The sequence below is a fragment of the Taudactylus pleione genome, unplaced genomic scaffold (genome assembly GCF_031769625.1).
Source record: "Taudactylus pleione unplaced genomic scaffold, aTauple2 ptg000490l, whole genome shotgun sequence".
Lineage (NCBI taxonomy): Eukaryota > Metazoa > Chordata > Amphibia > Anura > Myobatrachidae > Taudactylus > Taudactylus pleione.
The window spans coordinates 2,485,732-2,629,910 of NW_028284892.1; the positions used below are offsets into that span (position 1 = coordinate 2,485,732).

The 144,179-nt window shown below is 46.4% G+C and overlaps 2 protein-coding genes across 4 annotated transcripts; one reads left to right on the top strand and one right to left on the bottom strand.

Moving 5' to 3' along the window:
• The first annotated feature begins 18,376 nt into the window (after positions 1 to 18,376).
• On the top strand, positions 18,377 to 33,634 carry HAPLN2 (hyaluronan and proteoglycan link protein 2). The gene is made up of 6 exons (XM_088449616.1): positions 18,377 to 18,514; positions 26,309 to 26,416; positions 27,641 to 27,994; positions 28,911 to 29,027; positions 29,110 to 29,292; positions 32,153 to 33,634. Exons 2-6 carry the CDS (start codon positions 26,335 to 26,337, stop codon positions 32,434 to 32,436), a joined length of 1,020 nt encoding a protein of 339 aa, XP_088305742.1. The 5' UTR covers positions 18,377 to 18,514; positions 26,309 to 26,334; the 3' UTR covers positions 32,437 to 33,634.
• Positions 33,635 to 35,042: 1,408 nt separating this feature from the next.
• On the bottom strand, positions 35,043 to 107,108 carry BCAN (brevican). 3 transcript variants are annotated; one of them, XM_088449660.1, is made up of 15 exons: positions 106,899 to 107,108; positions 78,660 to 78,744; positions 74,673 to 74,714; positions 73,961 to 74,347; positions 71,662 to 71,836; positions 71,427 to 71,554; positions 68,459 to 68,752; positions 65,810 to 66,205; positions 64,636 to 64,704; positions 55,543 to 55,653; positions 51,631 to 51,789; positions 47,450 to 47,532; positions 46,126 to 46,270; positions 45,526 to 45,708; positions 35,043 to 36,559 (listed from the first exon to the last, which is right to left on the bottom strand). In XM_088449660.1, the coding sequence occupies exons 2-15, from the start codon at positions 78,736 to 78,738 to the stop codon at positions 36,549 to 36,551; spliced, it is 2,262 nt and encodes a 753-aa protein (XP_088305786.1). In that variant the 5' UTR covers positions 78,739 to 78,744; positions 106,899 to 107,108; the 3' UTR covers positions 35,043 to 36,548. The 3 variants fall into 3 exon arrangements, with proteins under 3 accessions (XP_088305786.1, XP_088305784.1, XP_088305785.1); XM_088449658.1 differs by having other exon boundaries at positions 63,541 to 64,704; XM_088449659.1 differs by lacking the exon at positions 74,673 to 74,714 and having other exon boundaries at positions 63,541 to 64,704.
• Between the last annotated feature and the right edge of the window lie 37,071 nt (positions 107,109 to 144,179).

Consider the following 144,179-nt stretch of genomic DNA (forward strand, 5'->3'; position numbering starts at 1 on the left):
ATACAAATCTAGGTTGGTCACTCTATACCCAGTCGGACGTGCGTGAATTTTTGTCTACTGTATCACTTCCGACACTCTCTCTGGAGGCAAAGGATTCTCTTGACTCCCCAGAAGAAGTAGAGGTGGCCCTAAACTCATTTCCAAATGGTAAAGCCCCAGGCTTGGATGGGATCCCCCTTGAATTATACAAAAAACATTAAAATATATTTGTTCCTCAATTACTTATATACAGTCAGGTGCATAAATATTGGGACAATGGCTTTGAAATGAAACAAACAAGATGTGCTTTAACTGCAGACTTTCAGATTTAATTTGAGGGTAATTACATCCAAATCAGCCTGCTAATGATCTGAGAACCTCCTGCTGTCACATCTATTGCAGCAGTATCAGCAATGCGGGGAGAGCTCACAATTGTCACTTGTCTGGTAATATACCGCACAGCGCCAAGTGGAGATTTTGGGGCTCATGTAGATTTGCATGTAAAACGTGCGCCCGGTATATTCCCAGGATAGAACAGCCTGGTATACATGCACACTGATAATGATGATGGGTATGACATTAAGCTTATGGATTGGGGTTGTCTGAATGCAGAGATACATAGAGTTCAGTATACTGGGGAATATAGACATTTAGTTATGTACCCGCACTGCAGTATGGCTGCATTGTGATCAGTCAGCCATAACTGCAGCCGTTGTGTGAGAACCCGTCTCTCCTCTGCTCACCCAGCAATAATAGAAAATGGGCAATGGGTAAGTATGCCAGGACTAACAATGGCCGCTCACACAGCCCCCAGAGTCCTTGTCTGTCACTGGTCTTTATAGCCGCATGGTGATATCTGCAGATCTGTTCTTACATCTCCTTTATATACTGTATCATCAGGTAATTTTATTATGAAGACCCATTAACTATGTTGTTTTGCTTCTAGATGGGAGCTGAGGAGGGGTCCTCATGGTAAATACTTTTACATAGATCACAACACAAAGACCACAACGTGGGATCCGCCTTTACCACCTGGGTAAGCCCCTGCAATAATACCCAGCTGGGGAATGTGACATTGGGGAGATCCAGGATCCCGACACTTTGTTATGTTGCTTCATCCTCCGACTTGTGTTGGCAGTAAGGGAAATATTACAGATAGGGGGTATTTGCATTGGTCTGAGATGATCTCCGCTGTGGAAGGCGGATCAGCTCCTTATAGTTATTATTACATGGGTTTTCCACATTCCCTGTCATGTTCCTCGCTCCAATGGCTTCTGCCCGACACACAGCGCACACACAGACTGATATGGTATTTCCTGAGAGCTGCCAGGTGCCACATAGCCACCTGTTGGGGAAAAACCTGACACCACCTCCTTATCTGCCATTGTATAGGGCAGAGTGTCCCAAACTCCACCATTACAGCTCAGGTTTTAAGGATATCCATGCTTGAGTCCAGATGGTTAAATCAAATTGACTAAGGTACTATTAAAGTCACCTGTACTCGATCATAGATATCCTTAAAACCTGGACTGTTATGGCAGAGTTTGGGAACCTCTGGTATAGAGAGATAACACTTGGTAAATACAGTGCAGTCTATGGGTACCCCCATTTATGTACATAGTAAACTATACTGCAGTTCAGCTGTTAAGATATTTTAATGAAGGTTCTTCTACCACTCTGGTGAAGAGCAGAGAAAGTACAAGATGGTGCCTAGGCCCAGCATTGCTCCTCACCCATCTGTATACGCCCTAAACAAAGCAAAACATGTTTGTGTCTTACAGCTGGGAGAGAAGAGTCACCAGCCATGGACGGCCTTTCTGTGTGGACCACAACACCAGGACCACAACCTGGACGAAGCCAACCATAGAGTCTGTGCAGCTCCACCAGCGAGAAATTACATGCATGCAGCCCATGTAATCTTACACGTGGTTATATGTAGATTATTATTTATTAACAGTTTCTTATATAGCGCAGCATATTCCGTTGCGCTTTACAATTGGAAACATGGGCCCTCATTCAGAGCCACTCGCTAGCGGCAGTACGCTCGTTCCGAGCGATGTTCGCACATCTGCGCATGCGCGAACCGGTCAATGCGGCCGAAATTCATTTGTACGCTATATAGCGAGGGCCTGCTATTTTGAGTGACAGAATGAGGCGTTTGTGGGTGGTAACAGGGGAAGGTGCTTGAAAACGGGGAGTGGAGATCCGTTCGCAGGCGTGCTTAAAGGTCAAAACGGGCGTTTTATGGGTGTGCATAACTAATACAGCAGCGTCATTGACCACGTCACTTGGTTTTTTTAAACTCAGAACTGCTCGCAAAATAGCGGTTGAAAAAACCATCCACAAGAATAGCGAGCAGTTCATATCCTGTTCGATGTACTCGATTAATCTAATAAATAGCGGACATGACGTATGGTGCGAGCGGCCAGGGGGCGTTTTTATCAAATAAACGAGCGTATGTTTTGCTCGCTCGTTCAGACTTAGAGGTGTGAACAGACTGCAATGTGCGAACGGATCATTTGCATAGCCACCCCATGTTTTTGAACGAACGCAAATAGCGAACGGCTCTGAATGAGGGCCATTGATAGAACAAAACAGGGTAATAACTGACAGACATAGAGGTAAGAGGGCCCTGCTTGCAAGCTTACATTCTATAGGGAAATAGGCATTGATACACAAGGACAGGGCCGGATTATAGGGAGGGCGAAGGGGGCGATCGTCCTGGGGCCCCCACACCTAAGGGGCCCCCACACACTGCCCAGAGTCTCCGCTGCTGTTAACAGCATTTAGCTGTCTCCGGCGCCGCTATTTTTCTTGTCGGCGGCTGTTAGTTACCTAACAGCAGCCGCCGAGGAGCTTTCTACAGCCAGAGTCTCGCGAGATTTGACGTCATCATCTCGCGAGACTCTGACTGTAGGAAGCTCCTCGGTGGCCGCAGTCATCAGTGACAGTCAGAGGGAGCCGAGGCTCCAACATAAAGCAGAGGTGAGTCATGGTTCCCTCTTGGTGCACCTCAGCGGTGCAGAGCGCTGACAGGCAGGTACTGTAGCCCTTAGTGTATATACACACACATGTATATGTATATAGCTATATATACTGTGTGTATATGCACACACATGTGTGTGTGCGTATGTATATATATATATAATATATATATATATACACACATTATGGCCATATATACTGTGTGTGTGTGTATGTGTGTGTGTATATATATATATATATATATATATTATATATATATATATTGTGTGTGCATATATATATATCTGTGCTAACCCACACACAGTATATGTATATATGTGTGTATATACACACTAACACTTATATATGAGTGTGTGTGTATAGTTATATATACAGATATACTGTGTGTGTATGTGTATATATATTTATATATAGTAAATACAAGGAGCTGGTATAGAGCGCCTACTGTGCTTATATAGCTTATTATAAAGTGCTAACAATATAAAGTGATATCGTGCAATAAAAGTGCTAATGCAAGGATAGTAATATGAAATTATCATTATCCTCAAATATTTATGCAATTTGTCATATATAGAGTATAACTTATAAAATAACAACGGTCTGTATGACTAAAGTGCTATTGCAGAGATCCTTCAAGGATCATAAACTGAATTAACAATCATAACATTCCATAATCATGTGCAAAAAATGCATAAATAATTTTAAATGTGAATCAATAAAAGTGCAAAAAATTCATTTAAAATAACATAAATTAATTTTAATCAGACACAACAATAGATATCCTCCTACATGAAGGATAAATGACATAAAAACACATAAAACCATGGACAAAAATGTGTATATATAAAAAAAGGACTATAAATTTATCAGAATAAATAGGAATAAAAATCGTAGCTTATCTGATAAAAATGGCAAGTTCATGAATGGAAAGATAATAGCAGCCTCCAACGCGTTTCGTCCGTATCCTGGACTTCTTCAAGGGATATATATACTGTGTGTGTATGTGTATATATATATATATATATATATATATATATATAGAGCGGTTACATAGAGGCCCCCACAAGTTTGTTGCCCAGGGGCCCCCACAGACCTTAATCCGGCCCTGCACAAGGATAGGTGCTATATATTGCAGTTTGGTCCGGCCAGAATGCAGAGTTTCTTGGTGGGCTGCATGATCCAGTCACACAGGAATGTCGGCAAAATGTCAGGAGTATGTAAAAGAAAAACAATATGTGAGGTTATGTGTGGACTGTGAGAGGGGATGTAGTAAGACATGGAAGCTAGGAAGGTTATGTGGTCAGTTCTGGAATCTGATAAGCTTGTCTGAAGGGGTGAGTTTTCAGGGAACGCTTGAAGGATTGAAGAGTAGAGGTAAGTCTTACTGTGTGTGGTAAGGCATTCCATAGAGTGGGTGCAACCCGAAGAAAGTCCTGTAACCGTAAATGGGAGCAGGTAATGCGCGGGGATGAGAGACGCAGATCTTGTGCTGAGCAGAGAGGTCGGGTTGGGAGATATTTTGAGATGAGTGAAGAGATGTATGTTGGTGTAATTCGGTTAATGGCCTTATGTGTAAGTAACAGTATTTTGTATTGAATACGGTAGAAAACCGGCAACCAATGGAGGGACTGACAGAGCGGGGCAGCAGACGATGAACGTTTGGCAAGGAAGATAAGCCTTGCAGCTGCATTCATAATGGATTGTAATGGCGATAGCCTGTTTTTGGGAAGACCAGTAAGGAGACTATTGCAATAGTCAATGCGGGAAATAATGAGTGCATGGATTAGAGTTTTTGCAGTGTCTTGTGTGAGATATGGTCGAATTTTGTATATGTTTTTTAGATGTATGTCACATGATTTTGAGACAGATTGAATGTGGGGAACAAAGGACAGTTCAGAATCAAGGATGACACCAAGGCAGCGAGCTTGTGGGGTGGGGTGGGGTGGATTGTTGAGTTATCAACAGTGATAAAGAGATCAGATGGCTTTGTGTCTGTCCCAGCTCTATACTATATGTATACTGTAATTACCAGTATTTATCCTGCATCACTGTGACACAGTGACATGTACTGCGGGAGACAGGTGGTATAGAAGTCTTCTAGATCCGCACATGTACAAATGCATCTGATTTCCCACTATTGGGGGGATGATGTATAACGATGACTCTTTCATCCTGATGTAGTTTGTCAATGAGATTGATAACCAAGATCGGATCCGCCTGCTGCAATTTGTGACCGGCACCAGCAGCTTACCTCTGGGCGGCTTTACAGGATTGATGGGTAAGTGCCCGACTGGCCGTTTGTAACATGAGGAAATGTCCCGTAGTTATAGGAAACTTGATGAACAATTATTAAAGGAAGACATGGCCGCCAGAAATTCTGCATTGCCAAAGGCGGGAGAAAATCATTTCTGCCAGGAGGCCACACATGGTAAGTGCCTATTACCCAGCGCTTATAATATGTAATTACTTATTTACCTACACACATGGTAAGTGCCTATTACCCAGCGCTTATAATATGTAATTACTTATTTACCTACACACATGGTAAGTGCCTATTACCCAGCACTTATATTATGTAATTACTTATTTACTTACACACATGGTAAGTGCCTATTACCCAGCGCTTATACTATGTAATTACTTATTTACCTACACACATGGTAAGTGCCTATTACCCAGCACTTATATTATGTAATTACTTATTTACTTACACACATGGTAAGTGCCTATTACCCAGCGCTTATAATATGTAATTACTTATTTACCTACACACATGGTAAGTGCCTATTACCCAGCGCTTATACTATGTAGTTAATTATTTACCTACACACATGGTAAGTGCCTATTACCCAGCGCTTATAATATGTAATTACTTATTTACCTACACACATGGTAAGTGCCTATTACCCAGCGCTTATATTTTGTAATTACTTATTTACCTACACACATGGTAAGTGCCTATTACCCAGCGCTTATACTATGTAATTAATTATTTACCTACACACATGGTAAGTGCCTATTACCCAGCGCTTATATTTTGTAATTACTTATTTACCTACACATATAGTAAGTGCCTATTACCCAGTGCTTATAATATGTAATTACTTATTTACTTACACACATGGTAAGTGCCTATTACCCAGCGCTTATAATATGTCATTATTTATTTACTTACACACATGGTAAGTGCCTATTACCCAGCACTTATATTATGTAATGACTTATTTACTGACACACATGGTAAGTGCCTATTACCCAGCGCTTATAATATGTAATTACTTATTTACCTACACACATGGTAAGTGCCTATTACCCAGCGCTTATATTATGTAATGACTTATTTACTGACACACATGGTAAGTGCCTATTACCCAGCGCTTATAATATGTCATTATTTATTTACTTACACACATGGTAAGTGCCTATTACCCAGCACTTATATTATGTAATGACTTATTTACTGACACACATGGTAAGTGCCTATTACCCAGCGCTTATAATATGTAATTACTTATTTACCTACGCAGATGGTAAGTGCCTATTACCCAGCGTTTATAATATGTAATTACTTATTTACCTACACACATGGTAAGTGTCTATTACCCAGCGCTTATACTATGGGCCTGATTCAGAGCTGATCGCAATTAGTGCTCGCTCGTTCAGAAAAAGGGGGTGGCTATTCAAATGAACCGTTCGCTCCTTGCGGTCTGTTGCCGCCTCCATGTCTGAATGAGCGAACAAAACATACGCTCGTTTATTTGATAAAAACGCCCCCTGGCCGCTCGCATCATATGTCATGTCCTCTATTTATTAGATTAATCGAGTACATCGAACAGCGTATGAACTGCTCGCTATTCTTGTTGGTTTTTCCTACCACTATATTGCGAGCAGTTCTGATTATAAAACAACCAAGTGACGTGGTCAGTGATGCTGCTGTATTAATTATGCACACCCATAAAACGCCCGTTTTGACCTTTAAGCACGCCTGCGTTCTGAATTCCACTCCCCGTTTTCAAGCACCTTCCCCTGTTACCACCCACATACGCCTCATCCTGTCACTCAAAATAGCAGGCACTCGCTATATAGCGAACAAACGAATTTCGGCCTCACTGACTGGTTTGCGCATGCACAGATGTGCGAACATCGCTCGGAACGAGCGTACTGCCGCTTACGAGCGGCTCTGAATCAGGCCCTATGTAATTACTTATTTACCTACACACATTGTAAGTGCCTATTACCCAGCGCTTATACTATGTAATTACTTATTTACCTACACACATGGTAAGTGCCTATTAACCAGCGCTTATACTATGTAATTACTTATTTACCTACACACATGGTAAGTGACTATTACCCAGCGCTTATATTATGTAATTGCTTATTTACCTACACACATGGCAAGTGCCTATTACCCAGCGCTTATACTATGTAATTACTTATTTACCTACACACATGGTAAGTGCCTATTACCCAGCACTTATATATGTAATTACTTATTTACCTACACACATGGTAAGTGCCTATTACCCAGCGCTTATAATATGTAATTACTTATTACCTACACACATGGTAAGTGCCTATTACCCAGCGCTTATACTATGTAAGTACTAATTTACCTACACACATGGTAAGTGCCTATTACCCAGCGCTTATACTATGTAATTACTTATTTACCTACACACATGGCAAGTGCCTATTACCCAGCGCTTATACTATGTAATTACTTATTTACCTACACACATGGTAAGTGCCTATTACCCAGCCCTTATTCTATGTAATTACTTATTTACCTACACACATGGTAAGTGCCTATTACCCAGCACTTATACTATGTAATTACTTATTTACCTACACACATGGTATGTGCCTATTACCCAGCGCTTATACTATGTAATTACTTATTTACCTACACACATGGTAAGTGCCTATTACCCAGCACTTATACTATGTAATTACTTATTTACCTACACACATGGTAAGTGCCTTTTACCCAGTGCTTATACTATGTAATTACTTATTTACCTACACACATGGTAAGTGCCTATTACCCAGCGCTTATAATATGTAATTGCTTATTTACCTACACACATGGTAAGTGCCTATTACCCAGCGCTAATACTATGTAATTACTTATTTACCTACACACATGGTAAGTGCCTATTACCCAGCGCTTATACTATGTAATTACTTATTTACCTACACACATGGTAAGTGCCTATTACCCAGCCCTTATTCTATGTAATTACTTATTTACCTACAGACATGGTAAGTGCCTATTACCCAGCGCTTATGCTATGTAATTACTTATTTACCTACACACATGGTAAGTGCCTATTACCCAGCCCTTATTCTATGCAATTACTTATTTACCTACACACATGGTAAGTGCCTATTACCCAGCGCTTATAATATGTAATTACTTATTGACTTATACACATAGAGCAAATCATTGCTATGGGATATTCCCAGTCATGCACATCTCAGTCACATCTCTGCTAGCGGCTGAATAGACATAACTGGGTGACAATGGGACATTTGCACATAGACTAAGCTTAGTGAGGGTGTGTAGGCAGATTTATAGGCTATGCAGAATGTGTGTGCACAGAGATCCATCTGTTATCACACGTATCTCTTGCACCAGGTAGAGGGTTGGTGAAAATGTGCCCGGATAATGGTGATGACTGTTGGAATAGGGCATATAGATAAGGGCGGTGCGATCACATAGATGTGTAGAACACGGCATATGGGCACATATATGTACAGTATTAGTACCATGCACATAGTGTCAGTGTAATTGTGGCCATCTGGAGTGCAAATCTGAATAGGCCCCAACGTGTGACCAACCAGACCTGTGTATATGATGCTGGTGATTAATCCCAACCTCTGTAACACGTTATCCCTTCAGCTATAATCGCCTGTACCTACCTCCATATAAGACCTGTGAGCAGATGAAGGCAAAGCTGCTTTATTCTCTACAGGAGACGGAAGGTTTTAGATTTGAATGAAGAGCATGGAAACACCTGGACCCTCCTGTAACATCTGTATCCTCCCGTAACAACACCTGTAGCCTCCCATAACACCTGGGGCCCCTTATAACACCTGGATCCTCCTGCAATACCTGGGACCCCTTATAACACCTGGATCTTCCTGTAACACCTGGGGCCCCTTATAACACCTGGATCTTCCTGTAACACCTGGGGCCCCTTATAACACCTGGATCTTCCTGTAACACCTGGGGCCCCTTATAACACCTGGGGCCCCTTATAACACCTGGGGCCTCCTGCAACACCTGGGGCTCCTTATGACACCTGGGGACCCTTATAACACCTGGGGCCTCCTATAACACCTGGGGCCCCTTATAACACCTGGGGCCCCTGTAACAACAACTTTCCAAGGCAATAACATCAATAAAGCGACTTCTACATCTGGTCACTTATATCTCTGTCTCCTTTTTTATTTCTCGCTCATGTGACCACATTACTGGAAAAAAACAACATGGACCAAAACAGCATTAAAAATATGAGCTGTGATGCCAAAAGCACCAACATCCAAGAAGGACTGGAAATGGCCGCCACATTCATACAGGTCATCAGACAGGAAGACCTCCAGATCAGACCCCTATAAGTCCTGGGAACCGGAGAAATATTATTTTTTCCTGTTCAGTTTTTTTTCTTAAATATCAAAAAACAACAAAACGCCACAATATTGTATCACATAACACTGCAGCTGCAATGAAGATGTCAGGCAGCCATTTTATCTTCTGATGAACCAGTCTCTTCAGACAAGATGGCAGAGATACTGTATATCAGGGAGATCAGGGAATATATGTGACATACTGTATGGGGCCTTTTATCAGGAAACTCGTCTCTTACTACACTCACTGTGAGGAGAAATCATTATAGAACAGCCTTTGCCAATATATTTGCATATATAGTCAGTAAGGTATACTGTAAGTGCAGTTAGGAAATGTAGGTACCAAAATCATAACAGTACAATACAGAAGTAAAACCTCCAAAATAAGAAAATAAATGACAAATAAGTGGTTACAGGTAACATACAGCAGAGCTGTCCTGAGTAAGTATTTATGAGGATACTAAACAAGGGGAACGCAGTGGGAGCAGGTGGGGTTGCCGGTAGGTTATACAAACTGCTACTGAAAGGGGATAGTCACTCCCCAAATCAAGAGACGCGCATAGAAAAATGGATGGAAACCGCGCTGAGTAACTCAAATTAAGATCTAATGCAGGAATAAATGAAATGATATAAAATTCATATAGGTCGGATCATGAAATCAATAATTTTTAAATATCACAAACACTGAAACTGAATATACATAGAAATATAAAACTTATCCCTAAGGACAGTAATATAAAATTTGTAATGGTAATAATGCCAGTAGCAATAATGGAACGATGATACTATTTAACCCTGTCGGACCATCAAATGTCACAGTAACTGAACTTGCATTAGCAATTTGCATGAAAGTCTATTTCCACACCAATGGGGCAGTGTTTTGTTGTTACTTTGCACCAATATCTCCCCAGAAGAACAAATAGTGATGTTAGTGGACTTTGCCGCAATGTGTCCTTGATTCCACCAGTGCTTGAGGCAATGGAGGAGGTATTGAGTATTAATGTCCGGGCCAGTATATTACTCATTAGGTAGGAATGGAGTCCATGGTTTTTAGCAGCACAAGCTCACTGATGTCATCCGGTTCTTACGCAAGGTGTCACGGTGCTGTTGGGTCTTGGGAGCCCTCCAAGGAAATAGTATATAGTTATGGTTGAATGAGGGGAATTATTTCAATCCAGGGCACAGCGCAATGTTCCTGATATATTAGAAAGATGAAGAAAATCACCAGATAGAATTCATGACAGAAACACAAATATTTAGACAAGCTTTAGTGACCTCACCCTTACACAAAGTGGCAGCCATTTTGTGGGATGAACCGATACTCAGTCATCAGTGCACTAAGATGTAATGACATAATGCACTCAATAATACCATTATTTGCTATTAAACAGACTGTATTCTCATGAATATTGATTCAGCCCATAAAATGGCCGCCTCTGTTGTGTATAGGTGATAGGGTTAACTTTAATTGGCCTCACATGTCAGTTACTGATTACTTGGTGAATTTATGCCATGAATGGGCAAAGGAAATAAAGTTGGTATATAATGTGGTTGTGGGGCCGAATGATAGTCATCTGTGTGTGCATTATTAGTGTGTCTTATACTTGTATCATTTGTAGATTGTGTTGTATATCCCAGCCGGCTGCTTCTATCCTGGGGAGTAAGGTCTTTATTTTCTAGTGTAAATACTCAGGTTATAAGGTGTTTCCATGTGATATATATGTGGTTGTAGTGAAATATTAATCCAAATGCACTTTTGTAATGTATAATAAAATATATATTTTGCAGTAAGGATTGTGTTTCCTAAATTATACCTGGCTCTGACTTAACCCTAAACAGCTATTACAGACTGTCCTTCTAAATGACACCTGTAAGTCGTGGATCCAGGTAACAGAATGTTTAATAGAGATGACACACTCACTAGATATAAACCTATATGGGGGAACCCTGAGTATCAATCCAGTAAGGCCTGTTTGTATGCAATAATCTAAGACAATGTAATACACAAACATTAAATATATCTGCCTACCACAATATGCAACTGACCCATTATATTATTATTAATTTAATTATTACTATTATTAGCAAGCACCCCGTTGGCACTACTGTATGCTACAAATGCTCCCAATGCATACTGCACCTGGCGTACTACAACAACCAGCATAACCCATACTCTCCAAGCTGCAACTGGCAATATCTCTGCAGCCCAGTGTCGGACTGGGACATGAAGTACCCACCAGGGGAAACAAATTATAGGGGCCCGCTAATAAGTGTGACCAGCCACCAAAGGTGGTGTGGCCAACCATCAATTAATGACCAGCCACTAAAGGGGGTGTGGCCAACCATCAATGAATGACCTGCCACTAAAGGGGGTGTGGCCAACAATCAATGAATGACCTGCCACTAAAGGGGGTGTGGCCAACAATCAATGAATGACCAGCCACTAAAGGGGTTGTGGCCAACCATCAATGAATGACCAGCCACTAAAGGGGGTGTGGCCAACCATCAATGAGTGACCAGCCACTAAAGAGGAATGTTAATCCAATGATGGACATTATTAACACCATAGTATGAAAAGTACATGGAGGGTTCTGATGGCAAGTAAGTGGCATGTGGAGAATTCTAATTTCATATATAAGGGGCACATGAAGGATTCTGATGGCATATAAGGGGTAGGTAGGGGGATTCTGATGGCATAAAAGAAGCACTTCGGGGGTCTGAGGGGCATTTAAGAGGCATGTGGATTAGTCAATCAGAATAAAATAGCGCTAAAGTGTATACGGAACTAACCGCTTCAGCAGCTGCAAATGTAATTGTAAATCCTATTAATGATTATCAGAAAAAGAAAACGACAACACTGCAACTCAATCCAATTGTGATGATGAAGAAGAAGGGTCAATACTCGTAAATATAAAATAAATGTATCAATAACTGTATTAGACATATTGCACACACTAAGGGCCATATTCAATTTGGAGCAAAAAGACGTTCTCGGCGAAACTAGGCTATGTCAGATGGAGAAACATCCATGTTAGCATCGCTGGTGTGTTACAGGGTGTGTCTCCACCATCAAGCTCCCACTGATGGCGCGTTCCCAGAAATGGAATGAGCGGCTGCTGCACACTTATAGCATAGCCTGTCACCAGCTGCCCTCTGCCCACAGACTGCAGCCACCGCCACCGGGTTAGTCAGCAGCCTTTACACCTTCTATCGGATGATGTGTGTCATGTGTGCAAACCACTTTACCTTAGACTAAGAGAAATAACGACACTGAGATGTAGAATTGGCAGATAAACTAAAATGGTGATTTATTGAAGCAATATTATTTATTTAATTTATTAATTATTTAAGGACGTATGGTGGTAAAGAAAGGACGTCCAGATATCAGCCAATCTGCAATGCCCACGCACAACTAACAACAGGCATAGCAGCCGTATTTCGCCCAGAGTGCATGAACATAACTATAAAACCCCTATAAGCAACAAAAGGTATCCACTCACCTTCTACCTTGACTACCCACCCATCTGGGTGATGATACTGCCCCCTGTTGGTACAGCCAACTACCAGTCGACGAAGGGAGCGCACCTCAACTAAACAATTGCACCCGGATTGGTGACCCGCCGTTCTTTCCCGCCACCGGAAGGTTCTGACCATAGAACCGCCGCAGCACCACCATACGAAAAACCTAACCCAATAACGCAACCTCCCTAAACAGATCCTCAACAAACAATTACAAACTTTCCACCATACCCTAGCAGAATCTGCAAAAACCGGAGCTCGATCCAAAGCCATAAACTTAGAAGCCTATTATACAAACGCTACATAAATCAAAAATCAACCCTAAGAGAGAAGGAAAGGCAATAGAAAACACATTAGTAAATGTATAAAAGTAAATGTATAAAAGTATAATTAGTGGGGATCTGCCAAAAAAAAAAAATTGTGCTATTAGGTCGCCAACTTTACTAATTAAAGTGGCTGAGACAAACAAAAAGACACATAAGGAAAGAATGGGTGGGGGGGAATTGGGAAAAAACAAGTGAACTCGGCAAGAGGTAAAATAAAAACCTGCTGAGGGACATACTAGAACCTAATTAATTAATTGAAAATAGCCGAATTAGCCAAATTAATCCGTCATTTCAGGCAAAAATTTAAAATCCCTCAAGACTCCCATTGCCAGCAATGGCGAGTAGCTAATCCCGAGTAGGATGGACAAGGGTAACAGACAAGACAAGACAGTAACACAAAACATACATTGGACCATACATATAACAATGGCCGGTAGCTTGGCCTGTAGAGCAGGAGATGTCTCTATTGCTGGTTTGTCTCTGTCACTTCCTCTTACAGATGATGCTGGGTGAAGCTGGGGAAGTCGAAGCACCGTGTGCGGCACAGGGGGCAAACGTTGTTAATATGAAGCCATCGTCTCAAGCATGGTAAATGGAAGACGTGGCGGCAGAATGGCACGGCAATGTCCTCTCCAAGTTCAAACTGTGAGAGGCAGATGGTACAGGAGTTTCCTGCTTCTCCTTCCCCAGCAGTGCATCTTCTGTAGGTTGGAAAAAGAGGACGAACGACACTCAGCGCGGTGTTCAGTGCAAGGATCTCTACTCGCTGTGCGATTGCTGCATAATCGCTTTCACTTGGTCCATCTCCTGCACTTCCTGATGATGATACTCCTGGGGATGGTCGCCCTGAGTATGGTGCTCCTGATGGTCTTCCTGATGGCGTCCTTCCTGCTGCTGTCCTTTCTGATGGTGTCCTTCCTGCTGATGGCCTCAGGCGCCCTGATCTTAGCCATGATCCAGTGGTCTGGTTTGCTCCAGCTGTAAAGATATTTTATATATTGCAGATATAATAGATAGCCATAGGTAACATATAAAAATCTAATATTTTGACATACAATACAAGTTACAAAAATAACACAATGTATAGATTATTTTAGGATACATATAACTCAAATCAGCTGCAAAAGTATAAGGGGGAGATGTATCAAGCCAATGAGAGAGCTAATGTGGAGCAGTAGCTGATTGTTTGCTTTGGGCATGGGGAAGGAGAACACAGGTAATCTCCAGAGCTCAGCAAGATCTAAGAGGCGTTATTATTATTATTATTATCCTTTATTTATATGGCGCCACAAAGGTTCCGCAGCGCCTTACACAGTACATAAATGAGCACACAAGAAAAACAGTTAATAGTAATACAAAACAATGCAGGACAAGGACAAGGTTATAAACTCAGCTGCAAAACACAAGCAGCAGGACATGAGCAACCAGGTGTTAGGTGCCGTTGTGGGGAGTTAGGAGTAAATGATACTATAAGTAGGGGGAGGAGAAACACGTGAGGATGAGGGCCCTGCTCGTGAGAGCTTACATTCTAAAGGGGAAGGGCAGACAGACAGGGACGACACAGAGGGGTAGATAGTGAAGAAGGAGCATGGAGCAGTGGGTTAGGATATGTGCTGCGGAATGTGTGTGTATAAGATGACCTGATGTTATGTAAAAATTAAGTCATTCATACATCTATCTCTATGATAGAAAATAGATTGTTTGTGTTATTTACATGAGAGATGTACAAAGTAAAGTAGAAGCACTTTAATTTGTGTGTTACATTTTAGCATCTATATACAGCCTGACAAGAAATGCAGCTATTATGGGACTGTCCCGCCATCCTAATACAGTAGTGACTACTTTAGTTCCAGCTGCTGGGTGCTATGCCATGCTCCTGTGAGTGGGTTATCAGTGTAATAACCTGGGGCTCTGCCTCCTGTCGGCCATTAGAGCAGACTCCACTCTCCCCTCATCTTTGCTGAATGTAGGGATAGCCATCAACCATTGATGGTTGCGCAACAGCCGATTGTCTATGATCGATGGAAAGTAGGGTTTTTTTCCCATAGATTGCATGGTACCAATGCAGCATCATCGATGGTGGTGCCCGATGTTGAGAAAACATTGGCGCCGCCAATCCAATTGCTGAGGTCTGTGTATATGCAGCACTCAGTCATCAATGGTGAAACCATCAGCGGTTTCTAATGATGGTTTAAAACCAGCAACCATCGATGGTACAGCCTTCTATGACCATTACTAGCTGAATATAGATTTACTGTGAACTCACCTAACATATTACCCATAATTCCCCTCTCGTATTAGAAAACAATCTGAGGACTGAGCGTTTCCTGATCAGTAACTGAGTAACAGCATGGGAGATGCCCCCAGTAAAACAGTACTCTGACCTAACACCTCCATCATCATTCCTCCCACTTCCTAATACAGCTACTAAAGACTGACAGCCTCATTTATCAATAAGTTTATCACTCAAAACTAGTGATAAATTTCACTGTGTATGATAAATGGTGCTCCAGCCAATCAGCTCCCAACTGTCATTGTTCTAACAGATGACAGTTGGGGGCTGATTGGCTGGATCACCATTTATCATAAAAAGTGAAATTTATTACTAGTTTTGAGTGATAAACCCATTCATAAATGAGGCCCTGAGACTAACATTGTACTTACCGTCATTTCCAATGAGCTGGGCCAACTCCCTCCGGCTCATGGCAGCTGATGATGATGGTCAAAGTGAGGTAAGAGGGTAGATGCTCCAATAATAACAGCACAGATGGGATTGTGCGTTCGGCTCCGGTCAGTGGTAACTTGCTGGTAGTATACAATAGTGTACAAACCAGTTGTCGCTTTTGAGGCCTTTCTCTAGTGCCAGCAACTGTCAACTGAAGAAATGCCAGTGATATGGCCGTGCGCTGGGGCTTTATACCCGGCTCATGCAGCGGGCACCTGACCATGGAGAATGCTGTGTACATATGAACGTGGCATGCGGGTGGCAGTTGGTGATGGCCGTGCGGCACATCAGCTCTCTGCCCCATACCCCACATCATCATCTTCTCACTGATATTACACAGTGACACATGTGGGGAATAAGTGGGAAATGACAGGTTAGTGCTGAGGAGTCATCACACCCAGAACAGGGTGGTTCAGGGCATCTCCTGGCACCATCTCAGTTCTACTGCTGGGCCCAGTGAGCTCAGCTGTCATTGCTGCTGCTGCCATCTCTGCTCCTCCTTTGGTGATCTCTGTGGTAGCAGCTGCCCAACCTGTCTCTGTTTATAGCCAGGAGCCTGATGTTATAGATGTATAAAGCGCCCAGCACACATTTACTCCAAGGTGGAAGAATACCACAAACATAGCCGCACTAAGAGCCTCATTCAGACCCGCTCGCAAGCGGGTCGATGTTGAGGCCCTGCACACGCACAGCAGCCGCACTGCGGGTGCGCAAGCCCTGGAGCGAGAGAAAAATTCTCTCGCTCCGGGGCTCACTACAAAAGGGGCGGCTGTCGATGTTGATCGACAGCTCGCCCCGTTTTGTAGGTGGGGTGGGGGGGGTGGCTGGCCAAACGGAGGCGTTCCTGAAGGAACACCTGCCGTTTGGGGGCAGCCCCACTGACATCACTCGTGATGTCAGTGGTGAGCTTTCGGCTCTATTAGAGCCGAAAGCTCACTGGGGCTTGCGGCAGATGAGACCCTACCACAAGGGTCTCGTCGCAAGCCCCGATGGGTGCAAGGGAGGCAGGCCCAGATGGTTGTTTAAGCTCTGGCTGGGCGGCCATCAAGAGGGGGTGCCCGGGGCATGTCCCCCCGGTGACTCCCCCTTAATCCAACTGTGCATGACCCAATGTCCACTGGGCCCTAGGCAGAAGCCTAAGTTGACTAATGGATGATCTGGCTCTGGGACGGGCATAGTGAGTGCCCATAAGGGGAACACTGCCCAAAAAAAATACAGGCAGCAAAAGGTGCATAGAAAAGCAGACCAGTTCTAGAAGGGCCAGAACGTGCCAATGTTCCTATCACAGGCCCGTCTCTTCTGGGGAGGAGGGTTTGAAACAATGTATCCACCATGTCATCCCCCCACCCCGTCCCCCGGTGCCTATTTTGCTATCAACTCTGCATTGGCCGATGAGTCAACTGATATTGTGGCCCTTCTGTGTTGTGTGTATTGGATAATTTTTAGTTTGTTTGTGCAGGTGGCAGGGGGGAGCTGGTGGTGAGCGGGGCAATGGAGGTTTGGGGAAAGCCAGGTAACTGATGCTGGACATTTTCCATGGTCTGTGCAGGAGGAGTCCTGTGATGTACAGTGACACACACCTGATTGCCCCGTGTGTCTGCTTCATACATGAGCCTCACTGACTGTTATATCAGCTGAGAGATCTATCACAATATCTCATCTGCAATGGATAATTAAAAATAGCAGAAAGGAAACAGTCTCGGCCACCTGGGACAGACAGGCTGATTGGGCTCCAGAGTTCCCAGTGGGCCAGTTTAGTGCTGACTGCCACATTCCTATCCTTCCCATTGATCTCGGCCCTATGTAGGCGGTAGAGTTTGCAGGTGCATAATGTTAATTAGATATCATTCCCGGGGAACGAGACACCCAAAGGTTATTCCGAACAGTGAGACTCTGTCTGCCTGGCTGTGCAGGGCAGAGAGATGGGCGAAGGCTTATATTCCAGAGGTGTCTAGATCCTCCATCCACATGTTGACATTTTCTCCCAAAGTCAGAGACTCTGCATCATCGACACAAGACAGTCCAGGCATTGACAAGCTGCGCCCGGCACAGAACAATGGCAGATTGTGTCCCGCGGACGTTTTTATGAGTTTACAGGGGAAGTGACTGACAGGCACACAAACTGTTTACTGACTCCACAACAGAAGGGCAGCTGGAACAGAGACGCCCGCTATCTCAGGGAGGGGGGGGGGGGGGGGGGTTAGGAGGTGTCACTTTCCTAACATCCAGGACCAGGGTTCCAGCAGGTCATTGACTAGTTCATGATGTCTGTGACTATTTGGTGGTGCCCAATACATTACGGTGGTGGTGAGTAGGATGGCAGAGCCCATAGGATCATTCTAGTAAGGTGAGAACTACTATTACATGTGTGTCTGGTTGTACTGATATGTATATGGAATTCTTGGGGTTTTCCGGATAAAGGTATACACGCACACACACACACAATACACCTGATTGTAATAATGCACCTGCATTATTACAATCAGTAGCAATAAAGTGCATATTCTCTTAATGCAAACTGATCTTTTCAACCTATACCTTTGCATCACATTTTATTTTATGTGCTAATAATTGGCAGATTGACAAGGTCTCTGCAGAACATTGCACTGTTGCAAATTACCCTTCAGAGATGCATATAATGTATTATACAGAACGTCTCAAACACTGTCGTCACAATCAGTCCCACAACTGGATGTATTCTGAGGATCAGCAGTCTTACGGAGAACTCCTTTCCTGCAGATATATAATTACTGGACTTCAGTTCTGCTTTTATCATGTTTGCTCTATGGGGTCCAATTAGGTCCTGCGAGCCATTCTCACAGCGAACTCGCACCCTGAATTACATTTGTAATCTCATTCCAAGCGCATTGATTTTCCAGAGGACATTTGCGGGTTTTTTCGTGCGCACCCCCTCAGCAGGAGAAAAGGAGGGAAGAATCTTTATTTATGCCGATGTTTATCCAGTTGAACGATTATTTGTAATCCGTGCATGCGCCTGGAGTCGCACTGCGCTTGCGTCGTTTCATTACCGTCGTCGGTCACAGGATTTGCCCGCAGTGTGATTGACAGTCCGGGAGAGTTTGGGTGAAGTAATGGAGGAATGGCGGCAAAAATGCAGGCATGTCGCAACCATTTGGTAAGGTGGGGTGTCGCAGACTGCGATTGCATTCCCATACACAGTAAAAATGGCTACAGCGCCTCATTTCCAGTGGCCATTTTGAATAACTATAGGGTTACTCAGAACTCTGATAATTGGCTGATCTGCGGCCGCTGCTGCGTCTTTGTACACAATTGTTTCGGCTACAACATTTGCATTTTTAGGACATCCGCTGCGTACAAATTCGCATCTGCAGACATCTCACAATCAGGCCCACAGTGCAAAAACTCTGGTACACCCCATCCAATGCATAGTCAGGTACTTGTAGAGGTTTAAATAGCATAATTTGATCAATAAAGACATGTCAGTTTTCAGGTGAATTTCTCTAAAAAGCTCAATATGTGGAGGTGTAAATTATGTGGGACAGGTATCTAGTGGTGTACATGATGTGGGACAGGTATGTGGAGGTGTAAATGATTATGGACAGGTATCTAGGGGTGTACATGATGTGGGACAGGTATGTGGAGGTGTAAATGATTATGGACAGGTATCTAGGGGTGTACATGATGTGGGACAGGTATGTGGAGGTGTAAATGATGTAGGACAGGTATGTGGAGGTGTAAATGATGTAGGGCAGGTATGGGAAGGTGTAAATGATGTAGGACAGGTATGTGGAGGTGTAAATGATGGAGGACATGTATGTGGGGGTGTAAATGACGTGGGACAGGTATGGGGAGGTGTAAATGGTGTAGGACAGGTATGTGGAGGTGTAAGTGATGTGGGACAGTATGTGGAGATGTAAATGATGTGGGAAAGGTATGTGGAGGTATAAATGATGTAGGACAGGTATGGGGAGGTGTAAATGATGTAGGACAGGTATGTGGAGGTGTAAATGATGTAGGACAGGTATGTGGAGGTGTAAATGATGTGGGACAGGTGTGTGGGGGTGTAAATGACGTGGGACAGGTATGGGGAGGTGTAAATGGTGTAGGACAGGTATGTGGAGATGTAAATGATGTAGGACAGGTATGTGGAGGTGTAAATGATGTAGGACAGGTATGGGGAGGTGTAAATGATGTGGGACAGGTATGTGGAGGTGTAAATAATGTGGAACAGGTATGTGGAGGTGTAAATTCTGTGTGACAGGTATGTGGAGGTGTAAATGATGTAGGACATGTATGGGGAGGTGTAAATGATGTGGAACAGGTATGTGAGGTGTAAATTATGTAGGACAGGAATGTGGAGGTGTACAGGATGTAGGACAGGTATGTGGAGATGTAAATGATGTAGGACAGTTATGGGGAGGTGTAAATAATGTGGGACAGGTATGTGGAGGTGTAAATGATGTGGAACAGGTATGTGGAGGTGTAAATGATGTAGACAGGTATGTGGAGGTGTAAGTGATGTGGGACAGGTACGGGGAGGTGTAAATGATGTGGGACAGGTACGTGGAGGTGTAAATGATGTAGGACAGGTATGTGGAGATGTAAGTGATGTGGGACAGGTATGGGGAGGTGTACATGATGTGGGACAGGTATGTGGAGGTGTACATGATGTGGGGCAGGTATGTGGAGGTGTAAATAATGTGGAACAGGTATATAGAGGTGTAAATTATGAGGGACAGGTATGTGGAGCTGTAAATGATGCGGAACAGGTATGGGGAGGTGTAAATGATGTGGGACAGGTATGTGGATGTGTAAATGATGTGGGACAGGTATGTGGAGGTGTAAGTGATGTGGGACAGGTATGGGGAGGTGTAAATGATGTGGGACAGGTATGTGGAGGTGTAAATGATGTAGACAGGTATGTGGAGGTGTAAGTGATGTGGGACAGGTATGGGGAGGTGTAAATGATGTGGGACAGGTATGTGGAGGTGTACATGATTTGGGGCAGGTATGTGGAGGTGTAAATAATGTGGAACAGGTATGTAGAGGTGTAAATTATGTGGGACAGGTATGTGGAGCTGTAAATGATGCGGGACAGGTATGGGGAGGTGTAAATGATGTGGGACAGGTATGTAGAGGTGTAAATTATGTGGGACAGGTATGTGGAGCTGTAAATGATGCGGAACAGGTATGGGGAGGTGTAAATGATGTGGGACAGGTATGGGGAGGTGTAAATGATGTAGACAGGTATGTGGAGGTGTAAGTGATGTGGGACAGGTATGGGGAGGTGTAAATGATGTGGGACAGGTATGTGGAGGTGTAAATGATGTAGACAGGTATGTGGAGGTGTAAGTGATGTGGGACAGGTATGTGGAGGTGTAATGATGCGGCACAGGTATGGGGAAGAGTAATGATGGGAGAAGGGTTTTTGAACGCCAAAATGCTGGAAAGACTTAATTTGCTGAAAAACGCTTGCTATCATTTTTCAACCATTAATAAAAAGTGCAAAAATCAGCCTTGTGACACCTTTCAGAAATCTCCAGCAAATTCCTTATGGCCACTAACAGCCTTCTATGCGGTCCTACTATCTCATTTGTCACTAGCAGCCTTCTATATGGTCCTGCTATCTCATTTATCACTAACAGCCTTCTATATGGTCCTACTATCTCATTTGTCACTAGCAGCCTTCTATATGGTCCTGCTATCTCATTTGTCACTAGCAGCCTTCTATATGGTCCTGCTATCTCATTTGTCACTAACAGCCTTCTATATGGTCCTACTATCTCATTTGTCACTAACAGCCTTCTATATGGTCCTGCTATCTCATTTGTCACTAACAGCCTTCTATATGGTCCTGCTATCTCATTTGTCACTAACAGCCTTCTATATGGTCCTGCTATCTCATTTGTCACTAACAGCCTTCTATATGGTCCTACTATCTCATTTATCACTAGCAGCCTTCTATATGGTCCTGCTATCTCATTTGTCACTAACAGCCTTCTATATGGTCCTGCTATCTCATTTTTCACTAACAGCCTTCTATATGGTCCTGCTATCTCATTTGTCACTAACAGCCTTCTATATGGTCCTGCTATCTCATTTGTCACTAACAGCCTTCTATATGGTCCTGCTATCTCATTTGTCACTAACAGACTTCTATATGGTCCTGCTATCTCATTTGTCACTAACAGCCTTCTATATGGTCCTGCTATCTCATTTGTCACTAACAGCCTTCTATATGGTCCTGCTATCTCATTTGTCACTAACAGCCTTCTATATGGTCCTGCTATCTCATTTGTCACTAACAGCCTTCTATATGGTCCTGCTATCTCAGTTGTCACTAATAGCCTTCTATATGGTCCTGCTATCTCAGTTGTCACTAATAGCCTTCTATATGGTCCTGCTATCTCAGTTGTCACTTTTTGTAGGACCAGGATGGTTTCCGCACTTTTCATGCACTTCTTCCAGGTCGAATTTTGTAGACTCGCAGCGACTACCGCAAACAACTAATTCTATTTGGTTCTTGTATTTCTCGTTCTTATTTGGTGTATGTGAGTTTCATGAAATAAACTTGCTTTTACAAACTCGCACCTACAGTAATTGTATTAACCCCTATGGATATATCTGTAAGGCTATCAAAACAGAAATACAACATTATTGTATCAGTTGTGCCTCTAAAGCTGGGTGAACACTATGTGATCCGTCTTACCATATATTATTCTGACATGGATCGGAACAATATATTGTGCAGCCCGTATAGTGTGCATACCCGATCCGTGTGTGCCCGCGGGTCATTCATCACTTCGTCCCATCTGATATGCAGCACAGCAGATGGGATGACGTGATGAACGACACATGCAGCATGGAACGACGCAGTGCGTCTGTCGTACACAGCATCGTGCAGTGTGATTGGACGGTGCGATGTTACGTTCCATCGTGTTGTCCCATCAGCTGGGTACACATTAGCATAGTGTGTACCCAGGTTTAGACAGAGGTACAAGTATTTAATTTCCTTACAAGAAGAGATCTATATGTTCTATACATTTATTGGCTTGTAAATTTGTCACCCAGAACCTTGTAGAATATATATTTACACGGGTTGGGTACGGAATCCCGACCCAACTAGGTAAGTACCCCAACCCTCCCCTCCCACACCGTAACCCTATCTCTTCCCCCCTACCTCCTACGCAGCCTAACCCTCCCCCTAGGGCCGGCAGTCGGGATTTTAGTGCCGGGTTTCCAAATGCTGTCTAGATTCTGGTGGCGGTATTTTGACCGCCGAGATGCTGACCACTTCCCATTTGCACAGCCCCTTCAGTCATATGGATCTGCCGGATAAGCCAACCAGAAACACTGATTTACAGGACTCTATATTCAAAACCTGAAACATGTGCTCTCACTCCTGGATAAAGTATTTGTGGTATTGTCTCATTAATGATATTTGATGAATGTCAGATGTCACCCATGCCGTATATTGTAATGATATTGAGATAGAGGTTCTGATAATCAGATATATATGCTTGCTGATTGTTGTAATTATACATATATATATATAATATACATATATATATATATATATATATTTCTTTTTTTTTAATTGAAGCACTGTGCACAATATACAGAAAAACAATATAACAAATAAAGACAATATTTGTTACATATCAATTCAATAACTGGTATCAGAATCAAAAGCAAAATAGTTTAAAATCAGCACAATAATAACATATATTCACAACAATGAGATGAATATAAATAATCAAATCCGTCTATCACCTTAAATCAATGCTCCCAATAAGACCTTCACTACAATCTTTGTCAAAAAATGAGAGGTGAGAGTCATGAGACGAGACCGAGAACCCAGCGCATCCCCCCAGATATAGAATGACAAATGGATATTAACATGTCCCCTTATTCCGATGTTAATATAGTCACAGACACATATTGTATATAATAGTACATTAATATTCTCCACTATAATCTGGCTTTAGGATTCCAGAGTGATATTATTATTTATTTATGTTTATTTTTTGCATTAGAAAATTGCTGCTTGTTATTTTTCTTTTTTGTTTACTGATGATCCAGGAAAATGTTACATTTTTATTCTATAGAACTTGTCATCAATTGTATTTTAAAATGGGTTTTTCCACTTTTTTTTATTATTGTTTATATCTCCCATCATCAACACAAATTATTTTAGTAGAAGACATAGACATGCTGATCTTGTAACCTCGGCGAATCTCTGACAGCTATGTGATCCCTCTGTAAGGACCCACAGTCCTGGATGTTAGATGTTATATCATTCACTGGACACCCTGTGTTCCGTCCTCCCTACATTCTCCTGCCGGCTGTGGCTGAATATTGCATGTGCTGCACTACGCTCAGTGTGTAATCTAGGCCTGATTCAGACCCGGTCGCGAGTGGTGAGCGCTCGCAACCGGGTTGATGGTGGCCCACTGGGCATGCGCACGAGGGAGCCGGCTCCGTCGTGCGCATGCGCGAGACCCAGATAGCGACGGGCAAACCGTCGTTCCGGGTCTCGCACCAAAGGGGGCGTGCTGTCGATGTTGAGTGACAGCTCGCCCCCTTTGGTGGGCGGGCCGGGGGGAGTGGCTGCCCAAACGGAGGCGTTCCCATGTGAACGCCTACCGTTTGGGGCCGGCCCCACTGACTATACAAGTGATGTCAGTGGAGAGATTCCGGTTCTGTTAGAGCTGAAATCTCTCTGGGGCTTGCGGCCACGAGACCCTACCACAAGGGTCTCATCGCAAACCCGATGGTCGCGATGGACTTGACCATGGCGACCATCTTCCTGGCCGCTCGCTGTAGCTGTGGGTGGTCACCCACAGCTATGCAAGCGGCCAGGACGCCGTTCTAAAAAAAAAAAAGACCGTCCCTGATTTAGAGCGAGCGCTCTGTCAGAACGTCCGGCTCTGAATCAGGGCCTCTGTCTGAGGTGAATGACTGATGTAAGAAGATGAGACACCCACATGTTATTTATCTGGCTCTGGTTCTTTTTTTCTGTTTATTGCCAGCTGCACAGTACAACTTCCCCTTCACATAGAGCCACTTCTCCTGTTACCGTATGTGTGCTGCCGTATGCGATAACTGCGCAATGCACTGCTTTTATTTTGTACACTGTACCTGCATATTACAACGCCCTCTATTAACATAGGGAAACCAACAATTTATAGTGACTGATTGAACTCATTTCCCAAACTCTGCACCCACAATATCATCACCTTAGAGATTAGTAAAGTCCCAGCACTTCTCTTATATTGGATTATAACACTGGCTATGATAGCTGTATGTAACAGGTGGCAGGACAGTGCGGGTTGGTGATATGTGGGGTTGTGATATGTAAAATGAATACCAAAATGTTGACAGATTGAGAATGTCAATCGAATTCAGTCGACAAGCAATATCCTGACATTCACAAATGTAGACATGGTTAACATGTCAACATTCTTATTGATATAACAATAATGTTGGCAAACCGTTTTTTTCCCCCTCATATTTTCGCCTAACCCTATAATAACACATTCTGTCGATACTCTGGTGTCGACATTTTCATTGTTGACTTCATGAACATTTCAACAATGTCGACATTTGTGAATGCCGACATTGTTTTAAATTATATTGTCGGCCTTATGTCCATCTTGACATCCTGGTGTCGACATTCTGACTGTCAATATTCTAAATGTCGACACTATGACTGGATCTCAGAAACGCACAACCTATAATTTCTGTCAAATGCTGTAACTATAATAAGTCATTGCCAAGACCCCGGGAATGGTGGCCGCTAGCAACGGATCGCTGTGTAAGTATGGTTACAGTCTTCTAGTAATGAGGAATAGTAATAAAAAAATAATAAATATAGTCCTACTTCTCTATAATTTGTCTTATTTACTACAAAGATGAACATTTACCTCACATAATAAAAACAAGTAGTGGGGTCTTCTTTTACCCCGTAGCAATGAATTTGTGATTACCTCATTTAAAATTGTAAAATAATTGTACATGTGCTAAATTTGCAGACACATTTTGTAGGCTGAAGTTAAGAACATCCAAATGCTTTAAAATGTCATTGTGGAAAATCATTGCAAAGTCTTAGCTGATCGTTAGGATTCCGCCCTGATTGCCGTCATTCCATCTTTCTCAGACAAATACAGAGCGCACTCCCCGAGGATGACAGGACTCTGCGTATTACTGCTTCTGCTGTTTTCTCCTGTCTCCTGCCAGGACCATCGCAATGCCGACCGGAATCAAGGTCTCACAATGTGGGGTTTACTTCTTGTATGGGACAAAAATAATCAAACAATCTAAGGACAGGGTTGGTAAATAATTGGTTCTAGGTAGATAAGAAAGTAAATCGCATGAAATGGGTTTTATATTTATTAATAACTTTAATTTATTACTGAGTATTATGTTTGTTTTTAAACTGGTATCCACCTTCAGATTGCTTTATTGGCTTCTATGTGCTAAATATATATGTTGCATTCTCTTTTGGGCTAATTTCTGCACTTTTGAACAGTGTCTTCGTAATATCATAGGCCCTCATTCAGAGCCGCTCGCTATTTGCGGTCGTTCATTTTCTAAATAGGGGTGGCTATTCAAATGAACCGTTCGCACTTTGCGGTCTGTTCACGCCTCTAAGTCTGAACGAGCGAGCAAAACATGCGAACGTAAATTTAAAAAATACGCCCCCTGGCCGCTCGCACCATACGTCATGTCCGCTATTTATTAGATTAATCGAGTACATAGACCAGCGTATGAACTGCTCGCTATTCTTGTGGTTGGTTTTTTCAACCACTATTTTGCGAGCAGTTCTGAGTTAAAAAAAACCAAGTGACGTGGTCAATGACGGTGCTGGATTAATTATGCACTCCCTTAAAACGCCCGTTTTGACCTTTAAGCACACCTGCGATCGGATTTCCACTCCCCGTTTTCAAGCACCTTCCCCTGTTACCACCCACATACGCCTCATTCTGTCACTCAAATTATCAGGCATTTGCTATTTTGCGAGCACATGAATTTCGACCGCACTGACTGGTTCGCGCATGCATAGAACGATCCGTACGCATGCGCAGTTGGGCAAACATCGCTCGGAGCGAACGAGCTGCCGCTTACGAGTGGCTCTGAATCAGGCCCTTAGTTGTTTATTTTTACAGCCTTAAACCTAAGGGACATCCTGATTTCTTATAGAATTGTTCATTAGAATATTGATTCGGTCCCAAAATGGTTGCATCCACCCTGAGGTGTATATTTACTAAAGTGCGAGTTTATAGAAGTACAGATGTTGCCCATAGCAACCAATCAGATTCTACTTATCATTTATCTAACACCTTTTAAAAGACAATAGCTAGAATCTGGTTGCTATGGGCAACACCTCCACTACTATAAATCCGCTCCTTAGTAAATATACCCCTGACTGCAGGTTACAGGTCCACTTTAAGGTTAGGAACATAATATTATGAAACTTATTGTCCTCCAGATTATACTCCTGGAACACATTATTTATTGAACCCAATCCACGGCGTGATTCACAGCTCAAGAGGTGCCAATGTGACCCTGCCCTGCATCTTGCGGAGACGCCCCAGGAGCTACAAGGTAAAATGGAGCAAGGTGAACCCTGAAGATCCCCTGGAGAACCTCATCGTCATCTCCAACGGTCAGCACCACAAGAAGTACGATAAGCTGAAAGGCCGGGCCCGCCTCAGACGCAGCCACCGGCTGGACGCCTCCCTGATCATCACCAATGTGGCGCTAGAAGATGAGGGCAGATATAAGTGTGAACTAGTGAACGGATTGGAAGATCAGAGCTTGACGTTATCATTAGAACTAGAGGGTAATTTTACACATTTCAAATAAGATCCCTACTAAAAAAAAATGTGCCCAAATATCTGATTGCAAGACTTGCAGCATTGTATCAACAAAGTAAAAAACAACAATGGTGAGGGAAGCCTGCCAAGTCCCAATATCCCACTAAGGGGCCTATTTATCATTAAATATTTGCGGCACATTGTGCGTCCCACCTGAACCATGCTCCACTGCACGCTGCAAGATGGTACTTTGGGAGGGGGTGGGTGGGTATTGCCCCACATCATCACCAGAGAAGAAACAGAGAAGATTTACAGAAACTGAAAGGAACCCTAAGGTAGGGAAAGTACAGAGAGATGCTGAGGAGAACCGGGTAAGGGAAGGTGGGGCCTGGTCCGCCCCGCACAGGCCACGGCTCAGACTACGGTTTTCTAACATTTTCTTGGTTAAATCTCCAGCCAACATGTAGATAGGTTAGAAATAAATTTATTATGGGGATATACTGTATTTACACCATAAGGCAGAAAAAATTTTTAATAATGGAAATGTACAAATCTTCTAATTACCATTTAATGATTTATGTTTTATTACATTTCATGGGAATTCCCTCATAGGTTTAGTTCTATCAATGTTATACATGTGGCCACATACTGATTGGAAATCCCTTACACTATAAAACAATGGAAACAAAGAGGCATGAAGGAGATAAAGACTGATAAAATAATTATCTGACCCTAGGCGAAGACACCTACACCTTAAATATATATATATATATATATATATATATATATATTAATGGCAATTCAATGTCATACAACGTACGCTTAAAAGGGAATGTCTGTTCAACGGAAACGCTCTATATTAGGCCTAATAAGCCTATGAATCAGTGTTACTGTTAGGTCTTTGTGCTCCTTGATAGAATTTTTTTTTCCCACCAATTTTAGGAGTAGTGTTTCCATATCAGTCCAAAGGGGGGCGCTACCATTTTAATTACATCGAGGCAAATCAAGTTTGTGAGGAGCAAGATGGAAGGTTGGCCACTTTCTCACAGCTATACCAAGGTAAGGGAGAAGTTGCCTTGTCTCCATCTGCTAGACTGGAGATATAATATAAAGTTGTAAACAAGTGTTATCTTTTTCCCAGCATGGACGGACGGTCTTGATTGGTGCAATGCCGGATGGCTGCTGGAGGGGAGTGTTCATTATCCGGTCATTGTACCACGGGAACCATGTGGGGGGAACCTACCTCCCGGAATACGCAGCTATGGCCCCAAAGACAAACTAAAGGACAGATATGACGCCTTCTGCTTCACCTCGGCTCTTACAGGTACTCTATGTAATAATAGCTGTAATTAATGGGTAGTAAATTAGATGGAAGATTTTTTATATATATATATACTGATCAAACAGAATAGCATATCTTGCAGGTATTTGTTATATTTTAGTCACTGTCCCCAATCTTTATAGCCTGCAGTGATTAAACACTACCACAAGATGGCACTAACTAGCTTAATTGAAACTTTTTATAATGTCCCACCCCCCTTTTCCTTCCACCACTATTTTGCAAGCCTTCAAATAAAGATGTGAGCTGTGGGCATAGGGGTAACTGTAATCTAAAGACCAGTAGCTTGTAGAAGACTTTTATTATTTTATTATGTTAAAGATATTGTTACACAGTTGTTGAGCTGTAACATATTGAAGGGCATTATAGAAAAGTGGAGTGAACGCAGAATGGAGTAAACCCACATTAAATATTTGTTAATTGAACTCCAAGTACTTAAAAAAAAAAAAAAAGCTCCAATGCATGCAGAGCTCACCGGGGGCGTGCAGTGGGAGGGGCCCATGCTTAGCTGTATGTCCTGTCACCGCAAAGGCCTGGCCAGCCATCAGAGAGGACAATAGCCAGCTGCAGACAACAGACTTTACAGTGTGGTGAATACACCATAGTCCAGGGAATGCCACATAATGTAACACATGTATAATAATAAAGCCTACATATACACCACATTAATGCACTCTAGCATTCCTGCTAGGCTGTTTCAGCGGGGCACTACACCCTGCGCGATTGTGACGAAAAGCTCCCTGCCATTATAGAGGCGCCCCATTGATCACCGCACCCCTCCCTGTCCCGCTGTACCCCCATACAGACAGCAGTGTCCCGCGGAGAGGAAAAGTTGTGGATGAACACTCACTGCCGGGTGAATAGATGCCATGCGCATGTCATCTGTTCACAGTGCGGGCAGAGTTTGGGGGCATCCTAGGTTCTCTGTGAGCACCAGGCACACCCCCTAGAGTGATGGAAAGGAGACATGTCATGAGTCCACGCCCCCTCACAGGGAGGTCATGCCCCCTTTTCAGGCATGTACCATGCACTCTCTTATGATTGGCACCCTGCCCTACTTAAAACCTAGACTGAACACTATGCTCTACATATGTTAACAGATCTCTGTGCACACAGGCAGTGTCTAAGGGGGAGATGTACTTAGCCATGGAGAGAGATGAAGTACCAACCAATCAGCTCCTGTCACTTTACAGGCTGTGTTTGAAAAATGACAGTTAGGAGCCAGTCGGTTGATACTTTACATTCTACAAGGCTTAGTACATCTACCACTAAAACTGAATGAGAACAGCATTAGGTCTAGTAAAGGCCAATACATACCAGTGAATTATCTATTACTACCATTGGGATGACTTAAGTGCTGGTTACATTTTTACAACTACAGTCTTAGGGCCTGATTCAGACCCACTCGCGAGCGGCTGTCCGCTCGAAGTGGGTCGATGGTGTGCACTGCGCATGCGCACGACGGAGGGAGCTCCGTCATGCGCATGCGCGAGACGCGTCGAGCGAAGGACTTTCCTTCGCTCGTTGTGTCTGATCAAAGGGGGAGTGCTGTCGATGTTGATTGACAGCATGCCCCCTTTGGTGGGCGTGCCGGGGGCGTGCCTCCCAGACGGGGGTGTTCCCAAGGGAACGCCTACCGTCAGAAGCCGGCCCCACTGACATCACTAGTGATGTCAGTGGGAGTGATTTTGGCTCTGATAGAGCCAAACTCACTCCGGGCCTTGCGGTTGAGAAACTCAACCGCAGGCTTCGGCTCGCAGTGGCGATGGTCGCGATGGTCAAGACCATCGCGACCATCATCCTGCACGCTCGTATATGCTGTGGGTGGTGACCCACAGCTATACGAGCGTCCAGGAGGACGCTCCATAATTATGGAGGTGGGCCCTGATTCAGAGCGAGCGCTCTGGCCAGAGCGTCCGGCTCTGAATCAGGGCCTTAGTTTGCAATATGCTATATTTTATATGGTATTTTCACACAAGAAAACATTAGATCTGGTTAAGCCAACTGCTAATTTTGATGGGCAGGAGGGCGACTCTTGGTGTAGTTTCTATAGAAACAAACCAAGCACCCAATGTCCATCCTCTACCAGGTAACTGATCCTCTAATAGAATAATAATAATGTATAATTCAAGTGCATGGTCTGGAACCTGATCCCTGGAGGAAGAGGGGTGTGGCCCTCAGGCAGTGGGGACCCCCAGGGATTTCCCCTGCACCACTGTGGGCTAGTCTGACCCTGAGAATGGGTAAGGTACAGAATCCGAGCTCAGTTACTTATGGGATGATTGGATGTCTGGATTGAGGGGAGTAGCACCCCAAAATTAAACATAATGGGAACAACACATTTAGATGCTTTAAACACAACTATTAGATAGTCCCTAGAAGAATAGTAACATACACAATAGTTCACTGTATCCTGCTTGTTTAATAATCTCTGAATCACCTGAGGTCTACAGTGAAACGCGTCAGTACAGGTTTTTATTTGGAATCAACTTTGCTTGTTTTAGCATATTGTAGTGAAGTGGAAATAGTTTCTTTAACATTCACCTACCTTAACACCAGCAATCACTAACCCTAGCAACAAAGTGTGTACCATCAAATGTTAATCTCTAACATTGAGGCTTCTGATTGGTTCTCCATATAGCCCCCCTGCAGCCAAAAAAAGTTAATTACGTTAGATGGTAGCAGAGCTAAATTTTACTAATGTCAACATTGAGCACATTTGCCTTTTTTGTTTTCATACTACTGCAATTTGTTTAGAATGGTCTCCATTAAACTAAAAGAGAGCAAACATCTTTATCTCCCCCGTTCCCCCACCTACAAATCCAATAACATGCCATGTTTGCAGGACGTGTCTACTTTGTTCACGGTCCGATGAACTTCAGAGAAGCTTCTGATGCTTGCCAGTCCCGCAAAGCCAAGGTTGCAAAGGTCGGACATTTGTACGCTGCATGGAAATTCTTTGGTCTGGATCATTGTGATGGAGGCTGGTTATCGGACGGTAGTGTCCGTTTTCCAATCGCGGAGCCACGGCAGCGGTGTGGAGGACTACCGGATCCAGGAGTGAGGAGTTTTGGTTTCCCCAATCAGGAGGAAAGACTGTACGGCGTGTATTGTTATACCCCAACTTAGGGCCTTTACACCAGTAGAGGTCACCTGCTAAAACTGGAGATGGACAGGACTCCAAGCTTCTTTCTGAGTGGACAACAGTTAACAACAAAATGGAGGCCGATGACCAACATACGGAACAAGGGATTAGGCCAGTGGAGATAAACCCGGATTCTTTTATATCATAATGTTTCAGCATGTCTATGTCTGAGGTCTGGTAGAACATTGGGTTGGGACTTGCCGACTTTTTATTATCTTTATCTGTAGAGGATGAATAGAGTCCTCCCAATGACTGTGTTTTCCCGATGGCACAGTAACCAGCTTTTATAATAACACTGCAATAAGTTACAGTGTAGCACAACACAATATAACATTTCAGCACAATAACTTAGATATGCGATGATTGGATAGTATGGTCAGGAATTAGTATTTATTCGTACATACAGTGTAAGTTGTGGGCAAAACATTTGTTTAATACGGAGAAGCATTTGTTACCACAGTCTTCCCACAGCCCAGTTCATGTATGAGTGTATACATAAGCTAGAACCGAAGCTTTGTTAGTACTGCTTTTTAATTAAATCTCTTATTTCCCCTCATATAATTAATTGTCAGCCCCCTACAAGCCAAATGCAGCTGCCATGAGGTAGCAATGGTGCCGTGCCCAGATGAAGATGCCTGGAACCATGAACACGTTAATTTCCTAGAGGTTGTTGTAGATTGTTGATGTGATTCAGTGACCAGCAGAGGGCAGTGCAGCTACTTGGTGAGAGACAAATGCAGAAATGACAGATAATATAAGTTACCATAATTTAGACATTCTTTACCCTTATGAATCTTACATGGAGCTTTAACATGTGTTTTTTTTTTTTTTATTAAATAGCTTTACATTCTTACTGTTATGCTTTTGCTCAGGACCAATTGCTGCCAGTGTTACCCTCTTGTATTTCATACATTGTTGACAGTATTATTAGTGCACTGTTACACAGTATACCTCTCATAGTGACTGTTCCTTTTATTTCACTCACCGCCCCCCGCTATCGCTATAGGTGAGCCCAGGTGACTGCATCTGGCATATTCTACTGATGGTTGATGGGAAAACAGACTTTGGACTTGTTGCTCCTTCTTTATCTACTGTGCAACTCATTACTGGTATCTCTATTATTACAGCTGTTGTTAATTAATAATTAAATAATAGTTTGAAAAAAGTTTTTACATTAAAATAAATGGCTCAGTTGTGTGATTGGCAACTAGTCAAGACAATGCAGGGGTGAGAGTTTTATTGCCCTACTACATCTGCAAATGGATTGTTAGAATTATTAGACATGAGAAAATACCAGTGATGATTAGGAACCCTGCCATACTACCTCTTGTCCCACAAGGTGTCACAGTTTCTACTGCAATCCAGGGGCTACCAGTGATTCCTAAACTGCGCCATGGCACCCTGGGGTGCCTCAGGACACTTGCTGGAGTGCCTCAAACTGGTGGTCCAGCACCAAATAAAATTAGTTATGATCAATGTAATGTAAATATGTGGACAAACAGAAGCGCAAACCTGTCCAACACCACATAACTGACCCTAAAGATGACAGGTAAGCACAATTTAGTTCCCTTTAATACAGTGGTCCTCAAACTCATTCCTCAGGACCCCACACAGGTCACGTTTTCCAGGTCACCCAGCAGGTGCACAGGTGTACTCATTACTCACATACACATTTTAAGAGCTCCACTGGTGGAGCTAATTATTTCACTTGTGATTCTGTGAGGAGACCTGGAAAACATGCACTGTTTGGGGTCCTGAGGACCGAGTTTGAGAACCTGTGTGTTACTACTTTACAGTTTTTTCAGAATTTTCTCAATAACAAACTTTTGGCGTAGGGGTGCCATGAGAACATTGCTGATACACTAGGGCGCCGTGATTCAAAGAAGTTTGGGAACCTCTTGCCTACACTATAATAGATTTAGAAGCTTTTTTATGCATCAATGCTATGGTTTACCACATACTGTAGAAAAGATTTCCTAGTGTCCTTGCAATAAAGCATTTTTGATTAACAAAGGTGTTATATATATATGTATATATATATATATTTTTTTTAATAAAAATCCATTACAGCAGCATCCTGAAAATTTCTGATACAGATCAAAGGTGAGAATGCAGTAATTTTATTTACTATGACATAACTGTCCCTGTGTATGATACAACCCATCCACAAGGAGCATTTCTGCAAGGCAAGTCTGTCTAGCTGTCAGTCACTCTGTGCCTGCTGTGGGGTAGGTGCCTGCCTCCTAAAATGGTAACCTCCTGCAAAAGGAGTCAAAAGAGCACGATGGGCATATTTAGTTAAGTATAAACTGTTCATTTATTTCATGTATATTATTCACCATCAGTAATACACATCATTTGACATACATTAATGTGAAACAGTGGCTTTACTTGCAAACCTGCAATGTTGTTATTTCAATGTCTTAACATACATAAGGAATCGTATCAAAATTCAATGCAAAACTGGTAGAAGGTGCTAAACAATATGACACATTGGGTAGGTTTACTAAAGTAAGAGTTTTTAGAAGTAGAGATGTTGCCCATAGCAACCAATCAGATTCTACTTAACATTCATCTAGCACCTTCTAGAAGATAATAGCTGGAATCTGATTGGTTGCTATGGGCAACATCTCCACTTCTGAAAACCCGCACTATAGTAAATATACAGTACCTCAATGAGTATTCAAGTGCACTTGCCGCCTACACACAATACAGGCAGAATTTGTTAGTGGAGTCAGGATCCAGCCAATCGGTTTCCGTACTTCCCAACGTGTATGAAAATGGAGCCAGGACATAGTGCACTTATCACCGCTTCTAGGAGGGGTGTGTCATGTCATTTTGGAGGGCGACCAGGACTTAGGAAGAGCTGAGCCCCTAGCACCTTCCCTTATAAAACCCCTTTACAGCAGTGCGCCCCTGTCAGCTTTGAAGGGGGCATCACTCAGACGACCGAGTTTCCCACCTGTCGCTGAATCGGACAGCACCCTTAAATAAAATTGTCCAGTCGAAGCTGGAACAGTTGTTGGGAGTTATGCAATTCCCAAGGAAGCAGCGACATCACTGAGGTGCAATGGAGGTGGACATTTTGTGGGAAGAACCTATATTGGCGAGAATGCAGCCTGTCTGGTCACTGGGAGCCAAGGACGACCGTAGCTGTGTAATGTATCTGGTTCCTAGTGAATTGGCAGCATCTCCCTGAATATTGGCTCTGCGCACAAAATGGCCGACTCCAATGTGTGTAGGTGACAGGAACATGTTCAGAACTTATTTTGACACAAAGGAGGAAGCGATTAAATGCTACGAGTGTGGAACACAATGTACAAACAGGGCGGGAAAGTTCAGGTTTGCGCCTGTCAATAATGCAAGGCCCTGAATGGAGGAAGCCATCTTGCTTCATCTCAACAACTTTCAGCAAAGAATTGGGTAATAAAATGTCTGGCTACAGTTTATACTAATCAGGGGTCCCCTGTCCCTTCCACACACTTGGCTTGTATGAATAGCTCCCAACGCTGCCAGATGTATAACAGGGACATATTAAGCCACGTCTAGACACACCAATTTCAAGTAAGGCCACGTACTGTATACAATCAGGACTGTTGTGAGGTTTGCCTATTAATCTTTTCCCCGACACGTAAGTTGGTGTTTGACTGGCCGGCATGAATTTCTCTGTACATTGAAAGTTAATTTATAACCATAAAGTAGGTGGACAAGTGGGAGAGATGGTAATATGTATGGTTTGTGTGGGTTGGGAGGGGGTGGCAGCCAGCCCTATTGTTTGATGTTCGGAACTAGCTTCATCTAAAAAAATAAAACAAAACAACAGCTTTAGATACTAATTCAACATTAAATTCCTGCCGTCCAATATAAATAACCACAGATTTGTCTTCCTCCACAATGTGGCAGTGAAGAGGTTAAAGGTATATCCGCTGCAGTCATCCAGCATAGGATGGAAGAAGCCACAGTCTGATGGTAAATAGCACCTCCCCTGTGGCCAATCATTAGCCACTTGTTGGCCGAACGAGGCCTCTTCTGCGGCATCAGGGCACAGTACACGTCGCCGCCGGGGTGAGGAGACAGGACATTGGGTGGTGTCATATCACTGTAGTGCTGCATGAAGACAAGATGAGAAGTCATGAAATGGAAGGAAGAGAAATAAAAGTATGTCCTTGGCAAGGACAGTAGAGGCCCAGTGTGCGGAATTATCTTGGTGCCCCATCAGTATCCGCCAGATGTGCCCTCCCTGCGTAATTTCATCTCCGTTCTGGAAAGTATGTGATGTTTTCCCATCCGACTCACCTCCTGCAATGATTGATCTACCAATACCACCAGGCTATTATTTCCATATCTCCCAGTAGTGTTCCTGTGCACATCCGGGTGCTGTATGTGTGCCGAACACAAAGCTCAGGGGCAAAAGGGCGACATGGATGTTGATAGACATGTACAATAGGTCGACATTTAAATAGTCAACACGTAATTTTTTGTATTAGTTTTTTTAAGGGTTAGGCACTAGGAGGGATGGTTAGGCACTAGGAGGGACGGTTAGGGTTAGGCACTAGGAGGGACGGTTAGGGTTAGGCACTAGGAGGGATGGTTAGGGTTATGCACTAGGAGGGATGGTTAGGGTTAGGCACCAAGAGGGATGGTTAGGGTTAGGCATTAGGAGGGACGGTTAGGATTAGGCACTAGGAGGGACAGTTAGGGTTAGGCACCAGGAGGGACAGTTAGGGTTAGGCACTAGGAGAGACGGTTAGGGTTAGGCACTAGGAGAGATGGTTAGGCACTAGGAGGGATGGTTAGGGTTAGGCACTAGGAGGGATGGTTAGGGTTAGGCACTAGGAGAGATGGTTAGGGTTAGGCACTAGGAGGCACAGTTAGGGTTAGGCACTAGGAGGGACAGTTAGGGTTAGGCACTAGGAGGGACAGTTAGGGTTAGGCACTAGGAGGGACAGTTAGGGTTAGGCACCAGGAGGGACGGTTAGGGTTAGGCACTAGGAGGGACAGTTAGGGTTAGGCACTAGGAGGGACAGTTAGGGTTAGGCACTAGGAGGCACAGTTAGGGTTAGGCACTAGGAGGGACAGTTAGGGTTAGGCACTAGGAGGGACAGTTAGGGTTAGGCACTAGGAGGGACGGTTAGGGATAGGCACTAGGAGGGACGGTTAGGGTTAGGCACTAGGAGGGACGGTTAGGGTTAGGCACTAGAAGGGACAATTAGGGTTACGCACCAGGATGGACAGTTCGGGTTAGGCACCAGGAGGGAGGGTTAGGTACTAGGAGGGATGGTTAGGGTTAGGCACCAGGAGGGACAGTTAGGGTTAGGCACCAGGAGGGATGGTTAGGGTTAGGCACTAGGAGGGACAGTTAGGGTTAGGCACTAGGAGGGACAGTTAGGGTTAGGCACTAGGAGGGACAGTTAGGGTTAGGCACTAGGAGGGACAGTTAGGGTTAGGCACTAGGAGGGACAGTTAGGGTTAGGCACTAGGAGGGACAGTTAGGGTTAGGCACTAGGAGGGACAGTTAGGGTTAGGCACCAGGAGGGACGGTTAGGGTTAGGCACTAGGAGGGATCGTTAGGGTTAGGCACTAGGAGGGATGGTTAGGGTTAGGCACTAGGAGAGATGGTTAGGGTTAGGCACTAGGAGGGACAGTTAGGGTTAGGCATTAGGAGGGACGGTTAGGATTAGGCACTAGGAGGGACAGTTAGGGTTAGGCACCAGGAGGGACAGTTAGGGTTAGGTACCAGGAGGGATGGTTAGGGTTAGGCACTAGGAGAGATGGTTAGGCACTAGGAGGGACAGTTAGGGTTAGGCACTAGGAGGGACAGTTAGGGTTAGGCATTAGGAGGGACGGTTAGGATTAGGCACTAGGAGGGACAGTTAGGGTTAGGCACCAGGAGGGACAGTTAGGGTTAGGTACCAGGAGGGATGGTTAGGGTTAGGCACTAGGAGAGATGGTTAGGCACTAGGAGGGATGGTTAGGGTTAGGCACTAGGAGGGATGGTTAGGGTTAGGCACTAGGAGAGATGGTTAGGGTTAGGCACTAGGAGGGACAGTTAGGGTTAGGCACTAGGAGGGACAGTTAGGGTTAGGCACTAGGAGGGACAGTTAGGGTTAGGCACTAGGAGGGACAGTTAGGGTTAGGCACTAGGAGGGACAGTTAGGGTTAGGCACTAGGAGGGACAGTTAGGGTTAGGCACTAGGAGGGACAGTTAGGGTTAGGCACCAGGAGGGATGGTTAGGGTTAGGCACTAGGAGAGATGGTTAGGGTTAGGCACTAGGAGAGATGGTTAGGCACTAGGAGGGATGGTTAGGGTTAGGCACTAGGAGGGACGGTTAGGGTTAGGCACTAGGAGGGACAGTTAGGGTTAGGCACTAGGAGGGAGAGGTAGGGTTAGGCACTAGGAGGGATGATTAGGGTTAGGCACTAGGAGGGATGGTTAGGGTTAGGCACGAGGAGGGACAGTTAGGGTTAGGCACCAGGATGGACAGTTCGGGTTAGGCACCAGGAGGGAGGGTTAGGGTTAGGCACCAGGAGGGATCGTTAGGGTTAGGCACTAGGAGGGATGGTTAGGGTTAGGCACTAGGAGAGATGGTTAGGGTTAGGCACTAGGAGGGACAGTTAGGGTTAGGCACTAGGAGGGACAGTTAGGGTTAGGAACTAGGAGGGATGGTTAGGCACTAGGAGGGATGGTTAGGGTTAGGCACTAGGAGGTATGGTTAGGGTTAGGCACTAGGAGGGACAGTTAGGGTTAGGCACTAGGAGGGACGGTTAGGGTTAGGCATTAGGAGGGACGGTTAGAGTTAGGCACCAGGAGGGATGGTTAGGGTTAGGCACCAGGAGGGAAGGTTAGGGTTAGGCACCAGGAGGGATGGTTAGGGTTAGGCAACAGGAGGGATGGTTAGGGTTAGGCACTAGGAGGGATGGTTAGGGTTAGGCACTAGGAGGGATGGTTAGGGTTAGGCACTAGGAAGGATGGTTAGGGTTAGGCACTAGGAGGGACGGTTAGGGTTAGGCACTAGGAGGGACGGTTAGGGTTAGGCACCAGGAGGGATGGTTAGGGTTAGTCACCAGGAGGGAAGGTTAGGGTTAGGCACCAGGACGGAGGGTTAGGTACTAGGAGGGATGGTTAGGGTTAGGCACCAGGAGGGACAGTTAGGGTTAGGCACCAGGAGGGACAGTTAGGGTTAGGCACCAGGAGGGACAGTTAGGGTTAGGCACCAGGAGGGATGGTTAGGGTTAGGCACTAGGAGAGATGGTTAGGCACTAGGAGGGATGGTTAGGGTTAGGCACTAGGAGGGATGGTTAGGGTTAGGCACTAGGAGAGATGGTTAGGGTTAGGCACTAGGAGGGACAGTTAGGGTTAGGCACTAGGAGGGACAGTTAGGGTTAGGCACTAGGAGGGACAGTTAGGGTTAGGCACTAGGAGGGACAGTTAGGGTTAGGCACTAGGAGGGACAGTTAGGGTTAGGCACTAGGAGGGACAGTTAGGGTTAGGCACTAGGAGGGACAGTTAGGGTTAGGCACCAGGAGGGATGGTTAGGGTTAGGCACTAGGAGAGATGGTTAGGGTTAGGCACTAGGAGAGATGGTTAGGCACTAGGAGGGATGGTTAGGGTTAGGCACTAGGAGGGACGGTTAGGGTTAGGCACTAGGAGGGACAGTTAGGGTTAGGCACTAGGAGGGAGAGGTAGGGTTAGGCACTAGGAGGGATGATTAGGGTTAGGCACTAGGAGGGATGGTTAGGGTTAGGCACGAGGAGGGACAGTTAGGGTTAGGCACCAGGATGGACAGTTCGGGTTAGGCACCAGGAGGGAGGGTTAGGGTTAGGCACCAGGAGGGATCGTTAGGGTTAGGCACTAGGAGGGATGGTTAGGGTTAGGCACTAGGAGAGATGGTTAGGGTTAGGCACTAGGAGGGACAGTTAGGGTTAGGCACTAGGAGGGACAGTTAGGGTTAGGAACTAGGAGGGATGGTTAGGCACTAGGAGGGATGGTTAGGGTTAGGCACTAGGAGGTATGGTTAGGGTTAGGCACTAGGAGGGACAGTTAGGGTTAGGCACTAGGAGGGACGGTTAGGGTTAGGCATTAGGAGGGACGGTTAGAGTTAGGCACCAGGAGGGATGGTTAGGGTTAGGCACCAGGAGGGAAGGTTAGGGTTAGGCACCAGGAGGGATGGTTAGGGTTAGGCAACAGGAGGGATGGTTAGGGTTAGGCACTAGGAGGGATGGTTAGGGTTAGGCACTAGGAGGGATGGTTAGGGTTAGGCACTAGGAAGGATGGTTAGGGTTAGGCACTAGGAGGGACGGTTAGGGTTAGGCACTAGGAGGGACGGTTAGGGTTAGGCACCAGGAGGGATGGTTAGGGTTAGTCACCAGGAGGGAAGGTTAGGGTTAGGCACCAGGACGGAGGGTTAGGTACTAGGAGGGATGGTTAGGGTTAGGCACCAGGAGGGACAGTTAGGGTTAGGCACCAGGAGGGACAGTTAGGGTTAGGCACCAGGAGGGACAGTTAGGGTTAGGCACCAGGAGGGATGGTTAGGGTTAGGCACTAGGAGAGATGGTTAGGCACTAGGAGGGATGGTTAGGGTTAGGCACTAGGAGGGATGGTTAGGGTTAGGCACTAGGAGAGATGGTTAGGGTTAGGCACTACGAGGGACAGTTAGGGTTAGGCACTAGGAGGGACAGTTAGGGTTAGGAACTAGGAGGGATGGTTAGGCACTAGGAGGGATGGTTAGGGTTAGGCACTAGGAGGTATGGTTAGGGTTAGGCACTAGGAGGGACAGTTAGGGTTAGGCACTAGGAGGGACGGTTAGGGTTAGGCATTAGGAGGGACGGTTAGAGTTAGGCACCAGGAGGGATGGTTAGGGTTAGGCACCAGGAGGGAAGGTTAGGGTTAGGCACCAGGAGGGATGGTTAGGGTTAGGCAACAGGAGGGATGGTTAGGGTTAGGCACTAGGAGGGATGGTTAGGGTTAGGCACTAGGAAGGATGGTTAGGGTTAGGCACTAGGAGGGACGGTTAGGGTTAGGCACTAGGAGGGACAGTTAGGGTTAGGCACCAGGAGGGAGGGTTAGGCACCAGGACGGAGGGTTAGGTACTAGGAGGGATGGTTAGGGTTAGGCACCAGGAGGGACAGTTAGGGTTAGGCACCAGGAGGGACAGTTAGGGTTAGGCACCAGGAGGGACAGTTAGGGTTAGGCACCAGGAGGGATGGTTAGGGTTAGGCACTAGGAGAGATGGTTAGGCACTAGGAGGGATGGTTAGGGTTAGGCACTAGGAGGGATGGTTAGGGTTAGGCACTAGGAGAGATGGTTAGGGTTAGGCACTACAAGGGACAGTTAGGGTTAGGTACTATGAGGGACAGTTAGGGTTAGGCACTAGGAGGGATGGTTAGGCACTAGGAGGGACAGTTAGGGTTAGGCACCAGGAGGGATGGTTAGGGTTAGGCACTAGGAGAGATGGTTAGGCACTAGGAGGGATGGTTAGACACTAGGAGGGATGGTTAGGGTTAGGCACTAGGAGGGATGGTTAGGGTTAGGCTCTAGGAGGGACAGTTAGGGTTAGGCACTATGAGGGACAGTTAGGGTTAGGCTCTAGGAGGGACAGTTAGGGTTAGGCACTAGGAGAGATGGTTAGGCACTAGGAGGGATGGTTAGGGTTAGGCACCAGGAGGGATGGTTAGGGTTAGGCACCAGGAGGGATGGTTAGGGTTAGGCACTAGGAGGGACAGTTAGGGTTAAGCACTAGGAGGCACAGTTAGGGTTAGGCACTAGGAGGGATGGTTAGGGTTAGGCACTAGGAGGGATGGTTAGGGTTAGGCACTAGGAGGGACGGTTAGGGTTAGGCACTAGGAGGGACAGTTAGGGTTAGGCACCAGGAGGGAGGGTTAGGCACCAGGAGGGAGGGTTAGGTACTAGGAGGGACGGTTAGGGTTAGGCACCAGGAGGGACAGTTAGGGTTAGGCACCAGGAGGGACAGTTAGGGTTAGGCACCAGGAGGGACAGTTAGGGTTAGGCACCAGGAGGGACAGTTAGGGTTAGGCACCAGGAGGGATGGTTAGGGTTAGGCACTAGGAGAGATGGTTAGGCACTAGGAGGGATGGTTAGGGTTAGGCACTAGGAGGGATGGTTAGGGTTAGGCACTAGGAGAGATGGTTAGGGTTAGGCACTACGAGGGACAGTTAGGGTTAGGTACTATGAGGGACAGTTAGGGTTAGGCACTAGGAGGGATGGTTAGGCACTAGGAGGGACAGTTAGGGTTAGGCACCAGGAGGGATGTTTAGGGTTAGGCACTAGGAGAGATGGTTAGGCACTAGGAGGGATGGTTAGACACTAGGAGGGATGGTTAGGGTTAGGCACTAGGAGGGATGGTTAGGGTTAGGCTCTAGGAGGGACAGTTAGGGTTAGGCACTATGAGGGACAGTTAGGGTTAGGCTCTAGGAGGGACAGTTAGGGTTAGGCACTAGGAGGGATAGTTAGGCACTAGGGGGGATGGTTAGGGTTAGGCACTAGGAGGGATGGTTAGGGTTAGGCACTAGGAGGGATGGTTAGGGTTAGGCACTATCAGGTATGGTTAGATTTAGGCACTAGAAGGGATGGTTAGGGTTAGGCACTAGGAGGGACGGTTAGGGTTAGGCACTAGGAGGGACGGTTAGGGTTAGGCACTAGGAGGGATGGTTAGGGTTAGGCACTAGGAGGGACGGTTAGGGTTAGGCACTAGGAGGTATGGTTAGGGTTAGGCACTAGGAGGTATGGTTATGGTTAGGCACTAGGAGGGATGGATAGGGTTAGGCACTAGGAGGGACGGTTAGGCATTAGGAGGTATGGTTAGAGTTAGGCACCAGGAGGGATGGTTAGGCACTAGGAGGGATGGTTAGGGTTAGGCACTAGGAGGGATGGTTAGGGTTAGGCACCAAGGGGAGGGTTAAGGTGAAGGTTAGGGTTAGAAAAAAAACAAACAAACATGTTGACCATTTTTTTTCCGACCATTTCAATGTCAACCTTTGACCCCGGCTACCATTTGTACTGGTCTATCTTCATCCATATCGACCTTTTGCCCCTGTCTACCTTTTGACTGTCTAACATTCGGTGTCTATGTAGACATTGTCTATCTCTTTACTTTAGATCTTTTATACCAAACCCCCATAATAAAAAATACTAATAAAGTAAAATGAACTGCATGTCCCAAAGTTCCCTGGGCATCCACATAGGCAGCATGTTCGCCCCTGGAACTGTACTGTACTTTACACTGCAAATACAGGTGAACTTTAATCCCCCCTAATGACTAACCCTAATCCCAATACTAACTGTCGGGATGCTGGCTCCGGGATTCTGACTGGTATCGGGATTCAGACGTCGGCATTCTGAGCACCGGAATCCAACAGCCGGGATATGAATTACAGCCCCAATAAAGTTATGGTATATTACAATAGAGCTCCCTTACACTCCAATAATACCAGGACAGCAAACCCGGAAATGTTTATTGTGTATATATACTGTAGCTCTTATATTATGCAGGGGTGTCTGCAGCAGTATTAAAAGGGCAATAATATGGTTTTGTATGTAATATTATTATATTAGTGCCCCTCTAAGTACAGCGTCTGCTTTGAGCATATTTACCCCAAGACTCTGGGTCCTGATTCAGCAGCGTACACAATAGCGATTACAGACGCAGTCGAGCGATTGTTTGCCATTGCGCATGTATACAAGCCGCAGAGATGGCGCTGCAATCACGGACGCACAAAGGAATCCATCGCAAAGTGAGTGACAGGCTGTTAGCTTTTGGAGGTGGCGACATGGGGGGGAGGGTCAGGAGAATGCAGGCGTGCCTGTCCGTATGAACGCCATTTCATGGACATGCATAAATTAGCCACTGCGATTGCATATACCGCTTGAGTACTCACTGCGTACAAAGAGACTTGCAGCTTCTGCGGCTGCTCAGACCTGGTGTTGCATGTTGGGCTGATGTGCGTTGATGGCATCGATGTATTCGCAGGTTGGGCGGATATGAGAAAGCAGCAGTGGGCGCCCCTATGCCGGATGTGCTTCGCCAAGCATTGGCATATTTTCACAGCTGCGTTCTGTACAAATTTACAGCTGTGACCACAATTGCTTGCAGTGCTGAATTAGGACCTCTAGCCATTGTTCTTCAATACGACCACAAGAGGGCAGCACATGTTCAATAAATATTATCTATATGTAAATGTAGCTCAGGGACAAGCCCAGCACAGGGATGGTTCAGAAATAAAAGGCATCAAATGATTTCCATTTATAGTATACATACAACCATGAAATACATATGCACCACCCTGCTATTCTATAACTTACGGGGCTCATTTAGGGGGAGATGTATTAAGCCTTCTGAATAGTGAAGAAGTAGACAGTTAGAGAAGTTTCCCATAGCAACCAATCCGCTTCTAGCTAGCATTTATCACATACATTCTATAAAATGATCGGTGGAAACTGATTGGTTCCTATGGGAAACTTATCCACTCTTTAGAAGGTGATTGATACATGATCTCCCCCTTGGCGTTGCATGTAAGTGACATACAGTAACTCTGTGTCCTGGGCATACGCATAACTTGCTGCCATATTTTTGGTTGCACTTACGGCCCTTTCGGGCAGATGTACTAAGCTCTGAGAAATGATAAAGTGCAGAGTGATAAATGACCAACCACTCAGCTCCTAACTGTCGTGCTACAGGCTGTGTTTGAAAAATGACAGTTAGGAGCTGATTGGTTGGTCGTTTATCACTCTCCACTTGATCACTTCCTAGAGCTTCATATATCTGCCCCCTTGTGCCATGAGAGGCAGATCAGGTGTGCCAAGTGCCATACAGTAATCGTGTGCGGATGCAGGTTAGCAAGGCTCCTGTAAGGTAACTCCTGTGTTTAATAGGGTAATCCTTAGATACACCTTTTAGGAGGCCCTACAGTGTGTTGTGCAACAAATATATTGTGTGAATAGAAGGGCTCTTTACAGTATTTCCACCTAGTGGTCAAAAGCGGTTTTGCATCCGTTGGGAACATTTCTTCTCCCAAAGACCAAATGAAGCTGGGATAAGTCTTTACTGTCTACTTACTAGGCAAGCAGTTTATCTGCGGTTCCTCCCATACACCATCCGATTGGCACTTGATGATGGGAGAATTGCGCTGGACAAAACCGTCGTCACAGCGGTATCCCACCACCGAACTGATCTGGTATCTTGTTTTCGGTCTGCCGTATGTAGAGGCGTTGCCCACTTCAGGGGGAGAGCCGCAGAACACTGGGGGAAACAAGGACACAGAAGACCATGAGCACATCATGCAAGGGGAAATGATCTACGCAAAGTTCATACTGTATACCTTCTCACGTCTGTCTCATTGAGGAACTACTATCTAGGCTATGGGTGTTACAATAGGTGCCCCCCCCCCAGCTGTTGAAGAATTGCACATCCCAGCATGCCTTGCCACAGTTTTGCTATTTGGCCATGCTAAAACTGTTGCAAGGCATGCCGGGAATTGTAGTTCAGCAACAGCAGGAGTGACGCTTATTGCCCACCCCTGACTAGGCCAATATTTTGGGATCATCACAGCCGGACGTGGTTCTCCAAGGTCGATTTCTTTGGCTTTTAAACTTACGTTAACCCTTGGACATAATGAAAATACTACGATGTGGTCCATCTGCTTGCTGTTACTCTTACCCAGGCCCATTTTGCAGGTGTACGGGAGGTGATAGTTACATGGGACGTCACTCCACGAACCACCGTCGTGCCATCCCATTACCACGCAGTCTTCACCGGACAGGAAGTAGCTGTCAGGCTGTCCCTGGTTCCAGTTCTCGTACAGCTGCGGCCCCAGGGTTAGCGAGCAGAGAATGAAAGGTACACCGTTAATAATGCTGTCTGTTAGTAGCTCTTAGCAATGTAATAGCGACACCTATTGGCGGTGACCATAAACTGCACTTCACCAAATAAAACAGCTGTAGATCTGTCCATATAATTTCTATGACATCCCAGCAATAGGAGTGCTCAAGGTCTTAAAATTGGTAAAGAGCTTTAAGAGTAGATCTCCTCTAGGCGAGAGGATCTAATGAGTACTAATGTAATAGCGACACCTATAGGCGGTGACAATAAACTGCACTTCATCAAATAAAACAGCTGTAGATCTGTCCATATAATTTCTATGATTCCCAGCAATAGGAGTGCTCAAGGTCTTAAAATTGGTAAGGAGCTTTAAGAGTAGATCTCCTATAGGCGAGAGGATCTAATGAGTACTACTGCTCCATTACCCAGTGGTGATTCAAGTTTTATAGGACTTCTGGTGAGTTTTAGTTCTGTCCTGTTCATTTCCTGATCAAAAGAAAGGAGAAATTCCTTTAGTAAATGAGCAATAGCTTCGGACACCCAGACTGAGAACATGACAGATCTGTAAGTCTGACAGTGGTGATCGTCTTCCGTATCCTCTAACTAACTGAGGCGAGTAGTTTGGCACCAAAAACCAATCTGGGTCCTAGTATTACGATAATGCTCCCAACTCTTTATGAATGAACCAGTCAACGTCTTATTAAATGCAGAGTACATATTTTAACAGTATGCTTCTAGTCCCAACCCCTTCAGTCTAGAATACATATACATACATTCTATAACAAGACTGAAAAAAAAAACTAGGTCCTTTCTTGTGACTCACATTTCAAAAACGCCCATCTCCATAGCAACACTCTACCGACAAACATGAAGGCAACCAATGGACTACTTGGTGGTGCAATTAGAAAAAAAAAAAAGTGCGGCAACTCGGTAACAACCAATCGTGTTTTTCCTCTGATCAGTCTAGTGCAGGCTAGCGTGCACCGTGGCTCTCCATCTGCTAGGGCATGCTGGAATTTGTAGTTCATAAACCGTTGCAGAGCCACAGGTATGGCTGTAGGCTATTATTTTCTAGCCTAATAAAAGGACACACTGCACCATATCTTTAAATAAATATTCAGCACATGTCAATGTTGAAGCTGCTGCTATATCCATCTCTTACCAGGGGATTTCCGTCCGACCACTGGAAGTCTCCTTCTATCGTCCTGTCATTTAGGCCCGTCCACTGGTATTCCCTGTACTGGTCTGCGGGAACAGTGATAAGCTACAATTATTTAACTGCCTATATGATATATGATATCTGGTAACTTGGAGTGTGGCGCGATGGTTATAGTGCTCCTGCCCACCCTCTGTGGCGCAGCCTTATGATGGTATGCGCTCAGGGGTCGCAGTGGAACTAAAGCCCTGTTACAGGGCTGTGCTTAACCATTGTGTAAAATATTTTTATATAAAGATATAAACTATATTTCATTATTTTGATGTGTCTTGAATTTGTTCTGCCATATCAGTATATTTCATTTATATAAGTGCATTTCCACCAGTGGCGGTATCGCTGATCTGCCACTTACATAACCACTGGAGGCACATCGGTTAATTATTGAGCTTTTGAGTAAACCCAAAAGGTATTTCTACCCTGCTTCCTAGATCTCTTTCCTTCTTGTTATGTTAAATTAAGACAAGATTGTACTGGTCACTTTTGGTCAATCTATATCTCCTTAGTTTAGGGCAACTTGAGTTCTTTGCATAAGGCCCTCACCTCCTTGATACTAATTGTCCTGGCGTTATGACATTATGACCTTTTAATCTGCATGTACATCCTCTACTACTACTTTTAATAATACTTACTGAACGTCCTGAAACATCTTCTCATAGATTACCTGGAATGCCAGATCCATCTGTAATAAACTGGGCCCCATCCACAACCTTACTGTCACGACCAGGGTTTTCCGGCATAGGGGATGACGGGTATTACCTGTGAGGGCGCTGTGGCATGGTCCTTCCGGCGGAGGGGCTGGTGTCTGGCGGCAGGCGTTGGCTGTGCGGTGTTCCGCAGGCACTTCGTCATTCTGGCTGGGGTAAGCCTGGTGATGTTTCCATTCCATTCTGGTATGGGCGCCGCCATCTTGCTTCTGGTCATGTGACTTAGTTGCTCCAATCCTGGCATGTCACATGCTCTCTCCGACCATTCACGATCCTGCACGGTGTACTTAAGGGAGTTCAGAGCTCGCCATAGTTGCCAGTGCAATGTGTTACAGTGCATGCTGTGAGAGAGTTCCTGTGCTCTTGCTGGATTCCAGCTTCTAAGCAGCCTGCATCGCTCTGCCTGCTCCCAGCCTCCTGCTGGAACCACCCTGCACCTTCAATTAACCCTCTACCTGCCAAAAGACCTGAGTGTGCAGTTAACCCTGTACCTACACTGCCTCAATTTACCTGGCTCTCTGTTGGCTCATATCACAGCTGATCCAGTTTCTACACTGAGCCATCTCACTACAACTCTCCACTTAACTCAACTGCTACTACTAATCAAATTACTCCATAACCTCCCTGGATTTCATCTCACCAGTGTCAATCAATAAACTGTCATCCTGTCTGCAGCCTTGCAGAGACCATTTGGATTACAAAGACTTTTTAGTTCTACCACTACCTGGACATTACCCATCCATACTTCACTACAGTTCTAGTCATCACTTCCCTCTCTCTATTTTGGACTTCATCTGTGTAGATGTCTGCAAGTTCACTCATTAAAAAACCCACTTTTCAGTTTAAGTCTGTTCAGGTGTCTGCTCCTGTTACTACCCTGGGTCCACAACAAACCCAGATCCTAACACTTATCATCTCTGAAGTCCCTTAACCTCCTCATTATCACTAAGCCTGATACCTCTGCTCCAGCAGCTCTCTCCTACTGGAGCCTCTTTCACCCACTGTAACTAGACCGCTAACCAACCAGATTGTGGTGTGGGCGTCCTTTTCTCCTCCAACTGTGCTTTCCGTGTGACTCTGCCCAATCCTTCCTTCTCATTTTCCTCTTTCCAGGCCAAATCTTTTAGTCTCTTCTTCCCTTCGCATTGACAACGGCTCAAACACCAATGCTGCCGAACTTCTCTTCCTCCTTTCCTTCTTGGACTTGTCACAATAGTTATTCTCCCCCAGCCATAGCCTCTCCTTCTCCCACTTCTGACTTCTCTAAATCTCCTTCCCACTATGCAAACACCACCTCCTCTCCTTTCATGGTGGTATATGACACTCCCTGCTGCATTTGCAATCCCAGCACTGCAACCGAGGTAGCAGACTGGAATCATCATCATGACCATTGGTCGCGATGGTGATGGCCCCGGGCCCCTGGTCAGCTGAGTAAGCCTCAACTCGCTCAGGCTGGCCGGCTAGGCCAGGAATCTGTGTCAATGGACGCAGTCCCTGGTCTTACCACTCCCGGAAATTGGGGCAGACATGCCGCGTTTCCGGGAGTGCCGGCCGTCCCCACCCCTGAATTGCCCTTAAATGCTCTGCTTGTCAATCAGGCAGGGGTTGCATGCGATCACACAGAACCCGTTCTGCACATTCACAGAACGGGTCCTGTGTAAGCGCAGATTCCCGATAATTGCAACAAATAAAGAATATTTATAAGATTCCTAACTCCCAATTATTTTATACCTACAAGCTAGACATTCTATCTACTGCAAGTTGCCCTCTGGTTCATATAGCTCGTTAATAGACCTGTCCACTCCATCCCCCTTAAATTTACTTTTTACATTAGTCTCCAATAAAAAGATATTTATACAAACTGTATTACCTAATGTTGTACTGGGCCTAAGGAAACATGTCTGGTCATCCTGGAATCAGGATTTTCCAGACTTTGACTTTTCGGAACGCATTATGACCACAATTCCATCTGTTATGAATTGGGTAAGCTTAGCTAAAATGCAGGAAAGTCATATGAAGTTCTTTAACAGGCAGTGGCGTCCCTCCGCGCAGTGACACCCGATGCGGGGAGGGTTGTAGTGCCAGGCCCCTCACACTTCAAACTTCCCCTCTTCTGGCTCCTGCTCTGTCCATCCCACCATCGAGCTCTTCACTCTTCTGTTCCGCACTCAATGCCCATTTGATCCTATCCCTTCCCACCTCCTATGCTCCCCCTCCTCTAGTGTCTGCCTCCACCTCGCCCACATCTTGAGTCTCTCCCTCACTGGACCCCACCTCCCTAACTCACCTCTCTATCTCCCTCCTTCCATTTGCTTCCATATTTCTTGAGAGACATGTCTTCCCATTGACTTGCCACTTTATTGTCTAAAAACTCCTTCTTTGACCATCTGCAATTCGACTTTTGCCCCTTCCGCTCTACTGAACTCAACCTCCTCCTCCTCCTGCACCTCTACCTTTATGTCATGGGTATTTGCAAACATTAGGGGGTTGTATATTTTTTTGGACCTTTGGCTCTGACAATCAGCCTGATTCAGAGGTGGAAGAACTGCTGATGTTGTACGTAGTGGGTAGTTTTGGCTAAGGTGCTTGCATCTATATCGCACAGTGCTTGTGTCCTGATTGTGTTCATATGGAGTCACAGTTGTAGTTACAGACTTACACAGGGAAAAGTGTAGTGGGCATCCCCAGGTGGTAACGGGGGAGGTATCTTAGCGCGCACACAGCAATGGTCTGTGTTATGGGAGTGTCATGCCTTTGCCGGTAAAAATAATAGCATATACAGGCGCCCAACAGCTAACATAGGAGACTACACTTGAATGGAGAAATTGCACCTGCCGTAGGGCTGGTGGAAGTGTCGATGGTGCCACCAATAGGGTGTCTAGAGACGCACCAAGCGGTAGTACAGCGTGCACAGGCACAGAAAAGTGGGCGTCTCAGTCCTTGCACACTCAGACGCACGGACGTGCACAAGGGAAGAACGTTATATCGACATTTCCATAAAGTCGCAAGTGGGCAACTGCAAATGAAATCAGCCCCAATGTATCCATTGATATCAAGCCCCTGTTTATACAGCCACCCTCTACCAGAGCCATTATATTGTACGGGCATCATCAGCATAAGTAAGATGGGCAGCAGGGGTCTAGAAGAGGACGACACGCACACAAAATCAATAGGTCTTAAGCAAGCGTAGTAACATTTATACAGAAGCTTAGAAAGTGCCTGCAAATGAATATTATTGTAAATGAGTCTCTCAGTGTTGACATTAGACAAGTGAATGTGCAAATAAGAGCAGTGCAAGTGTGCAGGTAGTTCAGCAATGGTAGATGGAATTGGAAAATAAGAAGAACAATGCAGGTTGTACTATGCATTCAGTATTACAACACACTATAAAGATGTCCCTCACTGTCTGGAGCCAGCACTTACTATTCACAAACTCCTGCTCTTCAGGGGTCACGATGCTCATCAGGTGACTCCCATAATGGCGGCAGTCGGTCTCCGCTTCTTCCCAGCTTTTACGGGTGTAAAAATGCTTGTAGCAAAATCCTTGGAATGTGTCCCAGCCATCCAGACACTTGTCTACATCTGACCGGAAACAGTGATAATGAGCAATGAAAGGGGTTGTGGAATATTGCGGAGGTGGCAATGGCAAAAGTCCCTTAGACAAAATGGAAAGGAAAGGGAAAAGGGGAAAATCGATGCACTGACCTGTAGTAGTATAGGTATAATTAATCACACATATAACCACTGTTCCCTTTTCATATAAAAAGTATAATGTATCGGGTAGTGGAGGTGCTCACTAGAGGAAAAAACTGGGTTGAGAAAAGAAGAAAAAAAGAAACTATTTGGTGAGCACTCTAATGGAATATGAATAAATTAAAACATTGCTATACATACTGGTGTGATTTCATTAATACAATTGAAGTATAATATGTATATTATGTTGCTTCAGATGTTCGCCGCTTGTTCGATGTATTAATTATTTGAAATATATAATAATGTTTCGTATTTGACTACCCATTGCATTAATCACTGATTAAAGAGGTCTTTTTGAGATAGGATGCTCGTCTCAATTAGTATAGATCTATAGACCCCTCTACTAACCTTTTAATGAATTTGGGTACTTTCATGTTAAATGTTGTATGTCTATTTTTCATTTTTTTGTCATAGATATATTAGTGTCTATTAATAAAAGTTATGTTTTAATTTATTCATATTACATTAGAGTGCTCACCAAATAGAGTTTCTTTTTTTCTTCTTTTCTCAAAAGTCCCTTAGACCCTGGTGCAGAAACTAGGCCAGGACCACATTCACATCTCACCACCAACCTCTGCTAATAACACCCACCAGCACCTGGCCTAATAACACCCACCAGCACCTCACCTAATAACACCCACCAGCACCTGGCCTAATAGCACCCACCAGCACGTGGCCTAATGACACCCAGCAGCACCTGGCCTAATGACACCCAGCAGCACCTGGCCTAATGACACCCAGCAGCACCTGGCCTAATGACACCCACCAGTACCTCGCCTAATGACACCCACCAGTACCTCGCCTAATAACACCCACCAGCACCTCGCCTAATAACACCCACCAGCACCTCAGCTAATAATACCCACCAGCACCTCACCTAATAATACCCATCACCACCTCACCTAATAATACCCACCACCGCCTCACCTAATAATACCCACCACCGCCTCACCTAATAATACCCGCCACCTCAGCTAATTACACCCACCAGCACCTCACCTAATTATACCCACCACCACCTCACCTAATAATACCCACCAGCACCTCACCTAATAACACCCACCACCACCTCAGCTAATACCCACCACCACCTCACCTAATAATACCCACCAGCACCTCACCTAATAACACCCACCAGCACCTCACCTAATACCCACCACCACCTCACCTAATAATACCCACCACCTCAGCTAATTACACCCACCAGCACCTCACCTAATAACACCCACCAGCACCTCACCTAATACCTACCACCACACCTAATAATACCCACCACCACCTCACCTAATAATACCCACCACCGCCTCAGCTAATAATACCCGCCACCTCAGCTAATTACACCCACCAGCACCTCACCTAATTATACCCACCAGCACCTCACCTAATTATACCCACCAGCACCTCACCTAATACCCACCACCAACTCACCTAATAATACCCACCAGCACCTCACCTAATAACACCCACCACCACCTCACCTAATACCCACCACCACCTCAGCTAATTACACCCACCAGCACCTCACCTAATTACACCCACCAGCACCTCACCTAATACCCACCACCACCTCACCTAATAATACCCACCAGCACCTCAGCTAATAACACCCACCAGCACCTCACCTAATAATACCCACCACCACCTCACCTAATAATACCCACCAGCACCTCACCTAATAATACCCACCAGCACCTCACCTAATAACACTCACCACCACCTCACCTAATAATACCCACCACCACCTCACCTAATAATACCTCACCTAATTACACCCACCAGCACCTCACCTAATAATACCCACCACCACCTCACCTAATAATACCCACCAGCACCTCACCTAATAACACTCACCAGCACCTCACCTAATAATACCCATCAGCACCTCACCTAATAATACCTCACCTAATTACACCCACCAGCACCTCACCTAATAATACCCACCACCACCTCACCTAATAATACCCACCAGCACCTCACCTAATAACACTCACCACCACCTCACCTAATAATACCCACCAGCACCTCACCTAATAATACCCACCAGCACCTCACCTAATTACACCCACCAGCACCTCACCTAATAATACCCACCAGCACCTCACCTAATAATACCCACCAGCACCTCACCTAATAATACCTCACCTAATTACACCCACCACCACCTCACCTAATAATACCCACCAGCACCTCACCTAATAATACCCACCAGCACCTCACCTAATTACACCCACCAGCACCTCACCTAATAATACCCACCAGCACCTCACCTAATAATACCCACCAGCACCTCACCTAATAATACCCACCAGCACCTCACCTAATTACACCCACCAGCACCTCACCTAATAATACCCACCACCACCTCACCTAATAATACCCACCAGCACCTCACCTAATTACACCCTCCACCACCTCAGCTAATTACACCCACCAGCACCTCACCTAATTACACCCACCAGCACCTCACCTAATAATACCCACCAGCACCTCACCTAATAATACCCACCAGCACCTCACCTAATAATACCCACCAGCACCTCACCTAATAATACCCACCAGCACCTCACCTAATTACACCCACCAGCACCTCACCTAATAATACCCACCACCACCTCACCTAATAATACCCACCAGCACCTCACCTAATAATACCCACCACCACCTCACCTAATAATACCCACCAGCACCTCACCTAATTACACCCTCCACCACCTCAGCTAATTACACCCACCAGCACCTCACCTAATAATACCCACCACCACCTCACCTAATAATACCCACCAGCACCTCACCTAATAATACCCACCACCACCTCACCTAATAATACCCACCAGCACCTCACCTAATTACACCCTCCACCACCTCAGCTAATTACACCCACCAGCACCTCACCTAATAATACCCACCACCACCTCACCTAATAATACCCACCACCACCTCACCTAATAATACCCACCAGCACCTCACCTAATTACACCCTCCACCACCTCAGCTAATTACACCCACCAGCACCTCACCTAATTACACCCACCAGCACCTCACCTAATAATACCCACCACCACCTCACCTAATAATACCCACCAGCACCTCACCTAATAATACCCACCACCACCTCACCTAATAATACCCACCAGCACCTCACCTAATTACACCCTCCACCACCTCAGCTAATTACACCCACCAGCACCTCACCTAATAATACCCACCACCACCTCACCTAATAATACCCACCAGCACCTCACCTAATAATACCCACCACCACCTCACCTAATAATACCCACCAGCACCTCACCTAATTACACCCTCCACCACCTCAGCTAATTACACCCACCAGCACCTCACCTAATAATACCCACCACCACCTCACCTAATAATACCCACCAGCACCTCAGCCTCTAATAATAACTCCCATTGGTGGAGCTTATTCACCATCTTCGATTAAGATTTTTTTTTTTTTGGTCTACCTTCCTACTTGGCCCACAATGTGTGTATAAGTGTGTGAGTCAGTATGACAGACAGTACATGATGTCCCAGCTCACTTGCAGATGACAGAGACATACACATAGTTCCCTCCACACTCACTTATTTCACAGACTTTTCCAAAATAGCCTGGCAAACACAAACAGCGGAAGTCACCATCGTCTTCCTCGACGCAGGTTCCTCCATTCTCGCAAGGGTTGGGGTAGCAGTCATCTACAACACAAGGGACAATGGGAAGCTACGAATGTGCTCAGAGACATGGACAACAGTACAATGCATCTACTGACATGCCACTCTGTGACAGCGCCATCTACTGTACACAACATGCCACTCTGTGACAGCGCCATCTACTGTACACAACATGCCACTCTGTGACAGCGCCATCTACTGTACACAACATGCCACTCTGTGACAGCGCCATCTACTGTACACAACATGCCACTCTGTGACAGCGCCATCTACTGGTGGCAGCAATGTGAGGCTTATTATATAACCGGTGCACAACTATGACCAACTGTATCCCTCTTTTTCTGCTTGGCAGAATCTATTCTTGTAGTAGAGAAGGTTTATTGAAGACTATTCAAAAAAAATTGCACTGTCACCAAATGCTGCATGACATGATGGGAATACTAGGGGCCCATTTATCAAAGTGCATTTGAGGTAAATTCCCCGAAAACACCTGTTTTCGGGGGTTTACCTCAAATACTTAGTATCCCCCGAATGTATGAAGGAGGGACCGCAGCAGGTATCTCCGATACCTGCTGCGATCCCTCCATTGCCGCCGGCAGCCGCCTCCCCCATAGGTTTCTGCGATGCTGCCAAATGTATCAATATCAGGAATGCGAAGCATTCCAGATATTGGCCCCAGCAACTAACGCTATCTAAAGATAGCGTTAGCCGCTGTTTCCTATGGGCACTTACCGCATATCAGCGGGACTGCGCATGCGCAGAAGCCCCGACTGCCCTCCGGAGACATCGCAGGGACGGGCTCTTTTCGGAGCCCGTCTCCCTGCATGTCCCGGATAATACATCCGGCAGATAGGATCGCATTTTGCAATGCGATCAGGGGCGGTACTGCATGCCCTGATCGCATTGCAAAATGTGATCATTAATAAATGGACCCCCTAGTCCCATGGCTGCCTACTCTCCCGAATGTACGGGAGACTCGCTGATTTCACTAAGCTCTCACTGACTATATAGAGCAGGGGTGGCCAACCCGCTGCTCTATTTTGTTTAAAAAATGCGGCTCCCATCACTGGAACAGGGATCCCTGGTCTCTGAAGCGATCAGAGACAGAAGCCTATGATCGCTTCAGAGGCCAGCGTTCCCAGTGATGCATTGCGCGGGTGACGTCATCGGCGCAATGCATGTGAGGAGCCTGCCCTCCGCGCCTGCGGGATCTAGATTCCAGTCAGAGCGAGGTAGCGGCAGCGGGAGGGAGCTAGCGCGGGAGCCAAAGCGTGAGCCAACGCGGACAAGTAAGTACTGGGCTGGGGGCACTGCTTTAGGGGGCACAAAGACAGGGGTCACTGCTTAAGGTGCACTATAAGGGGCACAACTACAGGGGGCACTGCTTAAGGGGCACAAATTTCAGGGGGCATTGCTGAAGGGGCACAAATGCAGGGGGCACTGCTGAAGGGGCACTACTTTTGGGGCACAAATACAGGGGGCACTGCTGAAGGGGCACTACTTTTGGGGCACAAATACAGGGGGCACTGCTTAAGGGGCACAAATGCAGGGGGGCATTGCTGAAGGCACAAATGAGGGGGAACTGCTGAAGGGGAACTACTTTTGGGGCACAAATACAGGGGGCACTGCTTAAGGGGCACAAATGCAGAGGGGCATTGCTGAAGGCACAAATGAGGGGGAACTGCTGAAGGGACACTACTTTTGGGGCACAAATACAGGGGGCACTGCTTAAGGGGCACAAATTTCAGGGGCACTGCTAAAGGCACAAATGCAGGGGCACTACTTTTGGGGCACAAATACAGGGGGTACTGCTTAAGGATCATAAATGCAGGGGGAATTGCTGAAGGGGCACAAATACAGGGGTCACTGAAACATGAGGGGCCACTGCAGTGGTATGGGAGGCTGCAATGACACAAGAATGTGGGCTGGAATGGCAAAGGATGGGGCTGGACTAACAAATGGAGGAGCTGAAATGTGTATTAATGTGGATCTGGCTGGTTTCAGTGTATTTTATGTGGATCTGGCTTTTTCCAATGTTTTCTATATTGCTCTGGCTTTTTCTTTCACTGCAACAGTTACCTCCATGGCGAATGTGTGAACGTGTGCGCTAACAGCGCGAATTACTGTGAAGTCAGAATACTGTGACGTTTGAGGAACCCTCCTAGACTTGACACTGCATCAAGGTAAGAGCTGTGGTTGTTTCTTTTCTTTTATGTGGAAGTGGCTTTCTTTCAGTGTATTTTATGTGGATCTGTTTTGTTTCTGTGCATTTTATGTGGATCTGGTTTGTTTCTGTGCATTTTATGTGGATCTGGCTTGTTTCTGTGCATTTTATGTGGATCTGGTTTGTTTCTGTGCATTTTATGTGGATCTGGCTTGTTTCTGTGCATTTTATGTGGATCTGGTTTGTTTCTGTGCATTTTATGTGGATCTGGTTTGTTTCTGTGCATTTTATGTGGATCTGGTTTGTTTCTGTGCATTTTATGTGGATCTGGCTTGTTTCTGTGCATTTTATGTGAACGTGGCTATTTCAATGTTATCTATATTGCTCTGGCTTTTTCTTTCACTTCAACAATGAAAAATGTATATTGGGAAGATTATGTAAAATGTGTATTTTCAATGTTCTGGGCTCGCCCCCAGCGTGACTAAAAACGGGGGTGTGACACCAGGTCATACTCCTGCAAAAGTCATGCCAAAGGCGTGCGCACAAAAATGGTGCGTGGCCTTGTGACAACTGGGCCACGCCCTATTTTTGCATGCTATCGGCTCTTTCGCTGGACTACATATGTTTTTGGCTCTTTGCCTCCGGCTGGTTGGTCACCCCTGATTTAGAGTGTAAACCAGCCTCTCAAATCCACCCACCTCACTGGGCAAGTGGACTGCCCGGATGTTTCCACAAGTTTTTCGATGAATCACGTAATTGTGGTCCTGCCCGCCATTGCCCCATACAGCATATCACGCCATTGAGCCGTGTGATAACGCAATTCATGACAACACAATTCACCCTCCCCCGCACACCTCCCAATTGAGATTTCTCGGAGAGCTATAGTAAACTATTGGTAAGTTCTGCGCGAGTAGTGCTTCAAGGTTCATAGCAACAATGCTGCAAATAAAGGCCCCCATACATCAGAGATTGATTGCAGCAATCGTGCAAATTGCAATCGATTGTTTATAAAAAATCTTTCCCTCTTTCAATCGATAGCAGATTGCAGAATTGCCACAATCGATTGAAAAGGGAAAGATTTTTATACACAATCGATTGCTGCAATCAATCTCTGATGTATGGGGCCTTTACACTACTAGGCAGATGTGCCTTTATTCTGTATTGTTCAGACCTAAAACTGGCTTGGTTGCTATAGATTTGGGAATGTTTGTGGTATTATGACAATGTTTCTAGTGCCTGTATCCACATCCGTTCCCCTCTATTCATGAACGAAAGTTTCCAAACTGTTCCTCGTAAATAATTTGTAGTATTTAGCATTAGACTGGGCAGGTTTTGCACAAAATTTTACCACAATTTCACTCACCTCTACATTTTATCATAAAAGTATATTGTATTATTATTCATTTCCGAGCTGTACTCAGGCGTGTTTACATAATATCACCAGTGTAAAAGAGCGACACAAACTGTCGCATAACGCTAAAATCTGTAACGGAATGGTTTCTTGCATTGGAAATGTAAAATGGAGCAAACCAATTTAAATCTGGTGTCGGTAGCTGAAACCTTTGCATGCTTGTTGGCAAAGCCCATTTAATGGGGGCAGACACTTCTGTAACAAAGGAAGTTGCTTTTGGTGTGATATGCCTCCGGCAACCATGCATGCCATCACTGCACACTGCCACAATGACATAGAACACAGGGTCTCAAACTCGGTCCTCAGGACCCCAAACAGTGCGTGTTTTCCAGGTCTCTTTACAGCATCGCATTTGAAATAATTAGCTCCATCTGTGGGTCTTTTAAATTGTGTCAGTAAAGCTGCATACACACACACACACAACGATTTTGTTACTAACGATTTTATAAACGATTTTCTGTCAGATTATCTGTCAGATTTTTTAAAGTGTAATGAACGATTTTTATGAACTACAAACGATTTTTGCATATTCCCTTAATGAAAATCGTTCAGTTGACAAGTCTGACTGAACTACAAATGTGAACGCGCATGAACGATAATCGTTCATTGACTCAGAAAGTGAACGATTTTTTTAAACGATATCGTTTAACGATAATCGTTCGAGAAATCGTTGTGTGTGTATGCAGCTTTAGTAATGACTACACCTGTGCACCTGCTGGGTGTCCTGGAAGATGTGAACTGTGTGAGGTCCTGAGGACCGAGTTTGAGAACCACTGGTATATAAGACCAGAGTGGGAGGGGCCTGTTTATTGATTGCACATGATTGACAGAGAGATTAGCCATGGAATGTGGAAAACAGAATTATAAAGTGGTAATACGAGATCTGGGTGGTCAAAATCCCAACACAGGCATCCCGACAGGGTTATGATACCGACAACCCCCTCCCCGGAGTCAGTATGATTCTATGGTTCTAATCCCGACAGCGGCAGCCCGTCAGAGGTGAAAATCCCGATGGTCCTTTTTGGTAACTATCGCTAACCTAATTTCCTCCCCCCCTAACCCTCCCTTAGGGGTGCCTAACCCTAACCTCCCCCCAAGTGCCTAAACCTAACCCCCCCTTCCCCGCAGAATAACCCTCCGGGGGTGTGCCTAACCCTAACCTCCACCCGGGATAACTAACACTAACCCCCCCTTCCCCTAGCCTAACCCTAACCCTCCCGGGGTGGTGCCTATCCCTAAGTCCCCCCCCCGGGAGCCCCTAACCTAACCCTCCCCCCCGCGGTTGTCCGTCCGCGCCTGGCACCCGGCTTACCTTCGATCGGTATGCTGGGTGTCAGGCTCCCAGCGTAGGTCTAATGACAGGCGTAGGGATTTCGACGCCTGTCATTAGTACCTTGCCGGGATTAGACAGTCGGAGAGCCGGCTTCCCGAATGCTTCCCCCCTCCCCACACCCTAAACCTTACCCTGCCCCCTTAGTGCCTAATGCTAACCCCAGTACTCACCTTCAGGATCCCGTCAGTCAGGATTCTGGCGCCGGAATTCTGATTGTTGGAATTCCGCGGTCGGGATATAGATCGCATTCCAATAAGTATATATCGATGGGAATTGTTAAATATGTTAAATGTTCTTTTTCAAGAGGCAATAATGAAATAGCTTGTACTCTACATTATGGGTCTGATTCAGAGATGAACGCTAATACTGCCGCAGCTACAAATTTGTACAATGTCGCAGCTGCCTGGATTTGTATTGAGACGCCCACCAGCAGCTCCGCAAATTAAAACAACTGCGTACAAAGATGCAGCATCGGCCACAGATCAGTAGATTATTAGAGTTCTGATTAACCCCGTGGTCACACAGAATAGTAGCGGAAACCTAATTTGTAATGCGTAGGGGATCGCAGTCGCAGGCGGAGACATGGCATCATTTGAGTCGCACCCCGTCACCCCTGTTGCCGCCCCCACAAATGGTCCCTGTCTGTCAATCACTTTGCGGCTAAACCTCACTGCATGCGCAGATTACCGATAATCACTCGACTGCATAAACATCTGCGTTGGGTCCACCTATGAATCAGCCCCTATACACCCTCCTTTCCTAGCCTCTGCCTCATTTCCAAATTCACCCACATCTGCGCTGACGGCGCTGTAAAGGCCGGTACACACTAGATCACGTCTAGTGTGTCTGACCTCGTTAGCCGATGCCGTCAACGATGACGCGGGTCATGCAGCATTCAGTAGCACGCCCCCGCTAGCGATATCGCCTGTCGGACTTGCATGCGCGCATTGTCAGCGACATAGCGGGTACACACTAGACGATGTGCCCGACATATTGTTTAGTGTGTACCCGTCTTAACACCTGCAATCAAACCGTGAGACAGAGGAGGACCTCTTGCAGCACAATATTCCATTTAAGAAGTATGAAATATTTGCAAATGCTGATAGTGAGAAGGAACCCACACACCATTTAAAATAAACACATAGAGCCTTCTCTATTTAAGTGAATCTTCTTATTTATTAAAAAAATTGCAAATTTTGGACTTGGCCGGCAACGTTTTAAAGATCGACAACAGAAGGTAGACAGAAAATAGGTCGACAGGGACAAAAGGTTGACTAAAAAAAATGGTCACCATGTTATTTTGTAATTTAAACCTAATCTTCACCCTAATCCTAACTTTCCCCGTAGTGCCTAAACATAACCCTTGTCACCCTCCCCCTAATGCCTAACCAAAGCCGTCCCCTTCCGTAGCCTATCCCTAACTCTCCGGCAAATTCCTAACCATCACCCTAACCTCTAACTCTAGCCTTAAAACCGGTGAAAAAACAAACTAAAAAGTTTAAACTTTTTTCTTTTGTGTCGACCATTTGTCAGTCTACCTTTTGTCGCTGTCGACCTATTTGCTTGTCGACCATCTGGTGTCAGCCTATTACGTGTTTGACTAGACACTGCTGATCTTTAATCCGGATACCACATTTTGTACGCTTCCTGTTCACATTTGTAGTGTTCACTCTAGCTCCGGCGGCAGGCAGCCGCTCCCGAAAAGGTGGCGTGTCCATAAGACGCGTCACCTTTTTGTCACTCTTGGGGGCGTGCCCGGCACTTACGGACAACGCCAGGCAGCCTCCAAGCGCTGCTGAGAGGTACAATAGATGCCGGGTGCATGCGCCCAGCGTCTATTCACCGGCGGTGACCGGGTCACCGCACATTTCCCCACCTGCGAGACACTGCGACCTGCAGGTGAAGAAGGCACCCGCAGGCTGTCTTAGCGGTGCGCTGCGCGGTAAGGGCAGGGCACTTGTTGCCCTCCAGAAGGAGGGCAGGTCGCTTTTTGCCTTCCAGAAGGAGGGCAGGGTGCGGCGCAGCACCCCGCTAAAACAGCTCAGCGGGAACGCTACATTTGCTAAGGAATCCTTTGCACAACAGCACAAAATGGCAGATATTAAACTATGCTCCAATAAATGCACAAAATGGCACCAATAATGTTACTATATGGACATATAGAAAACTAAGGCATGTGAAAAAGTGGTTGTAACCCTCAGCATCCAATCAGATGCTAGCTGTCACTGCTTTATTGAAATGGGAAATAAAACCTATAGTCTGATTGGTTGCTAGGTTTTAAAGCTATGAATTTGTTTTTAGATATGTCATGATTACAGGAAATCAATGGAAATTATAAACTCATACTAGTGATTTGTGAATATAACGGTTTGGAGTGCATAGTAGCGACTGTCTCCGGAACAAATAGGACCACCATGACCAGTTAAACGTTGTGGTTCAATCACTTTGAGGACTTCTCTCAAAAATGACTTGATTCCAAGTGTTATGTCTCCCATTATGTGGCACACATTGGTACAGATTACAAATTAACCATTTGTCAATGTTCCCCCGACAATTGTCAGCTCCGGTGATACCACATCAGGTTGTACAGATTAAATATTGATTTGCCAGTCTAAAGCATGCAGTTACAGGAAAGTTAGTGAAAGAATCAGACAGACACACGCATAAAGAACACACAGAAAGGAGAAATGGAGGAACAAAGAAGATTATGACCTTGAACGAGTGCTTTAATTCTAAAAAGCATTTAATTTGGTTTATTTATTTTTTTCATGGAAACAATCATAAAAAAATACTTCATAGAAGTAAAACAAACAATGCGCACTCTTGAATGATCGGGCTAGTTGGTTTGACCTTGGTTGGGTTGCTGAATTTGATGTTTTTCCCAGATTCTAATGATACAGTGAAAGGAAGAAAGCACAGAGGTAGAGAATAGGACTTATCGTAAGGCAGTAATGCAGAAGGCCACTGACAGAAGAACGGCCGTGCAGACATGTAGGTTGTTACCTGAAACATTCACAGAGGATCCAACAATGGCCTTCTCTGTAGGGACAGCAGGCAAAGGATCAGTTGGGCTCATAGACACTGTTGGTTGATTGGTCTTCTCCAGAGGGTGGCTTGTAGAGTTTCGGGGATTGTTGGCTGGTGAAGTAGAAGTTGTATGGATAGGAGACACAGCTGTATTGGATTCTAGACCTACGGGACTCTCCACTGTGCTTACTACTGATTGAAAGCTTTTCTTATCATGAACATATGACTGTTCTACACTTATTTCTTTAACGGTCGGTATGAATGGAGAAATGTCAGGACTTTTGAGGTGGGACACTTGTTCCGTTGAAGTCTCGCCTGGCCCATATTGAGTTTTCACGGCAAACACAGCTGTATGTGTTGTATTCTTTGGACCTTCTTGGTCCTCAGTTATACTTGTTGTATTGTCCTTTGTGAACTCTTGGTCTTCACCACTTCCTCCCTCCCATGTTAAATTAGGACTGTTATCTCTTTTTGGCTCAGATGAAATGGTTATAGCTGTTGTAAGCACTAGGTTTGAGTCTAAGATATGAGTATATGTTATGTCATCTGGCCTACCACTCATATGATCACCAGACACCATTTCCTCCACTGAACTTACGATAGTTTTTGGATGTTGAAGTTGTTCTGTAAGCAACGAGTGATCTTCATGTCCAGAGGCCTCAAAATTATTTTGTTCAGTAGTCGGGCTTGTTGTGGAAAATGTGTGCATGATGGGGGCTTCTAATGAACTATTAACGAGCTGATTATCGTACACTTCTGCTAATGTGCTATTGCCGTCTCTATGGTCTACGTCCGCCTCTAAAATGGAGGAAAACATGGTCGGAACAACATGGGTGGAACTAAGATCTGCCTCTGTCACATTTACACCCCCTTGACTTGTCTCTCTTTGGTTGTTTGCGTCCGCTGTCTGGTCTCTTTCTGAGAAGTGCGTAGGGTCAGGTGTGCTGTCATTACGGAAGTGTCCAGCTGATTCTGACACAGTAACTCCCATGTCCTGAGCCGAGCCAGTAATGCCGTCATAATCATTTTCTGCATTTACATTCACAAACGTAACATCTAAGATCGTGTCACCTGCAGTTGGCAGAACGTGTCCTTCGAACGGACTTCCCGTGGACTCTGTGACCACTCCAAGATTGTCTTCTGCCAAAACAAAGATAATACACTGCAAGTTATTAAGATATTGCTCCAGGAGCCCTTAGATTACTGTCAGCTTTGCAGGACACTATGTTATGTTTTATCACTCCAGAATTTTTATGATTTAGCTTTTTACACATTGTGTTATTTAGTGTTCACTCTAGCTCCGGCGGCAGGCAGGGCGCCGGAGCCAGAGAGTGCACCTTTGTGCGTGGGCCGAAGGAGCGCACGCGCCCGAAAAGGGAGCGTGGCCATTGAAAAGGGGGCGTGTCTATAAGACACATCCCCTTTTCGTCACTCTTGGGGGTGTGTCCAGCACTTACGAACACGCCGGGCAGCCCCCAAGCACTGCAGACAGGGAGAATAGATGCCGGGCACATGCGCTCAGCGTGTATTCTTCAACGGTGATGGGTCACCGCACATTTCCCCACTCGCGGGACACTGCGACCCGCGGGTGAAGACAGCACCCGCAGACTGTCTTAGCGGGGCGCTGCGCGGTGAGGGCAGGGCGCTTTTTGAACAGGCCGCACTCAGTAGATAGATAATATAGTTAACAATTTTGTGGTGTGGAAAAATATCTATAAGTTTAATTAGTATTTCTGATCAAGTGTGTTACTCGTTGTGATTTGTGTCCCATATACTGTAAATGAATATTATCCGTGCCATCTAAAAAAAATTTAACAAATTGCCAGCTACATGACGTACTATAGCCTTACTCTGTATTACATAAAAAAAGTAAAATAATCATCCACAAGTTTGGACTAATGCATTTTTTATCCTAGGACATATACAATTATAAAATGTAACTAGTAAAAGATACTTTGCACCAACCAACAATGTAATTTATTTTCTCAGTTCATAGCATCACTTTACTAGGAACTAGTGACATCATTGGGGTACATTATCTTGGTTCAGGACACAAAGTGGCTGCCTCTACTTAGTGAGGACAGACAGGTGCACTAAACTTTTGAGTTAGGACTTGGGCACGGGTCAGCATCCCAAGCTCACTAAAGCAATTGGGGAATTTTAACTCAATTATTGGTCAGTGACAAAGATTTAGAACACTAGTTAGTGCAACTTAGTACTTGATCCCGATTAAGGCATACTGTACCTCGAGAACCTTCTAGAACGAGCCTTTTGATGGCTTCAGTCATTGTAGAGTCTTCACTATCCTCAGAGTTATCTTCATATGGTGGAAAACTTGCAACGGCAGGGGACAGATCTTCATCGCTGGCAATACTTTCCACAGTCGGTGCTGTTGGGTGTGGTGGTGACTCTTGTTGGGCCTTGGGAATTGTGGAGTTCCCCACATCCGCTCCCTTTGGACTTGTGGCGTTGGTCTTGTTCAGTGGTATGGAGTCTACGGAGCCTTGGGCTTCATTTTCAGCTTTCACTTCGGGCAGTTTCAATTCCTCAAAGCTCTCAGTGACTGTGATAACTTTTCGAACTCTGTCTCCTGGAGCTGGAAGACTTTCTTCAGGTTCTTGTGTTGATATGGAGCTTTGACCTGAAATAGAAGATGGTGACTTGTAATGCAATTGACTAAAAAATTGTGTTATTTGCAATCTGAAATTTTGGTTCACTTGTTCCAAAACATATTTAGCAATGGCATAGAAAGTGGTCCTCTGCTGTAAGGCTAACCAGGGTATGAGATTCTCTACCATGGGAGTGGTGGTAAAAACCATGATCATCTACGTTTATTATCATACAGATACATAGAGGAACAAGAGAACAAACAATGGCATCAGTATGAGAAATTAGAAAGTACACTAGAAGACACAAACAGTATGTGAAGAAACGAGGACCAGGAGGTGAGGATCGGAGACAGATGGAAGAGAGGGCCCTGCTTGTGAGTGCTACCATACTAGAGGGGTGGGGGACTATCGGAGACAATGGAGGTGGAGAAAAATGAGAGGATGGGGCAGGTGGAGCGTGAGGCGTAAGTAAACTTAGGATGGGCTGGAGAAGGTAAATGTGTGGAGGTGAGTTTTAAGGGAGCACGTGAAAGACTGGATGTTGGGAGTGAGTTTCGTCAGGCGGCCCAGGGAGTTCAAAAGGTGCAGAGCAGAATCAGGACTGTTTTATGAACCCAGAACAAAACCTTATATCTGGTTGGATGCCTTTCTTACAATAAATGGTATCCCTAGCTATAGTAAATCATCATCAAATGACGCCTTCCTCCGGATCAACACGGCCTCAATTTAGAAAAGGTTGAACTCCTTAAAATTGTGTCTCTGGTTCACCTTACTAAATAATGGCAGCAAGTTAAGTCAATCGAGGTTGTGGGTCTTGGATGAAATCTCAGTATACGCAGCCCAATGTGATGCACATCTGTACTAGGGCAACGTTCTCCCACCTTTCCTACAATGTCAAACACCTGCAATATATCTGCAAGCATTTTAAATATTTTGTAAAGCTAGAGGCTATTTAAGATAAGAGGACCCCTTTCACTCCCTGTATAAATGACCATAATGACCATCTGGACTTTTGTGAACCCCCAAAAAACCTAACATTAGACAAAGTGATTCCTAAGCTGCTACATGATACAATGGGGCCTATGTACTAAGCCTTCTGAACGGAGATAAAGTACCAACCAATCAGCTCCTGTCATTTTTCAAACACGGCCTGTAAAGTGACAATTCAGGAGCTGAGTGGTAGGTACGTTATCTCCATCCACTTTTTTTTCTCTCTCTAAGGCTTAGTACATAGACCCCCAATGTCACCACAAACAAGGACATTCACAAATGATACACACATAGCGACTGAATATTCTATATATTCTATTTATTTCTATTTACTATATATATATATATATATATATATATATATATTGATTACTGATGGGGCGCTAAATCGCAACACAATTTATTTCGAAATTTGTAAAACACAATACAATCTCTCCAAAGGCTTATACGTCTTCTTTTTCTTTTGAAGAGACAACTTCACCGTTATTCCTACTCGTTCTCAATTTTGATCAATTAGTCCAAACTATGAGTTCGCATTAAGTCCTCCTCGAGGTTCTAAAAAAGATACCATCTTTTTTAGAACCTCGAGGAGGACTTAATGCGAACTCATAGTTTGGACTAATTGATCAAAATTGAGAACGAGTAGGAATAACGGTGAAGTTGTCTCTTCAAAAGAAAAAGAAGACGTATAAGCCTTTGGAGAGATTGTATTGTGTTTTACAAATCTCGAAATAAATTGTGTTGCGATTTAGCGCCCCATCAGTAATCCATTTGTATATCTCTGAATTAGTCCTTCTAACAGGGGACTTACTGAAGGGTGCTGCTGTATGTGAATTGATCAGCGCAGTTTGGGATTTTTTGTGATATATATATATATCCGGATGTCTGTGCACTCTGGTGTTAGCTTGTATAAAGGTAAGACTGTATTGTACTAATCTTTTGTATCCTGATGAAAATGCTATAGGCATTGAAACATCGATTGAAACTCATTGCGGTCTTTTGTCTTTATTCACAAGTTGTTTTTGAGTGCCGCCTTCGTTACCTGCTTGTCAATCAGTCTCCCTGGAGGGGGATTCATTTTAGGAGGGCACCAAACGTTGTTGCTGATTTTTTACTTGGAGTGCCGGCTTACTGTTGTCCATATATATATATATATATATATATATATATATATATATACACACACACATACGCACACACTTCGAAAACATAAAATTCTGGTTCCGTCCTGAAGATGTTTAGAAACCATTCTACCGACATCTCGAGTATATTAAAATATCTATTGATTGCTTTACCTCTGAAGCAGTACACGTCATACTTTGCCTGGGAGTCTGGGAAACCGGTCTGATTCCGGAACTGAAAGATAGTCTTGACACCAGGTGAGTTACCGCCGCACTTTTCTCTTGGAGTGACAATCGGGTATCGGACGCTTCCATCAGACAGCCAGCCTGGGCTGCAGTGGTCTAGTCCCTCGTTCCATGCAGCATAGAGTTGTCCTGTTGTAGCCATATCGGAGCCCAAATTTCTACAATGGTGTCTGGCTTCCTCCAGGGTGAATTTGTTGAGGGAAGACCCCAGGAATACCTCACCTAAACAGGAGTGAGAAGCAACGGAGAATCAGCAGGTAACGTATTCTGTATGCTGACTACAGACAGTTCATAGCAAAGTCTGACTTATATTTTCTCATTGCTACGCCATTCACGTCTTCTTCAGGGGATGTTGTTAGCAGACCGGCATCCGGGATGCCACCGGTCTAAATCCCGACAGGGGAAGCCCGACACGGGACTTAAGCTAGGCGGCGAAATACCGACGCCTATCTTAATCCCGACGCCGGGTTAAGGTTAGGGTTTTGGGGGGTGGGTAGGGTTAGGCACCACTGGGGGGGTTAGGTTTAGGCACTAAGGGGGGATATTTAGGTTTAGGCACTAACGGGAAGGGTTAGGGTTAGGCTACAAGAAGGGAGGGTTAGGGGGAGTAGGGGGGGTAAGTATACTTACAGAACCCCTGTCGGGAAACTGATCATCGGGATGCCGCTGTCAGTACTGGGATCCTGACTGCCGGTGTTACATACCCATTCCCTTCTTCAGGACTGCTATAGTGTTTTATCAAGGACCTGATCCTGAGCCATCTGCAAAGCAGGCGTATATATGATGGTTTGCATCCGAGGTGAGCATTCGCATCTTTGTGCATCAGCGGAGCTATTCAGAGTAGTATGGAAGTCATCCTAGTGTTCATTCTAGCACCCTGCACCTGCAACAACCCGTGCAGTTCCTCTTTCCTGTTTGGGGTGTTGCTCTCTGCTCTGGTGCTTCTAGCACACTCTGGTCTGTATCTCAGCAGTTTGTTGCATCAACTGAGTGTGCTAGAAGCTCCAGAGCAGAGAGCGACACCCCAGGCAGGAAAGCGGAACTGCACTGATTGTGACAGGTGCAGGGTGCTAGAGTGAACACTACAGCCATGTTTCCACTTGCTGCTGAATGGGTGTAATTGGGTGGCAACAGGGCAACTGCACTTAGCATAAGCTTGCCGTGGCCATGTAGACAGAATCGCATCCTAATCAGGTGAGAGCTGTATAGGTGCGCTGCATCCGCATAGATTCAGCACATGCTTCTGTTTTGCGCGCGGCTCTGAATCGGGTCCCAAGTGTCCAGCAGAGGTTCCTCGGTGCAGGTGATTAGTGTGGAATCCCATAACTCACATACAGCAGGGGACCTTATAGTTCGGGTTGGCGGCAAAAGCCCCACCAACTGGAAAATGATAAACCCCTTAAATGTGCCCTTAATATGGGAGCAATACCTTGCTCTTCCAAGCTTTGATTCATGCACTTCTGTTATAGTGAAGATATAGATGCATTAAGCTGTTTTAATGCACATACAAAAAAGAAAACTCCATGTTAGCAGCTGCGATAGCTTATCTGTCCGCAGCTGAATCACCCTCTCTGTTCTACAGCGATTTCTTAAACCCAAATGATTTTGGAAACTATACCGTTTTCTGTTCTGTAAAGCCGGGTACACACTAGACGATATGTGACATATCGTACATATTGGCTAGTGTGTTGACGCTATGTCGCTGACGATGCGCGTGCTGTCAGCGGCATCACTCATCGAACCAGCTTGCAGGTCCGACGGGTGATATCGCCAGTGGGGGCCATGCTGCCGAATGCAACATGGGCCTCCCTGTCACTCCGTCGAGACCGGCATCGGCAAGTGTGTATGCACTTGCTGATGCCAGCACCCCCGCCGGGACCCGCCACGGACGACATCGTGTTGGGTACACATCTTTAAGTGTGTACCCAGCATTAGTCAGTCTGCTCCTGATATACCCCCTTCCAACCGATATGAGAATACGCCTGGCATTCACTCCTAATTTGCATAGTTACCCAGTATATATTAGGACAATGTAAACAAAAAAAAAACTGCAGTTGTACTTCAGGGTCTGGTCTTCAACCTGGGCAACGCCGGGTATCCCAGCTAGTACCGTGTTTCCCCGATAATAAGACACTGTCTTATTTCTTTTTTGGTTCCAAAAAACACCATAGGGCTTATTTTCGGGGTAGGTCTTATTTTAACTAACATTGACAGCCCCTTATGCAGGCCCCCCTGTAGCAGTGCCCCTTATGCAGCCTCCCTTGTGTAGCAGTGCCCCTTATGCAGCCTCCCTTGTGTAGCAGTGCCCCTTATGCAGGCCCCCCTGTAGCAGTGCCCCTTATGCAGGGCCCCCCTGTAGCAGTGCCCCTTATGCAGCCTCCCTTGTGTAGCAGTGCCCCTTATGCAGCCTCCCTTGTGTAGCAGTGCCCCTTATGCAGCCTCGCTTGTGTAGCAGTGCCCCTTATGCAGGAACCCCCCCCTGTAGCAGTGTCCTTTATGCAGGCTCCCTTATTGCAGTGCAAGTACGGTACTTACCTGAGTCACCGCCGTCCGGGATGTCCCTTTCACTTGCGCGCTGACTGGATCTAATATGATCCAGCAGGCGCGGCCGCACAGGATCCTCAGCGCGCGGGTGACGTCATGACGTCACCCGCGCACTGCATGACTGGGAACGCTGGTCTCTGCAGCGTTCCCAGCTCAAAAATAAAAAAAGGTAGGTCTTATTTTCGGGGTAGGGCTTATTTTAGACCGGGCTACAAAAGTAAGGGTAGGGCTTATTTTCAGGGTAGGTCTTATTATCGGGGAAACACGGTAGCTAATAAATACAAAAACACCTATGGAGCGCTTGGCAAACAACTGATCACCTATTACTATCTTTGCATAGAAGTAAAATTACCGTTCAATTCATCCACATAGCAGTAAACATCATACAAGTCATCGGGCTCCAGCACTCCATAATTCCGCACTCCGGGATATCCATCCATATCTCCATAGCAACCCTCTCGCGGTGTCTGGATGGGGTATCTGCAGGGCAGAGAATGAAGGAGAACTGACCGTCTGGTGATGGAGAAACATTCAGAGCCTTCAAAGAGATTACCAGAGGATTGGTGGGACCTTGGGATGGTTCTCACCTGACGGTCTGGTCAGCAATCCATCCAGCATCACACTGCTCGTAGCCGCTGTGGTAGGCGGCCAGCAGCTGGTCCGCTGTGGCAATGTGCGCCTTAATTTGTGCGCATGACTCCTGGGCCTTGGGGAAAGTGTAAGCGTAACGTGTGGCCCCTTCCCGATACAGGAAGACAACACCTGGGAAGTAGGGAGATCTATGTTACTTTACTGGGAAACAAAGTAACTGTTACAGCTTCTATGGGCCGTGCTAGCTAAGCTAAACCTATTGCAAAACGGATCATGTGTTTTGTCTATTATTAAGTGGACAATTTCTAGAACTGGACTTCAAGAGTAACATACAACTTCCTACAACACCATTTCCTTTCATACACTGTACAGTCTTCAGAAAAAATTGTGATGTCTCTAGAGATATTCCATTAGCGATGACCCATGGCAGCTCTGTTGAGTGATACCTCTGATTTCTGTCTGACACAAAAGAAGAACCTTCAACACAACACCCCAACTGCTATATATATTGGGTTCAAAAGTCATTTCCAACCTCCTAAAACTTCACTGTCATTTCCACAAATGTATTAAACAGACTGTGGAGTATCTCTCTCATATATATATATATATATATATATATATATATATATATGTATTGTACACACACACACACACCGATCCATGGCACGTCTCTCTTGAGCAGTTTAACCCTGATAAAATTATCAAAAAAGACAAATTGGTTCTTATATTCATGGGTTAACCTGTGTCAGTACAGCAGCTGACACCTAAGGGATTTCTGTCTAATCCCTATAAGGGTCAATTAAAAAAAGAGTAATCAATGTATTTGCTTGTATTAACACAAAAAACCCCACCAATGCAGTTACTGTAACAATGTATTAAAATATATATCAAATAAAAAGTGAACTGCAGTTCATTAATCACACAACATGCATATGACAGTCCAGGAACAGAGCATGTTGTTCTCCCGGCATGGGTCATGTTGGGAGTTATGCTTATAAAATGTGATTGTACTGTGCGATGGGTTTGGAATTGTTTTGAAAGTCCTTCCTACAGCAGCGAGACCTACCCTCTTACCTGAGGGGGGGCAGCCGCTGCTGCTGGTCCGGCCGTGCCTGCATTGTCCAGACGCCTGTGCAATGAATCTGACAGTCGCTGGGACCTGAGCATGCGCCGTGGTGGCGACGTGCATGCGCATAACACTGGCATCTGGGGACTGCATGGGTGGCAGCCCCGAGATTCGCTGTAGGGCTACCCGAGAGGCAGAGCAGCGGCTCCACTGGAAGCCGCTTTCTGCTGATCGCAGTCCCAGGGGGAGGAGACACCTCAACCTGGGGCTGCCTGTCCTGTGCGTGACTGGCAGGTGGCGCTTCCAATGGGAAGCCACCGCCAGTCACAGTGTAGCCAGTGCATCCACCGCTTTCTACTGTCATATGTGGTACTTCCTTATGAAACTGATTTATTCACGCTACTCCCAAAAGTACTCATATAACCTACTGCCCAGTGCTACATTCTGTGCAGTGGTGTATCTAGCATGGCTGCAGGGTGTGTGGTACACAAGGGCCCTATCCTGCGGCACCATGTTTCCGGTGATATAAAGATGTCTCCTCACAGGAGCTAGCAGAGACTCTGGCACAGTGCTCTTTTCCGATCATGCGCCACCAATCCAAACGAAGGATGGCACCGCTTTTACTAGATATGGAGGCCCTGCTGATTGGCGGGCTTGGGATCCTGCCAGCAAATAGGCCAACCAGCTCGTCTCTGGTTCTGTGCCACCTCAAACATCACTCCTCCACACCTGTCGGTAGGTATCCTAACCCACCGCCCTCTCCCTTCCCATCCCACCCTGGTGCCTAAACCAAACCTCTCCTCCTGGTCACCCTAATCCTAACCCTCCCCCTAGTACCTAACACTAAACCTCCCCCTAACCCCGCTACTTACCTTCAGGATGCCGGCGGTCGGGATGCTGGCGCCGGTATTCTAGGCGGCGGCATTTATTTTCCCGGGATATTGACCGTATGCCGGTATGGTGTCGGGATATTGACCGTATCCCGGTATATGAAATGTCCTGCCTAACCTTCATCATGGTATATCCTGTGTACTTCTGGGAAAGCTGCCATCTTGTCTCTCTAAACACGGTTTTGAAACGATGGACGCAATGGAGCAAAAAAGTATATTGTCACGGAATCCAAAACATAAAAACTCGCTGCAGCGCTCACCTTCCCTGCGCCCCACATGATCCCCAAGCAAGGGAGTATTTTATTGACTTCTAAAACTTGTTTGGTTTGGGGATCTTACCTTTCACCTTTACTTCCACCATGGCATAGTCATCTTCGATCCCTTGTTGCACGTGGCAGCGGTAAATCCCTGAGTCGTTGCTTAGCAGCTCTCTCAGGACTAAGGTGACGTCATAGGCTGATGAGGAGTAGTGAGGCAGAGAGGCGCGGGATCTGTATCCCTCACTGATCTTCACTTTGTGTCCCCGGGCCACCAAGATTTCCCCCTCTTTCCCATTGGATATAAAGGTCCATTTCACCCGGGGTGTGGCCAACACAGCTCGTCGCCCGGCACTGACACCTTCCGGCGGTGACTGGTATGTGATGTGGCACGGAATGGTGAGTGTACCAGACAACACCGCTCTAGTAGTAGAATTTCCAATCTTCACCCTTAAACTCTTCTTTTCCTCTGGATGGGAAAAGAACATGGAATTTACTAAGGAAAAGCTAGCCCTTGGCATAGGACCACATTTTGCTCGCCACAGTACATGTTATGCCATCCAAACGAATACATCTCACTACTCAGCCCAGACATTAAAAATAAATGGAAAGTGGGAAAATGCGGCCCGCTGCACTCATAGGCTGTGATTGGTTAGAAAACCACCATTACAGTAGACTCGTCATCCAATCAAAGTTCTGTAAAACATCACAGACTAAAAACCAGAACGGAACTGTAGCAATAGATTTAATATTTGTCTTCCCAAAGCTACTATGCCATGGGCCAGAATACTTGCCTAGTCTGTCTGCTACTAATGGCATTCTGGTCAAGCTGTCAGCTAAACAGAAAACACAGAAAAAGGTTAAAAAGAAAACAAAACTACAAAAAAATAATTACTAGAACATATGACTGGTAGGATGTTTTTTAGATAAGTTTTTAGGTATTTGCTCTTTTTTTTAGTAAAGTTTGCGTGTTAGTAACTTTAAAGGACTAGAACCAGTCTGCAGCCGACCAGAGCAATTAGAGCAAACTACAGTATACCCAATTTTTAGCTTAGCATATTCTATCCAATCAGAGCATTATAGCATTCACACAGTTAAACCAACCTGTATAATTATACAAAGCCTATTAGAGCTTTATAATGTGGTCAGGGCTAGAGAAACCCATAGCAAATCAGGCCATTAGAACATTTTACAGGGCTAGAGCAACCTCTAGCCAATCAGGGCATTATAATATTCAAAGGGCTACACCAGAGGTTCCCAAACGCGGTCCTCAAGACTCCCCAACAGTTCAGGTTTTAGAGATATCCATGGTTGAGCACATGTGGTTAAATCAAATTGACTAAGGTAATAATTATGTTACCTGTGCTTCACCATGGATATCTCTAAAACCTGAAGTGTTAGGGAGCCTTGAGGACCGCGTTTGGGAACCTCTGGGCTAGACTAATTTAGAATATTCACACAGCTAAAGCAATCTATAGACCAGAGGTTCCCAAATTCGGTTCTCAAGGGACCTTATTAATGGTCCAGGTTTTAAGGATATCCATGGTTGATTCCAAATGGCTATAGGTGCATACACACACAACGATTTTTTGAACGATTATCGTTAACGATATCGTTTATCGTTCAATCGTTGAAAAAATCGTTCACTTTCTGAGTGAAAACGATGAATGATTATCGTTCATGTACGTTCAAGTTTGTAGTTCAGTCAGACTGGCCAACTCAACGATTTTCATTAAGTTAATATGCAAAAATCGTTTGTAGTTCAAAAAAATCGTTCATTACACTTTAAAAAAATCTGACAGATAATTGTTCAGAAAATCGTTGGTAACAAAATCGTTGTGTGTGTATGCAGCTTATTAAATAGAAAGACTGAGGTACTAATTAAGGGCCTGATTCAGCAAGGATCGCAGTTGCTAATACGCACGCAATCAGCTGATTGTTGCATCCCGGGCATGCGTATGCTTTGCAGCGCATGTGCGCGAACCAGTCATTGCGATCAGGACTGTGATTGCAGTGACTACGCAGACCCATCGCAGAGTGATTGACAGGAAGTGCCGTTTGTGGGTGGTGACGGGGGGGGGGGGGGTCGGGCGAAAGCAGACCTGCCAGTGCGTTTCAACGCCATTACAGGGGCGTGCATAAATTATCCACTGCGTGGCCATGCGCAGTGTGAGGACTCATAGCGTGCGTGTCTGTTAGCAATGTCTGAGTTGGGACTTATCAGGCCCTAAGTCACTTGTGCCCAAGCATGGTTATCATTCAAACCTGGACTGTTAGGGTGCCTTGAGGAAAAAGTTTGAGAAGCTCTGCTATATGAGAGCATTAGCACGATCATGGGCCTAGATCAACCTGCAGTCAATCAGAACAATGGAACATTCACAGAGCTAACACTTGTAGCCAATCATAATATTACAATGTTCACAGGGACAGACAAACTTTGTGCCCATTAGAGCTTTAGAATCTTCACGGGACTTGGCTAACCGATAGCCAATCAGACTTCAAATGGGTACCATTGTAGAGTAATCTGGAGCCAATCAGAGCATTAAAAATGCACTGTGGTCAGGGCAACCTTTAGCCAATTAGTCCAATAGAACACTCACAGGGCTAGGCCAAAGAGTTTCCAATCAGAGAATTGAAACATTGACTTCACAAAAGTAAGGCCGAAAATCTCTACTGCCAATTAAAACAGGTGTTTTCTCTGATTGTAGGTCTTGTGCACACAGACACATTCTAGAATATATTATTTTAAGTTTCCTAAACCTTTTTAAATTGTAAATGTAATTAACTATTTAGATCTATTTTTAAACTGTATTTTTGAGATACGTTCAGTATCCAGACACAGGGGAGGATGCCGGCGATTAGAATACCGGTCCTGGAGTCCCGACAAGTATTGGTATCCTAACCCTGTCGAGATGCGGGCGTCGGAGTTTTTACCACCGAGATCTCGAGCACCGGCATCCCGTACTTGTTGTATCCCTTTAGTGGAACTGAAAATCTATTTCTGGTTTTTCAGATCCACTGGCTTACATATTCGCACGACTGGAGACAGTAGCTCAGTAAAGCGGTAAGATTACACTTATTCCTCTGGACAAATGCTGACGATACAAGGATAAAACTTATTGCCTAGATCTAGGACATATTGATGACCTTTAGATTTGTTAGTGAAAACTGTGTACGTTTCGAGCAGCAAAATCTTATATAGAAAATTAATTGGTCTGTGGACACCCTTGCACCGATTGGGATGAAACCAATGCACCTCGTGTTGGTTTCATCCCAATCGGTGCAGGGGTGTCCACAGACCAATTAAAAAAAAATAAATAAAAAAAATATATATATATATATATATAAGATTCAGGGCCTGATTCAAAGCCGGACGCTATTTGCGGACGCTCGTTCAGAAAAAGGGGCTGGCTATTTAAATTGAGCGCTCGCTCTTTGCGGTCTGTTGACGCCTCTATGTCTGAACGAGCGAATGAAACATGCGCTCGCTATTTTGTAAAGACGCCCCCTGGCCGCTCGCATCATACGTCATCTCCGCTATTTATTAGATTAATCGAGTACATCGAAAGGCATATGAACTGCTCGCAGTGCTTGTGGTAGCATTTTCCTACCGCAATCATGCGAGCAGTTCAGGCTAAAAGACAACCAAGTGACGTGGTCGATGACGCTGCTTTGTTAATTATGCACCCCCTTAAAACGCCCGTTTTGACCGTTTGGCATGCCTGCGTTCGGATCTCCGCTCCCCGTTTTCAAGCACCTTCCCTTGTTACCACCCACAAACGCCTCATTCTGTCACTCAAATTAGCAGGCATTCGCTATTTTGCGAGCACACGATTTCCGACCGCACTGACTGGTTGGCGCATGGCATTACAACCCATACGCATGTGCAGATGTGCGAACATCGCTCGGAACGAACGAGCAGCCGCTTACGAGCGGCTCTGAATCAGGCCCTCAGTTGTATCCTGGCCAGGTTTTAGGGGGGTTAGGGTCCCGGTTGGACCACCCATTGGTGTACGCTGGGCATAACTTTGACCCGGGGAGCCAGTTCTGAGCCTTCCACTGGATGGATTTAGACAAAAACTTCCCAGAGTGGTAACATTGGATCCCAGAAGACATACTAGGGAGTTGAGATCCCGTTCGGACCTCCCGTTGGTGTACGCTGGGCAGAACTTTGACCCAGGGATCCTGCACTGGGCCTTCCACTTGATGGTTTTGGATGAAAACTTCACAGAGGGGTGGCAATTGGTCTGGCATGCCTAACTTAATAACTTGAAGATTTAAACCCGGGCAACGCCGGGTATCTCAGCTAGTATATAATAATATATAAACTGTTGTTTAAAAACTTTTGATGCTACACACACTAACCAAAAATTATACTAATTATGCCTATATGATAATTATTCCTATTAATTTTCTTCTTAAAAAATAAATAAATAAAAATTAGCCAGCTGATTAATTTGCATGCATAAATAATCCATACAGGATGTAGCAGTGATGTAAGTCTTTCTAGCATAATGTGATAGGCTGCATTTTCGTCATCATCAATTTAGCCAACAAAATGGCCGCCTGTGATGTGCCACAACTATGTATGTCTCTGGTTTCTGACTTTGTTGTTCCTGACAACATAATGGCCGTCTGCACTTACAATAAACTGACAAAATAGATGAAGTAAAAAGTGTGTGTCATTTCCGCCAATGAGGTTGGAGGGTGGGATGAAGGAATGACAAACAATATTAATGGCCTAATTTAAGTTGTGAAGGAAGGAGGAGACAAAACTTAACTTGAATTGTCTTCAACATCGGAGGTTAAAGCTTGGGAGGTGAGAGGCACCAGTAAGAGGAGCAGCAAGTTCAACTTCATGTCCACCTGTAGGAAGACAACAATACTCATCAGCGAGCATAATACTATATTACATACAGAATATATACCAACACTGACATTATTATACATAGTTTTGGGATATTATAAATAAGACTTGTATATTATACAGTATGTGTATAAACTGTGCAGTGGTATCAGCAGGAAAATGGATGAGCAATTATACCCTCTATTATAGATTGGAGGACAGCAGAAGCCATTTTGAAGCTTTTTGGCCTGTATATTTCACTATGTTCGAATCTCAGAAACGTATTGCTGATCCGGTTTTTACATGTTTTGGATAGCCAATAAGGTAAATCCGAACTTGCGCTAATTTTGAAAAAAAAAAAGAGTCAAAACCGAACCGCTGATCCCTACTATAAAGACGTTTGCCCAGTACCTGGGGCCTGATTCAGAGAAGTGCGCTATGCCGATGTTTTCACAGATGAGCGATTATCGGCTATCTGCAAATCTGCATGTGTCCAAGTACAATACCATAGTCAATTGCAGTCTGATTGACAAATCAGGGAACGTTTGGCTGAGGTAACGGGGAGTGGCGGCAAAGAACGCAGGGATGTCGTGACCTTTTTGGGGGTGTGTCACATCCTGGTACTGCGATCCCATACGCAAGGAATATGGCTCCGGCGGCTCAGTTTTCGTGGCCCTTCTGCGGAACCATAGGAACAGATTATTAGAAGAGAATGCAGAACTTTGAGGTGTATGTACTAAGCCTTGGAGAGTGATAAAGTACCAACCAATCAGCTCCTGTCAGTTTTCAAACAGCCCCTACAGTGACAGTTAGCAGCTGATTGGTTGGTACTTTATCTCCGTCCACGCTCTCTCTCTCCAAGGCTAAGTACATAGACCCCTTAGTCATAAGACCAGGTATTGACCAGCTAGCCATGTGCACAGAAGTATAATGTAATTATGCAATTCAGAACGTTCATCATATTCCCTATACACAGCCCCTAATTGATCTTATAATGATTACCTGAGGAAATTACAGTTTTCCCCTGTAGTAATAATTTTTTATGTTCGTCCTAGTATTCCCATAGCCCTGCCGTGTGTAATGAATGGACTCAGGGCAAGGAAGATTGGCCGCCTCACAATAGTAAGGCCGGCATCAATGGGCCACCAATCCATAGATTGACAATGGAGGGGAAGCGGCGTCTTTAATATTCTGCTCACGCAAGTTACGATGTGAAAATCTCCAGTGACTATTATGTCTCGGGCCGACCTTCAATGCTGAGAATCACAAAGGGGCTTTCTTGAAAGGAATGAATGGTGAAAAAAGACTGCGTCCTTGTTTTCCCCCCCTCCTCGCCCCATTTCTTCGCCGTGCAGTAAAACTTTGAAGGAGCTTGGTGACGCAGGGTGTCCGTGTAGCGTCCTCATAGTGAGGTTCTGTCTCCAACATAATCCAGATCTATTCCTCTGTGTTCTTCAAACACTACAGAAAGTCTCGGGAATTCACTCAAACATAGAGTAGGAGGGAGGTGGGGGTTGGCTGAACAACTCTATTACACAGGGAGGATATTCGTGTCGGGCAGCAGGGCACAGACAAGCAGAGGTGCTGATGAGATAAAATAACATTGGGGGAAATTATCAGGGGGAGTAGGGGATATTACAGTAGAAAAAAACTATATATATATATATATATATATATATATATATATATATAATTAAAAATGGTAACGGGGTTGACCAGTGTGGCTGACAATGGAGGTTGTGGTGCCACTGTACAGTGAAGGTTCTCAGTACTTGATTTCCTCTGAATAACGGGCATCACAGCACTTTTATAGCAGGTTTACTTTACAGTGGCATAACATACTGAGACTTTGCAAAAAGGATGAGAGGGTACAGGGCAGTGGCGTTACTGAGGTTGGTGTCACCCAGTGCCTATGGGCGTAACTACCATAGGTGCAAGGTGTGCAGCTGCTATGGGACCCAGAGCTGAGGGGGACCCATCTTCCTTGTCAAAGTTATATGTGTTATATACATTTTTCACCATTGGGTGGTACATAGGGGCCCTTACAAACGTGTGTATATATACAGTATATATATTACTGTTTAGCATATGGAACAGAGTCATCAGCCACTAGGGTGATGGTCTTCGATCCCTTCTTAAGGTGCATACACACTAGACGATATGCTCCCTGAGCGATATCGTGTAGTGTGTCCCCGGCAGGCTGTGCTCAATGTCGTTTATGACATTGAGCACAGCCGCTGAATGATATCATTAACGATATCGTTCAGCGCCGGGCTCTCTCCCCCATTCCCTGACATGCAGCAAGCTGACGAGATCGTCAGGTTGGCCTGCATGTCAGCCCGATGAACGATGATGACGACGACCCGCGGGAACGCGCGTCGTCGTTATCGTTCATCTTTTTGGGCTTAAAAATGGACGATAAAGTGGACGACTGAACGATAACGATATCGTTATCGTTCAGTCGTCCACTTTATCGCCCAGTGTGTACACACCTTAACAGTATCCAGCCCAGTACTAATCACCCAGGATGCTGGACCATAACTGCTTTAGGTCTAAAGACACTTCCACCTTTGGTGCTGTTGGCATCATAACTTTAAACATGGCCGCCCCCTTTGCGATGAAGGAGTGATGGAGCAGACATCATGCTTAGCTTGTGCGACAGTCTGGAAATCATCTGGCAAATCAAAACGATTTAAAGTGTACCTGTCATCTACACCAATGATGGCAGCCATTTTATGTAACGAACTACTTTTCATCCTCTCAGCGGCATCATAGCTCAGTGTCTCTTGTAGTCCCGAGCAAATCTATAGGCTTTAAACTTGCAGTATGAATGTTTATTTGGGCCACAAAACAGCCGTCTGTACAGTATATGGGTGACAGGTACACATTAGAACCGCTCGGTGGGACTTGCTGGCCGACAGGGAAGGTCGGAGTCTACAGATAATCATTAGGATTCCATCACAGTAGCTTCCCAGTCAGAGAGACCACAATGCCTGCTCTCTAAATTTGTGGTTGAAATTCAAACCATCAGCCGTCGGGACCATCTCCACCATAAAAGTAGACGCCTGTGAAAAACTCTGTCCCTTTTGTCAATGAAAAGATTCCTTTTCCAAGGCAACGTGGCAGAGGGGATAACACAACCCTCAGATCCTGTTGAGACACAATTAATTTCCTTTCCAGTGGTTTTACGCGGTTTTCTTTTTCCTCTAGTGCCAGAATCTCTGGAATTAGACGCACATATATAACTAGTATTACCGGCATATATAATCTATTCAAGATGCCCAGTGCCTGGAACCTTCCAATGCAGTCATCACTTTATTCGTCATAATACCACACATTAATGCTGCAAATCCTACAGAGTCTAAAATTAACTTCTCTAAAACCTTTATAATAATCCCCTGGTCTATGTTGGGTGTATTGAGTCCTGCCAAAGTAGATATAATGTGTGATGATAGGATGTGAGAGCACTAAAACCATGGATGGTTGAATCATCACACGATTGTCTAACATTACGAGCCAGCAAGTCTATGGAGGGATGACCAAGAGGGTGGCTATAGCTTCACAAATGGTACAAAATAGCGCCGTTACTGCACAACGACTGGTAAAAGGGGTTTAGCCTGTTCAGAAATGATATGGAAAACATTCTGAAATATCTTTAGTACGTCTCTGTGAAATGGAGGCAGACACTTTTTTTGTGGGGTTTGACCCAAAACTAATAAGAATGCAACCAATCAATTCAACAATAGTCAGTGGCATATTTGAGACACTTTAAGGCGGCCATTTTGTGGGATTATCCGACAGGCGTGCAAATGCAACCTATCCGTTCATTACGAACCGATTACTTCACTGAGGTATCACTGCATCTTCATACACATTGGTCCAAGCCATGAAGCGTCTGTTATGGCATGTTGACACAATTTGTCATAATGACCCACCATTTTGAGACAATTTAAGTGAGCAATGCTTGATGATGCTGTTTATTCAGAAGAAAGTGAAGTGAGACCTATAGTGGCAATTTTTTTTTTCTACTTTAGGGTCCATAGGGTATCCACAGGATACTTTGGGGTATAGGCGATGGCGGCAGACATCGGGCACCTCAGAGTTAAAGTTTTCAGCCTCCCAGGATGCACTGGGGTCCCTCTCCTATGCACCGCCCCCGAACCAAGGCATCTCAGTTTCTTAGGTGCCCGGCTCGGAGTCGGATCACCTTTTCAGAGGGGGGCTACTGAACAGCCCCTGAAGTTCCTTTTGACATGGCAGGTTTGCTGCGCTGCTAAGAGCATACAGCAAGGACAAGCTAATTAGAGGTCCCTGTTGCCGCTCCGTCCCCGCCGGTACTGATCTGGGGATCCTGGCGGATACCGGGGGTCTCAGCTAGCAGGGACCCCGGGACATCCAGACTGTGGCCGGATTCAAGGGGACAGGATTCACAGTCTTATTTTGTCCCTAGTCAGGGGGCTCCCTAGGGACAGGCTGCGTGTGGAGCCAGGTACTGATCCTGCGCATCCACTAGACCACCAGGGACAGCGGGCTGCAGCAGTGTGGAAATGCTCCAGCGTCCCAGGGGTTAATAGCATGCCAGGGGAGCGCACCTTCCCTGTCTCATAGCCGGCGCCTCTCCCGCTGCACAGTGCCATTCCACAGTGGTCTGGCGGGCTGTGTCAGCGCTCCTCCCCCGGGCCCGCCTCCTCTCAGCTCCTCGGCGGCCATTTTTAGGGAAGTGGCAAACACTGCCGGAGTTTGATACAGGTGGCATCGCAGTCTGGGTCCCCCGCATACCTCTCCTCTGATAAGGTCAGCGTATGCAGCACTGTTTCCTACCAGGCTCCGTGTCTGTGTAGTTGATCATAGTGCTTGTAGTGCAGGTGATTTATTTCTGCATTGTATGTGACTATATGCTAGCGCTGTCTGACTGTACTTTCACTTCTGACTGTCAGCCATTTTACTATCCCTGTTCTTCCTCTGCTGAAGCCCTTGCGGTGCTGTGAGCGGGGTCATCAGGGTAGGGACTGGTCCGGCCCGAAATCCAGTGACGGCTGGACAAACGGGCGGCGGCGGTTCGGGCGGCGCGGCGGCGGGAGACGGGGCTGGACGAGCTTGCATCTGAAAAGATTCAAGCTCGTCCAGCCACCAGCGCAGATTTTGAATTTGGCGCCGCTGGCGAGCCAGTAATGGCTCGCGGGCGGACAGCCAATCAGAGTCTGGCACGGCGAGCCAATTGTGGCTCGCCGCGTCATGGCTCCGCCCCCTCACGGCTCCATATATTAGGCGCCGCTGAGCGGGGCGAGTCAGTCCGTCGGGGAAGAGCAAGCCAGGAAGACCGTCTGCGGAGGAGAAGAGTTCCAGAGGCGCCGGAAAACGCCGTGCTCAACCCCTGAAGACGGAAGCGCTGTTGCTGGAGCAGGAAGACGGCGGCAGGCGGCGGTCAGCGGAGCCGAAGCTGAGGACTGGAGAGCTCTGCAGTGGAAGGAAGTCAAAGAGCTTATCGAAGTTCCCCACTGCAGGCTCTCCCAACGAACAGGGTAGGAGGCCGTGGGCCACCTTTACTTATATTTAAAGTCAAATAAATAATTTGTTGTCGGGCTTAAGGCCCGTGGGTATAATCAGGCACTAGGCCTGTGGCCACGTAGGAGGGGCACAAGGCCCCGGGGATCGCAGGGGGCATTAGGCCCTGTAGGGATTTTTAGGTTCTACAGTCAGCAACCTGGGCACTAGGCCCAGGTTGTTGGGGGCAAGTAGGAGGCAGCCCTGCATAAGGTGGTCTGGGCATTAGGCCCAGGTCACTAAAACGACCCTCAGAGGCAGCCCTGCCTATAAGGTGGTCTGGGCATTAGGCCCAGGTCACTAAAACGACCCTCAGGCAGCCCTGCATATAAGGTGGTCTGGGCATTAGGCCCAGGTCACTAAAACGACCCTCAGAGGCAGCCCTGCATAAAAGGTGGTCTGGGCATTAGGCCCAGTCCACTAAAAGACCACTAGATTCACCAGAGGTGGCCCAGCTTCAAAGTGATCTGGGCGTTAGCCCTAGATCCCTAGGGATCGGCCGAAGGAAGGTGGGTCCAAAGTGAAAGGGCGTCCTGGCAAAGAACCGAAGCGATCATTCACAGGTCGGCGGACCTGTGCAGCAGATTGACCGGCGCTGGAGGTTTGTATCACTGGGTACAGAGTGCTGGTAGGTGGTTCGAGGAACAAAGTAATCCGAGTAATAGACTCGGATCACCCGCTTTAGCCCCAGCTGGGTGAGGTTGAGTACTGGGCATAGGATATTGAGTGAGTCCTCTCGGGAGTCAGTGCAAGGGGCTGTGCGGCTCCGGTGCTGAACCCCTGCAGGGGAAACTCTGAAGATTCAGCCTAGTAGATCAAGGCAGCGGTGTGTTCATAGAAGGGCACAGACAGGGCCGGCCGGCCGGGAAGAGAAAGGGAGGGACAGCTGAAACGAGAGTGTTTTCCGCTAGAGGCGTATTGTTCCCAAGCCTAGTTAATATAGTGTGTAAGATGACGTTTATTTGTTGTTTGCCCTGAATCTTCTCGTTGTTATAGCAGAGAGTTGACGGAGGAAGTTTCTGGAAATGAAGTTCAAGCTTCCAGGCATACCAAGAGGTAACCCAGTTGGTACAGCATTGTTTGTATGTTTGTCCAGGAAGGAAGGGGGATTGTTTTGTTTAATTCTCAGGGGCGGCGGACAACTCGTCAAGGTGACAAGGGGTCTAGTGTGAGTATCTCTCAGTGTCTGTCTGTCTTTCATTGGAGCGTCCGATAGGGGATCTCTCACAACGGTGAGAGATCCAAACAGTCTATACTTTCTCTTCCTCTGTCTGTTCTTCCCTTGAACACGGGTTAGGGGATCTCGCACAACGGTGTGAGATCCAAACTACACCTGAGTGTGTGAGCACTGTATAGGTGAAAACTGGGTAGCTGAGGCCCCGTGCCAATGATGACCATTCACCCAACCGGTGAAGGTCGCGTTCATCCCTAGCGATTATTGTGTCACCAAGCATAGGAGGATCGTTACTGAATACCCCATTCTTTTACAGCCTCAGGCTGGTTTGAACCTGATACTAAAATGGTGAAGAGGATCCGGATCGTAGATCAGTTGACAATTTGGGAACGAAGGCTCTAGGACTCTGCCGCGGAAAAGTGGTGAGTGTTGGCTAACGAGTTATCGCTAGGGTTTCACAATGCGGTGTTGCAGGGTGTTCATTACCTCACAGTAAAAGTATTTTTCTGTGTGGGGAGTCACATACGCTCCGTTTACACTCCTCATGTCTGGGAGTGAACGAGAATATCCTCTTCAGCTAAAATGTACCACATGCAATGTACAGTTAGCGGAGGGAGATGGGAACGCTGAGGGATTCTGTAGGGCATGTTATACTTTATCATGCCCGATTTCTGCCACTGCACCGATGCAGGAACCGCCCTGGGCTTGTTTTGCTAAGGCACTTACAACCCTTGTGGCCCAGTTGGCGACGTCCCCTGTGTTTCCCCAGATGGGGTTATTGCAGCAGGTGGTAGTCTCATCACCCATGCAGGGGTTCCCCTAAGTGTCTCACGCTTTCGTCCCCCCCCCCCCCCAGGTTTCGCAGGAGCCTGTATGGGTGAATTCATTGTCCAACACGGTACAGCACCTGACGGACGTTTTACAGGGGGAGTCACCATTGTGGCCTTTATTGTCTCAGACTACTCAGTTTTATGACATGTGATTACTGACTTCTCAGACCAAGAGCCCCTTCGTGCAAAGGAGGCGGAGTCTAAGTCTACATACCTGGCCTTATACGGGCAGTCCGTGCGGCCTTGATTATTGAGGATGAGGATCCCCCCCGTGGCTAAATCCAAATACTCCTTCTTTAAGGATATTAAGGGAGATGCCACTGTATTTCCTCTATCTGGTCAGTTAGTTTATCACTTAGAGGAGGCGCGGAAATTCCAGGTAAACGGTTCCAGCCTCAAAGACGATTGGCCATTGCATACCCCTTTGTGGATAATTATTTTCCAAATGGGAAACCCCTCCACAGGTGGATTCTCATGTCACACGCCTAGTGTCCATGCCCTGCCCTTGAAGGATGTTACGGATCGCAAGGTGGAAATATGCCTAAAATCCATTTATGCTCTTGCCAGCTGTGGCCGTGTGCTGGGTGGCCAGAGCCATGGAACGCTGGGCAGATAACTTGGAGGCGTCTCTGGACACTGACTCTTTAGCTGAGCAGGTGGAGTTAGTAGGCAATCTCAGAGACTCAGCCACGTACATTAATGAGTCAGCCTTAGATATAGGTCTCCTCACTTTCAGAATCTCCTCGGCAGCAGTAGCGGCTCGCCGCTCCCTGTGGTTGCTCTCTTGGAAAGCGAATGCAGATTCCAAAAAGGGATTGGAATGCTTGCCTTTTAATGGACAGGTCCTGTTTGGCCCTGACCTGGACAAAATTGTGGCCACGCTGGCAGCAGCTAAGTCTGCATGTCTGCCATCGGCTGCAGTCCCATCAGGGTCTGGTACTTCGTCCTTTCGGCCCTATAGGGCCCAGGGTAAGTCCAAAATACAGTCCTTTCCAAGACAGTCAGGGACAAAGAAATCTGCCAAGCCAAAGAAGCAGGCTTGGAGTACAAGACATCCTATTGCCAAGTCGGACGATAAGCCTTCAGCCTGACGGGACGAGCCTCCCCTTGAGGGACCCCAGAGTGGGAGGCCAACTTCTTCAGTTTGCCCAGTGCTGGTATCTGACTACCACGGACACTTGGGTAAGAGAAGTGGTCTCTCGGGGGTACGCCCTCTCCTTCCGGCGAAGACCTCCCAGCCGGTTTTTCACCACAGGCCTTCAGTCAGATCGGGACAAGGCCCTGGAACTCCAGAAAGTATTGCATTGAACACTATGCTCCAGGCTGGAGTTGTAATGCCTTTTCTGTTACCCCTGAGGGGAACGGGGTATTACTCCAATCTCTTTCTGGTACAGAAACCCAATGGGTCTTTGTGATGGAGGAAAAGATCTCTGCGTTACAGGCAAAGGTACGCAGTTGCCTTCAGATAAGGTTACTGGGCTCCATGGTATCGATGTTCGACATGGTGGAATATGCCCAGTTTCACTCCAGACCTCTGTAGAAATTGATCCTCTCCAGATGGAGTGGGTTGCCCCATCGGATAAAGACAAAGACAATGGTGCTTTCTCCGGAGGTACGTGTGTTTCTGGCCTGGTGGCTACAGACTGCTCACCTGAACAGGGGGCGCCCCTTTTGGGTTGCGAACTGGGTCCTTCTGACAATGGACGCCAGTCACCGAGGCTGGGGAGCAGTGACAGGTCCACACTTGTTCCAGGGAGGGTGGACACCGGCAGAATCTGCGCTTCCAATAAACATCTTGGAACTTCGGGCAGTATTCAGAGCTCTTCAGCAGGCAAGACATGTTCTCCACGGAAAACCTGTGCAGGTACAGTCGGACAATGCCACCACGGTGCCTTACATAAACCGCCAAGGAGGAACCCGAAGTCAGGCAGCACTGACAGAGGTGTCCCGCATTTTGGCTTGGGCGGAGGGCAATCTCCCTGCCATCTTGGCAGTGTTCATACCAGGAGTCCTCAACTGGGAAGCAGATTTTCTCAACCATCAAGACGTGCATCCAGGGGAATGGTCTTTTCACCAGGAGGTGTTTCAACTCCTGCTGAACAAGTTGGGCCTTTCAGAGATAGACCTCATGGCCTCCCGACACAACAACAAGCTGCCTGTGTATGGGTCAAGAACAAGAGACACGGAGTCTTTTCTGGTAGACTCTCTGTCGGTCCGGTGGACCTTCCGGTTTGCGTACCTCTTCCCTCCGTTCTCCCTTCTTCCTCGAGTGATTTGCAAATTCAAGCAAGAAGGAGGCACGCTCCTGCTGATAGCTTCAGTGCGGCCCAGACGTCACTGGTACTCAGATCTTCGGAGTCTCTCCATAGATACTCCAATGCTGTTGCCTCAATGTCCGGACCGGTTGTCTCAAGGTGCTTGCCATTACCCGGACCTGGGTCGTCTGTCTTTGACGGCGTGGCTTTTGAGACAGCCCTCTTAAGGTCCAGGGGTTTTTCCAGCTCTGTAGTTAACACCATGCTCAGAGCTCGGAAGCCTGCTTCTGTAAGAATTTACCACAGAGTGTGGCATACTTTCCTTGAATGGTGTTGCCCTAGAGCACAGGTTCTCAAACTCGGTCCTCAGGACCCCAAACAGTGCATGTTTTCCAGGTCTCCTCACAGAATCACAAGTGAAATAATTAGCTCCACTTGTAGAACTTTTAAAATGTGTCAGTGAGTAATGACTACACCTGTGCACCTGCTGGGTGACTTGCAAAACGTAAAATGTTTGAGGTCCTGAGGACTGAGTTTGAGAACCACTGCCCTAGAGGCTATGATCCTCAGGTGTATAGGATATCCAGGATTTTTGGATTTCCTACATGGGGGCTTAGATCACGGTCTTCGCCTTGCTTCCCTGAAGGTGCAAGTTTCTGCCCTGTCAGTGTGGTTTCAGCATAGGATTGCTACTCTTCCTGATGTCCGCACCTTTATGCAAGGTGTACTTCGCATTCAGCCTCCCTTTGTTCCACCAGTGGCTCCTTGGGATTTGGCTGTGGTCCTGAGGGCTCTCCAAGGACCGCCATTTGAACCACTGGGCTCAGTTGATTTCATATGGCTTACAGCTAAGACTGTGTTTCTTCTGGCCATTGCTTCGGCCAGAAGGGTGTCACATTTGGGGGCTCTCTCATGTCGCCCTCCCTTTCTGATTTTTCATAGGGATAGGGCGGTGCTTCGCACTCGCCCTGTTTTCCTACCTAAGGTGGTATCCAGCTTCCACATTTAATGAGGAAATTATAGTACCGGCCTTTAATTCACAAGACCTTTCGGCTGGTGAGGCTTCCTTGGATGTGGTACGTGCTCTAAGGATTTATGTTGACCGTGCCAATTCATTTCGGAAGTTGGACTCCTTGTTTGTCCTCTATGGTTTCCGTAAGAAGGGTTGGCCTGCCACTAAGCAAACTTTGGCAGGATAGATTTGCATGGCAATTTCTGAGGCTTACATTCATGAGGGCCTTCCTGTACCATCCTCTGTTAAAGCTCATTCTACTTTGTCTGTGGGTCCTTCGTGGGCAGCTCGCCGTGGTGCCTCTGCTGTTCAGCTTTGAAAGGCAGCCACGTGGTCTTCTGTCCATACCTTTGTGAGGTATTATGTATTTGATACCTTTGCCTCTCAGGATGCCTCCTTCGGGCGACGGATTCTCCTTTCTGCACAAGAGCATCCCCACGCTTAAAGGATACTGCTTTGGGACATCCCAAAGGTATCCTGTGGATACCCTGTGGACCCTGAAGTAGAAAATATGAGATATGGTAAGAACTTACCCTTGTTATCTCTATTTCTACAAAGTCCATAGGGTTCCACAGGACTACCGCCCTGTCGCACCTGTACTGCAGATGGGCTTTGATCTGGTCACCGGTTTTTCCGTCTACTTCTGGTGAGAATGTGATTCTTGTGTGTTCCAGACTTTCTTCTTTCTCTTTCTTCTTCTCCTCCAGCCTATGGCTTGTTACGTAACTGAGATGCCTTGGCTCGGGGGCGGGGTATAGGAGAGGGACCCCAGTGCATCCTGGGAGGCTGGAAACTTTAACTCTGAGGTGCCCGATGTCTGCCTTCATCGCCTATACCACAAGGTATCCTGTGGAACCCTATGGACTTCGTAGAAATAGAGATAACAAGGGTAAGTTCTTACCATATCTGATATTTTTGCTTTACTTCCAAGATACAAAAAATAGAATAAAAGCTTTACATGGACAATGATCCATATCAGTGATAGGGAATTGTCTTGTCCCACAGAGGAGATCACAGATGAATGTGGATGGGTATCTGAGAGCCAGAGAACTGCCATCCCTCTGCCTGGTGCATGTCTTCCTGGCAGTAGCTGCTGAGGGACAAAAGCCAAGAGCTCATCTCAAAGAGACAGAGGACCTCATTCAGAGCCGGTCGCACAGAGCGTGCGGTCGGTCTGAATGAGGGGAGGACGTCTTGAATTTTCAAGACGTCCTCCTTTGCAGTGGTAAGGCTGTGGGTTAACACCCACAGCCTTACGACCGCCTAAGGTGATGGTCGCGATGGTCAAGACCATCGCGACCATCGGGGCTTATGACGAGACCCTAGGGTAGGCTCTCCCTTGTCGTAAGCCCCGGAGAGCTTTCGGCTCTGTCTGAGCCGGAAGCTCTCCACTGAAATCACTAGTGATGTCAGTGGGGCCGCCCCCAAACGGTAGGCGTTCCCACGGGAACGCCCCCGTTTGGGCTGCCACACCCCCCGGTCCGCCTTCGAAACGGGGCGAGCTGTCAATCAACATCGACAGCTCGCCCCCTTTGGATCGAGACCCGGTACGACTGGCGCTGTCGGTCGTAGCGGGTCTCACGCATGCGCGCGACGGCGACGGCGCCGTCATGTGCGTGCTCTGTGGGGGGCCATCGACCCGGTCCGAGCGCATCGGCGCTAACGACCGGGTCTGAATGACCCCCAGAATCTTTTCTCTCTGAAGCGTGGAAGTGTCTAAGGAAACACAAATTATATATAAAGTAAAGCCATTGCTGGTGAAAGTCGGCAAGTCATACAGCTGGCGGTGGCCGTTGCTGGCGTAGCAGTGTTATGGCAGGCGGTAACCCTTTCATGTATTGGGATAAAGTGAAAATGCAGCATTTATGCTGGGTACACACTAGACGATATTTTGGATGATTTGTTGTTTTCAGCCGAGTTGGAACGACATATCGTCCACATCATCTAGTGTGTACGCATTTTTGCGCACTCCTGTGCATCGTTCCTGTACTGCACGGGAGATGAGAAGATATCTTTAACGATCTTGAGCAAATCGTGAACCATGTATGCTCAACTCGAAAATGATTGTATAGTGTTTCCGGGAGCATCAATTAATCACATGTGATGCAACTATATGATATATTGTGCCATCGTTTGGAGGATTGCATATCGTGTACGCATTGTATCGTTTGTACTGGGGATGAAGGGAAATCGTAGGGGCCGTCGCGTCATATGAACATCATCTAGTGTGTACCAAGCTTTAGAGTCGGGAGCATAGCCAGATAAAAAGTGCAAACTGTTTGGCGTGAAATAGCTTTTCACAGTGCTCTCTTTTCTAAAGTGCCGGTACTCACCTAAAGTTGATAAAAGATTATAATCATACTTGTATCAACTTATAACTTGGAGGCAGTGGGCGGTGCCGGGGGCGTGGAGACGCGTTCTCGTCATCTCTTTTCCAGGCGGTCGGGAGTGCCACCCGATTTTCGGGAGCCTCCCAACCATTTCAGGAGTATAGGCAAGTCTGTTTATAATACTGTCCGCACTGGATTTATGCGCATGTGCTGATTTTACTCATTTCTCGAATTATTTGACCCATTTCTTCCTGTTACTGGAACTAGTTGTTTGTAGGTATATAAAAGTAGATCACAAAAGAAGGTGCCAGTACTGCGTACCACTGAGTACCCCATAAAAATGACTGGATATGTTTGTAGCACACATAAACTGACTAATTATTATTAATACAATGTGATTTAGAGTTGAGTTAGGTCACCCCCTTTTCCCACTTCTGATTCATACCTGCATACTGACCTGGAACGGCCAGCAGGCTCTTGAAAACCGGGTGGCCTTCCTGATAAAGTGGGCAAGTCTCCAAGAGTTGGACGCCACCTGCCCCCCCCCCCCCGCCTTCCTCACAGCCGTCCGCACACACAGACATGGGCGGAGCTATGTATACGTATGAAGGCGGCCTGATGCTCACATAGGCGGATGGGTTTTCACATTAGCATAATCTGCCTTATGTCTGCATATGCTGACGCTTTCGGGCCCTAGTTCACTACAGTTTTTATAAATGTCCCTAAAAACCATGCATTCACTCCAACAAACACGTTACCTGTGCCCATTTACCAGCCACAGGCACCACATATATTTTGAAAGAATCTTAAAAACTAACAGGATAAATATTATGTGTGTACTGCAGCTCCTGTGTAAGAATTCAGGGTTAAAAAGTATTTTGTCACCTTGGCATATGGCACGGTCAGATTTCCTGGAGAGACCTAGCATGGACAGAATAAGATAGTACGATGAGCTACAATTATACAGAGAGGCTTGTGGTGGTTATGTGGGTAAAACAGCATGCCAGCCAGATACACAGAGAAAACCAAGGTGGATAGTGCGGTCATTTCCTCATGTATCTGGTTTCGCACATGTTCCTTATTCCATCTCAAAACTTCTGCCTTAGGCATTGGCCTGTGCCTTACTGTACCCACTTCTAGTGTGACGGAATATTACTTTGACCCATTTCCCGACATTATAAAGAGCAGAATCTGAGGTACAGTTAAAACCCACACCTCACACCCTGCACCCATATTTTTAATACTTACCACTCCGCCTCCGGAGTCCCACGTCGGCGCCAGAATCAGCGCTGTCAAAATCACCTGGAAAATGGTCGCCGTTGTAATTTTCCTGCCGTTTTGCTCATGGTAAGGAAAACACTGGGAAAATGGCCACGGCACCATTATCACTGCTTCCAAGGTTGGTTTAAGAGTTAAGGGATCAGAGTGCAGTCCCCGTGCGGGCCCCCTCCTCACTTGCAGTGCAGTAGCCTGGCACTGTGCCAGAGTCAACTGCGCATGCACAGGTCTCCGGAAAAATGGCGCCTGTCCAGCAACTTCTCTACTGCACATGCACCAATTGCCGGGAAAATGGCCGCAGTGCTAAACCCAGGAGCCTGTGTACATCGTACCCCTGCACCAATTATATATACACCACTATCTCCTTCACTGCCTATTTCTCCTAGACCAGATACCCAGCTCTACGTTGCCAAGTAGAGAGAAGACATTCATTATGCTGCTTTTACTAGTTATAGCTTCCTAATAATTCAACAAAGATAGAGCCACGGAGTCTTCTTGCAGGTCACACAACCATTTGACAGGTCTGTAGACGCACTCGTAAGTGTGGTGCAGAAATTCTAGGAGCGCCGTGGTATTGTGATCCTTGTGGCCATGAGCTTATTGCTGGTTAGGTAAGCATAATGAAGACACATTATAAAAAATGTAAAATAAATACTGCAATATAAAGAGTGGACAAGCCCTTTAGTGCTTTGGTGTCCCCTTCTCTTCCTAAACTAATACTTATGATGTTAGGATTTGTTGCTGCAACTTTCAGAGGTATGTACTGTAATAAGAAATAGTCCTAATTTGTGAGAGATGCATTGATTTTCCACAGATTGGGAATATGGCAGATGGGCCCAGGTCAGAGTGGACGGGCTACTTGTCTCTGCACTTATAAGTATATGTAATATAGCTATAATAGGTTTCCTATACAGTTAGAATTCAAGATTCCAGCAAAATACAACATTTCAACAAAATTAACTCTGTGGATGACTGTCACCCAAACTAAAAAATATTTTCAGCTTCACTAATAAACTAATGCTAACAGGGCCGTAGCTAGGGTAGTGCGGCCGGTGCCATGGCACAGGGCACCACATGTCAGGGGGCGCTGTTTGGGTCTGTCAAATTTCTGTTTATTATCATTCTTGCTTGTAGCTTCCTCTTATTTCATCCCCAGCATCTCCTGGCCTCTCCTATCTCTTCCCTGGCCCTTCCCCATGAAGCCATGGCCCTTTTTTGGGTGCATTATGTCCCTTTGAAAAATGAGGGGGGCGCCAATGCTCCTTCTGGCACAGGGCACCAAAAAGTCTAGTTACGGCTCTGAATGCTAAGTTACATTTTAACATGCTCCTAATAATCATATATTTGTCTAATCTTATAATAACTTAGAACAAAAAAATTGATATTTTTGATCAAGCGTTCCTTTAAGAAATGAATAAGGAGGCCACTCACGTGTATACACGCAGGCAGCTAATAAAGGGTGTGGGCACATGGGCATCCCGCCAGCACAGGCCCTCTGCCGGAGCGGTGTTTCATTCAACTAACATGGACTGAGAATAGCAGCACAAACTGCGTCTATGCTCCATCAAGCATTTATCCAATGGCCTTGTGAATGGCCTCTGCCGTCCTCCCAGACATCAGTGGTCCCAGTTATAGGCTACGTTCACCTTTTGTAGGGAGCTTTTAAAATATTAAGTCTATCCCATGTCTGGCAGTTGGTTAGATATGCTCATATACCCAATACCTGCTCCAAAAGCTGCATCGCTGCTAGTCAGTATAAATGGGCTGATTCTGAGCCTCAGGCAAAGTGGGTGTTGTTACGGGCAGCAGCGAAACCCTGATTTACTACCTTATACTAATGCTAGAATCCATTCAACTAATGTGGGGGCTCGTGCGTGTGCAATCGTAATCCTGCAACGCCCATGGATTTTACACCGCCATCATAGTATCGGCACTTGCACCAGTCCCATTATAGGTGCAAGAGATCCCTCAGAAACATAATTCCCTTCCCCGTATGCACGTCTCAGAATTGCACGGAACTATAGATACACATCTGCGACACTCGATTGACACTCCCACAAGTCAGAGGGGTTATGTGCATTCGCTTTGCCACCTCCCAGTTCCCATCACTAAACGACCAATTTTGCGGAAAAACATATACGCCCAAGTTCTGTCCAACTTGGAATAGGACGGACATACGTAAAGATCCATAAATTTGCTTCTGCGCATGCCATCGGCGTATCTAAAATGGGTGCAGGTGTGTGGTCCACATGGCCCACACCGCACCCATATAATTAGTATACTGACCTCTGGGGAGTCCCGATTCGGACAGTTCACTTGGGCGTATATGTTTTTCCGCGGCCATATTCCCAGTGATTTGCACATGCGCAGTGGTGATGTCCCGGGGAATAAGGCACGGGCACCATGTTCCTGTAGACCTGCGCTTGTGCAGTAGGATCTGCCACAAAGCCAAAGTCTTCTGTCAGCCAGAGAGGAGGGGACCTTTACGGAGGCTAAACCCGGGCCCCCTCCTCTCTTAAAATGCCCCTGGCGCATGCGCGGTATGCAAAAACTCGCCTTTCTCGTCCGTGCACACTAATCCACCCGACTCAGTGTCAGGCCCTGAAATTGCCAAATGGGCCGTTGCCAGCTCATTGGCATATCTGGCATTAGATAGACATTGCTATTGATGCAACTAAATTAGAGAATTTGACTTCATGCTGACAGGTACGGAAAAAGCTACAAATACGCCATAAAATAAATGAGGGGAAATGGTGTAAATTAAAGTACATGGAAAACAACATTTGCGATATAAGTAAGTTGAGCTCCCTGTGAAATATTTTCCAAGCCACACTGTATTTTTACATTACATTACTGCTTAAAAGCCACATAAAAAAACCGTGTACCTGTGTAACCTCTGCACAGCATTGCTACGACTTCTAACACTTCCATTTATTGTTATAAGTACGTCTATAGTCTGTAAAGATGGAAAAACTTTATTTCCTGAATGGGAACACGACCTACTGCTTCATTCCCTAGAAGAAAGTGAAATGAATTGCTAAGAAGCGAAGCGGAACATCGTCTAGAATTGGTGGTCACAGAGTTTTTATACCGTCCCCCCCACCCCATTTCCACCTTCAACCTTCTGCTGATTCAGGATTTTATTCCTCTCCTGCAGCCTTAATAACAGATTAAACTCCAATGAAAACACGCCAAGTGCAGTCAGCAAAGTGATTCATTTACCCGCGGTGGGCCGACCACTTAATGGGGGGAAAGATGGAAATTTATAGCTTTCATTCAGTAAAGCAATAGTCTGGCCTGTCACCACGTAATGATGAAAATAGCCAACATGTCCGTGTAAGACTGTACTCACTCCTATGTTAAGAAAGACCTATTACTGTCGGTCCCAAAGTCACCGTACAGAGAGTGTGTGAGGTAACGTGGAGAGGACGGGCAGACAGGAATAACTTCCTAAGGACAATGAAGGTGATGTCTATTTGGTTTTATTCTACTAAATAAGTTACTTGTATGAGGTGATACTCATACGTTGAAGCATTTTTTCCTTTATTAACCAGTATTCCCTCTCAGAGGAACTCTGCATTAAAAAGCCCATAGGTTTCTATAGACGACGCCATCTTTAGACACAGTGCAGCCACATAGCACTCTATGGGGACTGGAGTGCAGGTGGGCCGCAGTAGATATCTCCAATAGTCTCTGTGCAACACTTTTATGCATATGGGGTTTGCGGCAAACAAAGATGTATTCAGTTACGCCAGCAGTGACCGAGTCCAATACGATCCCTTCACTTCTCCTTTGGAAGCCTGGAGCCATTCTGTGCATGCATGGGACACCCACATCCTCGATTGGAGAGTGCCGGGAACTTTTTGCAGAAAGTACTAGCCCCATAGGCTACAACGGGCAGCGTGTTTGTCAACCAGGGCCAAGCTATGGAATGCAACACATTACGGAGCTTGGTAAATTTGGCAAAAAAAAAAGCAGCCCCCATAGCAACCTAGTGAAAGCTGGGGACCGGCGCAGATATCGCCGCTCTGTGGGCGGAATTCAATTGTTTCCAGCCCCTATCGCGCCCGACAGAGCTATTCAATTCTTGCTCCTGTCGGGCGCGATGAGCTGCCAGCGCTACATTTCAGCTCCCAGCCCCAGGGGGATGAGAGCTGAAATGTGCGAAAAGTGACCTGTTTGGGTGCCCAAACATCAGTGCGAAAAACTGCAGCACTTGAATAGCGGCCCGCGATCTCCTGTCACTTTAGACAGGAGATCCGGACCATGTAATCAATTGAATTCCGCCCTGTGTGTGGCGGTCCACTGTACATACATTTGGGGGATACTTAATATTTGTGAAAATTGGTGTTTTCAGGGCATATCCGCATAATGAATTGATAAATTGGCTCCTTTAACAGAACACTGAGCCAGTATTTCCCACTGTGGCTTAAAACACCGACACCTGACTCTGGTAGTGCCGTCCTGTGATAGTTTTGCCAAAATATACACGTGCCGTGGTCGGAATAATGAGATTCTTTTATCTGCCTGCAGGATTATCCCGGATCTCATCACAGCAGATGTCCCTGAAAAGATGTCTGCAAGAAAACTTCCCCTTAACAAACTTTCATGATCTTGAGGCAGCTTGTTGTGTAGGCCAAAATGTTCCTCGTCTTCCTAAGTTTCCCACTCACAAGCTGTAGACCATCCTCTGTTAGGGAAGGACAAGGAGCGATATCTATAGCAACCAAACAGCACATAATGTATGTGTGCCAAGGAAGTGTCTGCGTTCCAACCAACACATCACGGAGCAGAGAGGTGTTAATAAAGAAGCTCAATTTACCAATCAGGCTGAACTTATAGCCACGCTGGTCTGTTCCTCTGAGATAGTCTTGATTTATTCCCCCGCTCTCCGCAATATGAAAATGAAAGATTTTAAACAGACATTTCTGCGTTTCTGGGTGTACTTAAAAGAACCGGGAGAACTTTCATTTCACAATTAGGAAATTACAAATCCTTCTCCTCTAAATGTGCCCCGTGGCACAAAATATTTTGCACATGCTGCAATAAATATGAAAGTCAAATGAGAGTCGAAATAGGTAAGAATAAATGTTGAAAGCAAATTAAAGAGAAAAAAAAATCTTAGTAAATAACTTGTGCCTTGGAGATGATTTGCTTTAAAGCTGTATCGCCGACTATTGATAATATTCTCATTCCCTTCCCTGGGGCCCTTAGGGCTTATCCTTGCACTGTTTTCACTAGGGCTTTGTGGATCAGCTCACAGCTGTGTGCCTTTGCAGTGGGGTGAGAACGGAAGGACCAATCAAAAGCCACAAATCGATAGTAATCCAATCAAAAGGTATAGTGGAAACAATCCGATCAAAAGCGACAACGAAAAGCTACGATGGCAACAGTCCAATCAAAAGCTACAGAAGAAATAATTGAATCAAAAGCTATAGTGTTAACAATCCAATCAACAGCTATGGTGGTAACGCCAATGAAAAACTACAGTGGTAACAACTCAAACAAACACCATAATCAAAAGCTACAGTGGTAACATCAATCAAAAGCAACAGTGGTAACAACTCAAACAAACACCATAATCAAAAGCTACAGTGGTAACATCAATCAAAAGCAACAGTGGTAACAACTCAAACAAACACCATAATCATTATTCTACTACTCCATACACTCATAGATGCTTACTTTAGATACACCAAACACATCTAACAAAGCCCAAAAGTGATTTTGGAGTCTGGTCTAGAAAAACTCGGATATACAACTACTGTACCTGAGGACCTATGGAGCTGTGTATAGAACACCAAAGGACTACAATGCACACTCAAAGGGTGGGATGCACTATCAACAATAATGTGGATAAACCCCCGAAATGTTGTTTTCAGGGTTTTGACTGCATTTCTCATATGCACCAAGCTTCAGATACCAATGCTTTCCACAGCCTGAACCCCAATGGGTAACACCATCTTTGAAGTCTGTGGGCTAGGGATGACCATTGACCAACGATAACAAACCATTGATGGTCAAATGTTTTGCCATCGATAGCGGAGGGTCAATGATTATCTGCCATCGATGGCACAAAGTCCCCCAAAGTTTTTTTTATTCCCCCTACCTGGTGCCAGGACACGGAGCATAGCTCCACAGTGTGAGGTTCTGGTTTTGTTGTGGACCCGGGGTGGTGATAGGGGCAGACACAGAAGCAGATTTAAATGAAAATGTGGAATTTTTAATGAGTGGTTTAGTAGACATGAATATGGCAAAAGTAAAAGTCCAGGCAAAGCACTAAAGTGCACTTGGGAACTGTAGTGAAGCAAACGGGAGAATGTCCAGATAGTGACAGACAGGGAACAGTCCAGTATGCAAGTATGGTGAGCTGAAATGATATGCAGGCAGAGGAGATATAGGACCTTATTCAGAGCCGGTTGGGAGCGCCCATGCGCTCATAACCGACTCGATGGTTAGGCCTGTGCACGCGCAGCAGCCGCACTTCGCGTGCGCAAGCCCCGGAGCGACAGAGAAACTCTGTCGCTCCGGAGTTTGCTACCAAAAGGGCTGCTGTCGATGTCGACAGCTGCCCCCGTTTGGTAGGCGGGCCGGGGGGGTGGTTTCCAAAACGGAGGCGTTCCTTTACGAATGCCTATCGTTTTGTGGGCGGCTGCACTGACATCATCAGTGATGTCAGTGAGGAGCTTCCTGCTCCATCACAGCAGAAAGCTCCCTGGGGCTTACGAGTGCCCAGACCCAACCTTAGGGTCTGGTCATAAGCCCCGATGGTGATCACCATCGTGACCATCAACCTGGTCGGTCGTTAAGCTGTGGGTGTTAACTCACAGCTTAACGATCGACAAGGAGGCGGCCATTCAGGATGCAAGCGGCCGCCCTGATTCAGTGCGACCGCTTGCATCTAACGACCGCCTCTGAATGAGGGCCATAATCCAGCAGAGTGTAAGTTGAGGCAAGGTGCAGGGTGACAGCAGACTCAGGTGCTCAGGCAGGGGGAAGGTAAATGGAGAGTGCAGGTAAGTCCAGCGGTTGTTGCAGGCAAGGTAAGCAGGCTAGGTAGCGTTTCCAAGGAGGCAGGTAACAAGCACAGGAAATCTCTCTCAGCTGTCGCTGAGAAACACGTTGCACTGGCAATGAAGGAAGGCTCTGGACCTCCCTAAATACCAAGTGCCACACCGTGACTGGCCGGAGAGAGCACATGACCCACCAGGATTGGACAACTGAATCACATGGGTGGACGCAAGATGGCGGCGCCCATGCCGGGCGGATGGAAACACCAGCCCAGAGTGACAATGTGCCCGCACAGAACCACGTGCAGCCAATGCCCCTCGCCAAAAACCGGCGCCAGATGCCCCCCGCCACATCGACCTCACAGGTATTACCCGTCGACCACCATGCCGAGAAACCTTGGTCGTGGCACTACCTGTGAAGCCCCACCCCTAAGTCCCTCCCAGCGGCGTTCTGTACACGAACCCGGAAATCTCTCAATTACAAAGCTCTTATTGGGAGAGCTGTCCTTTGCCATTTTCTTCATACATATCTACGTTATTAACACCAACATGCATGCGATGAGTGGCGGGATACATCACATGTAAAATACAATGCTAGATTCATCCGGGTGTGGATTAACAAATAGACAGTAAAAAGGTTGACAGTGTTTAGATAGACACCAAATGTTAGACAGTCAATAGGTCGACAGGGTCAAACAACCTAATCTTCACCCTAACCCTCCCCTTAGTGCCTAACCCTCCCTCCTGTTGCCGGACCCTACCGTCCCTTCCAGTGCCTAACCCTCCAGTAAATTCCTAACCCTCCTCTTGGTGCCTAAACCTCCCTTCTGTTGCTTGACCCTAACGTCCCTTCTAGTGCCTAGCCCTCCGGTAAATGCCTAACCCTCCCCTTGGTGCCTAACCCTAACCCTCCCTCTTGTTGCCTGACCCTACCATCCCTTCTAGTGCCTAACCCTCCGGTAAATGCCTAACCCTCCCCTTGGTGCCTAACCCTAACCCTCCCTCTTGTTGCCTGACCCTACCATCCCTTCTAGTGCCGAACCCTCCGGTAAATGCCTAACCCTCCCCTTGGTGCCTAACCCTAACCTTCCCTCTTGTTGCCTGACCCTACTGTCCCTTTTAGTGTCTAACCCTCCGGTAAATGCCTAACCCTCCCTCCTGGTGCCTAACCCTAACCATCGGGGTACCTAACCCTAAAAAACAGAAACAATCATCTGTCAACCATTTTTTTGTGTTGACCTTTTGACTAGGTCGACCATTTGTACCCGCCAACCTTCTTACATGGTGACATTTAGTGTGTCGACCGTTTGTCCCTGTAGACCTATTGACTACATCTGGTGTTTACCTAGACATTGTTGACCTTTTTACTGTCTATCTATAGTCCAGAACCCAATGCAACCTGCCCCGTATCTGCACTCTAGATTTAGATTACATTGTACAAACAGTGGAATGGTAAGGAGCCCATATTGGGCCACTTGAGAGGATTCAATTCAAGCCCTATTAAGAGCATTTCAGAAGTTTTATTCCTAAATCTCGCAGAGTGGCAGTAAGCCACGGAACATACAGTATTCAGGTGAGCCTTCACCAACCTTAGAAGAGACAATGCCGATATGTGCACCAGGAAGAACACAACAATTTAACAGAACAGATAGATTTAGATTACATTGTACAAACAGTGGAATGGTAAGGAGACCATATTGGGCCACTTGAGAGGATTCAATTCAAGCCCTATTAAAAAGTACTTCAGAAGTTTTATTCCTAAGTCCCACAGAGTGCCAGTAAGCCACGGAACATACAGTATCCAGGGGAGTCTTCAACAACTTTGGAAGAGACTACAGGAGGAACACAACAATTCAACAGAATAGATAGATCTCTTGTCCAGGAGATTGTGAATCCACAAAATGCTCAACGACAAGGAATCGCAGAGCAAACTGAACTGTGAAGGGCAAACCGGATCACAAAATGTTCACTGGGTCCCAGAATATCATAAAAGGTCTAACATACCACATATAGTGAAAAAAGTACCAATGGAGGAAGGCAACATATGGGTAATGGCAGTTCAAGAGGTGGCTGATTATGTTCATAAAAATTAAACATGTAATCAATAACCCTAATTGGTTGAAGTTGGTCCAGAATAAAACATTTGCTAAAGTGATAACGTATTTAACAAAGACCAGACAACAAAGTAACACAAGTGCATCACCCAGACGCCAAAATGTATTTTCTGTACAGTGAGATGGATGAAGAGCTGTACATGGAACAACCGCCGGAGTTTATTAACTCTTCTTTTTGGGTATTAGTTTTATAGATCCAGGGATGGGGCATATTCCCATTTAGGTTTGGCCGCTTGTTTCATCTATTTGTAGCGCCATAATAGTAGGAATAGTTTTTTTCCAGCTGCATCCAAGCCCACATTGCATGGAATATCCCGCTTGATCTGACCTATATTGGACATTTATTATTGAGAATACAAACTCTAGGATTCAATGTATTAAATATAGATTACGTATGAGAAGTGTCATTATACAGCATCGTTTCAGTTGGTATCGCTGATGACCTACATAAACATATGAATGAATCATTATTGACACAACTGTCATCCAATGAGCTGGCATGATTAAAATATATATGATGATAGATAGATAGATAAATAGATAGATAGATAGATAGATAGATAGATAGATAGATAGATAGATAGAAACAGTAACTGGGAAGCTTTATCCCAGCTGTCATCAATCTCCAGCTATTACATATTTTTTTTCATCAATCCTCCCATTCATTACAGCTGAAATGATCCTTGAGACCCCCCTTCACCGCTGGCCAATCACAAGCCAGTGTGGGGAAAAGCCTGTTATCGACTGTAGGGGAAGGGGAGCCTCATTTGTAGCAATCAATGCCAGTGAGCTGGTGGGTAATTTTGAGAGGGTGTTTTCAGTTTTCAACCCCACCCTTCCCCCTTTGCATGATTGTTCAAGGCAGGTGCAAAATGTTTTGCATTTAGGGGGAGATGTATCATCAAACTTTATAAAGGGTGGAGAAGTTACCCATAGGAACCAATTAGCTGCTACCTATCATTGTATAGAATGTACTTGATAATGCTAACTAGAAGCTGATTGGTTGCTATGGGACACTTACCCACTCTTTAAAGTGTTTGATACATTTCCCCCTTAGAGTTCTCATTCATGTGGATTGACTTTGATAAAAAAAAAAGTCCAGAACGTTGTAATTTACCTATGGAAACATTGCTTGATAATAAAGCCAGGGTAGAGTACAGGAAAGTTGTGGTTGCCATATTGATAATAGAGAACAGATGGAGTAACTGGCAGACACACAAATCAGAAGAGGGAGGTGATTGAAGATAAAGGCACTAGAGTTATTAGCATTGTACACATCGTATAAATTGGTGGCAGAAGTTTAAACATTTAGGGGTCAATCCAATTAGCTGTGAAGGGTGCGAGTTGTTAGAACGCAGGCAATGGTACGCATCTCGCTTCCCTCGCGGCCCGCTCTCAGTCCGAATTTGCTAATTTTTGCATGCAGCCCTACGGGGCTGCAAACAGTTATGAGCAAGTTCAGGCTGTTGTAATCATGTCTGTTGCCGTGCTGTCTCGTAGCCGCGATGGATTAGCGGCTAATTGGATTGGCTCCTTAAGGTGCGTACACCTTAGACGATATTTTGCACGGTTCGCAGGATTTCGATGCATGGGAACGAAAAATTGTGTAAAATATGTCCAAATCGTGAGTGTCCACTCACTATGCCGATGTGCGTACCCGCGGGTCGAACATCGCATCTTCAGATCTAGCCTACAGCAGGCAAGATCTGCCAATCTCGTACACGACGCACTGGAAATCGTTAAGGACGCACGATAGATCGTTGGTAAGATTGGACACTTTTTAGCACCATGTAGTGTCCTGGAGTGCCGGGGAGAGTTGAAGGGAAATCGCTCACGATATCGAATCGTGAGCACATCGTCTAGTGTGTACGCACGCACCTTTAGCGTGAATGTGTTGAAAGTAAGGGAATAAAGAAAGGGAAAATGTTTTACCCAGGAAATTAAAGTTTTTGCCAATTGCCTCGATTGAAAAAAGAAACAGCTAGACGGGTCACGCGCCTCCTCTGGCGATGCACGTATTAAATCCTGAGTAATCCATCGCAAAGTGAGTGACGGGTTGTCAACATTTGGGGGTGGTGACAGGGGGGTGTCAGAAAAACACAGGCGTGTGTGTCTTTCCGTATGAACGCCATTTCCTGGACGTGCATAAATTAGCCATTGCGATTACATACGCAGCATGAGAGACCCCTGCATGTCAGGAGAGCTGCAGAGTCTGTAGCTGGTCAGACCTGTAGCAAGGCAAGATGGCCGCTCAATGTTCGTTGATGTTACCGATATTTCCGCAGGTAAGCAACGTCGTGCGCAGACAAGAAGGCAGCAGTAGGCGTCCCTATGCTCAGGCGATCTTTGGGACCATTCGCCTATTTTCGCTGCTGCGTTCCATACGAAATTGCTGCTGCGATCGCATTAGTGTCCATCTCTGAATCAGGCCCAATGACGTGTGTAACCCTGATCACCACACAATCACTATAAAATGATGTTTGCTATGTAGCATTGAGACAAATAACTGCACTCTCACATACATTAGATTGCACAGTCACATGGTGCATTTACATTGCTCGCACACACCAGACGCGAGCCCCCATTATAATTCACCACTGCTATTCCTCACATTCTGTCCTGTTTGTTCTGGCACTGGGATAATGCCATGCTTCCTGCCTGAGCTTCCTGAGAGACAACCTCACCTTACTAATTCACTAACGCCATTCAAAAATATATATATATGTCTAAAAAAAAAAAAATGCTCCACTGTAAGTTTACTGCAGGTATCGGTATGCATATATGATATTCCTATGCAGGAAAGCAGACCTCTGATGTGACAGTGACATTTTTACAGCATGACACAGGCCAGTGTTAAGAGAGACTGTTTCACCTTTGTTAGAGCTCATCAGGAAATATTGGTATGATTATATTTCTTCACAAAAGATACATAATAATAATAATATGCAAATGTGGCAGCCACTGGGATTTGTATTGAGACGCCCACTGGTGGCGTTACAAATCCAAGCATACAAAGACGCAGCATCGGTCACAAATGAGTTGCCAATTAGTCTTCTGGCTAGCCCTATGGTCGTGCAGAATGGGCGTGGAACGGAGACGCCAGAACCATTTTTACTACACACGGGATTGCAGACGCAAGCCCCAAAAATGGTCATGACACGCCTGCATTTGAGTCACCCCCCCCATTGCTGCCCACAAACGGTCCCTGACTGCGAATATATCCTCTCTGCGCGAGACAACGATAATGAGGCTTGACGCAAGCGCTGTGCATAGTACGATAATCGCTCAACAGCATAAACATTGGCATTTTGTCCATCTGTGAATCAGGCCCACTGCCACGGATCTCCTCATATGCTCTGTACTGCTGCTAGAATTCTGATGATCTAATTGGCTACAGACTGCAGGGGATGTGGCTTCACAATGCAATTTGCGTCATCACAGTATATACCTGCCCGCCTTCCAGGCAGTACCTTATGGGGAAATGGCCTCCTCTATCCAGAGTAATCCCCATCATTTGTGAGTACCACTAACATTATGGGATAGTAGGTAAGTATTGGGGAGATGTATCAAAGCTTGGAGAGAGATAAAGTACCAATCAGTTTCGAACTGTCATTTTACAGGCTGTGTTTCAAGAATCACAGAAGCTGATTGGTTTGTACTTTATCTCTCTCAACCTTATCTCTCTCCAAGCATTGATAAATCTCCCCCATGTATTTAATAGGTGTCTGCTTTAAAACTGCACTCACTTACTTACATTGCAGACTGCTACTATGGCGATAATCCAGTACAAAGGAGAACTCAATCTAAATTAATAGGAACCAGCAACATCAACTCACTATAAGCCAGCAACATCCTTGCGGGACATGTCAGTGTTCCTGGGCATGATAGAACTGCTGCTGCTGTCTTTAATGCAGCAAAGTTTCTGAATGAATAAATCCAGTGATCAGGCGCATTGAAAAAAAAAAAAAACCATGTTTATTGCAGCAATCAATTCCATCTTTAAAGAACTCAATGGCATTAACAGGGGCTTGCTGTCCCCCTGGTCTCATCTGACGTTCCCAAGCAATTCTCCTCTGCGGAAACTGCAGTTATGTAAAGTGATTGAGGTTACACTATGCCTGTCACAGTATTGTCTCCCCAAAACTCATACTAAACTGTCTCAGCTGGAACACACACATCTATCTCTATATATCATCTATCTATCATCTATGAATCAGTCTGTCTGTCTGTCTATCCATCTATCGCACAAACTTGAAGCATCAAGAGTCTGTCCAGTAGGTTTGATACACTGAATTTATACCAGTCAGAAGGTAGTCACATTATCACAAATTGCTGCCAACAATTACTCTGTAATTCTGATTTAACCCCCAACAGTCTTCATGCAGGATGGTAGAACCCCTGGCGCCACAAAGGGTTAATAATTGTATATACACACATATACTATATATATATATATATATATATATATATATAAACTGTGTGTGCAAAATATATATATATACATATATATATTGTATACACACACATATATACATACACATTATATATAGGACTTATCAGATAAGCAGTAGTTTGTTGTGGCTATAAGAATAGCTGCAAGGTAAAGGTGCAGGATGGCGTCACTCACTTTTGGCTGTCCCGGCTGTGGGGGACAGAGTCTGTGTCCGGGATGAGGTCGGGGACAGAAGTTTAGATGATGTCCCTGCAGGCTCCAGATGCTGGTGCAGGAAGGGGCAATGCAGAGGTGAGCTGCAGTCTGAGGATAGCAGCTGAGTCAGGAGCTAGAGTTACACAGCACACAGTACAGACTGCGCTCTTCTCCGCTCTCCTCCCTGCTGCTGCTGCTGGATAAAGGCTCACACACATATCCAGTCCATCTATAAGAACTATATGTGGTTGGTACATGGACCATCCTACCAAGACTGCCCCCTTCTCTCCTCTGTCAGCCCCCTCCCTGGAGTTGTTGCCAAGAAAAGGGAAAGCAGAAAGACTGTGGGTGTGAGGGGCTCACACAAATTAAAGGGGGGGTGGGGGGTAATGTTGTATTTTCAGGGACAGCGAAGATAGTAATTAGCGTTTCTGTTGAATCAATTCCTTCCTTGCTGATTCATTAGCTCTAAAAACAAACTGCAGTGTCTGTGGAAGAGGAGAGGAGCACTGATGTGATGGGCGGGATGCGTCCCGGCACTCTTATCAAGGCCCGGAGGGACAGCCGAGGTGGGGTCGTCTCTAGAAGTGAATTTTTTTCAGGAACATAATAAATATTTTGCCAACAGTTACCCTCCCGTGTCAGTTTAGCACCTGTTCCATGTACTCTCCGCGGGGAAATTTGGGTCCAATGGCTGTTCTGATGGCTGCTGACATCACTCCTGCTGCTTACGCCATGAAAGAGTATCCGTAGCAGAGATTTGCGCAAGCATGAACTTCAGCTGGCAACGGCACATGCGCACTAGTATACCATCGGTGGTTAAACCATGGAATGGTTAACAGGCTACATGCCATCGCAAGGAACACCGCAACAATTCATTGAACCCCTTCCAATGGCCATCCCTAGTCTAGGAGACACCTGAGAGCAGGCAACTCCACCACAAGGACCTTACCTGTCTGCAAGGTGAGCAGGGAAGTGCTGTTGGAATGGAAAGCATGTCATCAAGCCACATCAGGGAACCTTGAGTGGACAGGGGCAATTAGCATAATCATACACATTGTCCCACCCACTTTATGTCGCTAATGGCGTAATCCAGTCACGTCCAGCTCTTTCTTGCCTCCCCTCAGTATCTTTCAGAATACAGGCATTATTCTTCTATTAGAAGACATACTGTCATGCCTGAGGGTTTGAATAGGCGTGGGAGGCTGAAGAGGAGTTTAGAGAGACGTGAAGGAATTTAGGTGGCTTGAGTCAGGACCTCCTCGTGTATTGATATGAGGAGGTAGAGATACGGCAATGGATGATAGGCCCGAAGGCGAGGACAAGAATAGAATGTCTTTATTGAACAGCAGGTTGGAATGGAACTGGATATATAATATAGGATGAATGGGCAGAATCGGATTGGGACCAAGGATGCTGGATTGAGAGCTGGATCGGTTTGAGACCGATATTGAAGAATTGAAGAACTAATTGATATAAGTCCAATGTTGATGGATTGATGAACTTGATCGGTCGGAACCGATGTTGATGGATTGAAGAACTTAATTATTATGAATCCAATGATTGAAGGGATAGTCTGGAACAGATGGCGGCTGTAACAACAAGTCTCAGTGTTAAAAAAATCAGACTGGTGTGCAAGATGGTATAGGAGACTTGTTTACCAGATATAGGAACTGGATATAATGGACTGGGACCGTTCAGATACAGAGCACCTGGGAGCTCAGCACTGAGCTGTAACTTCAGCAAGAAGCGACGTTGTACTGGCAACAGAGGCCAGTCTGGAAATGGAATTTATAGGGGATGATCCCCAGGGATTGGATGCTGTGATCAGCTGGTCTGGGAGCAGTGCTCTAATTGGAGGAAGAGTAGTTGACAGAGGGCCTGATGCAGAGACGCTCGTAAGCGGCCGCTCGTTCGTTCCGAGCGATGTTTGCCCAACTGCGCATGCGTACGGATCGTAATACTCATGCGCGAACCAGTTAGTGCGGCCGAAAATTGTTTGTTCGCTAAATAGCGAATGCCTGCTAATATGAGTGACAGGAGGAGGCGTATGTGGGTGGTAACAGGGGAAGGTGCTTGAAAACGGGGAGTGGAGATCAGAACGCAGGCGTGCTTAAAGGTCAAAACGGGCGTTTTATGGGTGTGCATAATTAATACAGCAGCGTCACTGACCACGTCACTGGGTTATTTTATAGTCAGAACTGCTCGCAAATTTGTGGTAGGAAAAACCAACCACAAGAATAGCGAGCAGTTCATACACTGGTCGATGTACTCGATTAATCTAATAAATAGCGGACATGACGTATGATGCGAGCGGCCAGGGGGCGTTTTTATCAAAAAAACGACCGCATGTTTTGTTCGCTCGTTCAGACATAGAGGCGGCAACAGACCGCAAAGAGCGAATGGTTCATTTGAATAGCCACCCCCTTTTTCTGAACGAGCGAGCGCTAATAGCGACCGGCTCTGAATCAGGGCCAGAGTCCAACATGGCCACGCCCATACTGTTGTTTAGGAGGGAACTCTGGCGTGCAACCTGTGTGTCATCATGCTGGGTTGACACGCTGTGAGCAATGGGCTGCGCAGAGCCATCTCCATGCTCAGTGACAGGACACTGAGCGGACGGGGCAGGAGCAGCACAGACAGACCTCAGCACCAGCCCCGAGCGATGTGCAGCGTGAATGGACCTCTGTGCTATCCTGAAGTGATGCACAGTACGAGCGGATCTCAGCGCTAGCCTGGACAGGTGCCGGAGAGTTAAGAAAGTGGTTTTAAGTGTCCGGAATGTAACACACACAAGCAATTATATAGTATATGTGTATATATCCCTGAGGAGGTTTGTTTTCAGACGAAACACATTGGATGATCCTGTTCGTCCTCACCTAGAATAAACCTGCACCATTGTGAGATCCTGCCATTTCAGTACAAACAGCAGCAGACAGTCTTCCAAAGGACTTGGATTTGGTTGACATCAAATGTGGTGTACAAGAAGTCCTGAAAGAGGATTATACTACAAGCTTCATTGGTTCAGATAAGCCTACTGATTTTAGATTGAAGTACACATAATACTTACCATTTATATGCCGAGTTCTGGGATTATACTTACTACAATATAAGCACCTTCCTGTTATTCCTGTTATTTGCCCAGATGCACCTAACGCGCAAGTTCACAATTGATTGAAAGTTGAAAATAAAATGATAATATTTAAGAGGGCACTCACATGACTTCATTACCAGTATGAGTACTGCACTCTGCAGCATCATTTGGTGGTAATATTCACAGGCCAGGGTTTAGGCTGGGTACACACACCATACGACGGTGCAACCCAGCGATGCAATGTAACAACACATTGCGGGCGCTGTGTACACTGCACGATACGGCATACGACGGTGCAATATATCGTTACATGCTGTATGTAACAGCACCGCGCCATTTAGTGCACTGTCCCATCTGCTGTGCACAACAGCAAATGGGACGATGTGGATTGGGCGTACACACTATACGATGTGTACGATATATCGTTCTGATCCGTGTCGGAATGATATATAGCGTACAGTATGTACCTAGCTTTAGGCACCCAGGCAACTGCTTTGGGCTCCCCATATTTTAAAGGGCCCAAAATGTTCTAACTAATTACAATTTTCATGCTTTCCTCTGGGGCTGAGTTTGGAGAATCCAGAAATCTAAATTCACTTGACGAATATGTTGTATGAAAATATGAGGCTATAGCTGAAGTGCGGGTTTTCAGAAGTGGGGTTGTTGCCCATAGCAACCTTAGGCCCAGCAAAGCAAAAACCATCCCGGAATATTTCTTTAACTTCTCCCTTTAAGGGGAATGGGGAAACCAGTTTATCCTTTTTTTTTAACCAGCAATGCCGTCATGGCGTAGTCGTCACCTCTGCCAGCAATATCCCCTTTCAGATCCCTGCCAGATATGAGGTGAGCTGCTATGGCCTCAGCCCGTTAGAATGTGTCTTGCTCAGCATCGCAGAAACTCGTACAATGAATAAAATGATGGCATAACACTTTCTACATATGCAAAACAGGTTTTTTTTTATGACAAAGATGCTACAGATCATTGCCTGCCAGGTGTTCAGGCAAATGTAAAAGAATTGTCACTTTCTGTAGTCCAGTGAGGATGCAGGTAGTTTTACCTTTTAGTGACTATTAGAATTTGATTTTTCATAAATTATTACAGAAATGACTACAATAGGTTTTGTTTCTTCAGGCTGCTATAAATGTATAATTCTGCTTGTATAGCTAAGGTAAGGGCTGCCCACACGATTGGAGATACCCGTCCCCACTGGGTATACTAGAAAATTGTGTAGCGCTCAGACCTAAGTGGTATCGTTTCAAATGATTGGTTAATGTGTAAAGAAGAATGGACACAAAATGTTGCAAGATAATAGTTTACTGGTCTCAGTAGGCTACTACATTTCTCTGTACAAGCACCGATATTCTGTTTACTGTTGCTGTCTACTGAGACCAGTAAACTATTATCTCACAACATTTTGTGTCCATTCTTCTGTACACATCAACCAATCATTTGAAACGATACCACTTAGCAATAGGTCTGAACGTTACACATCCCAAAAGGATATTCAAGGGTGAGTGCTTAAACAGCTCAAAGTGAGTACTCAAGATACAAACTGCCACAGTCCGGACCTCTCCCCGTTCATTTACCATTCACCAGGATTGAAAGAAGCCATTTTTAAATCTCAGACGCTGCCGCTAACTCACAATCCTCCCTCCTAGGGCAGAACCGGCAGTCACCTTCAGTCGGAGGCACCACCCTATGAGTAGCACTCTGCCTAAGAGTGGGTACTGTGAGGTTCTGGTTTTGTTGTGGGTCCGGGGTGGTAAAAGGAGAAGACACTGAAGCAGATTTAAAAATAACGTGGAGTTTTTAATGAGTGGCTTAACGCACTGATTCAGGAATCCGCGGCAGAGCTTGGGGTTGCCGTCAAATTTACTTGGCATAGGAAGGTGTAGTCGAGGGGATGCCCTGTAACTGGTGTTATCAGGCGGAGTAGTAGAGGTAACTATAGTTACATTAGAGGTAGACAAGGAGGTTTGCAGATTATCCTGTCGTTTGGACATTTCTTTTAGAAACTGAGCCATTTGATGTTGCATAGCTTCCAGGTTTTTCCAAGCGGTCTGCAATGCACCAAAATAAATCTACTCCAGACTCCTGTTTCGTGGGGCCAGTGCAAACTGAGGTTCTGGTTTTGTTGTGGGCCCAGGGTGGTAAAAGGAGCAGACACAGAAGCAGATTTAAAAATAAACGTGGAGTGTTTAATGAGTGGCTTAACAGACATGAATGTGGCAAAACAGAAAGTCCGGGTTTAGCACTAAAGTGCACATGGGAACTGTAGTGAGGCAATGGGAGAAAGTCCAGGTAGTGATAACAGAAGGTAGTCCAGTATTCCAGGTTTTGTGAGGCTGAAATTAGTTGCAGGCTGAAATGAGTTGCAGGCTGAAGTGAATGGCAGGCTGAAATGAGTTGCAGGCTGAAGTGAATGGCAGGCTGAAGTGAATAGCAGGCTGAAGTGAATGGCAGGCTGAAGTGAATGGCAGGCTGAAGTGAGTTGCAGGCTGAAGTGAATGGCGGGCTGAAATGAATTGCAGGCTGAGAAATAATGTCCAGGGAAACTGCAAGTGGAGGCAAGGTGTAGGGTAACAGCTGACACAGGTACTCAGGCAAGGGAGAGGCAAAGGAGGAGACAGGAGCCAACAGGGCTGGAACAGGCAGGGTGAAGCAGGCTCGGTAATAATCCCAACAGACAGGTGAATGAGCACAGGGACTCTCTCTCTCAGCTCTCGCTGACAAACACGTTGCACTGGAAATGAGAGGAAGCTCGGCACTCCCTTAAATACCCAGTGCTGTACTGTGACAGGCCAGAGAGAGCATGTGACACACCAGGATAGGGTGACTAGGTCACATGACCAGAGGCAAGATGGCGGCACCGATGCCAGAGCGGAACAGAAGCACCACCAGGCCTAACCAGACCAGAGTGACAGTATGCCCGCACAGGACTATGCGCAGCCAATGCACCCCGCCAGATACCAGCGCCACTGCCAGACGCCCCTCGCCATAGCGTCCTCACAGGTAATACCTGCCGGCCGGCATGCCGTGAAACCCTGGTCGTGACAGGTACACACCTAAACGACCGGCAATCGTGCCGATATCCAGAGAGATTTGCTTTCACCCTGGACATCGCATGACTGCCAGTACACACTTAAAAGATTTAATGAAGGACGGAACGATCACTGTTCCGTCCTTCATTAATATGCACAGCCTCACATGCAATATCGTGTGATTGGCCGTGCAGGACGACCAATCACACAATCTCAAATGCGACCGCGGGAGCGCACAAATCGGGCATACACACTGCACGTTATGCCCGATTTATCATTCCTATTTGGCCAAATCGGCCAAATTGTGCCGATATCATTCTGGTGTGTGTGCACCCTAAGAGAAATCACATAATCCATAAATAAAATGAAAATTAAATGAATATTAAGAATTTAGATGGTAACAGCTGCTGAAGTTTATTCTTCATGGATCATACTGTACGTATGCTAAACCTTAAAGATCACCAAGAAGTGGGAGTACCTGCATTTAACCCACCACAAAATGCTCTATCAATCTTCTCGGAACTAGGGGATGAGACACTTTGGGGCAATTGCTGAAGATCATCTATGGGGAAGATCATCCAGCGCTCTCCCCCTAATCACCTGTCTCAACAGACTGTCACCTCTGCAGAACTTCATTCCCAACTTAACAGGCAGCGTATGGCACAGAACTACAGGAATGTCAGCATTCCTCCTCCCCTTCTGAGCCCCTGCCAGCACCCCCCACACCCAGGGCCAGATTAACAATGGGGCGGATGGAGCTACAGCTCCAGGCCTCCACATAAAAATAGGCCCATCATCATGACAGCATGATGTTGACTGGCCATCTACTGTCCACATGGTCAGCCATAAATCATAAGTAGTAAAATCATATTTCTAGTTACCTCACAAAATGAAGCTTTTTTTTTTCTTTTACATATTTAGGGAGACATAGGGGATGATAGTGTAGGGTATGTACACTCCCACATGGCACTGGCCACACCTACACAGTAATGGTCACTTCAACATGGCACTGACCATACCTACACAGTAATGGTCACTCCCACATGGCACTGACCATACCTACACAGTAATGGTCACTCCCACATGGCACTGGCCACACCTACACAGTAATGGTCACTCCCACATGGCACTGGCCACACCCATGCAGCAATGGTCACTCCCACATGGCACTGGCCACACCCATGCAGCAATGGTCATACCTCCTCTGATTTTCATAATAGGCCCTTGATCATTTTCAGCTCCAGGCCCATGTGGCCCTCAATCCGGCCCTGCCCACACCTGGCGCCCAGAGGCTTTCGTTGCTTCCAGCAGTTAAGCCTCTCCTCTGGGGTATTTATCAATCGAGGGAAAGGTACAGCTACAGCATTATTTATGTTCATTGTTTTAGGTCTATGATATATTTGCCAGTAATATGGCTTAATGCCCTTTGACAAATAAGCCCCCCTTGTCACTAGTGCCTAGTGAATTCACAGGTTATGTTCTCATAACCACAAAAGGTCTGATGCAGAGGTTGCTGCAAAATGAGCGTAAGTAACGGAAATAGTCCCCTATAATGCACTCCCCTTATCCCGGCACAGAAGTGCCCCCCCCTCCCCCCTGCCCGGATCTGAACTGCATGACACAGACAAATACGTCCACCTTCTATACATGTTGTAAAGCGTTTATTTCATGTGCCACAAATGCAGTATTATACATCAATAAGATAACATAAACACCGCCAATGCAGCGCATACTCCCCCCCCCAGTTACCACCCTCAAACTCGTACTGCCTGTTACTCACCTTGCGAGTGGTTCCTATGTACGAGAGTAATCGCAATGCAATCTCTGCAGGCGCACAGTACGACTTTCGCACACGTGCGCATTTGCAGACAATCGCTCAATCTGCAAAAAATATCGGCTTTGCACTCATTTCTGAATCAAGCCCTTGGACTACATTAGAACACTCCCATCCCGACTCTCCAGGCACAAGCGTAAGTGACAGAAACATTGCATGGGTGCATGGGTGCACAGTCCTGGGCATGCGCAGGGCGCTTTAGCTCAAGATTGCAAAGTACTTACTCTGTAGCAGCCCCAGAAGTATGAGTGAGAGCTGCATAGGCGCGAGGGGATTTATTCAGCATTACTTGTCCTGGACTAGTTGGCGGTGTTAGCGATAATGGGCCTCATTCAGAGGCGGTCGTAGGATGCAAGCGGTCGCTCAGAAACAGGGCGGCCACTTGCATCCTGAACGGCTGCCTCCATGTCGGTCGTTAGGCTGTGGGTTAACACCCACAGCTCTAACGACCGCTAAGGGAGATGGTCGCGATGGTCAAGACCATCGCGACCATCGGAGCTTACGACGAGACCCTTGGGTAGGGTCTCGTCAACCTTAAGCCCCAGGAAGCTTCCTGCTCTGTTTGAGCAGGAAGCTCCCCACTGACATCACTGATGATGTCAGTGGGGACGCCCACAAAACGGCAAGCGTTCCGAAAGGAACGCCTCCGTTTGGCCGGGCACGCCCCCTCCTGCCCAGCAAACGGAGCGAGCTGTCAATCAACATCGACAGCTCGCTCCGTCTGCTTCGAGCCCGCTAACGACGGGTGATCCGTCGTTAGCGGGGGCTCGCGCATGCGCACGACGGAGCCGTCTCCGTCGTGCGCATGCCCTGTGGACCAACATCGAGTCGGTTGCGAGCGCTCAGCGCTCGCGACCGACTCTGAATAAGGTCCAATGTTTCAGTTGCTGGCTGCTTAGTCGTGTGGTGATTTAGGAGGTCATATAAGCAATGTGTGGGAGGTGATTTTGCCTCTTGGATTATTCAAGTTGCCCACCACCAAGTTACTGTATTATTGTATTATGCTGTTTGCGTTTAACTTCTTCCTGACAAAGTACTGCAGGCAGCAAAGCTCGTCAGCCAGCGGCCATAAGCCGTGTGGGAGCCAAGGAGAGAAGTGATGGGTTCTCCTCAACACAAGTGCTCCGGGGGTGGACAGTCACCCCCTAAATGGTAAAGTAATTGCAGGCTAGAGCTGTTTGATGCTTTGTACTTTTCTGAGTCACCATGTTCTTAATAAAAGCTTTCACCTCTTTTAGCATAAACTTCCGTGACCGTGTTTTAGTTATAATGGATAATATGGTTGCTTAGGACAAATAAGACGATAAACTGCTAGGTCATTTATGTATAAATGACAAGTACATTTTAAAGAACACCCGTCTCCTACAATGGGCTCGATTCTGTTCAACGCGGAATGAATAGCGCCGGGAATCAGCTCCCGGAGCTATTCAATTCATATGCGCTGTTAAGCCCGACTAGGATTTCTTCTCGCATCGCTCCTGGAGTGTGAGCAGAAGTCCGACAAAAGTCCAGGTGTGATGCTGTTTACTGACCTTAGCGCCGTGAAAACAGCATCGCACCGGGAAGTTTAGTCGGAGAATGCCCGTTCTCGCGCCCAAACACCCTGTTTAAGACGCGAGAACGAGCCTTCCCCGACCTAACATCGCGATGGATTGACTAGCTTCGGGAGCTCATTCCCGGCGCTATTCACTTCGCGTTTAATAGAATTGTGCGCAATGTGTGGAGTGGAGCATACATTACTTACCGACTTCGCATGGAGTGGAGGGGTAGCCATTTTGTGAGCTTACAGTGCAGACCTCCATTTCTATAGGAACCAGAGACATGACCTGTTCCCATGTGATTGGCAGGCTGTCCTGCCAGGAATATTAGTTCAGACCAAAAAATGGCCGCTTGTCAGTAGGCGACAGGTACTTCTGAAGATTCCAGCTGCAAAAAAAATAAATAAAAAAAAATAAATACTTGAATTGACAAAACTATATAAAGAACCAAACAGAGGTAAAATAATGTGTCCGCTACACTGGAACAAGGGTCGTGCTGTATATTGGTTAAGCCTGGGGCCTCTCCAAATCTGATCCCCAGAGAGCTGCCCAGATAATATGATGACAATAAGTAACTGTATGCTCATACTTTCTTATACCATCCCGAGTAAATACAGACGTCGTATCGCCATGGTAACACCTGACAGACACATTCTGCTTTACATATTCCCCACCCAGGCTCCAAATTCCCCTGACTGGTGATACATAGTTCAAATGAATGACTTATATTCCACGTACATTTATTGCTCTTTCAGAATGACATACTAAAGGCATAAATTTTTTTTAATTCATGAGTGAATGAATGTTATCCATTGAATGAATGCCACACATACATTTACATACATACATACATATAGACAGAAGTGTAAATTTAGAAGTGGCGAGCTGAGAGCATTTAATGTGACGTTACCAGTCTATTATTAGTGGCTGTGTTGTGGGGAGATCTAACATGTTCTAAATGCTGCTGTGAGTAATACTGCGCACAGCGGCTAAGGGCCTGTTACAGAGATGAACGCAAATCCCATTGCGCCAGCGAATTTGTATATGCAAATGCCACAGTCGCTGGGATTTGCAAAGAGACGCCCGCCGCCAGATATGCAAACCCGTGCTATTGTGTACTGTGATAGGAACACTGGTAAAGTGGTCAGTGGTAGATACATTTGTCCTAGGTTTTTGACCTATGTGTTCTAAAAGTCTGCAGTGAAGCAGATTTGAGTGTCGGCTTTTTGAAAAGCCGGTTTGGGACCTGGGGATGTGGATGTGAGGAGAGGGAGGGCTCCATCCACAGGCCACTCCAGGTTTTGGCCTTTTGGGCCTGTTGGCAGGCTCATTAGGGTCTGCACCTGGAACTGGCTGATATATAGGCTGTGTGTGATTGTAAGCTAGTGTCTCATACCTGGGAGAGCAAGCAGACTGGCTGGCTCAGAGACACTTGGTGAAACTACCTGTAAGTCTTGTGCATACGCTTGTGTTGATGGTGGAGGCAGTAGGCCCCACTATTTCTTTAGAGAGGGAACCTATTGTCTAGTTAGTGCCCAGATGAGCTAGCGTTTATTTTTATGTTTTGTTTTCCTTTTATGTTGCACAATAAAGACTGGTACCAACCAGCTAGTACGAGACCCCAGACTGGTGTACTTTTTTCCAGCTGCTGTGTGTGTGAAGAGGGAGCCCATCTACCCAGGAGAGGGACCCCTAATCCGGTCGTGTTACAATTGGTGGAGAATGCAGGCACGCACACACTGAAAAGTGCAGCAAGGAAAATTTGTCCTTTAAAATTTAAAGGGGCAGACAAGTGATTATTGAATCCCTGGAGGTAAAATGGAGGACGTTGTAAAAGCCCTGCTTCAGGCTACTGCAGCTCAGCAGGAGACTAATAAAATACAGCAGGAAGCTATCCGGCTCAGCAGAAAGCTACCAAGGTACAACTGATGGCCTTGGAGGCAGCAACAAGTCACCCTCATGGACACCCGCCAGGCTATTAAGGAGGTGGTACAGCACCTGGTCACCTGGCCTGGAGATACTACTACTGGTCCTTCCACCACCACTCACTCTATACGAGCCAGTCACTTCCTACAAAAGATGACTTCGGGCGATGATGTGGAGGCATATCTCACCACAGTTGAGAGAACAGCCGAAAGGGAGAGTTGGCCCAAGGAGCAATGGGCAAGTCTGTTGGCACCTTTCCTGTCTGGGGAGCCACAAAAGGCCTATTACGATTTATGTCTGGCCGATGCTAAGGACCATGTGAAATTAAAAGGGGAGATCCTAACTCGCTTGGGAGTCACCACCTTTGTTAGTGCCCCAAGAGTCCACCGCTGGGAGTTCAAAATGGACAGACCTTCACGCTCACAGATGCACAACCTCGTCCATCTATCCACCAAGTGGCTACAGCCCGAGACGCTGACAGGACCACAAATCGTTGAACGAGTCGTGATGGACCGGTATCTGCGATCTACCTTCATCCTTGCGCAAGTGGGTGAGCCATGCCGACCCTAAGTCCGCAGACCAGTTAGTCGAACTGGTGGAGAGGTACGTGGCGGCTGAGGAGCTGATGAGTGTGCCCCACTGTGCCCCGATGGTGCACCAGTGAACTTCCCTCAACAATTTTAAGACTGTTCCTGTGAAGAAGGGTGCTGGACGGTGGAATGTGCCTAAGACTGAGGGTGGGGAACATGAAGACAGGCCTGTCAGGCCAGGAAGGTTCCTACCACGCAAAAGACTAGACATTAATGTGACTCAATGTTTCCGATGTGGTGGCTTTGGCCATATAGCAGCTAATTGTTCACTTACCTCTGAGCCCATGTAATGTGATACTGCTTCTATCAGCCGCAGGGGTTCTTTCTTTGCACAGCCAGCCTGTACTGCTGACCGGCAGGCTGAGACCGATAAACACGTGTGTACTCACCGTGGAAGGCAACCGAATAGAGGCTCTGTTAGACTCTGGTAGCTTGGTTACACTTTTGAGAACTGAGCTGGTGAACCCTTTGAAGCATAAGGGAAAAACTGTTGGTGTGACATGCATACATGGGGATACTCGGTATTGAGACGCCATGTGGTTCCGCGGTAGTCTCTGTGGGTTTGGTACCGGGCTTAATGTATGATGTGATATTGGGAAGAGACTTTGCTCACTTCTGGAAGTTGTGGGAAAGCCGGTTTTGCACAGTGGTAAATCACCCTGCCTTGTCTGAAAGGGTGACTGATGTAGTGGCAGAGTCAGAGATGTTCCCATTTTCTAGTATGATTGGCGAACTAGAGAATGCGGAGCGTGACGGTGGCTCGCCAAGTGTTGTAGAGCCCGTTGATCGTCTGCCGGATTTAGAGGTCAGAAGAGAGGTCTTTGCCGTAGAGCAGTTAAATGACCCTACTCTGGTGAAAGCCAGGGATAATGTCAAGGTGGTCAATGGTAAACCCATAGATCCCGATAGTCCCTTGACGTATCCTCACATGGTAATATGTCAGGATCTGTTGTATCAGATGACTAAGAAAGGGGAGGAGATTGTGGAACAATTAATAGTCCCCAAAGCTTACAGGAGAACGGTGTTAGATCTGGCCCATGGTCATATAACGGCAGGCCACCTAGGAGTAGAGAAAACCACTGACCGAATTGTGCAGAGGTTTTTTTGGCCTGGTATCCATAAAGAGGTATCTGACTTTTGCACCTCCTGCCCTGAATGCCAGTATCATGCTCCCAGACCACATTTCAAAAGTGCTCTAGTCCCACTACCAATTATAGAGGTACCATTTTAAAGAATAGCTATGGACTTGGTTGGACCCTTGTTGAAGTCTGCCCGGAGACATCAATATATTCTGGTAATTCTGGACTACGCTACCAGATACCCGGAAGCGATATCGCTACGCAATACATCAACTAAGTCCATTGCTAGAGAGCTGGTCCATGTTTTTAGCAGGTTGGGAATACCTGAAGAGATATTAACTGACCAGGGTAAACCGTTCATGTCAAAAGTTATGAAGGAGTTGTGCTGCCTGTTTAAGATTAACCAGTTAAGGACCTCTGTTTATCAACCCCCAAACCGATGGTTTGGTCGAGAGGTTTAACAAAACCTTAAAACATATGTTAAGGAAAGTAGTTTACAAAGATGGTAAAGATTGGGATTATTTGTTGCCTTATCTGCTGTTGGCCATAAGAGGTTCGCCAATCCTCCACCGGGTTTTCACATTTCGATTTGTTATATGGGAGGCATCCAAGAGGGTTACTAGATGTTGCCAAGGAGACGTGGGAAGGGCAGTCCAGTCCTTATAAAACAGTGATTGAACATGTTTCCCAGATGCAAGAGAGAATTGCGACTATAGTGCCGATAGTTAAGGAGCACTTGGAACAGGCCCAACTAGCACAGCAGAGGGTATATAACCGCAATGCACGGTTAAGAAACTTTGCTCCTGGGGACAGAGTGTTGGCATTGGTTCCCACGGTAGAAAGTAAACTGTTGGCTAGGTGGCAAGAGCCCTTTGAGATCTTAGAAAAAGTGGGACAGGTCAACTATAAAGTTTACCAGCCGGGGAAAAGAACACCAGAACAGATATATCATGTGAACCTGATAAAACCCTGGAAGGATAGAGCAGCACTGTCAGCCATCCAAGCCCCTCCAGTAAACCCAGGACCCGTGGTGCCCAAAGTGACAGTGGCAAAAACACTGTCAACCAGTCAACAGAAGGAGGTCAAGGAATTTTTGATCCGAAATAGGGTACTGTGTTCTGACCTACCAGAAAAAACCACGGTCATCAAACATGACATAGTCACTGACCTGGGGGTTAATGTTAACCTAAAGCCCTATAGGTTGCCCGAAGCCCAAAGAGAGTCTGTGTCAAAGGAAATTAAAAAAATGTTAGAATTGGGGGTAATTGAAGAATCACATAGTGAGTGGTCAAGTCCCATTGTGCTGATTCCAAAGCCCGATGGGAGTGTGCGTTTTTGTAATGACTTCCGAAAGCTGAACAGTGTTTCAAAATTTGATGCCTACCCGATGTCAAGGGTGGATGAACTAATTGAAAGGCTGGGGACAGCAAGATATTTAACCACTCTGGACCTAACCAAAGGGTATTGGCAAGTGCCATTAACCGAAAACGCCAAAAAAAAAACAGCTTTTTGTGCACCAGAAGGGTTGTTTCATTACAAGATGTTGCCCTTTGGGCTACAAGGGGCGTCTGTTTCCTTTCAAAGAATGATGGATGGGATTCTAAGACCCCACAGACGATATGCTGCGGCTTATCTGAATGATGTGGTCATACATAGTCCTGATTGGCAGTCTCACTTACCCAGAGTACAAGCAGTGTTTGACTCCATCTTTAAGGCAGGTTTGACAGCCAACCCGAAAAAGTGTTGTCTAGGGATGGAGGAAGTAAAATATCTGGGATACACCATTGGCAGAGGTTTGATAAAACCACAGCTCAATAAGATTGAGGCAATACAGAACTGGCCACGACCCCTCAATAAGAAGCAGGTGAGAGCCTTCTTAGGAATCACTGGATACTATAGGAGGTTCATACCCAGTTTTGCCACCATTGCGGTCCCACTTACTGACCTTGCCAAGGGCAAACAAAAAATCATGGTGGATTGGGGTCCAGAAGTGGAGAAAGCTTTCCAAGAATTAAAAATGGCCTTATGTACCCAACCTGTCCCAAAGCAAAGAGGGTGAGGAACACCCTATTTTTTACCTAAGCAGGAAATTGAATATACATGAGAGAAACTATGCCACAGTGGAGAAGGAAGCTTTGGCCACAAAATGGGTGTTAGAGACTCTCAGGTACTATTTGGTGGGAAGAAAGTTCAAACTGATTACTGACCATGCGCCTCTGAAATGGATGTCAGAAAACAAGGACAGTAACGCAAGAATAACGAGATGGTTCTTGGCACTACAAACCTTTACATTTTCGGTAGTACACAGGCCAGGAAGCCAGCTGGCCTATGCAGACGTGTTGTCACGCATTCATTGCTTGGGAGCTTCAGTTGTTCCGCCCCACAGGTCGAAACAAAGAGGGGGGGGGATATGTGATAGGAACACTGGTAAAGTGGTCAGTGGTAGATACATTTGTCCTACGTTTTTGACCTACTGTATGTGTTCTAAAAAACCCCAGGAGAAAGTCTGCAGTGAAGCAGATTTGAGTGTCGGCTTTTTGAAAATCCGGTTTGGGACCTGGGGGTGTGGATGTGAGGAGAGGGAGGGCTCCATCCACAGGCCACTCCAGGTTTTGACCTTTTTGGCCTGTTAGCAGGCTCATTAGGGTCTGCACCTGGAACTGGCTGATATATAGGCTGTGTGTGATTGTAAGCTAGTGTCTCATACCTGGGAGAGCAAGCAGACTGGCTGGCTCAGAGACACTTGGTGAAACTACCTGTAAGTCTTGTGCATACGCTTGTGTTGATGGTGGAGGCAGTAGGCCCCACTATTTCTTGAGAGGAAACCTCTTGTCTAGTTAGCGCCCAGATGGGCTAGCGTTTATTTTTATGTTTTGTTTTCCTTTTATGTTGCACAATAAAGACTGGTACCGACCAGCTAGTACGAGACCCCAGACTGTTGTACTATTTTTCCGGCTGCTGTGTGTGTGAAGAGGGATTCCATCTACCCCAGGAGAGGGACCCCTAATCCGGGCGTGTTACAGTACAAATAAGCAGCATCAGACTAGGATCACTCGATTATCGAAGGTCTGAGTAACCCGATGGTTCAGAATGGCCTTCACAACAGCATACGGGAATATTTATGCTACTGTATGTGCCATTTTAGAAACATAGGGATGCAGGGGGCTATATCAGTGTTATATACTGGTTGATTATTAAATGCAAGGGCTATTAGTGTAATGTGGGGCTGGGCAGGCTATTAATATATTGTAGGAACTTTGAATGCATGTTTTGGATTATGTTATATGTTTTAATTTAAATCCTGGCCCCTGGCCTGTTTGAGGGGACGGTGGTCTGTTCTACACATAATTCATATAATGTAAATGCTTGTTGGGGGGTGGGAAGTAAGCATTAGGCATTCAACATTAATTATATCACTTTATTTGGGGAGGGGGGGATAAAAAATGGGGGCTATTGATTTAACGTTGAAAAGGGGGGGGTAGAGAAAACTAGAGGTGTTCTCTAATTGATTGTGACTCATTTATATAAGCAATTCATTGTGCTTCATTAGGATAGCATTCATAATTAACATGGCCGAATATTAATTCTGTCAGTCATTATTGCCCCTATCATTTTGAGTCCAGTGTTGTTCCCTTAATAAATCTAAAATCTTCTTCTTCTACATAATCCATATAAGGGGGACCACACGGACACCTTGACATAACATTCACAAGAAGCAATGTACACTAGGCTCTCTATAGTAAACGTGGGGCTAATGTAATGGCTTGGCTTATTATGAGAGATATTCATTTAATGTCTGGGCTGGTTGAGGGGAATGAGGCATACAGTAACTATTACATATGGTGGCTATTGATTTCATGTTTGGGGGTAGGGAGGAGTGTTGATTCTCTGCTCAGCTTTCCAGGAGGTGAATGATATTTATCCAACATTCCAGGTCCTGGGCAAGCAACAACTGGGATTGATATACCAACAGCAGAAGGTAGAAGCTGCAAGAAACGGTAGCAGGGACTGTCAGTGTTATACCAACTGTCCTGATTCTGGTGGGGCAGTGCAGATTACTGTGTGATGTCCTGCACAGACAGGGCACTGCGTGCGCAGCAATGCTTTGATGGGGAAGAAGCTGGAGGGTGGGCTTGTACTTACTAAAGTAATAGTTACATCCTTTGTCCTTCAGTCATGTCCACTCTGATTACACCATAATATATTTATAAAAAAAAACTGTTAAAACATTCAGTTATTGAAGAAAGTTCTATTCAAAGAATAAAGCATTTAGTAAATTATTTGAATCCATCCTGATGGTGATAACAGGACAGATATGACTGCGATGGTACCGTTATTGCCAGCAGAAACCCTTTCATGTATGGGGCAAATTGCAAGAAAAAAAATCTCTATCACCGGCAAATACCTCAATAGATATTATTGCCCTTTGATTATTTACTATTCTGGACAAACAGACAGGAAGCAAATGGGAAAAAAACGAGTGCACAAATTTGTATAAAATCCAGTACATCAGTAGACAGCCCCACCTTGTGGATATCTGGAGAACTGCTTATTGTCATGACAAAATCTACTTTTCTTTGTAATGTACTTGGTACATTGGGGTCTATGTTATAAGGGGAAACAGTCGGAATTCCGACCCCGGCTTCCCGACTGTATAATCGTGGCAAGGGTTAAATGACAGGCGTCGAAATCCCGGGGGGAGTTTAGGGTTAGGCACTTCTCCGGGGGGATTTAGGTTTAGGCGGCAGGGAAGGGGGGGTTAGGTTTAGGCACTTAGAGAGGGGATTAGGGTTAGGCACTTAGGGGGAAGGTTAGGGTTAGTCACCCCTAAGGGAGGGTTAGGGTTAGAGGGTAGAATAGGTTAGACAATACTTACCTGGGGACGATCAGGATTTTCAGTGCTGCCGGGATGCCGCTGTCGGGATTTAAAAATTTTACTGCCTGGATACTTTGCATGCTAATTTTCTGCAAACATAAGGATCACTTACATATTAGATCTGCGCCCCACAGTGAGAGCTAAAAAAAAACAAGAGATATGGTAAGAACTTACCTTTGTTATCTCTGTTTCTACGAAGTCCATAGGGTCCACAGGGTGACCTTGGGGTATAGCTGGATCCTGGATCCTCGGGCACCACGGAGTTAAAGCTCTTAGCTGCTCCCAGGATGCACTTGGGTCCATCCTCCCCTATACCCCTCCTCCGAGCCACAGGCACCTCAGTTGGTAAGCAGCCCAGGCCGGAGGAGGAGACGAAACAGAGAGAAGGAAGACTGGAACACACAAGAACCATACTCACAGAAATGGGAGACGGAAAACCGGTGACCAGTCACAGAGCCCATATGAAGCCAGGTGCGTCAGGACGGGTGCCCTGTGGACCCTATGGACTTCGTAGAAACAGAGATAACAAAGGTAAGTTCTTACCATATCTCTTGTTTTCTACTTCAGGGTCCATAGGGGGTCCACAGGGTTGACCTTGGGGATGTCCCAAAGCAGTCCAACTAAGGGCGGGGACGCTCCTGTGCTGAGAGGAGAACCCGGCGCCCAAAGGATGCATCCTGAGAGGCAAAGGTGTCAAACGCATAGAACCTCGAAAAGGTCTGAATGGAAGACCAGGTGGCCGCCTTACACAGCTGAACAGCAGAGGCGCCACGGCTAGCAGCCCAAGAAGGACCCACAGACTGAGTGGAATGAGCCTTAACAGAGGCTGGAACAGGTAAACCCTCCTGCATATAAGCCTCAACAATAACAGAACGAAGCCAACGGGCTAGAGTCTGTTTATTGGCAGGCCAACCCCTCTTGTGAAAACCAAAGAGGATAAACAAAGAATCCGACTTCCTCACAGAACTAGTCCGGTCCACATAAACCTGGAGTGCACGGACAACATCTAAGGAAGCCTCCCCAGCCGAAAGATCAGGCGACTGAAAGGCTGGTACAACAATTTCCTGATTAATGTGGAACCTGGAAACCACCTTAGGCAGGAAATCAGGACGAGTGCGAAGCACTGCTCTGTCCTGATGAAAAACCAGAAAAGGGGGACGACAGGAAAGCACCCCAAATCCGAAACCCTCCTGGCAGAAGCAATTGCCAAGAGGAAAACCGTCTTAAAAGTTAGCCACTTGAGCTCCACTGACTCCAAGGGCTCAAAAGGAGGACCCTGTAAGGCCCGAAGAACCACCGCCAAATCCCACGGGGCCACAGGTGGCACAAAGGGAGGCTGGATTCTTAAAACACCCTGGAAAAAGGTGTGTACATCCGGCATAGCAGCAATCCTGCGCTGGAACCACACCGACAGGGCAGACACGTGCACCTTCAGTGAGGAAAGACGTAATCCTAACTCCAAACCTGACTGAAGGAAAGCCAGAATACGCGAAACCCGGAACACCTGGGGATCATATTTTCTGGCCTCGCACCACTGAAAGTAAGTGTGCCACGCTCTGTGGTAGAACCTCGCGGAAGCAGGCTTGCGCGCCCTCAGCATGGTGGTAATAACGGAGCTAGAAAAGCCGCGAGACCTCAGGACGGCTGTCTCAAGAGCCACGCCGTCAAATATAGTCGACCCAGATCCGGGTGAAGACCGGGCCCCTGAGACAACAGGTCCCGCCGTTGAGGTAGGAGGTACGGAGCGTCGATGGACAGGCTCCGCAGATCGGAGTACCACGGCCTTCTGGGCCACCAGGATGAGTGTGCCTCCGTCCTGCTTGAACTTGCGCAGGACCCGAGGCAGCAGAGATATCGGAGGGAACAAGTAAGCCAGGTGAAACAGCCATTTCACCGACAGCGCGTCTATCAGACTTGCGCTTGCGTCCCTTGTCCTTGACCCGTACACGGGCAGCTTGTGATTGTGACGGGACGCCATCAGGTCCAGCTCTGGCAGCCCCCACTTGTCCACGAGCAGTTGGAATACCTCTGGATGAAGCGACCATTCCCCGGGATGCACGTCGTAACGGCTGAGGAAGTCTGCCTCCCAATTGAGGACTCCCGGGATGAAGACTGCCGAGAGAGCTGGAAGATAGCGCTCTGCCCAAGCCAGGACGCGGGACACCTCCGACATCGCAGCTCGACTGCGAGTCCCTCCCTGGTGATTGATGTACGCCACCGTGGTGGCGTTGTCTGACTGCACCTGAACGGCCCTTCCGTGAAGAGCAGTGCCGGACGATTGCAGGGCTCTGTACACTGCCCGCAGTTCCAGGATGTTGATGGGAAAAATCGCTTCCTCCGCCGACCAACGACCCTGAAGTGACAAGGAGCCTGTCACCGCCCCCCAACCCCGGAGACTGGCATCTGTCGTGAGCAGAATCCGTTCCGGGATCCAAAAGGGGCGCCCCTCGAGGAGCTGAGCCGTCTGTAGCCACCAGGCCAGGGACAGACGCACCTCCGAGGACAACACCAGCATCTGAGAGCGGATCCTGTGTGGCAATCCGTTCCATTCCGAAAGAATCAGCCTCTGGAGGGGCCTGGAATGGAACTGGGCAAACTCCACCATGTCGAATGCCGACACCATGGACCCCAACACTCTCATCACTGAGTGCACTGACACTCTGCCCCTGCTGCCCCTGCTCAGACAACTGTGAATCCGCAGCTGTAAGGAGGAGACCTTCTCTGGAGTCAGAAAAATCCGTTGCTGACGAGAGTCCAGCAGGGCCCCCAAATGAACCATCCGCTGTGATGGGATGAGGGAGGACTTCTTCCAGTTGATCAACCACCCGTGCGCCTGTAGACAAGCGACCGTCAGGTGGAGATGCTGGATCAGTACCTCCGGGGAGCTTGCCAGCAAGAGGAGGTCGTCTAGACACGGTAGCAACCGTATCCCCTGGCACCGAAGGTGAGCCGCCATGACCGCCATCACCTTGGTAAATACCCTTGGTGCCGTGGAGAGGCCAAAGGGTAGAGCCCTGAATTGGTAGTGGTTGTGAAGAATAGCAAACCGCAGAAACCGTTGGTGCGATGTTGCTATAGGCACATGGAGGTAGGCGTCCTGGATATCCAGGGAGACCATATAATCCCCCAGTTCCATCGCCAGAATGATGGAACGCAAAGTTTCCATCCTGAATTTGGGAACCCTGAGAAACCTGTTCAGGGACTTCAAATTGAGGATGGGGCGATGAGAGCCATTGGGTTTCTGCACCAGAAACAGCGTAGAGTAATACCGCATCCCACGTTGAGATTGTGGTACGGGTATAATGACCCCCGCCGTCAGCAAGGCCTCTATGGCTTCCTGAACCTGCAAGGCCTTGGTTTTGTCCTGAGAAGGACTCGTGCAACAAAACTGGCGAGGCGGCCTGTGCCGAAAAGACAGGGCGTACCATTGGGAAACCACTTCTCGCACCCAGGCATCCGTGGTGGTATTGTGCCAGCACTGGGCGAATTGAAGAAGTCGGCCTCCCACTCTGGGGTCGCCCAGAGGGAGGCCCGTCCCATCATGCAGAAGGCTTATCTTCTTGCTTGGAAGAAGGGCGCCTAGCACTCCAGGCTTGCTTCTTTGGCTTTGAGGCGGTCTTGGTTGCGGACTGCCTCAGGAAGGACTGACCCTTTGCCTTGCCCTGAACCTGAAAGGAGCGAAAGGCCGAGCTCCGGACCTTAGCAGGTGTCGTAGCTGAAGGGAGGAAGGCGGACTTGGATTTTGCCAGGGTATCTACTATTTTGTCCAGGTCCGGACCAAATAGTAACTCTCCATTAAAAGGTAAGGCCTCCAAGCCTTTCTTTGAATCAGCGTCTGTTCTCCAAGACCTCAACCACAAGGATCTGCGAGCAGACACTGCTGCCGCCGAAACCCTAGAGGTCAGCAGGCTAGCATCCAAAGATGCTTCTCCAATGTAGGAAGCGGCATCTCTCATCTGTCCTAACAACGCCCTCTGGACATCCGGAGCTTCATCTGTAAACGTATCCTCCAAGGCGTTGGCCCAACCCTCAATGGCCTTGGCCACCCAGGAGATGGCCATGGACGGCCGGGCTACAGCCCCTGAGAGAGACTAAATAGACTTTAGACAAGTCTCCACCTTCCTGTCCGTAGGATCCCTCAGCGAGGATATAGACGCAAGTAGCACTCCTGATGAGGCGCGTTACATGGGAATCGACCACAGGCGGAGTATCCCATTTCTTACAATGCGCCTCCGGAAACGGATAGTTGGACGCCAACCACTTCTGTGGCAGGAATCGCTTACTGGGCGTCTGCCAGGCCACCGCCATGTGATCCGTCAACTGATCAGACAAGGGGAACGCTGCAGAAGTAACCTTAGCTTTTTTAAAACTAGGATATCTCGACTTGGGAGCGGGTGCCTTATCCTCAATCAGAAGAATGGCCAGCACCGCCCTAACCAGAGCACGCACATTGTTGGAAGACTTAGTGTCTACCTCCTGGACTGAGGCATCTGAGGCTGAGTCATCCTGCACCTCACCATCATCCGAGGACCCCTCAGAGTCCGAAAAATGCGCAGCCTGCACCACAACTGTGCGTTTAGACGCCCTGGAGGGCACGTCACTGCGCAACATCGACTGAAAAGCTGAAGATGCTGCCGCCAAATCTTGGACAATGTGGGAAAGCGCATCCACACAGGGTGGAGGAGCTGCCACAGGAGCCTGAAACGGCACCACAGCCTGCTGCGCCACAGGGGTGGACTGTATATATATTGGCATAGGGACCAACAGGCTGAGACCCCGGGGGAGTCTGCAATAATTGTGGGACACCCGGGGAATGGGGGATGGTAGGCTGGGGCAACGCCCTAGTAGGGACGGCAGTCGGGACCGACAGACGGTCCGCGATGGACACCAGCACCTGAGTAAACATCGCCCATGGTGGCTCCTGCAACATAGGAGGTATAGACGTACCAGGGACCGCCTGGCACCATCTGCACAGGCCGTCCTGTGACAAATCCTCCCTATCCACTCCTGCAGAACAGCGCCTGCAGGAGAACAATACCGGAGCCACGGAGTGCTCAATGTCCTCCTCAGACATGACAGACTATATAATTAAATATACAGTTATGACATAGGAAGAAAGCGTGCGCACTCACCGGTGTGCTGGACAACAGCCCACATTATGGCCCTGTGTAGCACACCACTGTATGTGACGGACCTCACAAATACGTGATCTAGGTATAGGCTGACAGTAAGTAGAAATTAGCACAGACAGGCAGCACTAGCAAAAGTCACATACCATGCAGGAAGATATACTCACTGCACCTTTCCACTACAATCAACCTCCCAGATTCAGTGTCTGGGAGGGCTATAGTGCTGTGTACACTGTCCTTTTGCAGGGGAGAGGTACACAGGGGGACCGGTCCGCGTGCTCCCTGAGAGTATCCACGCTGCCACAGAGAAAATGGCTGCTGGAGACCTCAGAGGAGGAGTGGCCGAGTATCTGCAGCTCAGTGACGCCAGACTACTAGCTGAAAGGCGCGCTGAGCTGAGGGGAGGAGCCGCTAGACAGGGAAGGCTTCCTCCCCTGGCTAGCATATTAACCCCCGGGTTGCCGGCATCCCGCTTGCCGCGTTATTCACCCTGGTGGTCTAGTGGTCTGGCGGGGTATGCCTCCAAAGGAGGGGGAGCCCGACGCCACCGCTAGCGCCCCCGGTCTGTCCCCTAGACCGGGGGCATGGGACTGCATTTAAAAGGAACCCGCGCACCGCCGCTAATCAGCAGTGCGCGGCTTACCTTGATCTCCCCGACGTCTCCGGCAGCAGTCCCGGAGGAAACCAGAGTCCGGCTAGTACAAACTCTGGCTTCCCCCGCCGCGATCCCCAGTTCAGTGCTGGCGTTGTGGCGCCAGCAGGGAGAAGAAGCGGCAACATGGGCGTCTGTACAGACAGCCCATCGTTGCCGCTCTGGAGAATAAACTATAGCAGGGTGACCCGACTCTGGCCGGGCACCATCTTAAACTGAGGTGCCTGTGGCTCGGAGGCGGGGTATAGGGGAGGATGGACCCAAGTGCATCCTGGGAGCAGCTAAAAGCTTTAACTCTGTGGTGCCCGAGGATCCAGGATCCAGCTATACCCCAAGGTCACCCTGTGGACCCCTATGGCCCCTGAAGTAGAAATAGTCACTAAATTATATATATATATATATATATATATATATACACACACACACACACACACACACACACACACACACACACACACACACAGATACAGTCAGGTGCATAAATATTGGGACATTGACAGAATTTTCATATTTTGGCCTCTATTCACCACCACAATGGCTTTGAAATGAAACAAACAAGATGTGCTTTAACTGCAGACTTTCAGATTTAATTTGAGGGTAATTACATCCAAATCAGGTGAACGGTGTAGGAATTACAACGGTTTTTATATGTGCCTCCCACTTTTTAAGGGGCCAAAAGTAATGGGACAAACTAAACAATCCTAAATCTAACTTTCACTTTTTAATACTTTGTTGCAAATCCTTTGCAGGCAATTACAGCCTGAAATCTGGAACACATAGATATCACCAGACGCTGGGTTTCATCCCTGGTGATGCTCTGCCAGGCCTCTACTGCAAATGTCTTCAGTTCCTGCTTGTTCTTGGGGTATTTTCCCTTCAGTTTTGTCTTCATCAAGTGAGATGAATCGGATTCAGGTCAGGGGATTGACTTGGCCATTGCATAACATTCCACTTTTTAGCCTTAAAAAACTCTTTGGTTGCTTTTGCAGTATGCTTCGGGTTATTGTCCATCTGCACTGTGAAGCGCCAACCAATGAGTTCTGAAGCATTTGACTGAATATGAGCTTATAATATTGCCCGAAACACTTCAGAATTCATTCTGCTGCTTTTGTCAGCAGTCACATCATCAATAAATACAAGGGAACCAGTTCCATTGGCAGCCATACATGCCCACGCCATGACACTACCACCACAATGCTTCAATGATGAGGTGGTATGTTTTGTATCATGAGCAGTTCCTTTCCTTCTCCATACTCTTCTCTTCCCATCACTCTGGTACAAGTTGATCTTTGTCTCATCTGTCCATAGGATGTTGTTCCCGAACTGTAATGGCTTTTTTAGATGTTGTTTGGCAAACTCTAATCTGGTCTTCCTGTTTTTGTGGCTCACCAATGGTTTACATCTTGTGGTGAACCCTCTATATTCACTCTTGTGAAGTCTTCTCTTGATTGTTGACTTTGACACATATACATCTAACTCCTGGAGAGTGTTCTTGATTTGGCCAAGTGTTGTGAAGGGGATTTTCTTCACCAGGGAAATAATTCTTCTGTCATCCACCATAGTTGTTTTCCGTGTTATTCCGGGTCTTTTGGTGTTGCTGAGCTCTCCGGTGCGTTCTTTCTTTTTAAGAATGTTCCAAACAGTTGATTTGGCCACACCTAATGTTTTTGCTATTTCTCTGATGGGTTTGTTTTGATTTTTCAGCCTAATGAAGGCTTGCTTCACTGATAGTGACAGCTCTTTGGATCTCATAGTGAGAGTCGACAGCAACTGATTCCAAATGCAAATGTCACACCTAGAATCAACTCCAGACCTTTTACCTGCTTAATTGAGAATGAAATAATGAGGGAATAGCCCACACCTGTCCATGAAATAGCTTTTGAGTTGATAGTCCCATTACTTTTGGCCCCTTAAAGAGTGGGAGGCACATATAGAAACCCTTGTAATTCCTACACCGTTCACCTGATTTGGATATAATTAGCCTCAAATTAAATCTGAAAGTCTGCAGTTAAAGCACATCTTGTTTGTTTCATTTCAAAGCCATAGTGGTGGTGAATAGAGGCCAAAATATGAAAATTCTGTCAATGTCCCAATATTTATGCACCTGACTCTGTGTGTGTGTGTGTGTGTGTGTGTGTGTGTGTGTGTGTATATATATATATATATATATATATATATACACACACACACACAGATATATATCTCTCTCTCTCTAATTATATATATATATATATATATATATATATATATTTCTATAGACAAAAGACCTTACGGTTTCATAATGTCCTATTGAGGCTTCTTAGACATGATCTGAAATTTCACAAAACCTACTGAATTTCGTCCTTAATGGACGTGTTCCTTGCGTAATACAGATATGACAGATGCAAGTGCACACTCTAACTATGCTGAACCTATTAATAATACTGCTAAATTGCATCCAAGAGGTTCTTAACATAATAATGGCCATAATTATGGGCCTGCCCACCGCGTCCAGGTGACCTCTATCAGACAGGTCCCTAACACTCCTATGGAACAAATACAGGGCACGGGACCCCCCAGGTCAACCCAGCAGAACCCACCTTGATTAGCACCCCTCTCCACTTCTTTAGTTTGTTTTTTGTATATGTAGCATTTTATGCACTTTTTATTATAACCTCCTACTTATGTAGGAGTTAACACATAGGCTTTCTTCTTTATTATTATTTAACCCTCATTTTAAATCTCACACTAGTGTGATGCCGTGGGGCATCACACTAGTGTGAGGGACCTGCCTGATAGAGGTCACCTGGACGCTGTGGGCAGGCCCATAATTATGGCCATTATTATGCTAAGAACCTCTTGGATGCAATTTAGCAGTATTATTATTAGGTTCAGCATAGTTAGAGTGTGCACTTGCATCTGTTTTTTTTTTTTTTGCTTGCAGCACTACAAGTCTCAGCAAGTAGCACCTCACATTGTGTTTAGAGTGTGCAATCTAGGGCCCCTCTCCCTATGTAATACAGATATGGTATGTCATCACACCTTGTGGTTAATTGCACATTCTAGATTGTAAGCTCCTAGGAGCAGGGTCCTCCTCCCCACTTTCTCACAGCCTTCTTCTCTAGCACTTCTATGACAGCCTTCACCTTCCCAGCTGCATTGTGTATGGAGAATTGTGTTGTAATGTTCTGTGTACCCTTTCAGTGTTCTCCACAGAAAATTTTTCCAGCTGGGTGGCATCAAGAAGTAGCCGGGTGGGGGCCTTCGCAATAATAAAATGTTTTAAACCTTGACCTTATAATGATTTGAAATAACATTTTATATAATAATTCTCCTCTTCTTATTAGAGGCCCAGTCATCTGATTATGAGAAAGCTGCAAAGTCTGTAGGATCTGGTCCTTTTTATACAGCGCCCAGATACTGTCCCCACTTACAGGATCCCAATGTGCCGGGTGGTAGGCGGTTTCTTGCTGGCTGGTGCACCCGCCAAAAACAGCTTGGGGAGAACACTGCCTTTACTGTATGTACGGCGCTGCGGACCTCTTGTGGCGCCCTATACATAAAATGTAATAATAATATTCAGCACTTTCAGAGTGAGATTGCTGTCACTCACAAAATGGTGGAGCTGCTAATTCACAGAACTGTGTGCTCATTGGAATACACACATGCAGTCTATGCAGCTGAGGCCTGAGCAGAAGATAGAGCTGTTTTGCCAATCCAGTCTCGGTGGATATGCATAACCCGTCTGGCTGGCTCACGCATGCAGTGGAGCTGGTAGTTAAGACTTGGGCTTTCAAGTCCTCCTGAAAAAAAAAAAAAGACCATTTATACAATGTAATATGGGGTATAGAAATGAGGATTCTAGACAGGCTGCTTTTCGGTAAAGCAGTGTCTTATACTAGCAGCAGACACTACACTTAGCATACATAAGCTTAGGCCTGGGCACACACAGGCATATAACACAAATAAACAACTAAACATAAATGTCCTAGCACTCCTCGTACTCAGTAGTCACAATCGGCCATGCTCTCCCAGCATAGCCCTTGGTCCCTGGCACTATGGACACTTAGTCCCACTACCTGGCCTCTAGACAGCATCAGGGCAAAGAGCAACCAGCAGAAGAGAGTCTTAAACCCTTCCTGTGCTGCTGACTTTCTGCTGGTTCTGGGCAACCTAGAAAACCCGGAGTTCCAAACTACTATTGCAGGTGCAGAATGTGGCGGTCATGTTTTCCGCTCACTTGGAGGGAGCTGATCCCATCAGAATGTGGACAATTCAGGTGAGCGATAACCCCTCTCTTCACAACATATATATATATTTGTCTGAAGTCAAAAGCGAGTGGCACAGTTTACTTTATTCTACCGATTGGTATTTTGTACCGTCTGAGGGCACCTCATCTAATATTCAAGGCTGAAAAACCACTATTTGAGCAATAAGGAATTTTTGTCAATAAAAGTAACATCAGGAAGGAATATCCATCATGCTACTGGTGCGTAGCCAACCTCCACAGACTATCCGTGCACTCTTGGATTCAGCATTCCGGTCAAATTCCTGTGATTCCAGCATTCTGGTCCCATACCGGTTCTACAACATTCCAGTCCAGAGCTACTACGGGTTCCTCTTGATCCAATTCCCACGTGGTTCTAGCCTGGGTGAAGTTACCAAAGCTCTCCTTCATCTTGTCTACCTGCACCTGTGTGCATCAGTATCTCCACTCTGGTTCCAAACAAGACTTTGGCTGTTCCACCAGTGCCTCTAGTCGCCAGCAGCCAGATCTTGGCTATCAGTTACACACACTGCACTCTCAATATGTAACATCAGGAGGGAATATCCATTGTGATACCGGCGCATTCCATTCCGGTGATTCTAGCATTCTTTTCCCATTCCGGTGATTCCAGTTTTACAGCTTTCCAGTCCCATTCCAGTTCAACAGCATTCCGGTCTCATTCCGGTTCTATAGCATTCCGGTCTCATTCTTGTTCTACAGCATTCCGGTCCTACAGCATTCTGGTTCTACAGTCATTCAAATGAAATTTCTTCTTCAGTGTCTATTGGGGGTCCACAGGGTTGAACTTGGGGTATAGCTGGATCTGGATACACGGGCACCACGCAGTTAAAGCAACTGCGGGTGCGCAGTTGCCTGAACAGTTGCCGGGTGTCGGTTCAATCTGCAATGCTTGTTCTACGGTCCATCAGTGATCGCGGTGAGCCAAACAAATTGTGGGTCCAGGGGATCCCTCACTAGACTAAATTGGGGTCCTACCTGACCTTTTCTGGGTCCCATCGGAATTAATGTTTTAGGAAAATCTAACAACCTAAACAGAAATAAATAATGACTGCTAAACAGTTTTGTAATGTTATTATAGGTGCAGCACGGCAGTTGTCTTCCAGTTGTCAGCTCCACCCACACAATTTTCTAGCAAGCTTCACCCCCCACCATTTGCATCACAGCAGCACATGATAATCCATTTTTTTTTTAAGCATTTGTGCAACTGAACCTCCCCTTCCCCACCTTGTGTCTTTTTTGTTCCAGCTGCCAGATCCCCAGCCACACCATTGTCTTAGCAGCTGCACCATCGCCATGCATCGCATCACTCATTGCACTTTTTTTTTTTTGTAGCAATACCTATATAGCCTTCCCTCCCCACCCCTCACAATTATTTACTTTTCTGACTGCTGCTGCCCAGACCCCAGGCCACCATCCATTTTTGGAAAGTAGCCAGCCCAGGGGACCCTCCCCCACCACTCCATTTGCAGCACTGCAGCCAGCAAACTTGTCTCCCAGGCCGACCCTTATACACGCGCCATGCGGCTGCCCCACCCTAGGCCACGTGACTGGTCACTAATACGGGGAAGTGGCAGCTGCTTTTAAAATAAAATAAAATTAAAAAGGCTGTTTTTCAGCAGCTCTCATTGAATTGTTTTCAGTGACGCCATAGCAAGTCCCCCCGTTTGTATTACAAGCACCGCACCACAGTAAATTCAGTATTCATTAGTAAGCAACCGAACCGCTACCACGCTACAGCTCTGTACTGACAACCACCCGCTACCGCACCTACCCGCTATTGCACATACCTCTACCCACTACCGAACCTACCCCTACCTGCTACTGCACATACCACCACCCGCTACGGCACCTACCCTTACCTGCTACTGCACATACCCCCACCCGCTACGGCACATACCCCTACCTGCTACTGCACATACCCCCACCCGCTACGGCACCTACCCTTACCTGCTACTGCACATACCCCCACCCGCTACGGCACATACCCCTACCTGCTACTGCTCTGTACTGACAACTACCCGCTACCACTCCTACCCCTACCTTCTACTGCACATACCCCCACCCACTATGGCACCTACCCCTACCCGCTACAGCTCTGTACTAACAACCACCCGCTACCACTCCTGCCCCTACCCGCTACCGCACCTACCCGCTACTACACATACCCCCACCATTGCTCCTACCAGATACTGCACATACCCCCACCCGCTACCGCACATACCCCTACCTGCTACTGCTCTGTACTGACAACTACCCGCTACCACTCCTACCCCTACCCCTACCTTCTACTGCACATACCCCCACCCACTATGGCACCTACCCCTACCCGCTACAGCTCTGTACTAACAACCACCCGCTACCACTCCTGCCCCTACCCGCTACCGCACCTACCCGCTACTACACATACCCCCACCATCGCTCCTACCAGATACTGCACATATCCCCACCCGCTACCGCACCTACCCGCTACTGCACATACCCCCACCTGCTGCCGCACCTACCCGCTACTGCACATACCTCTACCCGCTACCTCACCTACCTGCTACTGCACATAAGCCCACCCGCTACCGCACTACCCCTATGTACAAATACCTGTGACGGAAGTGCAGTCTTCAAGCCGGGAGCTGGGGTGTCAGTCTTGAAACTGGAGTGTTCACGCCGGGGTTGGGCGCAGTCTTTGGGCCTGGGCCCGCCGGGAACAGTCTCCACGCCGGGAGTCGCCGGCAACAGTCTCCACGCTGGGGGCCCACAGGCAACAGTCTCCACGCCAGGAGCCCGCCAGGAACAGTCTCAATGCCGGGAATAGTCTCCATGCCGGGGGCCCGCCGGGCATTTTTCCCTGCAGCAGCTGGAGACATCAAATCATATAACAGGATCGAGGGGATTGGGCCAGCAGCAGAGCGCGTCCCCTGGGACCCGCCCACTTTTAAAAACTGGGTCCGCGTTCTTCATTAATGGGTAAAATACACGATATAGAGCGTATTTTTGAACACTGGTACATGGTGTCGGAGTTTGACATGGTGGAATATACCCAGTTCTATTCCAGGCCCCTGCAGGGGCTGATTATTGTTATCGTTTATTTATATGGCGCCACAAGGGTTCCGCAGTGCCTAACAAGTACAAAAACAAAGTACAGAAACAGTACATAAACAGTTGAACTGAACAAGAAAACACTGACATACAATATAATAGTGTTCACTCTAGCTCCGGCGGCAGGCAGGGCGCCGGAGCTAGAGAGGGCAACTCTGTGCGCGCGCCCGAAAAGGGGGCATGGCCATAAAAAGGGGGCGTGTTTATAAGACGCGTCCCCTTTTTCATCGTACTTGGGGGCGTGCCCGGCACTTACGGACATTCCGGGCAGCCCCCAAGCGCTGCAGACAGGGAGAATAGATGCCGGGCGCATGCGCCCGGCGTCTATTCTCCGGCGGTGACAGGGTCACCGCACATTTCTCCACCCACGGGACACTGTGTCCCACGGGTGAAGACGGCACCCGCAGGCTGTTAGGGCAGGGTGCTTTTTGCCCTCCAGAAGGAGGGCAGGGTGCCGCGCCCCGCTAAAACTACCTAGCGGGAACGCTAGTATAAGACATTGCAGGACAAGTACATGGTATATAAACATTGCTGCAACAGTAGCAGGATGGCAAAAGTCAAGGGTTAGGTGCTGTTATAAGGAGTATAGAGTAGATAGCAATATAAGTAAAGGAAGGAAAAGCGCATGAAGGAAGAGGGCCCTGCTCGTGAGAACTTACATTCTAAAGGGGGAGGGCAGACAGACAGGGGTGACACAGATGGGGTAGACAGTGAGCATGGGACAGAGGGTTAGGATGACAGATGGGTGGATTCCTGTTTTACATTATGTGAGCAAGTAAGATGGAGTAAGATTTACACCTCTGACATTCTACTTTACGTGACAGTTTTAGTAGGTGTCTGTGGAAAGCCATGGTTGTTACTGTATGGTTAAGGTCTGAACCAGCATTCTCAGGTAAATGTAGAAATTGGTGAAAGTAGTTGTTGTAAAGAGATGTTCAGATGTAAAATAATGATAAGTTGTGATAGAGTGTGGATTCCATCCAAATGGAACGGGTTACCACACCGGATCAGGACTCAGTTGCTGGTGTGGTCTCCGGAGGTGCGCCTGTCTCTATCTTGGTGGCTTCAGACATCTCATCTCACCAGGGGTCGCCCCTTTTGGATCCCGGGAATGGGTTCTTCTCACAACAGACGCCAGTCCCCAGGGTTAGGGTGCAGTGACAAGTCCACTTTCACTTCAGGGCCGTTGGACAGCGGAATAAGCAATTCTCCGTATCAACATTCTGGAACTTCGGGCCGTGTACAGGGCCTTCCATTTGTCAGGTCATGTTCTTCAAGCAGAAGCCGCGCAGGTCCGACAACGCCACCACGGAGGCGTACATCAACCGTCAAGGGGGCACTCGCAGTCGAACTGCGATGACAGAGGTGTCACGCATCCTGTCTTGGACGGAGTGCCACCTTCCAGCCATTTCGGCAGTGTTCATTTCAGGAGTCCTCATTTCAGAGGCGGACTTCCTCAGCCGTCACGACATGCATCCTGGGGAAAGGCCGCTTCACCGAGAGGTTTTAACTACTTGTGGACAAATGAGGCCTGCCGGAGGTGGACCTCATGGCCTCCCATCACAACCACAAGTTGCCCGTGCTGCTTGGTACTGGAGATGTCCTGTCTCCAAGGGGTTTACATAGAAGGAAATGGTGTACTAAGCGCTTACCTACATATAAGGGAAATTCAAGCAGGACGGCGGCACGGTTTTCCTGGTGGCTCCGGCTTGGCCCAGACGTCCTTGGTACTCAGATCTTCGGAGTCTCTCCATTGACACTCCGTTCCTTCTGCCTCAACGTCCAGACCTGTTGTCTCAGGGTCCCTGCCTTTACCCGGACCTGGGTCGTCTGTCTTTGACGTCGAGGCTCTTGAGACATCCATCTCAGGTCTTTGGGTTTTTCTAGCTCGACCATCAGCACGATGCTGCGGAACACGCAAGTTTTCCTCAGCCAGGATTTACCATAGAGTGTGGCATACCTATTTTCAGTGGTGTGACACGAGAAATTACTATCCTCAAGTGTTTCGTGTTTCTAGGATTTTGGCGTTCCTTCAGTCTGGTTTGGACCTCGGCTTACGCCTGGCTTTTTTAAAGGTTCATGTAACTGCACTATCTGTGTGGTTCCAGCAAAGGATAGCTCCACTTCCAGATATCCGCACCTTTTTCCAGGGTGTTCTTAGGATTCAGCCTCCCTTTGTTCCCCCAGTGGCTCCTTGGGATTTGGCGGTGGTTCTTCGGGCCCTCCATTCGAACCAGGGGACATCAAGTGGTTGACTGCTAAGACTCTTTCTCCTGGCGATTGCTTCGGCCAGGAGAGTGTCAGAATTGGGGGCGCTTTCCTGTTTTGATATTTCACCAGGACAGGGCGGTGCTACGCACTCGGCTAGGATTTCTACCTAAGGTGGTTTCTAAATTCTACATTAATCAGGAGATTGTTGTGCCGGCCTTTCAGTCACCTGACCTCTCAGCTGGTGAGGCCTCCTTGGACATGGTCCGGCCTCTCAAGATCTATGTGGACCGGACTAGTTCCATTCGGAAGTCGGATTCCTTATCCGTCCTCTTTGGATTTCACAAGAGGGCATGGCCAGCCAACAAACAAACTTTGGCTAGATGGCTTCGTTTGGCTATTTCTGAGGCTTATACACAGGAGGGCTAGTCTGTTGCAGCCTCTGTTAAGGCTCATTCTACTCGGTCTGTGGGCCCCTCGTGGACAGCTTGCCTTGGCGCCATAGCTGTTCAGCTGTGTAAGGTGGCCACGGGGTCTTCCAACCAGATCTTTCTTAGGTTCTATGCTTTTGACACCTTCGCCTCTCAGGATGCTTCCATTGGGCGCCGGATTCTCCTCAGCACAGGAGCGTCCCCGCCCTTAATTGAACTGCTTTGGGACATCCCCAAGGTCAACCCTGTGGACCCCATATGGACCCTGTAGAAGAAAATTAGAAATATGGTAAGAACTTACCCTTGTTATCTCTTCCTTCGAAGTCCACAGGGTCCACAGGGCGCCCGCCCTGACGCACCTGGCTTCATATGGGCTGTGTTACTGGTCACCGGTTTTCCATCTTCCTTTCTGTGAGTATGGTTCTTGTGTGTTCCAGTCTTCCTTCTCTCTGTTCTTTTCCTCTTCCGGCTTTGGCTACTTACCAACTGAGGTGCCTGTGGCTCGGGTACCGGGTATAGAGGAGGATGGACCCAGTGCATCCTGGGAGCTAAAGCTTTAACTGCGTGGTGCCCGTGGATACAGATCCAGCTATACCCCAAGGTCAACCCTGTGGACCCTATGGACTTCGAAGAAAGAGAGATAACAAGGGTAAGTTCTTACCATACCTCTCATTTTATATTCTTAAATAGATCACATGGTATGCATATATCCTGCTGGTGCAGAGAGAAATAGAGAGATGTTAGAAATGTTGGAACTGGTTTGAAATTCAATTGAGATTCACTGGTTCAATGGCCACAAACATATTCCCTGTGCAATCAAATTGTGTCTCACGTTCTTCATACATGGGCAAGGATTTCCTTTGGTGTTCACCTTAAAATTAGAAGGTTTTTTTATATCCATTTTAAAACATTACAGATATATATATATATATATATATATATATATATATATATATAATTAGGCAGTATAATTGCCCATGTGTGTGCATTACATTAATAAATACACTTCAGCAGAAAATAAAATACAATTAAACACATTAATTGTCAGCAGGTGGCGCCATTACCCTAGTTTGGGAGAACTACTGTCTTGTCCTTAACTATTGCAAGGCATGCAATTAGATTATGTTAATGTATGTTCCCGTATACGAAATAGCATGAATGTCTACGACTGCACCTCTCCAGGCCCTCCACCTGTTACCATAATCTTGGCGTATTTTCGATTGAGTCAGACGGGTCTCTGTCTTTTCTTTCAGTGAAATGGACGTTACGGGATATCAACTGGGCAGCAGCTGGGTGTACGCATGTAATGTCTCTTTTTCCTGGGTTTTCAGGCATGGTTCCAACCCAGGTCAGGCACCGTTTACACAGCACCATTGATCTGGGTTATTCTCAGGTCAGCCCTGTTCACACTGAACCTGGGTCTGCCCTGCTAAACTTGTGAGGTCATAAAAAGTGGGTGGTGACTGCTCCACACCACCAATTAGCTCATTTTAGGCATGATGCATGGGGGAGGGGGCCCTAGATTGCACACCCTAAGCCAGTGGTTCCCAAACTGTGTGCCACGGCACCCTGGGGTGCCTCGGGAAACTTGCAGGGGTGCCTCAAGTTGATGGTCCAGCACCAAATCAAATTCTTTATGGTCAATGTAATGTAAATATGTGCACAAACAGCAGCACAATCCTGTCCACCACTATGGGCTGTATTCAATTTGGAGCGAAAGGCCGTTTTCGGCAAAACTTTTTCATTGATGACGTCATTTTCGCCGATTCCACTTATCCCCGTATTCAATTTGTCCGACTTTTCGTCGGTGCGAAAAGTTTGTGCCATGTAACCAGCGGAAAAGTTTCGCCTATGAAGACCCAGCGGAAAAAAGTGCAGATTTGGGGTGCAAACTTGCGGCAACCCCCCTGAACCCTTTTTATACCCCCCTTGACGCTAATTGCGTCAAAAAAATGCAAAAAAAAAACCCACAAAGGACACCTTAAAAAAGCACTTTGAAAAAGTGGGCAAAAAAAAAAATCAAAGTGGGGGTACAAATTCAAAAACTTGCGAAATAGCCTTTTGGAGGGTCTGCAAGTATGGGGGAGGTGTTTTTTGGATTGCAGGCGTTTGCTGAAGGTGCGTTTTTGGCGCTTTTTAATGCTTTACTTTAGCAACTTTAAAATATGCTTGCACCCATTTTCATGTACCCCACATTTGATGGGAATACTTATTTTCTCCCAAACAATTTGCTAAATGCTATTCTTAACCCCTGTCCTAAATAGCGCCTATTGAGACCATTCAAAGACCCCAAATACCTTCAGTAGGGCTAATCGGGAGTACCCATAGTGAACCCCATGTCACAGCATGTTTTTGGGGGGTGTCAGGCTGATGTCCCCAAAAACGACAGGACTTTGTGTTTCGCCAAGTCCCGTTTTCGCCGATTTCAAATTTAATACGCAGGGACGCGCGTGATACTTTTTCGCACCTGACACCAGCGATGACGGCGAAAAGTCCGGCAACGGACTTTGCGCTTCTAAGTGAATACGGGCCATTGGCTGCCCATCAGGTCAATTGTACCATTGGCTTCAGTTATCCAGATCTGCATACTATGCTACCAAGCGCTTGGAACATCTTTTTCCTTAAGTTTCCCTATCGAAGGACTGAAGTAAAACTTTGTTAGAAATTTTGCTTTGTTTTCCATCATCAAATTAATGCAGATGTTCTCAAACGTATGGCCCCCATACACCTACCGACATACTGCCGGATCCTGCGATGGGACCGGAAATGCTGGTACGCCGGTCGGAAATGCTGACCTGTGGCCATCGATGTTCCGCGTTCCGTCCCTGGTGTGTAGCAGCCTTTAGTCCTCAGGACCCCAAACAGCTCATGCTTTCCCATTTCTAACAGAGTCACAAGTGATATAATTAGCTTCACCTGTGGATCTAAAATGTGTCAGTGAGCAGTGATTATTACACCTGTGCACCTGCTGGGTGACCTGGGAAATGTGTCTGATCAGGTTTTGATTACTATTGCCATGTGTTATCATGGAGACTTTGTGTAAAGTACAGGGGTGTATTAAGAGAGGAGGGGGCTCCTCCTCTCTCCCCGACGGCCGGCAGCGCACTGGGTGCAGCAGTAGACTCTGGGCACTAAAACTCTAGCGCCTTACCAGAATTTACTGCACAGGTCACTGGGGAATTTACGCAGCAGCCATTTTCCCAGTGTTTTCCCTGTTGCACATGCACAAAACTACGGGAAATTGGTCGCCGCACCATTTTGCCGGTGATTTGTACAGAGCTGTCGGGGGACTCCGGAGAGGTAAGTGTTGAACTAATGGGTGCAGCCCATTATAGATACCAGATGCCAATGAATTCAGTGCACAGGAGTTACCCGCGCATCACTTCACGAGTCCAATGGTGGCGCTATTGCTATTTCTGTCTATGGATTTTGGCTCAAACATGCTCTCTCCATATATCCATCAAAATAAACTGCACTTCTAAATACTAATTGAATATGAAATTA

Excerpts from the sequence above, each read along its gene's own strand:
- HAPLN2 (XM_088449616.1), top strand. The coding sequence starts at position 26,335 with ATGACAGGACTCTGCGTATTACTGCTTCTGCTGTTTTCTCCTGTCTCC. Across the intron at positions 29,028-29,109 it reads TTTCTCACAGCTATACCAAG|CATGGACGGACGGTCTTGAT; the intron begins GTAAGGGAGAAG and ends TCTTTTTCCCAG. Across the intron at positions 29,293-32,152 it reads CTTCACCTCGGCTCTTACAG|GACGTGTCTACTTTGTTCAC; the intron begins GTACTCTATGTA and ends CCATGTTTGCAG.
- BCAN (XM_088449658.1), bottom strand. The coding sequence starts at position 78,738 with ATGAAGTTGAACTTGCTGCTCCTCTTACTGGTGCCTCTCACCTCCCAA. Across the intron at positions 55,654-63,540 it reads ATCCTCTGTGAATGTTTCAG|ATGACTGCTACCCCAACCCT; the intron begins GTAACAACCTAC and ends CTTGTGTTGTAG. Across the intron at positions 46,271-47,449 it reads GGTCGGACGGAAATCCCCTG|CTGTACGAGAACTGGAACCA; the intron begins GTAAGAGATGGA and ends CTGGGGCCGCAG.